The following is a 121896-nucleotide window of genomic DNA, read 5'->3' as shown; positions in this document are numbered from 1 at the left end:
TATTTTATAAGTCATTGACCCAGAGCTAGCGTATAGGTAGAAGTTGTGATCTCATTGTGTTAGCCCTGGTCTTCATACTTGTTTTAGGTCAGAACACACATTTTAGAAGTCATAGACAACCTAGAAATTCACTTTTCAGAAGGACAACAATGTCCTCACCTGTGTTTCTCTCAGTACAGGTTCCTGATAACTGGCATTGTTGTAATTTGCATGCTAGCCCCTAGTTCCCCAATCCTTGGTACTATTAACTTTATTGACATATAGGAACTTGAAATTCCGGTTTGGGCACCTGACAACTATTTTCTGTTTGTAATTTCACATTTTCTTCACAGTCATTGTGACGCACTCTGTGTGTTTGTTCTTTACATGAGAAATATTGCTGACACATTTACACAGAAAGATATACAGAGCTAAGCGCCACTTAGATCGTTGTTATTTAAAACTGGAAGGACTTGAAGTTCACCTGGGTAAGCATAACTCTTAGCTGTCTCTCATTTGGGAAATTCCCAGTTTCGAACCAAATCTTTTAGGTAGATTCAGAAAGAGTTAGGCCGGCTTATCAGTAGATAAGCCGGCCTAACTCAGAATCTACGCCGACCTATGTTTAAGCGTATGCTCAAACAGAGATACGCTTAAACATATCTAAGATACGACGGCTTGCGCCGTCCTATCTTAGGTTGCAATATTTCGGATGGCCGCTAGGTGGCGCTTCCATTGCGGTCGGCGTAGAATATGTAAATGAGTTGATACGCCGATTCACGAATGTACGCCCGGCCGCCGCAGTAGTAGTTTTACGCCCTTTCCGTAAGGCATTAGCAGGCCTAAAGTTATTCCATCTATTAGGTGGAATAACAATGTTAAAGTATGGCCGCCGTTCCCGCCGCGAGATTCAAATTTTTTACGTCGCTTGCGTAAGTCGTCCGCGAATCGGGATTTACGTCGTTTACGTCCACGTCGAAATCAATAGGCCCGTGCGGCGTACTTAGGCGCAATGCACACTGGGAAATGTAGGCGCCCGGCGCATGCGCAGTAAGGAAAAAACGTCAAAAACCTGATTAGCATTAAACACGCCCCCCTTCCACACATTTGAATTCGGCCCTCTTACGCCTGCCCGCTTTAGGCTATGCCGCCGTATATTAGCAGGCAAGTACATTGAGAATCATGTACTTGCCTAGCTAACTTACGGCGGCGTAGCCTAAACAGGCTAAGCTACGCCGCCGCAAGTTTGCACCCAGGTACCTGAATCTACCTATTTCTGTCTAGCATTCCTCCACAGTTGTCCCTGTTTTGATCAGATGTATAGAAAATGTACTATTTACCTGCCAAAAGTGATAAGCTTAGCCAAAAGGCTAACACACAATAATTCATAGGTTAGATACATAGGTTAGATAAAAGGTTTAGTGTCGTTTAAGTGTAGAATTAATTTTTATACATTTTCAGGAACTTAACACCAGTTTGTAGGCAGGTGCAGTCTACATTCTCCACTGCAGGTGGCGCTCAACAGCAGCAGCATAGCTGGGAGAGAAGAAGTTAAGGGGAAAATGGTTTCTCTATGGTTTACAGGGCAAGCTATGCGATTGGATGCTGCCACCCCATGTGACTCTAGCTGCCATCTTGGGTGCAGGTAGAGCCTATTTAAGAACCTGACTCCTATGCTTGGCGTGCATTTTGGTGTAGGGACAGGTTACTCATGTGACAGGGACAGTGATTAGCGGCAGGAAAAAAAACTGCATTTGTTATTTTAAAGCGTATTCAAAGGCAAAATGAAATATATCTCTGCAATACATGGATATTCACCCTTTTTTATCCCTTTAACCACTTAACGCCCGCCGCACGACTATTTACGTCCGCAAAATGGCACGGACAGGCAGATGGGCGTATATATATGTCCTTGCCTTTGCGCGGGTTGGGGGTCCAATCGGGACCCCCCCCCGCTGCGTGCGGCGGGCAGATTCCCTCGGGGAGCGATCTGGGACGACGGCGCGGCTATTCGTTTATAGCCGCTCCGTCGCGATCGCTCCCCGGAGCTGAAGAACGGGGAGAGCTGTATGTAAACACGGCTTCCCCGTGCTTTACTGTGGCGGCGCATCGATCGTGTCATCCCCTTTATAGGGGAGACACAATCGATGACATCAGACCTACAGCCACACCCCCCTACTGTTGTAAACACACACTAGGTGAACCCAAACTCCTACAGCGCCACCTGTGGTTAACTCCCAAACTGCAACTGTCATTTTCACAATAAAGAATGCAATTTAAATGCATTTTTTGCTGTGAAAATGACAATGGTCCCAAAAATGTGTCAAAATTGTCCGAAGTGTCCGCCATAATGTTGCAGTCACGAAAATAATCGCCGCCATTAGTAGTAAAAAAAAATAATTAATAAAAATGCAATAAAAATATCCCCTATTTTGTAAACGCTATAAATTTTGCGCAAACCAATCGATAAACGCTTATTGCGATTTTTTTTTACCAAAAATAGGTAGAAGAATACGTATCGGCCTAAACTGAGGAAAAAAAAATGTATATATGTTTTTGTGGGATATTTATTATAGCAAAAAGTAAAAATATTTTTTCAAAATTGTTGCTCTATTTTTGTTTATAGCGCAAAAAATAAAAACCGCAGAGGTGATCAAATACCACCAAAAGAAAGCTCTATTTGTGGGGAAAAAAGGACGCCAATTTTGTTTGGGAGCCACGCTGCACGACCGCGCAATTGTCTGTTAAAGCGACGCAGTGCCGAATCGCAAAACCTGGCCTGGGCATTTAGCTGCCTAAAGGTCCGGGGCTTAAGTGGTTAAAGACCCTTAAATTACAGAAAAATTGCTTGTGACCTGTCAGAAATGCATTCAGTTCTTAGTGGTATTAAATCCAAAAAATGTTTCCTAGATTAGATATAAATAACATAATACACATGCTTTTGCATTTTCTTTGTTAAATTTCTTCCTTTGTGCTTCCCCTTCTCATTTGGCCCCAACCGTGCTGATATATTCATGTTCTCTCTGTGCCCATTATGCAGCTGGGACCTTTGGAGTTTTGGGATTCTGCACACTCCAGCTCCATTCTACAACCCTACATGCAGCGGTTCAGAGCAGTGCACACAGAGGGACACAGAGCCACTGTCAATCATCGCTGTGGAGGCGGAGGAGAGGTGTGGCTTTTGTGTGTCCCCCCTGTGCTGGCTGCTTAAATGAGCATAGTAACATACAGTCCTTGTACCCACAAAATACACCTTTATTACTGTAGCACAAAAAATAGTCTCACAGACACAAATAAACCTCAGCACAATGGATCATATTAAAAATAAATAAAAAGAAAGCGCCTATTCCATTTTTGATGCGTTTAATGTACGCTAAAAATATGCTAAAAAACACACCGTAGGTGCCCTTTAAGTAAATTTAAATTTTATCTAAGGGAAAAGTATGTTTTTTTTCCCACCTGATATTTGTTAAATGCTTCTCAAATACACTGTAAATGCGCTGGAAAAGCATAGACTTGGATGGAAGGTGTTGACTTGCTTCAACTCGTTCCATACTCAACATGTAGCTTCATTTTTTAGGTGCAGTGGTGCACAAATGCAACATGTTTTGGTAATATGAACAGCTCTGTGTGCTGTCCATATTATTGATTGCAGGCGGCTTTACTAGGCTTTTGAGGAGTCTTAAACGTTTTTAAATTTAGTAACACTTTGTTTAACTTAACCACTTAAGGACCGGACCAATATGCTGCTAAATGACCCAAGGGGTTTTTACAATTTGGCACTGTGTCGCTTTAACAGACAGTTGCGCGGTCGTGCAACGTGGCTCCCAAACAAAATTTGCGTCCTTTTCTTCCCACAAATAGAGCTTTCTTTTGATGGTATTTGATTGCCTCTGCGATTTTTATTTTTTGCGCTATATACAAAAATAGAGCGACATTTTTGAAAAAAAAACCAATATTTGTTACTTTTTGTTATAAGTAAATAAAATAAACTAAATTTTAGTCAAACATTTAGGCCAACATTTATTCAGCCACATGTCTTTAGTAAAAAAAAAATTGCAATAAAAAAAAATAGCTACCTAGCGGGAACAGCGACACTAATACAGCGATCAGAAAAATGATCGCTTAGTGACACTGGCAATAGGGAGTGAAAGGGTTAACTAGGGCGGTGATCAAGGGGTTAAAACTTTATATGGGGGGGTACGGGGGCTACCCTGGACCTAACACTAACTGCCTGTCACACTGACACTAAATGCAGTGATCAGTACATATATGATCACTGCATTCAGTGACACTGTGACAGGGGGGTGATCGCAAGGGGTTAATGTGCCTGCGTGTCCTGGTGTCAGTGTAGTGTTGTGCAGACTCACTGTGTGATGTGATCTCTCCTCAGCGGCGGTTGAAAATACCGCCGAAAGGAAAGATCACATCACTTCCCTCTTCCTGTGTTTACACAGGAGGAGGAAGTGGCACACGGGGGAGCGCGCGGATTGGCTGAGAGCGATACGGAGGGGGCAGACAAAAACGAACAGCCGCCCCCTCATCCCGGATCGCTTGGACAGCCACGGGAACCGCCGCATGTACCAGGGGGGTCCCGATCGGACCCCCGACCCACGTCTAGGCAGGGACGTACAGGTACGCCAATGTGCCTGTACGTGCCATTCTGCCGACGTAAATGTACATGCGGCGGTCCTTAAGTGGTTAATGCATTGTTTGCATTAAGGTAAAAAAAGGTTTTTAATTTCCCTGTGCCCCCTTCCCCTGTGTGAAGAGTAAGAGAAGGGAGAAGAGATCAGCGCTGTGCGCGGCTGTATCTATTCTTCCCTTACTTTCACTTCACACAGCATTTGAGAAGCAGCAGGAACCATTGGCTCTTGCTGCTGTCAATCAAATGCAGTGAAGAGAAAGTGGGGGGCGGGTCTAATGCTGCATACACAAGATCAGATTTTCCGTCGGAAAAACCTTGAATTTTTTTTTCGACGGAATTCTGCTCAAGCTTGGCTTGCATACACACGTTCTCGGAACTTCCGCCCGTCAAGAACGGGGTGACGTACAACACTACGATGAGCCGAGAAAATGAAGTTCAATGCTTCCGAGCATGCGTCGGAATTTTGCGCGTCGGAATTGCTACAGACGATCAGATTTTCCAATAGGATTTTTTTTTCCATCTGAAAATTTGAGAACCAGCTCTCAATCTTTGGTTGGTGGAAATTTCGACAGCAAAAGTCCGATGGAGCATACACACGGTCGGAATTTCCATTCAAAAGCTCACATTGGACTTTTGCTGTCGGAATTTCAGATCGTGTGAACGGGGCATAAGTCCCGTTGTGCAAGTCTATGGAGCGCAGCACAAGTCAGACACACAGGTCAGGAGCGTGCAGACAGCGCTTCTCCCCATAGAAAGTGGGTGGCTATGGTGGACCGTGCACCGGCCGATCCAGGGGGGGGGGGGGGGCAACAGGGAAATTGCCCCCCCCCCCGAGACAATCATGTCACATTGGCTTTAAAAAAAAAATGTACCTTTTTTTTTTCAAAACTGCTTTGCGGTGCCTGCAGCTGCCGCTGCCGAGTCTCTCACTCTCCCTCTCTCATCACCAGGGCCGGACTGTCCTGAGGCTGCTTTGAGCTGTAGCTGACTGCAGCGCTCCCCCTCTCTCCTGCGTGTATGACACCAGGCATCTCTCACTGTGTGTGAGAGCTGGGTCTGTGTTTGGCTGTACTGCCTGTGCTAGACCTGCTTGTGTGATAGTAGATGGAACACTGATTGAATCAGTGTTTTGTCTATCACACAAGCCCGTCTAGGGGGGGACCTTGCTAGAGCACACTGCCCTGCCGAACACAGACCTACAGCTCCTGTTTGTTCCTTGACACATGTCGGGAGAGGAGATACCTGCTGTGTGTGATCGAGGCAATGCCATGGTGAGTGCCATGCACAGTGGGGCTTCATTCATATACAAAAGTGGGGCTACATTCATATACAAAGTGGGGCTGCATTCATATACAAAGTGGGGCTGCATTCATATACAAAGTGGAGCTGCATTCATATACAAAGTGGCGCTGCATTAATATACAAAGTGGAGCTGCATTCATATACAAAGTGGGGCTGCATTCATATACAAAAGTGGGACTGCATTTATATACAAAAGTGGGACTGAATTTATTTACAAAAGTGGGACTGCATTTATATACAAAAGTGGGGCTGCATTTATATACAAAAGTGGGTCTGCGTTCATATGTACAGTGAGGCTGCAATGATGGACACTGATGAGGCTGCATTAATCTCTTGTACCATGTCTTCAGTCTCTGACCATCTCTTGTACCATGTCTGCAGTCTCTGACCATCTCTTGTACCATGTCTGCAGTCTCTGACCATCTCTTGTACCACATCTGCAGTCTCTGACCATCTCCTGTATCATGTCTGCATTCTCTGGCCATCTCTTGTACCACGTCTGCAGTCTCTGACCATCTCTTGTACCATGTCTGCAGTCCCTGATAATCGTCTACAAACTATGGGATAGATTTATGGCATTTATATTTAAATATTTTTTACTAGTAATGGCGGCGATCATTGATTTTTTAGCGGTACTGCAACATTGCAGCGGACACACCGGACACCTAATTGAGTTCTGTAAGCAACACCTTATTTTCTGTCAGTGCCCCTCCCGAGACTAGACTCTGGATCCGCCCTTGGGTGGACATAGTAAAAAGAGAAGGAGCCAAGTTCACCGCCGGGGGCCCCAGAAGAAGAGGGCCGGGGTCACGCTGCAATACCACTGCTCAGAGCAGTTAAGTATAAAAAAAATTACTTTAGTAACACTTTAAGCCCTGTTGCGGTATGATAACATACAACTTTGTAGACTAAGCTCTGTTCATTTTTTTTAAATAACACAGAAAGCATGCAGAAGTCGCAGGACAAGATCTCCATTGGAAGCCTGGAGAATGGAGATGGAGAATACAGTAGCATAAATGGGAAAGGGGACAGAATGTTGTCACCCAATACTACAAAGGACACCATGTGACACTGGGATTTTGTTGATATCCTGGGACAATCCTACAAGATCTGAAGTTACATAGTCTGGTTGAAAAAAGACACAAGTCCCTCCAGTTAAACCAACTAAGTAGTTGGGGTTTACCCCAAAATAGACAGATGCTAGCCGTGTCTCTTTCATGCTCATCCTTTCTTTCATATTGGTATAAACATGAAATCCTAGGCACCCAAAGTTCATATTCATCTTGCCAAGATTATAGTGAAATGATGCCCACATTTCCCACTATCATTTAAGGCTTTTGGCAAGCTGTACCAGTGGTGGCACGTCAATAGGGGGCACACGGGCACGACCCCCCCACCAGGCAGTTACAAAAAATAAAATAAAAGGCCCTTTAAAAAAAAAAAATAGAAAAATAAATGTCCTTTAAGTGCACTGGGCCAGATTCACAGCCGAGATACGACGACGTATCTCCTGATACACCGTCGTATCTCTGAGATACGCTTGTCGTATCTATGCGGCTGATTCATAGAATCAGTTCCGAATAGATAGCCCTAAGATCCGACAGGTGTAATTGAATTACACCGTCGGATCTTAGGATGCAATTCTAGGCCGGCCGCTAGGTGGCGATTCCATTGCGGTCGGCGTAGAATATGCAAATCACTAGTTACAGCGATTCACGAACGTCTGCTTTACCCGTCGCTCTAACTTTACGCTGTTTCCGTCGAGATGCGCCGCGTAAAACTAAGGCTGCCCTCTAGGTGGACTAGCCAATGTTAAGTATAGCCGACGTTCCCGCGTTGAAATTTGTAAAATCACGTCGTTGGCGTAAGTCGTCCGTGAATGGCGCTGGACGCCATTAACGTTAACGTCTAAACAAATGACGTCCGTGCGACGTCATTTAGCGCAATGCACGTCGGGTAATTTTCTCGATGGAGCATGCGCAGTACGTTCAGCGCGGGAACGTGCCTAATTTAAATGGTGCCTGCCCCATTTGAATTAGGCGGGCTTGCGCCGAGCGCATTTACGTTACACCGCCGCAAGTTTACGGGTAAGAGCTTTGTGAATCAGGCACTTACGCTGTAAACTTGCGGCGGTGTAACGTAAATGGGATACGTTACGCCGCCGCAGCGTAACGTAGATCTTTGAGAATCTGGCGCACTGTGCTCAGGCTCCGGACACAGTGCCTAAGGGAAGCGCCACATCTATGCAATCACAAGATTGCAGATGAGACGCTTTATTTGCAGGGTTTTGATCTGCCTTGTGGCCAAAGCCATTGCGTCGGACAACTTCCACCCTTAGTATCGGCGGGGTGCTTTGTTCTCCGAGTTACGACGTCACTTCCGGTTTCCAGCCCTGTGTCAGTGATAAACCGTAAGTGACGTCAGCAGCTCTGTGAAAAAACTGCACGGCCCAAGTGGAGCCATTTCAGAATAGCACTCTGCACTGTCTGGAGGGCAGGTGTCTCGGCCGGCACCGTGTCCCCACTGTGCCCGCTGAGCGGCCGACCCACCAGCTGCCACTGAGCTGAACACATAAAAAAGTATGCCCTTAATTAATTTACCCAAATTACTACCTAAAACAATGTTTATGATTATTTTCATGTCTTTTCCAGATTCCGTGATGTCAGATCCTGAGGGCAACCCCAATCCTCCCAGCTATGAGGCTACAATGAGCAACAGTGAACCCACAGCTCCGATGTCTGATGTGCCTTTAACAAACATCCTCAAGAATCACAGTCCTCCACCCCCTGCTTATTATCCCCCTAACCCAGATCCGTCCTGGAGTCCCTACAGTGTCATCCCACCATGGAGTGTGGACAACATTACACCCCAGAATACAGACCCATCTCCACCATTTTATAAGGCATTTCTGATGGGTAAACCCAAGGCTCTTGGAGTAAGTATTTGCAAAAAAAACAAACGTAGACGCTTCTTAAACACAAGGGCCTAGATATAGAAAATATGCATCTTAAAGTACACCTGTTTTTATGATGCAATAAAAAAATGGTAGGGAAGGAAAACACTTCTAGGTAGATTCACAAAGAGTTAGGTCGGCTTATCTACAGATAAGCCGACCTAACTCTGAATCTAAGCCGGCCTATGTTTAAGTGTATTCTCAAACAGAGATACACTTAAACATACCTAAGATAGGCTGGCTTGCGCCATTCTATCTTAGGCTGCAATGTTTCTTTTGGCCGCTAGATGGCGCTGCCATTGCGGCCAGCCTAGATTATGTAAATGAGGGGATACGCCGATTCCGGACGATTTACGAGCGTACGCCGGGCCTACACCGTCGAGTTACGTTGTTTCCGTACGCGATAGGCCGCCTAAAGTTATTCCACCTATGAGGTGGAATAACAATGTTAAGTATGGCCGCCGTTCCCGCCACGAGGTTCGAATTTTTTACGTCTTTTGCGCAAGTCGTCCGCGAATCGGGATTTACGTCGTTTACGTACGCGTCGAAATCAATAGGCCCGTACGGCCTACTTATCCGCAATGCGCACTGGGAAATGTAGTCGCACGGCGCATGCGCAGTGTAAAAAACGTCAAAAAACGTGAGGTCAAGCCTCATTTGAATAATACACGCCCCCCTTCCAGTCATTTGAATTAGGCGCGCTTACGCCCGCTCGTTTTAGGCTACGCCGCCGAAAATTTGAAGGTAAGTGGTTTGAGAATCACTTCTAACCTAAATAATTTTCGGCGGTGTAGCCTAAAAAAAGTAGGCTGTCCTAATTTTAGGCCATTGTGTGTGAATCTACCCATTCCTGTTTTGATTGGTTGTGCTGGTGCTTTTAAATTGGATCTCAAGTTGACACTTTATTTTTTTCAGTAGCATTGAGATGGAAAGCAACTTTATTTTTTTAGTTCCTGCACGGAATTTCCCAACGTGGAAATCAGACAGCAGTTAAAGGGGTTGTAAAGGTAAAACAAAAATTCCCTAAATAGCTTCCTTTACCTTAGTGCAGTCCTCTTTCACTTACCTCATCCTTCAATTTTGCTTTTAAATGTCCTTATTTTTTCTGAGAAATCCTCACTTCCTGTTCTTCTGTCTGTAACTCCACACAGTAAAGCAAGGCTTTCTCCCTGGTGTGGAGAAAGCCTCTTGAGGGGGGAGGGGCGAGCAGGCAAGTCAGGAGGCTCTCTACTTTGCAGATAGAGAAAGGAGCTGTGTGTTAGTGGGCGTCCTGACACTCCTGCTCGCCCCCTCCCCCCTCAAGAGGCTTTCTCCACACTATTACTGTGTGGAGTTACAGACAGAAGAACAGGAAGTGAGTTTTTTTCAGAATAAATAAGGACATTTAAAAGGTAAACGTAAAGGAAGCCATTTAGGGATTTTTTTTTTACCTTTACAACCCCTCTGAAATCATTTTTAACTCTTCCTCATGCTACTGAAATAAGGAAGGAGGTTTTTGCTGTCTATATTCCAGCTGGAGAGATTCTGCTCACTTTCCCCAGTCTGTTTCCAAAACAAATTTTAGCTAGAATTCAATAGTCTATAATTTTTTTTTTTTTAGGGTGGACCTCCACTTTAAAATCAAGGTGTAAACACACACACACACACACACACACACACACACACACACACACACACACATATATATATATATATATATATATATATATATATATATATATATATATATATATATATATATATATATATATATATATATATATATATATATTGTGACAGGAAGTCAGGTAGATCCGGGGGTGTTGTCACAGACGGGAGATACATTTCTGCCTTGTTTAGAAAATTCATCAATCACTATCAGGTGTCGGCTGCAGAGGTAGCCAGAAAGGTTTAAGGACGTTGGATAGCTTCAGCTGTTCAGAATGAGGAAATTAAGGCCTCTATAAATTGTCCAGAGGATTACTACTCAATGCTGCATCCTGAGGCTTGTTGAGTTAAGGAGAACAGTGAGCTGAGGAAGACTTCTGAAGGTGAAGTGGTTGTTGATATCTTTGCTGTGTGATAAGAAAATCAAAAAGATTATTGTTTTCTGCTGGAAGACCAGCAGTGTCTGCCCAGCAGTAGGATGTGCCAGACTCCATAGGTAGGTTCCTGTGTTGTGAAGGTAGACGGCCCAAGTGGCCAGGGTTTATTTTATGTTTTGTTTTGTTTATGCTGTTTGGATGCTTGCACTTGTTTCCAGCAATATGGAAGAATAAACCATAACTAGGGTTGAGCGAACCCGAACTGTAAAGTTCGGGTTCGGTACGGACTTTGTTTTTTTTTTTGTTCTCGAACCCGAAACCGAATAATTAGAAAAAGTCTGGGTTCGGGTTTCGGAGTTCGGCTATTTTATGGCGCGCTGCACGGCAGCCAATCGCCATTTGTTTTACTAGCCATGCCTACTAATGGCATGGCTGTAATTGGCCAGTGCAGCATGTGACCAGCCTCTATATCAGATAGAGGCACACAGCACAGTCGTCACTCTTCATTAGCTAGTGTAGGGAGAGGCTGCTGCTGATTGAAGGACAGTGTCAGATAGGTGTATCCTGCTTCAGAAATCTACACAAGCACAGTTTATTTCTGTGAGATCTGCATCTTATTGTTTAGGGCTCGTCACTCTGCTTTAGCTAGTGTAGGGAGAGGCTGCTGCTGATTGAGGGACAGTGTCAGATAGGTGTATCCTGCTTCAGAAATCTACACAAGCACAGTTTATTTCTGTGAGATCTGCATCTTATCGTTTAGGGAGAGGTTCCAGCTATTTGCTATAGGGACAGCAATATATAGGTGACTCTCTGCCTATTTCACCAGCACTTCACCTGTCACCTGTGATATACTGTGTGTGTCCAGTATATAGTTTAGGGAGAGGTTCCAGCTATTTGCTATAGGGACAGCAATATATAGGTGACTCTCTGCCTATTTCACCAGCACTGCACCTGTCACCTGTGATATACTGTGTGTGTCCAGTACATAGTTTAGGGAGAGGTTCCAGCTATTTGCTATAGGGACAGAAATATATAGGTGACTCTCTGCCTATTTCACCAGCACTGCACCTGTCACCTGTGATATACTGTGTGTGTCCAGTACATAGTTTAGGGAGAGGTTCCAGCTATCTGCTATAGGGACAGCAATATATAGGTGAATCTCTGCCTATTTCACCAGCACTCCACCTGTCCCCTGTGATATACTGTCTGTGCAGTACATTGTTTAGGGCTAGGTTCCTGCTTCTTGCTATAGGGAGAGAAATATATAGGTGAATCTCTGCATATTTCACCAGCACTCTACCTGTCCCCTGTGATATACTGTCTGTGCAGTACATTGTTTAGGGCTAGGTTCCTGCTTCTTGCTATAGGGAGAGAAATATATAGGTGAATCTCTGCCTATTTCACCAGCACTCCACCTGTCCCCTGTGATATACTGTCTGTGCAGTACATTGTTTAGGGCTAGGTTCCTGCTTCTTGCTATAGGGAGAGAAAACCTGCTTTGTTGGCTACCTCCTCCTCCTCCACCGCCGCCGCTTCCACCTACACCGCCACATCCACCTACACCGCCACATCCACCTCAACCTCCTACTACATATGGACCTCGTCGTCCTAGGTCAAAATGATTTTATTTTTTATTTTTTTTATGTTATTTTAAGTTATTTCCCTATCCACATTTATTTCCAAAGTACTTGCCATGCTCTTCCCGACATGTTTCTGCCATTTGCAGCCCTCCAGCCATTTCCCTTAGTTTTTTAGAGACATTTTAGTAGTCAAAAGTCCGGGTCCCCATTGACTTCAATGGGGTTCGGGTTCGGGTCGGGTTCGGGTCCCGAGCCCAAACTTTTTTTTCAAAGTTCGTGTTCGGGTCCGAACACGAACATCCAGGTGTCCGCTCAACTCTAACCATAACCCTTGTTTTTTCAACCACCCACGGCTGCCTCTCTGTATAATTCAGTGTGTAGTGAACCCACTCAGGAGGTCACACACCTCCGCTACAGAGCTAAGCTGTTACTAGGCAGATTGTCCTAATCTGCCTCTTCCTCGTCCGCGGTGAGGTTCTGTGTTCTCCTCCTCGTGTTGTCTCCTAGGAAATGGAGGTGCGCTGCCTTCTGGGACGCACAGGGCAGTGTGCCCATTCACATAGAGCCGCGCAACTCGCGCAAGCCCAGTAGGAAATGGGCAGTGAAGCCGCAAGGCTCCACTGCCTGTTTCCCTTAGTGAGGATGGCGTCGCCGGGACCCAGTCCGAGAGACGGATCGGCCTCGGGCGCCCGACATCGCGGGCAACCTGGACAGGTAAGTGTGCTTATTAAAGTCAGCAGCTACAGTGTTTGTAGCTGCTGACTTTTAATTTTCTTTTTTTTTTTCGCCAGATCTCCGCTTTAAGCTCTGTCACTTTTGTAGATGTGTATTATCATGGTGGCACTAGAAGGGCAAGTTGTGGGAGAATAATATGCTGTTGGTAGCAACCAACATAGAATAGTTTATTTTACCTTTGTTTTTAGTTTAAGTCTACTAAGCAATTTATGTTTATTTGAATATAATGCAGTTGTTTATTTTAAAATATCTAGGCCAGGGGTGTCAAGGGCTGCGTCAGCATTATGGTTGCCCTTAAAGAACCAGTTGTATCTGTAAAGCCTCGTACACACAATCGGATTTAGAGAATTTTGTCCGAAGGGCGTTGGCCGCGAACTTATTCTGCATACAGAAATTTTTGAGCCAACATACACAAAACTACGTGGTTTTCCAGCTCTTTAGCGCCACCATTTGGGCAACTTCTGCTAATGTTGTGATATGGTTAGCATTGTTTCGGAGCATGCGTGTTTGTACTTTGGATTTTATTCCGGACGGATTTGTGTACACAGGATCGGATAATCCGACAAGACACATTTGTTGTCGGACAGTTTTAAAGCATGCTATAAAACATTTGTTGTCGAAAAATTGTCCGATGGGGCATACAAACGGTCGGATTTTCCGACAAAACCCTACCATCACACGTTTGTTGTCGGAAAATCTGATCGTGTGTACGGGCCTTTAGACTAAGTATGCAGAGTTACATAGTTACATAGTAAGTGAGGTTGCAGAGTTCGGGAGTGCGCAACATACAGTATCTCACAAAAGCAAGTACACCCCTCACATTTTGAAAATAATTTATTATATCTTTTCATGTGACAACATTGAAGAAATTACACTTTGCTACAATGTAAAGTAGTGAGTGTACATATTGTATAATAACAGTGTAAATTTGCTGTCCCCTCAAAATAACTCAACAACACACAGATATTAATGTCTAAACCACTGGCAACAAAAGTGAGTACACCCCTAAGTTAAAACGTCTAAATTGGGCTCAATTAACCATTTTTCCTCCCCAGTGTCATGTGACTTGTTAGTGTTACAAGGTGTGCATCTCCCCATTCTGCCTAGTGACACTGTGAGGGATCGCGTTTCCTGTCATCGGGAACAACAATCAGTGACATGTCACGTGTAGCCACGCACCCCTACAGTAAGAATCACTTCCTAGGGAACACTTATTGACCCCGCATCTTTCCATAAATAGTACCTGTCACAAACCATTCCTATTACAAGGGATGTTTACATTCCTTGTAATAGGAATAAAAGTGATCAAAAAATAAAAAAAAATAAAAAAAAGAAGTGTAAAAATAAGTAAACGGCGTATCTTTACTGCGACGGCCGTGCGTACGTTCGTGAATAGGCGTATCTTGCTGATTTACATATTCTAGGCGTAAATCAGTGTACACGCCCCTAGCGGCCAGCGTAAATAGACAGCTAAGATACGACGGCGTAGGAGACTTACGCCGGTCGTATCTTAGCAACATTTAAGTGTATCTCAATTTGAGCATACGCTTAAATATACGACGGCGCGGATTCGGACTTACGACGGCGTATCTACTGATACGCTCGTCGTAAGTCTACCTGAATCTAGCCCATAGTGTCAAATGAATCCATAAAATATAGGCAGATTGACTTTAATTGAGCGATACACAAAAAATATACAAAAAATGCAGCTTAACTTTGTCACGTGTTTGTCACATGTTCTTTTCTGGAATTTCCAACAAGGAAACAATCTGCTTAGTTCTATTTGTTAAGAGGGGGAGGGGAAATGGTGTTTACCATAACTAACCCATGCCTGGAGGCAGACATCTCTCATCTTTTAATAGGTTTAAACACCGGTCATGCAGAGTAATGCAGTCATGCTATGTGAATGGGGACATGTAAGAAATATAAAGTGGAAATACCCTTTAACCGCTTACAAACCGCATGCCCGCATTGTACTGCAGTCTTGGCAGCTCATACAGGCACGGCGATGTACTGTAATTGGACACAATGGGATTTTGTCAGCAGGTCCCAGGCAATAATTAATGGCCAGGACCTGCTGATCGGCTCTATCCAATCGCAGCCCAGAGCCCTGTGTTGACAAACAACACAGGGCTAAGTATAGAGGGAGCGATCTCTTTGTTTCTTCTCCTTTGCAGGGAGAAGAAACAAACAGATGTATGCTGCGTTTTACCAAAAAATTACACACCTTAATATGGTTATAAAGACACAAGGATTTTTAATAGGGTTGTCTCCGATACCCCTTTTTTAGGACCGAGTACAAGTACCGATACTTTTTTTCATGTACTCGCCGATACCGATTACCGATACTTTTGTTTAATGCCATGTGACAGTTTGACTGATGGGCACTGATAGGTGGCACTGACTGATGGTCACTGATAGGTTGCACCTATGGGCACTGACATGTGGCTGGCACTGATGGGCAGCACTGACAGGCGGCACTTATGGGCACTGAGAGGTGGCTGGCACTGATAGGCGGCACCTATGGGCACTGATGGCTGGCACTTATGGGCAGGCACTGAAATGCAGCAATAAATGACACAAGGAAAGTATTTTAAAATGCTATGCTATGCTTGGTACACCCTGCACTTGGCATCAGTAAGTATCAGCAGACATCTTGTTACACTCAGCCCAAACTATATGGGCTGGGTGTAACAAGATGTCAGCTGCTGGCTTACTGTGGCCAAGTGCATGGTGTGCCAAGATGGGCGTCGGTATGGCCAAGCTGGCGGCGACCGAATGCGATGGTCCGGTCACCGATCCTGATGTTGCTGCACCCTTCACACTGCACTCTGCCAGCTTACCTGCCTAGTTCTACTGCAGGTGAGGACTCGCCCTCTCCGGTCCACTGAGTTTGCACGCTCCGCCCACTGAGGCCGCCCGCCCACTCATCCTACTGACACCGCCTGCCCCCTCAGCCCACTGAGTACAAGTACTTGCACAAATGCTCGGTATCGGTCCCGATCAGTGGCGGCTGGTGCTCAACATTTTTGGGGGGGGCGCAAAGGAAAAAAAATTGCAGTATCACTGTGCCCAAACGCAGCCACTGTTCCATGCCATCAAACGCAGCCACTGTGCCATCAATTTGCACCACTGTGCCATGCCATCAAACGCAGCCACTGTGCCATCAATTTGCACCACTGTGCCATGCCATCAAATGCAGCCACTGTGCCATCAATTCGCACCACTGTGCCATGCCATTAAACGCAGTCACTGTGCCATCCATTGTCACCACTGTGCCATGCCATTAAACGCAGCCACTGTGCCATCCATTGTCACCACTGTGCCATGCCATTAAACGCAGCCACTGTGCCATCCATTGTCACCACTGTGCCATGCCATTAAACGCAGCCACTGTGCCATCCATTGTCACCACTGTGCCAAGCCATTAAACGCAGCCACTGTGCCATCCATTGTCACCACTGTGCCATGCCATTAAACGCAGTCACTGTGCCATCCATTGTCACCACTGTGCCATGCCATTAAACGCAGTCACTGTGCCATGCCATCAAATGCAGTCACTGTGCCATCAATTCGCACCACTGTGCCATGCCATTAAACGCAGTCACTGTGCCATCCATTGTCACCACTGTGCCATGCCATTAAACACAGCCACTGTGCCATCCATTGTCACCACTGTGCCAAGCCATTAAACGCAGCCACTGTGCCATCCATTGTCACCACTGTGCCATGCCATTAAACGCAGCCACTGTGCCATCCATTGTCACCACTGTGCCATGCCATTAAACGCAGCCACTGTGCCATCCATTGTCACCACTGTGCCATGCCATTAAACGCAGCCACTGTGCCATCCATTGTCACCACTGTGCCATGCCATTAAACGCAGCCACTGTGCCATCAATTGTCACCACTGTGCCCTTTAATGGTCGCCGCTGTGCCAATTGTCCCCACTGTGCCCTGTAAATTGCTCCCCCCCCCCCACCCGGCACTTAACTTTACTGGAGTCAGGCATCCACGTCCCACGATGTCTTCTCCCGCCCTCGATGACTGACAGGCGTCTCAGCCAATCAGGTTACCGGTAGCCAGAACTGGCCAACCTGATTGGCTGAGACGCCTGTCATCTTATCCAAGGGGCGTACAGTCTGTGCGCTTCGAGAATAAGCTTCCGGGACCCGAGGGCTGTATTGGGAAAGCCTATCAGAGCTGTTGGCTTTGATAGACATTTCCGTACAGCCAACCAGCTGGCGTTATTCAGATGGCCGGACATGAGCGCCGACCATCTGAATAACAGCGGCAGCGGCGATAATAACATAGATTCGTGCAATGCATGAATCTATGTTATTTCAGTAGCGGTGAGAGCTAGAGGGGGCAGCGCTCCAGCGCCCTCTATGGACGAACCGCCACTGGTCCCGATACCGATACTAGTATCGGTATCGGGACAACCCTAATTTTTACCTTCATGTATCTATGCGGCAGCCCCCCTCAGCCCCCCTAATACTTATCGGAGCCCCCTCTCAATCCAGCAAGGTCAATAAAAGCCTTGTCTCACGCTCCTGTTCGACTTTTGGCAGAGCAGGAGCCATTGGCTCACTGGCTGCCGATCGCAGCCAGTGAATCAATCAGGAGACAGAGGGGACGAGCTGCGCCACAGATTTGTGTGTGAATGGACACAGAGAGCCGCTGATCTGGAGCGCCTGCTTGGGTGCCCCCATTGCAAGCCGCTTGCTGTGGGGGCAAATAACACACTAAAGCATCGTACACACGATCAGATTATCCAACGGGAATTGTGTGATGACAGGCTGTTGTCGGAAAATCCGACCGTTTGTACGATCCATCAAACATTTGTCTGGATTTCCGCAAACAAATGTGAAATAGCATGCTTTAAAATTGTCTGCCAACAAATGTGTGTTGTCGGATTATCCGAGCATGTGTACATAAGTCCTTCGGCCAAAACTCCAAAGTACAAACAGGCATGCGCGGAAGCAATGCTCACCAAAACACTAAAACACAACGGGGTAGATTCACGTAGAATGGCGCAACTTTGTGCGGGCGTAACGTATCCTATTTACTTTACGCCTCCGTAACTTTTACAGGCAAGTGCCGTATTCTCAAAAAAAAGTTGCGGCGACGTAGCGTAAATAGGCCGGCATAAGCCTGCCTAATTCAAAATGTGAAGAGGTGGGCGTGTGTTATAGAAATCAGGCTTGACCCGACGTGATTGACGTTTTTCCCGAATGGAGCATGCGCCGTCCGTGGAATTTCCCAGTGTGCATTGCTCCAAAGTACGCCGCAAGGACGTCATTGGTTTCGACGTGAACGTAAATTACGTCCAGCCCTTTTCGCGAACGACTTACGCAAACGCCGTAAAATTTTCAAATTTAGTCGCGGGAACGACGGCCATACTTAACATTGGTGCGCCGCATATATGCCTCATATAGCAGGGGTAACTTTACGCCGGGAAAAGCCTAACATAAACGGCGTAAATGTACTGAATCGGCCAGGCGTACGTTCGTGAATTCGCGTATCTAGCTGATTTACATATTCGATGCGTAAATCAGCGTACACGCCCAAAGCGGCCAGCGTAAATATGCAGTTAAGATCCGACGATGTAAGAGACTTACGCCGGTCAGATCTAACAGAAATCTATGCGCAACTGATTCTATGAATCAGGCGCATAGATACGACCGGCCATACTCAGAGAAACCACGGCGTATCTGGAGATACGTCGTATCTCCGTTGTGAATCTACCCCAGAATTAGCAGTTGTGTTTAGAAGTTGCCCACAGGGTGGCGCTAAAAAGCTGAAAAACCACGTAGTTTCATGTTTGTTGGCTGACAATTCTTGGCCAGGGATTTGTCTTGCATACAAACGGCAAACGCCCTTCGGACAAAAGTCCTACGCTTTGTCTGCAGAAAATCCGATCGTGTGTATGAGGCTTAATAGTACAAGACCTTTAAGGTGCTGCCTAACTACTGCATTGTAGTACTTTTATGTTAATTCCAAAAGTAAACCATTATAGAAATGGAAAGTAGAAAAGGGGGGGGGGGGAGGGAAATTGAATGCAAGCTCACGGTGAGTACAATACTTCTAATAAAAAAACTGATTGTGGTCTCCAAGTACAAAATACTGTGTGACTCCCCTCACTTGGAAAGCAATATTGTAAAATCATCAAACGTACAGCCATGGGCGTCCGCTGAAATTTTTTCAGGGAGGGGCGCTTCGGCAGCGGCAATACACAGTCGCATTTAACCCTTTCTTCAAACGCTAGCGGGGGTTAAAAGCGCCCCACTAGCAGCTGAATAGAGCAGCTAAAACTATGGTAAAGCGGCACTTTACCGATAACACGGCCAGCTGGCAGTGTGAAATAGCTCTTGAGATAATTCAGCTTCACTCCATGCCCATATAAATATAGCCTAGAGAATGTACAGAACCCCCTTCAGCACAGATGGACCCCACCTTCAGCACATACTCCCCCTTCAGCACAGACCCCTACATTCAGCACAGATGGACCCCCCATTCTGCACAGACCCCCCCCCCCATTACACACAGACCCCTCCATTCAGCACAGACCCCCCTTCAGCACAGATGGAGCCCCTTTAAGCACAGACCCCCCATTCAGCACATACCCCCTCAGCACAGATGGACCCCCCATTCAGCACAAACCCCCCTCCCTATTGCATTCAGTACCTCAGATCAGCACAGGCACAGCAGGTTCCCTCCCCCTGTGTACATATAAACACTGGAGGGGAGGCAGCTTCACTCTGCTCGCTGTGCCTGTGTGACATCCAACCCGGGACCGTTTAGACAGCCCGTGGTCGCAAAACTCTTCAACACCTTCTCGATTATCCAGGGGGGGTCAATTGCCCCCCCTTGCCCTATGGAGCGGACGCCCATGCGTACAGCAAACATACTATTAAAACACTAAGGCCCCGTACACACGAGAGGATTTATCCGCAGATACGGTCCAGCGGACCGTTTCCACGGATAAATCCTCTCAAAGATTTCCGCTGATTTCGATGGGATGGAGTGTACACACCATCGCATTGAAATCCGCGCGGAAATCCTCTGCCGATGACGTGTCGCGCCGTCGCCGCGATTATGACGCGGCGACGGGCGCGACGCTGTCATATAAGGAATTCCACGCATGCGTCAATTCATTACGACGCGTGCGGGGAATCCCTTTGGACGAATGGATCCGGTAAGTCTGTACAGACGAGCGGATCCATCCGTTGGAATGGATTCCAGCAGATGGATTTGTTGTGCAGCACAGCAAATATCCGATCTGCTGGAATCCATCCCAGAGGAGATTTCTCCGCGGAAACAGATCCGCTGGCATGTACACACCATAGGATCTATCCGCAGAAACCCATTTGCTGGGATTTATCTGCGGATGGATTCTATCGTGTGTACGGGGCCTTAGAATATCTCTAGAAGGTAGAAGGTGTGACCACAAAAATCAAGGTGTAAAAAGGTACATGTATTATCGTTTCATCCCCTGGCTCATGTAGCCTCTCAAGGGGAAGTATTTACTGTATTTATCGGGATATACCGCGCGCCGGCGTAGAACGCGCACCCCAACCTTAGAAAGGTAGTTTAAGGAAAAAAATAAAACTTACATTTTTGCCCTGCGTCCATCAGTGGACTTGTCCGGCGTCCGTCTGCGGCCTTGCGTGGGGTCCATCCATCCACACCTTGCCCGGGGGTTGTAGCGGTGTTTGTTTTTGAATTTGTCGCCGAGAGGAGACAGATTTCCTGTGTGTTCGGCTTCTCTCAGCTGCGGGCGTGGCCGAGCCTAGCCGAGTGCGCAGTACACTCAGCTCGGCTCTAGGCTCAGAGACACAGAGTCAGCGGGGATCGGCGTATATCGCACACCCACGATTTTCCCCTGATTTTAAGGGGAAAAAAGTGCGCGGTATACGCCGATAAATACGGTATATGTCCTTATATTGAAACCAAGATTATGGCTGATAGATAGGCAACAGGGTTATGGATTCCAGTGGTTGGAATGCTCCACAATGACATCTGTGTCTCTGGCAAGACTCAAAGGAACACCTTACAGTTCATGCTAAAGATGCTTGTAGACAATATGGATAAATCAAGGTAGGGTAGCCAGGGCTGGTGCAAGGAACTCAGGAAGAAGGGTGGAGAATACACAGAAAAGAAGTGTGTCATAGGTCAGACAAAAGAAATATAGAGAATATGTGCATTACCACAAAAGGTCACTAGATGGCAGCATGTAAACGAAACATACAGTGGGGATCGAAAGTTTGGGCACCCCAGGTAAAAATTTGTATTAATGTGCATAACGAAGCCAAGGAAAGATGGAAACATCTCCAAAAGGCATCAAATTACAGATTAGACATTCTTATAATTTGTCAAAAAAAAAGTTAGATTTTATTTCCATCATTTACACTTTCAAAGTTATAGAAAACAAAAAAATGGCGTCTGCAAAAGTTTGGGCACCCTGCAGAGTTAATATTGTGTACTGCCCCCTTTGGCAAGTATCACAGCTTGTAAACGCTTTTTGTAGCCAGCCAAGAGTCTTTCAATTCTTGTTTGAGGTATCTTTGCCCATTCTTCCTTACAAAAGTCTTCCAGTTCTTTGAGATTTCTGGGCTGTCTGTCACGCACTGCTCTTTTTCAATTATGTTGAGGTCAGGAGATTGTGAAGGCCATGGCAAAACCTTCAGTTTACGCCTCTTGATGTAATCCCCCGGGGATTTTGAGGTGTGTTTAGGATCATTATCCATTTGTAGACGCCATCCTCTCTTTAACTTCAGCTTTTTCACAGATGGCATCAAGTTACCATCCAAAATTTGCTGAAATTTTATTGAATCCATTTTTCCTTCTACTCGTGAAATGTTCCCTGTGCCACTGGCTGCAATACAACCCCAAAGCATGATTGATCCACCCCCATGCTTAACAGTTGGACAGAGGTTCTTTTCATTAAATTCTGTGCCCTTTCTTCTCCAAACGTACCTTTGCTCATTCCGGCCAAAAAGTTATATTTTAACCTCATCGGTCCACAGAACTTGTTTCCAAAATGCATCAGGCTTGTCTATATGTTCATTTGCAAAGTTCAAAAGCTGATTTTTGTGGTGAGGACGTAGAAGAGGTTTTCTTCTGATGACTCTTCCATGAAGACCATATTTGTACAAGTATCTCTTTATAGTGGAATAGTGTACCACAACTCCAGTGTCTGCCAGATCTTTCTGGAGGGATCGTGCAGTCAAACGTGGGTTTTGAATTGCTTTTCTCACAATCCTTTGAGCTGTTCTGTCTGATATTTTTCTTGGTCTTCCAGATCTTGCTTTAACTTCCACTGTTCCTGATGACTGTCATTTCTAAATCACATTCCGAACAGTGGATATTGACATCTGAAAACGCTTTGCTATCTTCTTATAGCCTTCTCCAACTTTGTGAGCGTCAACTATTTTCAGTTTCAGTTTTCTAGACAACTGCTTAGAAGAACCCATGGTGCTGATTGTTGGGGCAAGGTCAGATGAGTCTGGGCATTTAAAACCTTTGAGATTGACATCACCTGGTCTTCCCAGACGATGATTGAGAACAATCCATGACACTGGCAGGTCTCAGCTTTATAAAGGGGGCAGTGCATGCTATAAATTCTGCAGGGTGCCCAAACTTTTGCAGACGCCATTTTTTTGTTTTCTGTAATTTTGAAAGTGTAAATGATGGAAATAAAATCTAACTTTTTTTGACATATTATAAGAATGTCTAATCTGATGCCTTTTGGGGATTTTTCCATCTTTCCTTGGCTTCGTTATGCACATTAATACAAAGTTTTACCTGGGGTGCCCAAACTTTCGTTCCCCACTGTAACATACATAGAAAATGGTTAAAGCGGTTGTATACCCGCATTTTTTATTATTTTTTTAAACCTGTAAGGCCTTGTACACACGACCGAACATGTCCGCTGAAACTGGTCCGCGGACCAGTTTCCGCGGACATGTCCGACCGTGTGTAGGGCCTAGCGGACAGTTTTCCGGCCTAGCGGACAGGTTTCCAGCGGCCAAAAGTTTCTTAGCATGCTAAGAAACTTGTCCGCTGGAACCATGTCCGTCGGACATGTCCGATGGTTAGTACGACTCATCGGACATGTTCGCTGGTTATGACGTATAACCAGCGGCCCGAAATTCCGCGCATGCGGCAAATTGATTCGACGCATGCGTGGAAGCATTGAACTCGCGTGTTAGAGAACGTCGGTGTCTTATACGTCACCGCGTTCTCTGTCCGCGGGGATTTTGGTCTGATGGTGTGTACACACATCAGACCAAAAGCTCCCAGCAGACATGTCCGATGAAAACGGTCCGCGGACCGTTTTCATCGGACATGTCTGCTCATGTGTACAAGGCCTGAGGCAAAAGCCATAATGAGCTAGTATGCACCGCATATTAGCTCATTATAAAATACTTACCTTAAAAACGAGGTGTAGAGAACTTACCTGGTCCACGCCAAGCGAGATGTCATCTTGCCTGGCGTGTCTTCCGGGTATCGCCGCTCCAGCGCTGTGATTGGCTGAAGCGGCGATGTCGTCACTCTTGCGCGTGCGTGCGGGAGATTTCATTCCGGCAAGGTCCGGGGGCTGCCGGCCCTTTAGCCGAGGATCCCCCCCTGCGCATGCGCCGCTGCAATCAGCGGCGCATTGCGAGGGGAATATCTCCTAAACCGTACAGGTTTAGGAGATATTCTTTATACCTACAGGTAAGCCTTATTATAGGCTTACCTGTAGGTAAAAGTTAAACAAATGACTATACAACCACTTTAAGAGAAACAATATTTATATATAACAAATAATATGCCTATTGGGCGGCACAGGGCAGCTACAGTATACGTCCTAATTTTCTATATTTCAGATGCTTGATTGTTAAAGATATAGGGGACCTAGTAATTGCATTTTTATTGTGTGAAGTGAAGTGCAATGTTGGGTCAACTCAACTGACTAAACAATATCTTTCCTCCTTAGGTTTTAATCATTATTGTGTCCATCTTTGAGATTGGTCTAGGTATTGCATTAGCAATCCTCGCCTATACTAACACAGACGCTAGCGGTATTTCTTTTTGGGGCCCCATCTTTGTAAGTATTGTTTATATTCATTCATTTAATTGTTTTTTGTTCTTTCACATGACAAACCTTGATAACAATGTGCAACACATAATTGTCAATTACAGATTAGCTTCCATCAATGTAACTTCACAGAATTGTTTAACATTGACATTTGACCAATTACTCGTATTTTTTGCTTTTTGTTTTGCAAACTATTCATTTCTGAACATTTTTGTAACTATGCACAGAATATACATTCTGTTTGCCTATAACGGAGTATGGCACTTAAAGTGGAGGTTCATCCAAACTGACAACATTATTCTAAAACAATCATTGCACAGCGCACAAACTGAATTGCCACAACATTTTTTTTTAAAATAAAATACCTTCGTACAGTACCTGTCTCCGAGAATGTGTTTCCAGCACGACGGCATCGCGCTGATTCTCGGCGACATGGTGCCGACATCTCGCACTCGCTGGAATAGGAAAAGCACATTCCAGCGAGCGCGTCATAGAAGCGACGGGGATCCGACTTGGATTCCCGCCAATTCTAGCAGCGGCGTTTGGTATAAATCATGAGGGGGAACTCCACGCCAAATTTTAAATAAAAAAACGGCATGGGTTCCCCCCCAGGGGCATACCAGGCCCTTGGGTCTGGTATGGATTGTAAGGAGAACCCCCCTACGCCGAAAAAACGGCGTGGGGGTTCCCCCACAATCCATACCAGACCCGTATCCAAGCACGCCGCCCGGCCGGTCAGGAAAGGAGTGGGGACGAGTGAGCGTCCCACCTCCCCCTGAGCCGTACCAGGCGGCATGCCCTCAACATGGGGGGATTGGGTGCTCTGGGGCAGAGGGGCGCCCTGCGGCCCCCCCCCACCCCAAAGCACCCTGTCCCCATGTTGATAAGGACAGGGCCTCTTCCTGATAAGCCCCCCGCCTACTGTAGGGGGGCGGGGCTGGACGTGTGACGTCATTGATCGCCTTTCCCTATATCAGGGAACAGACGATCAATAACAGCGCCACAACGAAGAACAGGGAAGGTGTGTTTACACTCACCTCTCCCCGTTCTTCATCTCCGGGGACCGATCGTGGGACTCCGGCGGCGATCGGGGCCGTGGTCACGGAGCTTCGGACCGGGTCACGGGCGCGCGCCCGCCACCCATGGCTGGGAATTTAACAATCACGTACAGGTACGTGATTGTGCCCAGCCGTGCCATTCTGCCGACGTATATTGGCGTTAGGTGGTCCTTAAGTGGTTAATGGGATTGATTTTCTATATCCCACTCAAGGTAACTGTTCATTCACATCGCCATTCCTTTTCTTGTAAAAAATTGTGGCCCAGATTCTCAACTGAGATACGACGGCGTATCTCCAGATACGCCGTCTTATCTCCGCGTTGAGCCGTTGTATCTATGCGCCTGATTCTGATTCATAGATATCCATTAGATCCGACAGGCGTAAGTCTCTTACGCCTGTCGGATCTTAAGTGTATTTGTTTTTGACCCGCTAGGTGGCGCTTCCGTCGAAATCTGCGTCGAGTATGCAAATGAGCTAGATACGCGAATTCCCGAACGTACGCGCGGCCGACGCAGTAAAGTTACGACGTTTACGGTAGGCTTTTCCCGGCGTAAAGTTGCCCCTGGGTCTATGATTTCTCCAGCCGACGGTTTTCAAGCGGATAAAAAAACGTCGGCTGCAATCAGCGGCGCATTGCGAGGGGAATATCTCCTAAACCGTACAGGTTTAGGAGATATTCTTTATACCTACAGGTAAGCCTTATTATAGGCTTACCTGTAGGTAAAAGTTAAACAAATGACTATACAACCACTTTAAGAGAAACAATATTTATATATAACAAATAATATGCCTATTGGGCGGCACAGGGCAGCTACAGTATACGTCCTAATTTTCTATATTTCAGATGCTTGATTGTTAAAGATATAGGGGACCTAGTAATTGCATTTTTATTGTGTGAAGTGAAGTGCAATGTTGGGTCAACTCAACTGACTAAACAATATCTTTCCTCCTTAGGTTTTAATCATTATTGTGTCCATCTTTGAGATTGGTCTAGGTATTGCATTAGCAATCCTCGCCTGGGAACAGACGATCAATAACAGCGCCACAACGAAGAACAGGGAAGGTGTGTTTACACTCACCTCTCCCCGTTCTTCATCTCCGGGGACCGATCGTGGGACTCCGGCGGCGATCAGGGCCGTGGTCACGGAGCTTCGGACCGGGTCACGGGCGCGCGCCCGCCACCCATGGCTGGGAATTTAACAATCACGTACAGGTACGTGATTGTGCCCAGCCGTGCCATTCTGCCGACGTATATTGGCGTTAGGTGGTCCTTAAGTGGTTAATGGGATTGATTTTCTATATCCCACTCAAGGTAACTGTTCATTCACATCGCCATTCCTTTTCTTGTAAAAAATTGTGGCCCAGATTCTCAACTGAGATACGACGGCGTATCTCCAGATATGCCGTCTTATCTCCGCGTTGAGCCGTTGTATCTATGCGCCTGATTCTGATTCATAGATATCCATTAGATCCGACAGGCGTAAGTCTCTTTCGCCTGTCGGATCTTAAGTGTATTTTTTTTTGACCCGCTAGGTGGCGCTTCCGTCGAAATCTGCGTCGAGTATGCAAATGAGCTAGATACGCGAATTCCCGAACGTACGCGCGGCCGACGCAGTAAAGTTACGACGTTTACGGTAGGCTTTTCCCGGCGTAAAGTTGCCCCTGGGTCTATGAGGCGCAGCCAATGTTAAGTATAGCCGTCGTTCCCACGTCGAAATTTGAAAAAGTTACGTCGTTTGCGTAAGTCGTTCGTGAATGGGGCTGGACGTAATTTACGTTCACGTCGAAACCAACGACGTACTTGCGACGTCATTTGGAGCAATGCACACTGGGATATTTTAGGGACGGCGCATGCGCAGTTCGTTCGGCACGGGGACGCGCGCTTCATTTAAATGATACATGCCCCCTACCCGCCGAATTTGAATTCCGCTGGGTGATTTACGCTACGCCGCCGCAACTTTACAGGCAAGTGCTTTGTGAATAAAGCACTTGCCTGAAAAACTTGCGGCGGCGTAACGTAAATGAGATACGTTACGCCCGCACAATTTTGCGCCGATCTACGTGAATGTGCTTGGTAGTTCGCTTAGACAATGTATACCTGCCATTCTTTCAAACTGTTAATGATTCCTGTGTATCTTCTTTTGTATGACTTGAAAAACGTATAAATAAACAATTAAAATATATATATATATCAAATTGTCATACAAATCAATTACAATCTGTAGATTGTTCACCATTGTGTGTCGTTATCTTGCAGTATATCATTGCTGGATCTCTAACACTTTCTGCTTACCGGAAGCCCAGCATCAATTTGGTGAGTATGTTTTCCTTTTTTCAGTTTTATTTTCTAGTTTTTTCGAAAATAATAAAAGGTTGTTGGATTTTATCTGTCTGTCTTTATCCAGCGATATTCAACTTATTCCAAAACTTTCATACTGAATGCTTGTTTAGGTAGCCCTGCAGTAAATAATAAAATATGGAAAATGTTCTTGGATCCCTAATTTGCCCTGTTAACCACTTCAGACCCGAAGGATTTGGCTGCCAAATGACCGGGCCACTTTTTGCGATTCGACACTGCTTCGCTTTAACTGACAATTGCGCGGTCGTGCGATGTGGCTCCCAAACAAAATTGATGTCCTTTTTCCCCCCACAAATAGAGCTTTCTTTCGGTGGTATTTGATCACCTCTGCGGTTTTTATTTTTTTGCGCTATGAACAAAAAATAGCGACAATTTTGAAAAAAAAAAAAACAATATTTTTTACTTTTTGCTATAATAAATATCCCCCCAAAAATATATATATAAAAATGAATTCTTTCCTCAATTTAGGCCGATACGTATTCTTCTACATATTTTTGGGGAAAAAAAATTCGCAATAAGCGTTTATTTACAGGCAGAGTTCCCCCTTACACAAGAATTACTAGCAGAGTCCCCCTTACACCAGAAGCCCTGGCAGAGTTCCCCCTTACACCAGAATCCCTTGCAGAGCCCATCTTGCACCAGAAGCCCTGACAAAGTTTCCCCTTGCACCAGAATCCCTGGCAGAGTCCCCCCCCCTTACACCAGAAGCCCTGGCAGAGTCCCCCCCCCCTTACACCAGAAGCCCTGGCAGAATCCCCCTTACACCAGAAGCCCTGGCAAAGCCCATCTTGCACCAGGAGCCCTGGCAGAGTACCCCCTTACACCAGAAGCCCTGACAGAGTTTCCCGCTTACACCATAATCACTTGCAGAGCCTATCTTGTCACCGCTGTGCCCTTTAATTGTCACCGCTGTGCCCTTTAATTGTCACCGCTGTGCCCTTTAATTGTCACCGCTGTGCCCTTTAATTGTCACCGCTGTGCCCTTTAATTGTCGCTGCTGTGCCCTTTAATTGTCCCCACTGTGCCCATTGTCCCCACTGTGCCACTGGTTGGAGTTATATTTGTGATGCTAGAAAAAGCTATTGATCTATATGGGATGCTGTGAGGTTATACGCAGGGTATTATGCTTCTGGGAACATACTTTATTTTTATATATTGTACCTTAAGATACATTTTATCGTTGATACAATAAATAATAGATTATTGTAGAATATTAAAAAAAAAAGTCAGTTACTTTGCTGAGTAACTAGTTACTTTGCCAATGAAGTAACTTGGTCACTAACTCAATTACTTTTTCGGACAAGTAACTTGTAATTGTAACTAGTTACTTTTTTAAAGGAAGATGAACAACACTGAATATGAGCCGATGTATGTGAATCCGGGCCTATGTCTTTAAAATCTGAATAGCCACAAATTATTGTATTTATGTTTGAAGCGATGGAATGTGTTGTACACTTTTTGTTACTTTATGGAATGCTATGCCTTTTATCTCCTTACAGGTCAGAGGCTCTCTCTCCCTGAATGTCATCAGCTGGGTTCTCACCGTCATAGCCGTGGTTCTAAATGTCATTGATCTGGCGACAGTCGGATGTTACGTTGTGTACAACAATAATGCAGGCAATGGCAACAACAATAATGCGGGCAATGGCAACAACAATAATGTGGGCAATGGCAACAACAATAATGTGGGAAATGGCAACGACGACGATGAGGACAATGATCATTACTACGGTGACCACCATGGTGGCAACCATCACAACGACAATGATGAGGACCATTCAAGAAGTAGCTTCCAGACACTGGCACAATGCGCACAAAGCCTTGTAAGTGTTATTCTGGTAATTATATAGACAGATGCATGTTAAGGAATGTGATCATCATCCATGCTTTAAAGTTGCCATGGGATAGGGTAATGTGTATCTAGCTAACTTCTTTTTTTTTTAGGTTTGAATAGAGAGTGTGGGAGGGTTAGAACCCCTGCCAGATTTTACTTGTAGATATGCAATGGGTGTATTGCTATAGTTGTAGGCCATTTATGTACCTCCGAAAAACTTCTATCAACCCATCCTGCCTTGTTGCTAGGACATCGCTAAGATACTACCAGCTGTCACTGCTTACCCCACCATCATTGGAGCAAGTTCTTAGGCAGTTGTTTTGACGTGATTCTGAGCATGCGGAGCCCCATCGGTCAGTTATCCTTCGGTCAAAAAGGATTTTAGAACTTGCTTTAAAATTGAACCGATGAACGCCTAACCGATAGGTCAAAACCGACGGTTAGTATGTGAAAGCATCGGTTAAAAACCCGTGCATGCTCAGAATCAAGTTGACGCATGCTTAGAAGCATTGAACTTCATTTTTCTCAGCACGTCGTTGTGTTTTACGTCACAGCGTTGGACTCGATCAATTTTTTAATTGATGGTGTGTATCGGACCGTTCTCATCGGATGGACCGACCGTGTGTACGCGGCCTTAGGCCTCGTACAGACGAGAGGATATCCGTTGGAAACGTTTCCAGTGGACATTTCTGCTCCCGATTTTGAGCCATCAGATCAAAATCCCTGCGGAAAACATACGCGGTGACGTGCCGCGCCGATGACGCGGTGACATGCGCGACCCTGGAAGGTAAATACTTCCACGCACGCGTCGAATCACTTAGACGCATGCGAGGGATGGGGATCGCTTGGACTTATCCGGTGAGTCTGTACAGACGACCGGATCAGTCCAACGGACAGGTTTCCAGCGGATAGATTTCTTAGCATGCTAAGAAATTTTTATCCGCTTGAAAACCGTCGGCTGGAGAAATCTCCGCCGAAAAATGTCCGCTAGGCCGTACACACGACCGGATTTGTCTGCTGGAACTGATCCGCGGATAAATCCCTACGGACAGATCCGGTCGTGTGTACGAGGCATTACACATCCTTTATCTCCTTTATCGCAGCATCATTGAGCTCACAGTTATGCCACGTACAGTACACACGACCGTTTTTCATGACGAGAAAAATGCCTTTTTTTAAATTGGTCGTTAAAAATGGTTGTGTGTAGGCTCCAGAGCATTTTTCTCGACATGAAAAATGGCCATTAAAAATTTAGAACATGCTCTATTTTTTCTCGTTGTTTTTCACGTCGTCGTTTTTCTCGACGTAAAAAACGGTCTTGTGTACAATTTAACAACGGGGAAAAAAACACACATGCTCAGAAGCAAGTTACGAGAAGGTAAATTTGCATAATCAGTGTCGCTATTCGAATGGAACTTCCCCTTTATAGTGCCGTCGTAAGTCACCGCGCTTTGCTCAAGCATTTCTTTTCACGATCACGTGTATGCAAACCAGGCTTGACAAGAATCACTTGGAGAAAAAACAGATTCACGTAGCTAGATTCACGTAGGGCGGCATATGTTTGAGCCGGCGTTGCGTATCGTTTTTACGCTACGCCGCCGTAAGTTAGAGAGGCAAGTGCTGTATTCACAAAGCACTTGCGTCCTAACTTATGGCGGCGTAGCGTAAATGTGCCGGCCTAAGCACGTCCTAGCATGGCCTAATTCAAATTGTGAAGAGGTGGGCGTGTTTTATGCAAATTAATCGTGACCCGACGTGATTGAAGTTTTTTACGAACGGCGCATGCGCCGTCCGTGGACATATCCCAGTGCGCATGCTCCAAATTATGCCGCAAAGACTTATTGGTCTCGACGTGAACGTAAATTACGCCCAGCCCCATTCACGGATGACTTACGCAAACGACGTAAAAAAATCAAAATTCGACGCGGGACCGACGTCCATACTTAACATTGGCTAGGCCAGCTTTTTGTTGGACTAACTTTACGCCTGAAAACGCCTTACATAAACGGCGTATCTTTACTGCGACGGGCAAGCGTACGTTCGTGATTAGGTGTATCTCGCTGATTTACGCATTCTAGGCTTAATTCAGCGTACACGCCCCTAGCGGCCGGCTTAAATAGTCAGCTAAGATACGACGGGCGGCGCCTGCTGTCGTATCTTAGCTACATTTAAGTGTATCTCAATTTGAGAATACACTTAAATGTACAACGGCGCAGATTCAGAGTTACGACTGATACGCCGGCGTAAACCTCTCTGAATCTGGCTAATAGTTTTTTTCCATGACATGAAAAATGGACATGCGTACGTGGCTTTACTGTGACAGGGGAGAGGGAAAGTGCATGTGAGGGGGGGTTGAATATGCTGGGAGTGTATTAGCCACATCCTAGCAACAAGACAGGATGTGATGGTGCCACCTCTGGGCCAGGCTTCAGGAGGTATGTAAATGGTCTACTCTACACCCATAAAAGGGACATTATTTAACTTTGGTCAAAGCTGCACTGTTTGTTTTTATCTACAGTAGGGTGACCAGACATCACCGGTTTCCATATTGACAGTCCCCCTATTGAGGACACTGTCCCCGGACCAGTCTGTCCCCGGTTTTGTCCCCGAATTGTATTTGAACAAGGGCTCCGCCGCTCCTACTAGCTTAAGGGGGTGTATTTTTTCCATTATCTGTGCCCCTTTCTGATGATCATGTGCTGGTCTAAGCGATGGGAATATTTCTTCAGTTTCGGGTGCATGCTGATTCAGCTCCGCTCGCATGTTCTTCTGGCTTGGCTCAAGTCCCGGCCACCCACCTGCCTGTTTATCTCCTTGCCTTCCCTGGAGGACTGATCTTCCTCCGCTCCCCACCCAAGGGCCCGGAGAGTGAGACTTGACACGCTGTGAGGCGGGCGGCGGTGGTGACGGGCAGAGAGTCGCTGATTGCCGCCATTACTAAAAAAAAAACACTTAAGGACCGCCTCCTGCACATATACGTCGGCATAATGGCACGGCTGGGCACATGCACGTACAAGTGGAACATTACCATAACAACGTGATAAGTGTTTTTTATTTTAGCAAGACAAATACATTCCACATTAATAATTATGCTACCAAAATTAGTGTGTGCTGATCTTAATTTTCTGACTAAAGTTCCACTTTTATTTTTAGTTCACTTTAAACACTGGCGTTAATGTTTACCACCCTTTTAAAAGTGATTGCTTTTCAGAGGGTAGTCTAGCAGTGAGTAGCAGGCATTCAGGAGGCACTACTGCAATTTTACATTGTGGGACCGTGCCAAAACTTTGAAACAAGCGTTTGGCTCAGGGTGTTGCCCCCATTGATCTCAATGGGCACGTTTGACTGTCTGAAATACTAAATAGTTTAAAAATTTAAAGCGGTAGTTCACCCTCACTGACATGATTTTTCCATCGAGACAGGCATTGTAGCGCGAGCTACAGTATGCCTGTCCCGATTTTTTTACCCCCGTACTCACTGTGTACTCGTACATTAAAGATTTCGGCTCCCGCGGGGAATGGGCGTGCCTATGGAGAGGGAGGATGATTGACGGCCGGCCCTGGCACGTCACTCTCCCCGAAGACAGCCGGAGTAGGTCTCGGCTCTTCACGGCGCCTGCGCACAGGCTATGCGCAGGCGCCGTGAAGAGCCAAGCCTATTTCGGCTATTTCCGGAGAAGCGTGACGCGCCAGAGCCGGCCGTCAATCATCCTCCGTCTCCATAGGCACGCCCATTCCCCGAGGGGAGTCGGTATCTTCGATGTACGAGTACAAGGTGAGTACGGGGATAAAAAAATCGGGACAGGCATACTGTAGCTCGCGCTACAATGCCTGATTTTATGGTAGAAGAAAACATTTTTTTTTTTTTGCGTTTATAGGGTGAACCCCCGCTTTAAGATTTTCACCCACTTTTAGTCCCAGTGGCAATGGCCACCAGCACAACATATAGAAGGAACAAATAGGGGGCAAGTAAAGGGGAAGGCAAGTCAAAGCCTAAATAAGCTTAAATCTACTCCCACGCTAAGCCTATTCTCTGTATCCTGTAAAAGAAAAGTTGCCTATACTTACCTATTCTAAAGTTGCACCAGTCATATGATCTGATTCCAGCACTGGATTCAATGTAGAGGAGGGACAGCTGACAAGGGATGCCCCATAGTAAGTCTATGGGTGACGTCACCATGCAGGCTCTGCAGTTGTTGGAGATCTCTCCTCTACTCAGAAGATGGCGCTGGAGAGATCATGTTACCAAATGGGAGCAGCTTCAGAACAGGTAATTATATCCTTTGACAGGGTAGATAGATTTGATTTAGAAAGGGGGTGAAATGGATTTAAGGCAAAGTTAGGATTTGACTTGCCTTCCACTTAAAGTACCACGTTCGTAAAAAGTATTCTAACAACACAAAAGCACGTTTTGGATTGGCTTTACTATTACCATATGGAGGAGACTTAAAATTCTAATTACATACATTTTATTGATCTGGAAAAGGTGGAAAAGATCTGGCTAGTCTAGATTATAAAGTTTTATTTAGAAAATGCACCTCATCTCAAAAATATATAGGGAAGAAATAGGACAATGTCGGGACTATGACGGTGCCAGCAAAAGATGAATAAAGAAGTATGACAGTAGCATAAATTGTAATAATTTATTAAAAGAAGGATGGTGCATCAAGCTACATAGCACACTAAAGACCAGAAAAGGTCTAACGAATACATATATAACCTGATTTATAACACAGTTTAATAAAATTTCCCGTGACAGAGAGCAGATAATATATACGGAGATCACAACCAAGTTGATGAGACCCAATATATTTCGCCAGGTTAGGCTTCCTCAGGGGTATGGTTGAGATCGAAGTTTCAGCTCTATTAGTGAAATACAAAAAATACATGTTTACAAACATTTTATACAAACATAGAAGAAATACTATCAATCTGCCAGTGCATACCACATAATGCCAACCTGCTGATCCGGGATGGAGGAAAGATGAAGGGGTGAGAAAGCACCCTAATCACTTCCCAAGCCAGCTGGATAAAACCAGGCCACATGAGCTAACGGCCAAAGGGGGGTGCAGGGATGGTATAGACCCAGCGCCAGACAATGCCGCAGGTAGAGGCCACAGGATCCCCGACCATAGGAGGGGGAGGGGAAAAAAGGAGACAGTGACCAGCTGGAAAAAAGGAGATATAGAGCACCGTAAATACATCTTAACATAGCAGGTAAATAAATAAATACCGAAGCACAGCCAAAGAGTTAAAAGGATTAACTTACAGTGCTTAGGTGAGCATACAGAACGTCTGTGGAAATGACCACCTTTGACCAAGGCAACAAGTTCACCAAACGGAACCTAAAAAGAGCCAGTTCAAAGAAGGGGATTTTTAAAGATCAAAGAGGAAACGAAGAAAAAGTAGCAGAGAATATGTGTGTATGTATAGCAAGAGCTATCATCTATTTTAAATCACATAGGACCTTAAGCATACAGCTGGTCCACATTGGTTTAAAGCAAGTTTTGAAAACATTTTATTGATGTCATAAGGTTGAATTTTATTGAACCAAAAGGTCCTAAAATCATTATGTCTATAAACACTTTTATATACTGTAAGGGGTTAGCTCGGTAGTGGGGTGTGTGACCTCCTGAGTGGGTTCCCTACACACTGAATTATACAGAGAGGCAGCCGTGGGTGGTTGAAAAACAAGGGTTATAGTTTACATTCTTCCATATTGCTGGAAACAATTGCAAGCATCAAAACAGCATAAACAAAATAAAACATAAAATAAACCCTGGCCACTTGGGCCGTCTACCTTCACAACACAGGAACCTACCTATGGAGTCTGGCACAGCCTACTGCTGGGCAGACACTGCTGGTCTTCCAGCAGAAAACAATAGTCTTTTTGATTTTCTATCACACAGCAAAGATATCAACAACCACTTCACCTTCAGAAGTCTTCCCCAGCTCACTGCTCTCCTTAACTCAACAAGCCTCAGGATGCAGCATTGAGTAGTAATCCTCTGGACAATTTATAGAGGCGTTAATTTCCTCATTCTGAACAGCTGAAGCTATCCAACGTCCTTAAACCTTTCTGGCTACTTCTGCAGCCGACACCCGATAGTAATTGGTGAATTTTCAAAACAAGGCAGAAATGTATCTACCGTCTGTGACAACACCCCCAGATTTACCTGACTTCCTGTCACAATACATTTCTGTTCCCTATGGAGTGCCTATCACTATTGACAAACAGAAAATATTTTACATCATTTATCATTGCAGCAAAAAAGTTTTTTCCCCCAATAACATGATAAGTAGTGAAATTACGTTCCATATCATCAACACGTTTACTGATGTTGGTCTGCTACCTCAGGATGGAATGGTACAATGGTAAAATATAGTATATAGAAAAGTGATAGGCAGAAAAAGTAGTCCATCGAGTCTGCCTATTTTTTTTTCTAGGGGGGGGGGGGGGTTTATTATGAGGTCATGTCCTCATATTGTCCAGTGTGTGCATTAACTGGCTCAAGCCAAAAGTCACTCCCTGGACAGGCACAGGGGCAAGGAGGGGACAGCGAGAACAGGAAAAACAACAAATCCCACCCCCAGATACTAACGCTTGTCCCTTTTATAAATGGAGGAGAGCACTTGCTGGTAGAGGTCAGCTACATATTAAAAGGGGAATGTGGGATTACGAAAAAAACAAAACATACATACTCCCTAATGTGGATGCAGTCCGATGCTGCAGCTGTCCCCCACTGGCTATAAGACCAAGAACTTAGCGATCTCATGACTGCCGATTACTAATTTCTTGGTCTTCAGTGAGCAGAGAGACAGTGGCTGTCAGTCACCGGCTCTCTGTTTTGCCCCTCCAGGGCTCACTGGAGCTATGGGCTGGGGAGAGGTAGGAGAGGCTGGCTCTGGCTTTCAGCGATGCACTGAGAAGCTGACCCAGCTGCAGAACAAATTGCACTCCTGTGACCCAGAAAGAGAAGTATGACCAAAAAGAGCTTTGACCATACTTCTCCTTAAACCGCATGCCAACCAGATGCCACCAATATATGGCAGCATGTCTGCTCCCTGCGCAAATTGGCAGCCGCTTTAAGGGGTATAGGGCGTGCACGCATGATGTAAGAGCCAATGCGTGTGCCCAGCGGTCGCGATGTCCGCTGGGCATCCACGATCGCTCCTGACAGAGACAGAATGGAGATCTGTCAATGTAAACAGACAGATCTCTGTTCTGTCAGGGGAGGAGAGACAGATCTGCTGTTCCTAGTAATTAGGAACAGCGATCTGTCTCCTCCTCCAGTCAGTCTCATCCCCCCACAGTTAGAAACACCTAACAGGGAACACAGTTAACCCCTTGACCGCCTCCTAGTGTTAACCCCTTTCTTGCCAGGGACCTTTTTACAGTAATCAGTGCATTTTTTAAGTACTAAATGCTGTACAAACATCAATGGTCCCAAAAAAGTGTCCGATCTGTCTGCAGCAATGTCGCAGTCCCGCTAAAAATTGCAGATCGCCGACATTACTAGTAAAAAAAAAGAATAATAAAAATGCCAAAAATCAAACCAATCAATATACGCTTATTGCGATTTTTTTTACCAAAAACACGTAGAAGAATACATATTGACTTAAACTGATGAAGAAAATGTGCAGAGTTGCCCCCACAGCTGCAAAATCCCTAGCTACATTGGGGACATGAACAGAAAGCGGAGATGAGGTGAGTATGAGCAGCATGTAATACTGCATTTATCAATAGTTTTTTTATTTATTTATGTGGGTTTAGTGAAACTTTAAACCCTTAAACACCTAATTCTAACCTTAAAAAGTAGTGTTTAATCTTAATAGGGGTAGCAACTGAATTTTTGAAAGACTTGTTTTTTGTATTTACAGGATGGCATTTATGTAATTCTCTCTCTTCTGCTTATAACGAATGTGCTGCTGTGCTTCGTTACCCTTATCATCTCTGTTTTTGGATGCCGGTCCCTTGCCGAAGCAAAATCAACTGCCCCCCAGGTAATGAACATATGGAGTGTGAGGCACTGGCTCAAGATTGTGGATGGTGTATATGTTTCACCTAGGTTTCTTACCTGCACACGATGAGGGACTCAAGACAGTTTATGACTGATGGAAAAACATTTTTGGTTGTCTCAGAATCTTAATATGTCCTGTTCCTGAGGCTTTGTAGAGCTACAGTGCCTTCAAAAAGTATTCGTACCCCTTGAAATTTTCCAAATTTTTAGCCAGATTCAGAGAGAGTTAGGCCGGCGTATCAGTAGATACGCCGACCTAACTCGGAATCTGCGCCGTCCTAAGTTTAAGTGTATGCTCAAACTGACATACACTTAAACCTAGCTAAGATACGACGTCGTATCTTAGGGTGCGCCGTCGTATCTTAGGGTGCAATTTTTCCTTTGGCCGCTAGGTGGCGCTTCCGTTGAGTTCCCGTCGCAGTAAAGATACGCCGTTTACGTAAGGCATTTTCCGGCGTAAAGTTATTCCATCAAATAGCTGGACTAGTCAATGTTAAGTATGGCCGTCGTTCCCGCGTCGAAATGTAAAAATTTTACGTTGTTTGCGTAAGTCGTCCGTGAATAGGGCTGGACGTAATTTACGTTCACGTCGAAACCAATACGTCCTTGCGGCGTACTTTGGAGCAATGCACACTGGGATATGTACACGGACGGCGCATGCGCCGTTCGTAAAAACGTCAATCACGTCGGGTCACAAGTAATATACATAAAACACGCCCCCCACATCCTCATTTGAATTAGGCGCGCTTACGCAGGCCAATTCACGCTATGCCGTCGTAACTTAGGAGGCAAGTGCTTTGTGAATACAGCACCTGCCTCTCTAACTTACGGCGGCATAGTGTAAATGCCATACGCTACGCCGCCTTAAAGATGCGCGCCCCTACCTGAATCCAGCTATTTGTCATGTTACAACTAAAAACGTAAATGTATTTTATTGGGTTTTAATGTAATAGACCAACACAAAGTGGCACATAATTGTGAAGTGGAAGGAAAATAATAAATGGTTTTCATTTTTTTTTTACAAATAAATATGTGAAAAGTTCATTTGTATTCCACCCTCCCTGAGTCAATACTTTGTAGAACTCCCTTTCACTGCAATTACAGCAGTCTTTTTGCGGATGTCTCTACCAGCTTGGCACATCGAGAGTGACATTTTTGCCCATTCTCCTTTTCAAAATGGCTTAAGCTCTGTCAGATTGGATGGAGAGCATCTGTGAGCAGCAATTTTCAAGTCTTGCCACAGATTCTCAATTGGATTTAGATCTGGACTTTGACTGGGCCATTCTAACACATGAATATGCTTTGATCTAAACCATTCCATTGTAGCTCTGGCTATATGTTTATTGTTGTTGTCCTACTGGAAGGTGAACCTCTGCCCCAGTCTCAAGTCTTTTGCAGACTCTGACAGGTTTTCTTCTAAGATTGCACTGTATTTGGCTCCATCCATCTTCCCATCAATTCTGACCAGCTTCCCTGTTCCTGCTGAAGAAAAGCATCCCCGCATCATGATGCTGCCACCACCATGATTCACGGTGGGGATGGTGTGTTCAGGGTGATGTGCAGTGTTCGTTTTCTGCCACACATTGCATTTTGCTTTTAGGACAAAAAGTTAAATTTTGGTCTCATCTCACCAGAGCACCTTCTTCCACATGTTTGCTGTGTCCCCCACATGGCTTCTCGCAAACTGCAAACAGGACTTCTTATGGCTTTTTTTCAACAATGGCTTTCTTCTTGCCACTCTTCCATAAAGGCCAGATTTGTGGAGTGCACAACTAATAGTTGTCCTGTGGATAGATTCTCCTACCTGAGCTGTGGAATCTCTGCAGCTCCTCCAGAGTTACCATGGGCTTCTTGGCTGCTTCTCTGATTAATGCTCTCCTTGCTCGGCCTGTCAGTTAATGGCCATGTCTTGGTAGGTTTGCAGTAGGGCCATACTCTTTCCATTTTCGGATGATGGATAGAACAGTGCTCTGTGAGATGTTCAAAACTTAGGATATGTTTTTATAACCTAACTCTGCTTTAAACGTCTCCATAAATGTATCCCTCATCTGTCTTGTGTGTTCCTTGGCCTTTGTGATGCTGTTTGTTTACTAAGATTCTCTAACAAACCTCTTAGGGCTTCAGAGAACAGCTATATTTATGCTGAGATTAAATTACACACAGAGTGACTATTTTCTAATTAGGGGACCTCTGAAGGCAATTGGTTTCAATAGATTTTAGTTAGGGGTATCAGGGTCAAGGGGGCTGAATACAAATGCACACCACACTTTTCAGATATTTATTTGTAAAAAAAAATGAAAACCATTTATTATTTTTCTTGTGTCACTTTGGGGTTTATTTACTAAAGGCAAATCCACTTTGCACTACAAGTGCACTTGAAAGTGCACTTGGAAGTGCAGTCACTGTAGATCTAAGGGGGACATGCAAGGAAAATAAAAAACAGCAGTTTAGTTTCCACATGATTGGATAATAAAATCAGCAGAGCTTCCCCTCATTTCAGATCTTCCCCTCAGATCTACAGCGACTGCACTTCCAAGTGCACTTGTAGTGCAACTTGGACTTGCCTTTAGTAAATCAACCCCTTTGACTTTTTCAGTTATATCTGATAGACCAACACAACAGGGGTTATTTACTAGAGGCAAATCCACTTTGCACTACAAGTGCAAACTCCGGGCCAGATCCACAGAGCAAGTACGCTGGCGTATCTACTGATACGCCGGCTTACTTTCAAATTTCCCGCGTCGTATCTTTGGTTTGAATCCTCAAACCAAGATACGATGGCATTTGGGTAAGATCCGACAGGCGTACGGCTTCGTACGCCTTCTGATTTTAGATGCAATACTTCGGTGCCCACTGGGTGGAGTTTGCGTCGTTTTCCGCGTCGGGTATGCAAATTAGCGATTTACGACGATCCAGGAACGTACGCGCGGCCGTCGCATTTTCTAACGTCGTCTGTATTCGGCTTTTTCCGGCGTATAGTTAAAGCTGGTATTTTGCGCCGTATAGATAGACTTGCCATGTTAAGTATGGCCTTCGTTCCTGCGTAAGTCGTCCGTGAATAGGGATGGACGTAACTCACGCCTAAGTTCAAAAAATGACGTTGTTGCAACGTCATTTCACGCAAAGCACGGCGGGAAATTTCTGGACGACGCATGCGCAGTTCATTCGGCGCGGGGACGCGCTTCATTTAAATGAAACCCGCCCCCTGATCGCTGATTTTAATTCCACCGCCAGAAATACACTACGCCGCCGTAACTTACGGCGCAAAATCATTGAGGATTCAAAATTCCGCCAGGTAAGGTACGGTGGCGTAGCGTATCTCTGATACGCTGCGCGAATCCAATTCTCTCTGGATCTGGCCCTACAAGTGCAAAGTGCACTTGAAATTGCACTGAAAGTGCACTTGGAAGTGCAGTCGCTGTAGATCCAAGGGGGACATGCAAGGAAAATAAAAACAGCATTTTAGCTTGCACATGATTGGATGATAAAATCAGCAGAGCTTCCCCTCATTTCATATCTACACCTCAAATTTACAGCGACTGCATTTTTAAGTGCAATTTCAAGTGCACTTTGCAATTATAGTGCAAAGTGGATTTGCCTTTCGTAAATAACCCCCAATGTATTTTATTGGGATTTTAACATGACAAAATGTGGAAGTTTTCAAGGTATATGAATACTTTTTCAAGGCACGGTATGATTGGAATAAAGCCCCCATATCTAAATCCACATCTTATCTGGTAGCTAGACTTTATTAATATATAAAAACAACAACTGTGATTCCATACCGCGCTAAACAATAAAAAAATGTGTTATAAAAATGATATGTTTCAAAAGTAACATACACAAACAGGTAAGTAAATGAATGAATAAAGTCCAATAATCCACCATCAAGTGCCAATATATTTGCTAGTTCATCAAATGTGACAATGAAAATACAATGGTGTCTCCAAAGAAAAGTGCGTCTCCTTTCACCAGCTACTAGGCAAGTATCCTACTCACCGGATAGAATTGACACCCATGACAGGTAGTCAAAAACAGCAAAAGGGTCAAGGATCCAGAGACAGCAGCTTAAGGCAAATATGTTCCCCGAATAGATATGGTATGTGAACCAAAAAGAAGAAAACAGAAGCTCCTCATAGTATAGTAATGTTAAAAAAGCATGTTTATTAAAACTACAGATTGCACTTACAAAATAGAGATGAAAATCATGCCCATAGATAATGGCAGGGACGCCGTCTGCGTTCCAACTGGTGGCGGAAGTGACGTAGCACATATCACAGGACCCGTTTCGTCAGCAGCATCTGACGTCATCAGGGGTCATGTAGCAAAGCTCGTCACTTCCTCCTTTTTATACATCGCCACAAAAAAGGATAACCAATCCGCTGAAATTCTCACAGCCGGTTCATAATAAGGGCTAAATGTCAATTGATTCGAAAATTCGACTTATCCGGTTAGTTAACAAACACCATCTTGTGGAGGAATGATATCTTACACCACATGGCAAAAAAAAAAAAAAAAAGCCATCTTGAATTGTATATTACACTAGATGGCCATGAAACGAGTAAATTCACAATAATAGGATAAAAGAGGATTTGAACACCATCACATTTAATAATTTGAGATAAAACAGTTTAGATTGATATTCATACCTAAAGGACTAAGCTTTTAATTTGTAAATCCCTCCAGTTTCATTATGGAAATGTTTTGTTTCATATTATCTCCTCTTCAATAAGGCTCAACTTTGTCAATTCCACAAAAAGAGGCCAAAACTAGGATCTGTATTGTGGTAAATCCTTAAGTGATTAGACAAGCTATGTGTGGGGAACCTGTTCTTGATGTTATTCAAGTGCTCGTTAATTCTGATATCTAGTTTTCTTGTGGTACGTCCAACGTATTGAAGCCCACATGGACTAGAGATGGGCGTTTGCTGTTTTTGACTACCTGTCATGGGTGTCAATTCTGTTCGGTGAGTAGGATACTTACCTAGTAGCTGGTGAAATGAGACGCAGAATTAAGGGGTTTTTAGATCCCTTTATTTTTCCTTTAGACTTTATTATTAGTCTCAGCTGTCTACATGGCTCCCTTTCTCTCCTTGGCTGTTTGTTCTGTTGGAGCCTGCTGCTGTGTGAAAAGGTTGGCTGCTGACAGAACACTAAGGCCTCGTACACACGATCGGTTAACCAGAGGATAACGGTCTGATGGACCGTTTTCATCGGTCCAAACCGATCGTGTGTAGGCCCCATAGGTTATTTACCCTTTGCTTAAAAAAAAAGCCAACTTGCTTTAAAATGTAACCGATGGATTGCTAACCGATAGGTCAAAACCAATCGTTAGTACGCACAACCATCGGTTAAAAATCCACGCATGCTCAGAATCAAGTCGACGCATGCTTGGAAGCATTGAACCTCGTTTTATTCAGCACGTTGTTGTGTTTTACGTCACCACGTTCTGACACAAAAGTTTTTTTAACCGATGGTGTGTAGGCATGACGGACCATCAGTCAGCTTCATCGGTTAACCTATGACAACGGTCCGTCGCTCCGTTCTCATCGGATGGACTGATCGTGTGTACGAGGCATAATAGGTTACATTTTTCTTTTTTTTTTCAGGAACCTAGTTAGTCAGGGACTGACCAAAATTTTGTTAGAAAGAGGACGAGCAGATGTTTTGTTTGTACATCAAGGCTATCACAAAAAACAAAGCCCTCCTGCATCCGTTGTGTTTTTTTGCAATGCTAAAAAAAGACAAACTGCTTGGACTGTAATGCCGCGTACACACGATCAGTCCATCCGATGAGAATGGACCGTTTTCATCGGTTAACCGATGAAGCTGACTGATGGTCCGTCGCGCCTACACACCATCGGTTAAAAAAACGATCGTGTCAGAGCGCGGTGACGTAAAACACAAGGACGTGCTGAAAAAAACGAAGTTCAATGCTTCCAAGCATGCGTGGACTTGATTCTGAGCATGCGTGGATTTTTAACCGATGGTCATGCCTACTAACGATCGGTTTTGTCCTATCGGTTAGGAATCCATCGGTTAATTTTAAAACAAGTTGCCTTTTTTTTTTTAACCGATGCCTAACTAACCGATGGCGCCCACACACGATCGGTTTTGTCCGATGAAAACGGTCCATCAGACCATTCTCATCGGTTTAACCGATCGTGTGTACGCAGGTATCCTTCTTGTACATAATTTTCTGCTATACCATTTTTGCCTGTCCCCCTTTCCAGTGTTATAGCAACATTAACCACTTACCCCCCGGACCATATTGCTGCCCAAAGACCAGAGTACTTTTTGCGATTCGGGACTGCGTCGCTTTAACAGACAATTGCGCGGTCGTGCGACGTGGCTCCCAAACAAAATTGGCGTCCTTTTTTTCCCACAAATAGAGCTTTCTTTTGGTGGTATTTGATCACCTCTGCGTTTTTTATTTTTTGCGCTATAAACAAAAATAGAACGACAATTTTGAAAAAAATGAATATTTTTTACTTTTTGCTGTAATAAATATCCCCCAAAAATATATAAAAAAACATTTTTTTTCCTCAGTTTAGGCCGATACGTATTCTTCTACATATTTTTCGTAAAAAAAAATCGCAATAAGCGTTTATTGATTGGTTTGCGCAAAAGTTATAGCGTTTACAAAATAGGGGGTATTTTTATGGCATTTTTATTAATATTTTTTTTACTAGTAATGGCGGCGATCAGCGATTTTTTTTTCGGTATTGCGACATTATGGCGGACACTTCGGACATTTTTGACACATTTTTGGGACCATTGGCATTTTTATAGCGATCAGTGCTATAAAAATGCATTAGATTACTATAAAAATGCCACTGGCAGTGAAGGGGTTAACACTAGGGGGCGGGGAAGGGGTTAAGTATGCCTGGGTGTGTTCTTACTGTGGGGGGGGGGGGTGGCCTCACTAGGGGAAACACTGATCCTCGGTTCATACATTGTATGAACCGAAGAAAAGCATTTCCCCTGCTGACAGGAACGAGAGCTGTGTGTTTACACACACAGCTCCCGTTCCCCGCTCTGTACCGAGCGATCGCGTGTGCCCGGCGGCGATCGCGCCCGCCAGGCACACGCACGGGAGTCGGGGGCGAGCGGGGGGCGCGCGCGCGCGCCTCCGGCGGCGCGCGTGCGCCCCTAGTGGCGGCTAAAAGGTAGGACGTCATAATACGTGATCTCGCCTAGGAGAGCCACCTTGTGGACGTATTATGACGGTGCGGCGACGGCAAGTGGTTAAGGCAATAGTAAGATAAAATCTGAGCATACTTAAAGCCACTGAAGTGGAAAGGTTTTCGGTTGAGGTCCCAATTCCAGCTCCCCCGTTGTTGTGTTTTTTTTTTAACCCCCTTCATGCCTAAGGGTAAAACAAATCTTAATGCCTAAGCACAATTTTGCAACTTTGACATGGATTAGTAAAACTGTACATAGCATTACAACTACTTTGTCCTGAAAGCATAATCCACCTAGATGCACAAAAAGGGCGTTTATTGGGTAGTAAATGGTTATGGATAGCTCCTGATATACTTTTATTATCAAAGAAAAACTGGCCCCAAATAGTAGAAAAAAAAATGTAATTGTATATTTCTTGTTACTACCATAACCTACCAAAGAACAACCCACAACAAATTTTCTTGCTCCTGATGATTGCAGGGATACCACATATGTGTATGTAGCAAACCCCCCAAAGGAGCTGCTTTTATTTGTTCAGTCCGGTACTCTGCCTTTCAACCCTAATGAACTGTCCCAGCCCTTCTGGCACACCTAGCAATGTTATTAATGGAAAAACTCTACAGGAATACACAACACAGTTCCGTTTGTAGTTTACTTAAAGAAAAGCAAAGTTCAGGTTAACATTTGTCAGCCAAGACCTGTATAAGTACCCAGGACTTGGCTGAAACAGTTTAAAAAAATTATCAGGAACACTATGCAACCAATGAAAGCAATAGGTAACAATATGCACAGGTTAAACAGACTCTCCAACAACTTGTGGTGTGTGTGGGATGCTGTGGCTAAAGAGGAACCCCAGGCTGGCTTATAATACCTCTAGTACACACCCAGTGAAATAATTTTAAATACCCGTGGTGTGTCCCCTTTAAGAGCAACCCGCGGCAATGCCCTGGAAGCAAAGCTTTGCGTTTTATTATCTTCACTGGCAATGTAGGAGCTCTGTGGACAATATTTGGATGTGGTATTCTATGAAAAGCATTAAAGGTTCCTGGGCAAAGCCCCATTACCAAATCCTGTACACAGTCAGCGGTCCTCCCCTGAGCAATCAATCGATCTTAGATGCAGGTGTGTCACAGTGAGATTCAGTTCTTGAGCTATTGCAGGGTGTCCTCCTTTAGCATGGACAGTCTGTTCCTCTGGGCTGGAGCTGCATGAGCATAAACAATCTGTTCCTCTGGGCTGGAGTTGCAGGCTGTGTGCCCCTTGGTAGGCTGCGGTTTCACACACACTGAGTGCAGGAGATGCTCTCCTGATGGGGTGCAGGCAAAAAGCGTCTCTGACCTAGTTCCTCTGGCTTTTTATCTCCTCCCCCACAGTCCTTTGCTGCTGCCTGGCGATTGGCTCAGGCTCTTTCAATAGAGAGTTTGCAGACAACTTCCAATAGGGAGTTTACAAACAAGCAGTTCTGAGTGTCTGTGTGAAAAGAGAAAAGGGGTGAAAAAGCCCACACTGCTGCAGCAGACAGTCCTCCCATCATAAATTAGATCAATTTGGAGAAGTACCTGCTACATGTACCGTATTTTCCGGCGTATAAGACGACTTTCTGGATGCAAAAACATGCATCCAAAGTCGGGGGTCGTCTTATACGCCGGGTACAGTCTCGGCACTCACTTTTTTTCCGCAGCGCTGACAGTCTAACATGCTGCGATCACGAGCGTGTATTGATTTCAAAGCCGCGCCTTCACTGCAGAGTGTTCTGTGATAGGAGGAACAAAAATCTTCCCAGCAGCGCCTCTGTTCTTTGTTCCTCCTATCACAGATGCCTTCTCATCCTCGGACGAGATGAGAAGACGTCCGTGATAGGCGGAAAACATAACAGAGGCGCTGCTGGGAAGATTTTTGTTCCTCCTATCACAGAACACTCTGCAGTGAAGGCGCGGCTTTGAAATCAATACACGATCGCGATCGCAGCATGTTAGACTGTCAGCGCTGGGGAAAAAAAGTGAGTGTTATTGCACTGGGGGGGGGGGGGCAACAAGTTCAGGCACAGGGGGGGCAAGTGATGGCAATGTGGGGGCATGTAATGGCACAATGGCAATGTGAGGGGCAAGTGATGGCAATGTGGGGGCATGTAATGGCACAATGGCAATGTGAGGGGCAAGTGATGGCAATGTGGGGGCATGTAATGGCACAATGGCAATGTGGGGGGCAAGTGATGGCAATGTGGGGGCATGTAATGGCACAATGGCAATGTGGGGGCATGAAATGGCACAATGGCAATGTGGGGGCATGTAATGGCACAGTGGCAATGTGGGGGCATGTAATGGCACAGTGGCACAGTCTGGGCATGTAATGGCACAGTGAGGAATGTAATGGCACAGTGAGATTTGAAAAAGCCTGTTTCTGTCAGCGGTTCTGGCTCCCCCTCAGCTTCCAGAAAGACTTGTAGGAAGGGGTAGTCTTATACAGTGAGTATATCCCAAAATCAAAATTTTTCCTGGAAAATTAGGGGGTCGTCTTATACGCCGGGTCGTCTTATACGCCGGAAAATACGGTATGTTTTTTGTTGTTTGTACCAGTAGTACAGCCCAGAAACAATAGTGTGCATTTTGCTGTTTTTTTTGTCCTACCTAAAACACACTGACCCTGACAGTAACTGACAATAATAAAAAAAATCTTTTTTGGGACCATTGTCATTTTCACAGCAAAAAATGCATTTAAATTGCATTGTTTATTGTGAAAATGACAGTTGCAGTTTGGGAGTTAACCACAGGGGGCACTGAAGGAGTTAGGGTTCACCTAGTGTGTGTTTACAACTGTAGGGGGGTGTGGCTGTAGGTCTGATGTCATCGAACGAGTCTCCCTATAAAAGGGATCACTCGATCGATGCAGCCGCCACAGTGAAGCACGGGGAAGCCGTGTTTACATACGGCTCTCCCCGTTCTTCAGCTCCGGGGAGCGATCGCGAGGGGGCGGCTAGAAACGAGCCGTGCCCTCGTCCCGGAACGCTCCCTGCGGGTTTCCGACTGCCGCATGTACCAGGGGGGGTCCCGATCAGACCCCCGACCCGCAGAATGGACGCCCATATGCCTGTACGTGCGATTCTGTGGACGTACATATACATGCGGCGGGCGTTAACTGGTTAAGGTATGTTTTCTTTAGTTTTATTTAATTTTACATTTTTTTATTATTTTTACATAAACATTTTTTTTTTCTCTCTGCAAGGAAAGATAAAGATACTTTCCCTACATTCACAGAGAAAGAAACACAAAACAATCAGGGTAGCCAATCAGAGGCTACCACAGCGATCAGGTGACCCAAAATTGTGAGTTTCGGGTCCGATCATTAGTACGGGGCCTGGGGTTCTCAGTGAGGCCCCAGTCTCTTAAGGATGAGCCGAACACCCCCCCCCCCCCGGTTCAGTTCGACCAGAACTTGCGAACAGTCAAAAAAAATCGATTGAACACACAAACACCGTTAAAGTTTACGGGACACAAACATGAACACCTAAAAGTGATAATTTTAAGGGCTTTTACGCAAGTGATTGCCATAAAAAGTGTTTGGGGGACCTGGGTCCTGCCCCATGAGACATGTATCAATGCAAAAAAAAGTCTTAAAAATTGCAGTTTATTTGGGACCAGTGATTTTAATAATGCTTAAAGTGAAACAATACAAATGAAATGTTCCTTTAAATTTTGTAACGGGGGGGGGGGGGGGTGGGGTGTCTATAGTATGCCTGTAAAGTGGCACATGTTTCCCGTGTTTAGAACATTACCACAGCAAAATTACATTTCAAAGGCCCCTTTCACACTGGCGGCACTTTACCGTCAATTTTGCGTCACTGTTTGGCCGCTAGCGGGGTGCTTTTACCCCCTGGATAGCAGCCGAGAAAGGGTTAAAACCACTGTAAAGTGCCTGCTGGTAGTAAAGCTGCGGTGCCCATTGATTTCAATGGGCAGGAGCGGTGGAGGAGTGGTATACACACCGCTCCTTCACCACTCTAAAGGTGCTGCTAGCAGGACTTTTTTTTACCGGCTTTCACCCCGGAGAGACAGCAGCGGCTGTTTCAGGTCGCTTTGCAGGCACTATTTTAAACGTTATAGCGCCTGCAAAGCCACCCAGTGTGAAAGGGGTCTAAAGGAAAAAAAGTAATTTAAAACTGATCACGGCTGTAATGAATTGTCAGGCCTCGGCAATATATATAAAACTCATTGAAAAAATGGCATGGGTGAATATTAAAGGGGAGCCCCCGTGGCAAATAAAAAAAAAATGGTGTAGGGGCCTCACCCAAAATCCATACCCGACCCTTCAGGTCATGGTATGAGTGAATGGGGGAACCCTGCGCCAAAATAAAAAAAATAGCGTAGGGGTACCCCCAAAATCCATACCAGACCTGGCAGGCAGGCCACATGCCCTCAACATAGGGAGGATGCTTTGGGGTCTGCATTGTGGAGGTCTGCATTGTGGAGGTCTGCGGGGGGGGCTTATTGGAGTCTGGAAGCCCCCTTTAACAAGGGGACCCCCAGATCCCACCCCCATGTGAATTTGTAACAGGTACATTGTACCATTACCATTTTACAAAAAAAGCGTTAAAAATTGTAGCTTGGGACAAAACCTTTATTAAAATTGTTTACAAGATTTACAGATTTATATCGCGGGACATTTTTTTTTAATAAAAGGACTTGTCCCAAACTGTCTCTTGTGTTTTTTTAAATTTTTGACACTTTTTTTTGTGAAATAGTAGGAGTACAATGTACCCCATTACCAATTCACGTAGGGGGCCGAGATCTGGAGGTCCCCTTGTTAAAGGGGACTTCCAGTTTCCAATAAGCCCCCTGCCCGCAGACCCCCACAATCACTGGGCAAGGGTTGTGGGGATGAGGTCCTTTTCCCCATCAAAATGGGGACAAGGTGCTTTGGGGTCAGACCCCAAAGCATCCTCCCCATGTTGAGGGCATGTGGCCTGGTATGGTTCAGGAGGGGGGCCGCTCTCTTGCCCCCTATTTTCCTGCGGCCTGTCAGGTTGCGTGCTCGGATAAGGTCTGGTATGGATTTTGGGGGGACCACTACGCCATTTTATTTTTTAAAATTTGGAACAGGGTTCCCCTTAATATCCAGACCAGACCTGAAGGGCCTGGTATGGATTTTGGGGGATCCCCACTCAATTGTTTTTAAATTTTTAGTTCAGGGTTCCCCTTAAAATTCATACCAGATCCAAAGGGCCTGGTAATGGACTGGGGGGAAACCCATGCCGTTTTTTTTCAATGAGTTTTATGTATATTGCCTAGACCCGACAATTCATTACAGCCGCGATCAGTTTCAAATTACTTTTTTTCCCTTTAGAAATGTAATTTTGCTGTGGTAATGTTCTAAAAACGGGAAAAATGCACCACTTTACAGGCATACTATAGACACCCCCTAGGCACAAAGTTTAAAGGAATATTTCACTTTTATGGGCCGTAGTTTCAGCAGACATGTTCGGTCGTTTATAGGCCCGAGCGGACAGGATTCCAGCATACATTTGCCCGCCGGGCCTTTTTCCAGCGGGCAAATATTTCTGAACTTGTTTTAAAACAGCCCGCTGGAATCCTGTCCGCTCGGACATGTTCGGTCGTCTGTACAGACCTACCGTACATGTCCGAGCGCCCGCCATCCCTCGCATGCGTCGAATGACTTTGACGCATGCGTGGAAGCATTGAACTGGCAGGGCCGCCCACGTCGCCGCGTCATCATCGCGGCGACGGCGCGGCCACAACCCGCGTATTGTTTACGCGCGGATTTCTGTATGATGGTGAGTACAGCCACCATACAGAAATCCCCGGGCAGACATGTACGGTGAAAACGGTCCGGCGGACCGGTTTCATCGTACGTGTTTGCTCGTCTGTACAAGGCATTATTCTTTCACTTTTAGCATTATTAAAATCACTGCTCCTGAAAATATGACCGTTTTTAAAACTTTTTTTTGCATTGATACATGTCCTCTGGGGCAGGACCCAGGTCCACAAACACTTTTTATGGCAGTAACTTGCCTATTAGCCTTTACAATTAGCTCTTTTGGTTTTTCATGTTAGTGCCCCATAGACTTTAACGGTGTTCCGCAGCTTTCGAATTTGCCCCGAACTCTGCATATTGTTCGTTGTTTGCTGAACATCCGAAACAACCAGAATTCGGCCTGAACTTATGCTCGGGCCGAAACATTTTGCCAGCCCTACAGTCTTTATTCAGTGAGCAATCTTAGCACAAAGGGAGATATGCATATATGCAGCCCCACAGGAAAAAATCCCAGTGCAGTGGGGACGCATATATGTGTTACGTCGACAGGAAGGGGTTAATGAAGAGAGGTTTTAAATTGCTCCAAATGCATTCACCAAAATCAAATGTGCTGGGAGGAGAACCATCAGCAGAAAAGCACTAGCATCCAATCACTGTTTGGGTATTCTGAGAGTTATGTCCATCTGCTCTGAATGCATTGGATGATGGAATCTGTTAGATTTCTAAAGTCATGTTAGCACTATAAAGAGGGTTGGAACCACGGGGATAGCTCTCTATTGTTTTTCTCTAGAAAAGACAGCAGGTGACCAAACAATATGGTCTACTAAGGGGCAAATGGTTGCCACCATCCTTATATACTATCAAATTCATGTTACAATCCTCTAATGGGACTTTGTCAATTGCCACATGACTGTGCATTATTTGTTATTTAGTTGCCCTCAAAGTGTTTAGGCTTGAAACGTTCTCGATTAGGAATTACAAGTTATTTTTGTTTTTTTACAAATGGACAATGTGTACACCCATTTATCACCCTTGTATTCATTGTAAACTAGGCAATCTTTTATTGAGTTGGCCACTTTGTATATTATAGATGGAGTTGGAGTTACGAATTGTCCTACCAAAGGGTCCTCTGTTAGTATAGACCAATGCTTTGTTATAATTTTTACGAATATCTTAATGTTCATTTGAATATTTCAGAATTGGCCTTTTCAGAGTGGCACTATACCCCTGTAACGGAATGGCCCATGACACCCAGAGACTTTTGAAGGATGTGGGGTACTCCTGTGCCAGCTTCACTAATGACTCTTGGGTCTAGGGTCATCCTATGTCCCTTTTGGGCATAGGATGACTGAGAACTGATATCTTGGATTACATGAGATGGGACATTATTGATAATTCATGTTTTGCAGGAGATTTTGGAATATTAAGTTTGTTTAATTCTGTCCACAACAGGTCAATATGAGAGAGTGTCTCCTTCAATGCTTAACATAGACTGTTGAGATGCTAATTAAGTCCCCCTGGCTGTAGTGATGAAAGCTGTGATTGCATTCTATGGTCTATTGTGTTAATTAAACCTGGCTCCTAAGACCTTCCATTGTGTGATGCTAATACTGTTTTGTGTCTATTGTACTAATTAAGTCTGTAAAAGTCAGATGTCTAACTTTGAGGTGTTAATTGAGTCTGGCTTCTGAAAGACCTTTCATTGTGGATGCTAATGACACTGTATGGTGTCAAAATACTATTGAAGATAATATGTGATGTGAATAGCAGGTGAGAGTCATAACGTCTGACTTCTCAGGTGTAGTAATTAGGTCATGTTAGTTATGTCAGACCAGTGCCGAAAAGTCTGTGGGATGTGTATTGGAGACTCGTTAGCCCCCCATTGTGTGATATGTGGGTGGAGTGTGTCTTTGTCCCTGTGCTTACTGAAGCATGCTTGTAACTGTATAAAAACCTGAGAGCTAACCATTAAAGTATTAATTGATTTTGGAACCAGTAACAGAGCTCTGTCTCATTATTGTTGGGGGAAAATCCAATGGGTCCTGTCTGATGGATTGTGGATTGTCGGATAAGCTGTTGTGGTTGATAAAATGGAAATCGTAAATGGTGGTGACTCTTACAACCCCTAAGGAAGAAAATGTATTCTAAAATTCGAAATGTGTTGGAATTCCCATTCCATCCAAACAAATTACAACTGTAAATTTCATGGTTGTGCAGCAAGAAATGGTCTTGGGAGTATCACCCAGTAGACGTATAACACGCAATGTAAACAGACGGTGTCAAACTAATCGATGTCTTTGACAATTTTACACTTTGAACTGATTGTAATAAAAGCTGTAAGAGTTTAATCTACATTTGACCAATATTATTTGTTATTTAGTTGCCCTCAAATTCCCGTTAGAGTATTGTAACATAGAATTGACAGCAGGTGACCAAACCATCCAGCACCTACCCAAAACAAAATATTGGGTGGACCTACCTTTTGAAGGAACTTCTAAATCACTCTAAAGACATGCTGGTAGGTTAATCGGATCCTGTCTAAATTGGCCCTAGTATGTGTGTTAGGGACCTTAGGTTGTAAACTCCTTCAGGGCAGGGACTAATGTGAATATACAGTGTATATGTAAAGGGCTGCGTAAATTGACTGCGCTATATAAGTATCTGAAATAAATAAATTACTTTTTTTGTTTTTCTCAAGGTGTACGTGATACCGAATGATGGTATGAAGAAACCTGATGCTTTTCCTGAATTTCCTGTTCAACCCCCACCCTATACAGCCACAGAAGTCAAAGCTACACCAACATATTAAAGGAAACCCAACACCTACAAACGTTATGGCATAAATCACTTTATAGGGGAATGCAGCTTGTTGGTTTATGAATCAGTGACTTATGAATACTAATTTGAGGAACCAAATGTCACTAAATTTTTGAGATTCATCAGAGTGTATTTCTAAAGTGGTTATTCATGCCACTATCCCACAAATCGTCTATTATTAAATTAATCACGTATCTCTTCAGTAAGTCCTAATCATAAATGGGACCTTGAACATGATTGATATACATAAGGGGCCAGATTCACAGTGGACTTACGACGGCATATCTCCACGTACGCCGTCGTAAGTCCAAATGTGAGCCGTCGTATCTATGCGCCTGATTCTTAGAATCAGTTACACATTGATTTGGCCAAGATATTTACGCTGGCCGCAAGGGGCGCTTCCGTAGATTTACGCGTTGAATATGTAAATTAGGTAGATACGCCGATTCACAAACGTACTTGCGGCCGCTACGCCGTTTACGTAAGGCTTACGTCTGGCGTAAAGTTACCCTTGCTACATGAGGCGTAGGTAATGCAAAGTATGGACGTCGGCAAACGTATCTTTTTACGTCGTTTACGTAAGTCGTATGTGAATGGGGCTGTGCGTAGGTTACGTTCACATCACAGGCATTGGGCCTGGCGTATCTTATGGAGTAAATTCGACGTGATACTGAGCATGCGCATGCGCCATTCGTTAGGCGCGTCATTTACGTGGGGTCAGGATTCATTTACATACAACACGCCCCCTACCAGCCTATTTTGAATTAGGCGGGCTTACGCCGGCCAATTTACGCTACGCCGCAGCAACTTACGGAGCAAGTGCTTTGTGAATACTGCACTTGCCCGTCCAAGTTGCGGAGGCGTAGCGTAAATAGGATACGCTACGCCCGCACAAAGTTACGCGCTCGTACGTGAATCTGGCCCAAAGTGTTTTCATTAAATCTTTCAAGAGTAAATTAAACCAAAACTTGTGTTTAAGCTTGAATCTGCCAAAGAAAGCTTAAAGTTTATTCTTATAACAAGGAACAACCTTAGAACTCAATTGCACACATACACACATTTTAGTGGGAAATATGCTGAATACGTGTGCAGTACAGTATAACAGTTGGAATGGGACAATTTTTTTTAATCCTCTGGTTATACCTGCCTAGTTGATACCAATAAACATATATGGGTCCCTTGGCCAAGCATTTCCAAGATCAGCACCTTAGAAGTCTATGGGGATTGGCTACCCAGAGGGAAAGACATTTCTAACCCCATGCTTTTATCCAGCAAGGGAGGGGGAAGTTACTGTAGATCACTGGGTAAGGTAAATATAGGCGTCCAGCACCAATGATTTGATTACACACCAGTAAATATACAAAATACAAAGGGGGCAGTGCCAATTGAACCATTAAAAGTCTCTATGAAGCATTAAGAAAAAGTCCACATATTGTATTGATAAGAGGATCCCAACACCAGCATCAGTGAGAAAAAGTGTGAGCTAATCGTCACACTGTGGGAGAAAGCCAATCTGCTTACCAGATCGCGTTGAACCTCAAGTTATAGTGAGGTCAACACCAGCATGTGGAAAACAAAAGCTGGATGGATCATCAGCAGACTCACTGTAATGTCCGTCTCTGCTGGTTGCTTCAATAGGGTGCACTTCCGCCGATAGATGCAGGGTAACCAATCCTTGGTGCAGAGACGTCGGTTTTTCTGCACGCGTTCTGTACATAGTACACAGCCATATACTTCCATACTACTGCATAGTGCATACCTCTCTATAGGCTGGAGTTTTGCTTTAGGACTTAAACATAATGTACTTTAATAGTGGTTGTGCAATATATTCATACACTTTTGTAATATTTGCATGAAATGTAAAAAAAATAAACTCTATGTATCGATTCTTCAAGGCAGCTTGTGTGGTCATATGCTATCAATAGCCCAAAAATTAGGCATATTTCAGAGCCTACACGTACGTTTTCAATTCTCACATCATTTCCTGTCCACCCAGGGAGTCCCTTCACTTTGGATGAATGCTGATTCCTCCACTTCCTATTAGATAGGCTCTGCCCATGCCATTTAACAGTCTGATTCAATATCTAGCCAATAGGTAAGAGCAGGCAGGGGAGACTTAGGCCGGCCATACACGGTTTGAACCAATAATGGGCGCGCTGAATTTACCAAGTTGTTTGGCCGATCAACTTGGGTACAATCAGCCTGCCAGATTCACTTCCGATTATGGCAAGTGGCTGCTATAGCCGCTAGGGATAATCACTGGCTAAGATGGCTTCCACTGTCTTGGCAGGAGGTATTCACCTGTCTGTGCTGATGAGGGAATCATGCTAATTAATTTTTGCAACATGTGTCTGCAGGAAAGAAATTTGCACCGTCTATTTGCTAGCCTTAGCTGCAAGTCAATGGGGAAGTCAAGGCTTCTGAATATTTAAGGGGAACAACAATGATGAATGCTTAAAAAAATATATGCTTTTCCATTCACTTCCGGGGTTATTTTTAGTGTGTATACTGTTATGACCAGGCAGGTTCTCTATAATGTGATTATAAACTAATCAAGATTATCAGTCTTCGGTGATAATTACGAAATAGAAATGAAATAACTTATTTTAATAAAAATTGCACTTTATGTTATAACGTACGCGATTGTGTCTTTTTTTTTACAATGTGATGTTTGTGTGTTTATCAAACAGACTTCCCCTTTGTGTTTTATATTCTCAGTGTATGTATAATTTGCCCGGGTCAATTCTGACATCTTTCGCATACATGTTAAAATCAGATATTTTTTGCTAGAAAATTACTTTGAACCTACAAACATTAAATATTTTCTGAATGCAGAGGCTCCGAAGAATTAAATGTTCTTTGTTGCATTTTTTTTATGTCACACAATATATGCACAGCGATTTATCCACGACAAATTTACAGTGAAATACAATTTAACAAACTTTAGTACACACAAACAAAATAAATTAGTATAAGCCAACCCGAATATAAGCCGAGGCACCTAATTTTACCACAAAAAAATGGGGAAAATGTAGTGACTCGAGTATAAGCCTAGGGTGGAAAGTGCAGCAGCTACTGTAAGTGGAAAAGAGGGTTAACAATGCCCATCTGCAGCCTCACTGTGCCCATCTGCAGCCTCATTTACCTTTGATCTTCCACTGTGCCATGCACCTGCAGTCGGTGGCCATCCACTGTAACAAAGCCCCGCTTCCTACTCGTCCTTAATAGACGGAACACTGAACACAGCATTTTATCAGTGTTCAGTGTTCCGTCTATCACTGATGAGGAGGAGGCGGGGCTTTGTTATAGTGGATGTCCGCCAACTGCAGTTAAGACAGTGAGATACTCGAGTTTAAGCCGAGGGGGGACTTTTTCAGTATCAAAAAAATGTGCTGAAAAAGTCGGCTTATACTCGAGAACATATACGGTACCCATTTTTTCGATAAAATAGACAAGATTATGTTGCAGAGTTAATAAATACTTAAAGGAGTTGTAAAGGAAAATAATTTTTGGGCTAAAATTAATGTCTGGAAGGTAGACAGACAGAATAGTGTAATGATTCTGTTAATAAACAAGTAAATACCTATTAAATTCCTACATCTATATCACCTCCGGCATTCTCGTTCCTGTTCTCTTATTCACTTCCTGGTTTGTGGTGCTCGTTCATGTAAGAACTACATTTCCCAGTATGAATTGCAGCACTCCCAGTAATTCACACCTCCTTGAAGTCTCTAACACGTAGAGAGCGTCCTGCCGCACAGATGTAGTTCTCAGGAGGGGGCGAGCATGTCACTGACCACCGCAGTAAAGCCTCCCTTCACGGTGGTGAGTAACAATCAGACAAGCAGGAAGTGAACAGAACAGAAACTGGCATGTGAGAGGACGTGTGTCTCACAACTCTGCCACAGCACAGTCTATCGATCCTCTCCCTGCAGTGATCCGACGGTGAGAAACAGCTTTACAGCTGGCTACCGATCCGGTCACCCGCCGGCCCTCTGCACCCGCGGAATGGCAAATAAAAAAAGAGGATTTCATGAGCTCTGAAATCCAAGATGGCACTGCCACATGCCAAGAGGAGCTGAGAAATCTAAGGAGGGGGTCAGCAAAAGGTCACAAAAGACTCAGGGTAAGGAGTACCCGATAGACATGTTATACTATGCCCAAAAGCTGGTGGGTCCCCTGCATCGGAACGCGTGGGGGGGGGGCACAGAACAGTCCCACATGGCAGCACAGGCTGCACGTGGGCAGTCTGCAGGAGAGGGAGAGGGGCATGGAGATCAGGACTATACAGATGAGCAGCACTGCAAATACCCTACACCATGTTGTACCCCGCTAAGCTGAGACCGTATTAAGACATGGAACTCACTCTGCCTGTCGATAGCTGGTAGGGTGAATTTTATCAAGATGATCTTCATGCCCAGCTAATATATGTGCTCCACAACTCCCCAGTAGTGGTTTCTCTTAAAACATTTATTAAAACTCCCTATTTCGCTTGATAATCTGAGCTTAATCCTGCGTTTAAAAAGATGAGGGGGGGCTTGCCCTGCTGAATCCATGACTATATTATCTAGCAGCGCAGCTTCAGCAACTAATAGGAATTATGGGTGGGGAAACCAACAGGCTGAGTGCTACCCACAGCTCTTCAGAGACTGTGATGTTGCACACGGTAAAAAGAGAAATCGGTGCCGGTTGCTCTTGAAGATTTAGCCTTTGGGAAACCGAATAAGACGCACCCGACCTATAATCTCCTTCAGAAAGTTTAGAACAAAATCAGGTACCTGCAGGGAGTGACAGGATACACAGAGTTTAGCCCGATCTGGTCCAATGGGACTTATCCCGAAATTACAGTGTTACAACATGGGGCTTTATGGAAAATATACGGAGCGATATACATTCAAAATATTTTCCAAAACTGTATTTTGCTGTCTTTTCAGGCTCTGCAGGAGAGATACGGTTTGCCGCCCTCTATGCGGTTCCATTATTTGCAATTGAGACATGCTGTGAGGGCTCAGAGCTGTGCTTCTGAATGGTCTTCATCACCGACGCCATTATTTAACTCAGTCCTCAGAGCATCTAACACCAAAGGTTTTATCTCCCAATGTTATAGTATGCTCCTGCAGAACTTTCTTAACAAGCTTTCCTTGACAATGATGGATAAGTGGGAGAGAGATGTGAGGCAGAAAGATGGAGACCAGTGGGAGGAGATTTTACAGGCGGTGCCCACAAGCTCGCTGAACGTATCACAGAGGCTAACACAATGGTACCTTATTTTGAGAGTGTACTATACCCCACATAGCAGGGGTGGACTGACCACTTGGGCACTCGGGCAGTGCCCGAGGGCCCCATGCCATTTGGGGCCTTATCAGGGTTGCCAGCCTCAGTAAAACCAAGGACAGTGTGTAAAAATCTGTGTTTTTTTTTTTAAATCCCAAGATTATAGCTGCCCTGCCTCTCCAGTACCTTTTCAGTGTGTGTATGTATACTGTGTGTGTATATTGTGTATCTGTGTGTGTGTGTATACTGTATGTATGTGTGTGTGTATACTGTGTGGCCACATAATCTATTGCCTGGGGGCCCCATAATCCCCTATTGCCCGGGGGCCCCATAATCTCCTATTGCCCGGGGACCCCATGAGTTGTCAGTCCACCCCTTCCACATAGACTACACAAAATGGGTCTTAGGCCCACCCCACTATGCACTAGATGCAAAAGAGATCCTGGTGATCTGATCCATCTACTGTGGAGGTGCTTGAAGCTTTACTCCTATTGGAGGGGAGTGGTGCACACTATAAACAGGGTATTTCAGATCGCTATGCCCACCGACCCAAAACACTGTTTACTAAATGTACTGGAGGTCTTTGAATGGGAAAAATGCGTCAGAATAGCAGTTACTAGAACCCTGTTTTTGGCACGTAAGGTGTTAATGCTCCACTGGAAGTCAGAGAACCCTCCCACAGTTAAGGAATGGGTCGCTGTAGTTGGGAATATGCTTAGAATGGAGAAAATAATGTATCATTATAGGGGGTGCACCCGGAAGTTTGTCCCAGTGGATCTGGTCATGGGTAGATTGCTAGGTCTGAATAAGTATTATGCCTAGTACACATGTACGGGTTTCCCGGCAGACTTTTTAATGCCGGGAAACCCGAGGGGAAAACAAAAAAACCTTGCTCGGTTACTTTGTCCCCCTACACACGGCAGGGTTTCCCAACTGCCATGAGGGCTTTAGTCGGGTAACCCGGCCATGTGTATGCTCCACCGCAGTCTTTTCCCATAGGAAAACTGCCGGCTTAAAAACCTTTGGGAATTCCGGTGGGAAAAAGAGAGCTGGTTCTCTTTTTTACCCCGCCAGTTTTCTTGTCGGGAAAACTGCAATAGAGCATACATACAGCCAGGATTTCCAGCCAAAAGCTCTCATGGCAGTTTTCCCAACGAGAAACCCGTACGTGTGCACAAGACATTACTTGTACAAAATATTGGTCTGCATAAAATTGGCGAAGTTACATAGGGTGGCACTGGAGGGGTAAGACTTTGAGGACAAGGATAGACCTTGGTGAGCTGCACCTGCGATGTGATTACAGCCGATTTGCACTATGAATTTGTAAGCTATGCTATGTAACTGTTTGTTGATAAAGCCTGGGTCTGTATGTCTATGTTGAACTCAATAAATGTTTCTTTGGATAAAAAAAAAGGAATCCAACAGATGCTCAATTGGACTGAGATTTAGAGAATTTGGAGGCCAAGTAAACACATGGATCTCGTGCGTTCCTCAAACCAATCTTGAATTCATTAGACAAGGCCACCTTTTTCCATTGCTTTGTGGTCCAATTCTTATGCTTATGTCTCGTTGATTGTGAACATAGGTCAGCATGGGCACCCTGACTGGTCTACGTCTATGTGGCCTCAAGCTACGATGCACTGTATGTTCTGACACCTTTCTATAAGGGCCACCAATTACTTTTTCAGCAATTTGAGCTACAGTAGCTCTTCTATTGGATACGACTACACAGTAGTTATGTTAAGTAGTTGGGCAGGTAGGAAGATGGGTAGTTCTATGTAGCTAGGTGGGTAAGAAGATGGATAGTTAGGTAAGTAGGTCCATGTAGCTAGACAGCAAGGAAAACAGGTAATTAGTTAGGTGTGTACGAGAATAGTTTGTTCAGTTGGTAGTGAAATGGATAGTAAAGTACTGTGAGGCCCCGTACACACGTCCGTACATGTCCGATGAAACTGGTCCGCGGACCAGTTTCATCGGACATGTTCGGTCGTGTGTACGGCCTAGCGGACAGGTTTCCTGGCCTAGCGGACAGGTTTCCAGCAGACTGGGGGCCAGATCCACAAAAGAGATACGCCGACTTAACTCGATTTTTCTAAATTTACACGGCGTGTATCTTTGCGCCCGATCCTCAAAACGAGAAGCGCCTGAAATTCGGACTTTTCCGTCCTACCTAAAAATATTACGCCGGCGCATTCTCGTGCGCAAATTACGCTAGGCACGCCGCTTTATTTGATAGGCAAAGATGCAAATGAGGGAGATAGGGCGATCCACAGAATTAAGTGTGTGCGCCGTAGATTACGCCCTGTGCGCACCTGTTAGTTTTTTGGTGGGATTTTACACATTATAAAAGCAGCCCTAATTTTACACATGCCGTCTGAATGTCTGCTGAAGCAACACCATTCAGGAAGAGCTCAGCACACACACGTTCAGGACTGAAATCTCTCTGCCAAAATGCCAGGACCAGCAATGATACTAGCTGCATTAGTTGATATAGAGACACAAAGAAGGAGGAGGGCACAGAGGAGGAGGATGAGGGCACAGGAGAGGGTCTACCGCCCACGGCAAGATTTGTTTGGCATGCCTGCTTGTGAAGTTTACCGCACCTACAGATTTACCCGTGAGGCCATCCTGGAATTAACAACAATACTTCAGGATGATCTTACCAGCCCAACCCAACGCTCCCATGCCCTGCAGCCACTCACCAAAGTACTGGCCACTTTGCATTTTCTGGCCACTGGCTCATTCCAACGCACAAGTGGAGGCGTGGCTGGGATGGCACAATCCTCCATCAGCAGGTGTGTGCACCAAGTGGTCCCTGCAATCCTGCTGCGCATGGGAAATCAGTTTCAGAAACCCACCCAGGAGGATCAGCGTTTAAAGTCAATGACCGACTTTTACAACATTGCCAGATTTCCACGCACCATCGGGGCCATTGATTGTACCCATGTGGCACTACAACCACCCCATGATACTGAGCACATGTTCCGGAATCGTAAAGGCTGGCATTCCATTAATGTGCAAGTCATCGTCGATGCCCATGGCCTCATCTGGCACGTCTGTGCTAAATTTCCTGGATCCTGCCATGATAGTTACATTTACCGGCAGACACAGATCTCAAGAGATTTTGACCAGAACATGTATGGAGACAGCTGGCTGATTGGTGAGTGACATGTGTGTCAGGTATGTCCCCCCCCATGATGCTGACATCACAAGGGGCACATGCATGACTAATATCCTCCTGTCTTTTCCCTTACAGGTGACTCAGGATATGCCTTGGGACCTCATCTAATGACCCCATTTAGGAACCCCCAAACCCCAGGAGAGCAACGCTACAACCAGGCGCACATACGAACCCGGGGAGTGGTTGAACGGACCTTTGGGCTTCTGAAGTCCCGCTTCAGATGCCTGGATAAGTCTGGGGGTACCCTGCTGTATTCCCCTGACTTTGTGTGTCAAATAATTGGGGCATGTTGCATACTCCATAACTTTGCCCTCAGAAGGGGACTGCATATTGACTTATGTAATGACCTGACCCCTGACCCAGGCAATACTATCCCAACCAACTCTACCCGGTCTGCTGAGGGCACAACAGCTAGGAGACGCCTTGCAGAAGGCATTTTTTCCCAGTAAATGTACATGATTAATGTCACAATAAGTATGTATTTTTTCACTGTAAATGCACATGATTAATGTCACAATAAGTATGTATTTTTTCACTGTAAATGCACATCAATAAAGTCACAATGATAATGCATGAATGCACACCACTGTGGTTCCTTGCACAGACACATCACATGCACATCGAATTGGATTAGATCCAAGTCCCCCCCCCCCCCCTTGGGACTTGGGAGCAGTAACGCCACGCCACGGCTCCAATTATGTCACTGTGCATTCATACACCATTCAGGAACCTGGGATTGCACTTCTCCCTGGTCCTGGGGATCCCTTCTCCACCAAAACTGAGGGTGACAACCTTAATTTCTTAGGAATGCCACCCCCCCACATTCACACATCATTCACACACATAAACCAAATCATAAGTACAGAAGACCAAATTAAAAAAAAAAAAAAATGCATAAAAAAAAAAAACAAGTATCCCAGCAAATTTATTAGCGGCGGCGATTGCTACGCCTTGGCTGGGCAGGGGCACGGGCAGGGGCACGGGCACGGGCAGGGGCACGGCCACGGCCACGCCGTCGCGGAGGATGTCCATTGGGGGGGTGTTGAGCTGGGGAAGGAGGAGCCTCCTGGGGGGGTTGAGCTGGGGAAGGAGGAGCCTCCTGGGGGGGTTGAGCTGGGGAAGGAGGAGCCTCCTGGGGGGGTTGAGCTGGGGAAGGAGGAGCCGCCCCTGCTGGCCTGCCCTCCATGGCCCCTGCAATGCGAGTGAGACAGGCAGTGAGGGCAGCCGCATTGGCCTGGCCAGACCTTGTATTGTCCTGCACAGCCTGGGTCAGGGCACTCAGCTCATGGGCCACGCGCGTTGTGGCGGTCTGTATGTCATTCAAACATGTTATGACCGCCGTTGAGTTGGTGGCCACATCACCGAGTGCCTCCATCATTTCACCCTGGCTGTGCTCCATCTGCGTCAGTTTTTCCAGAATTTTTCCAAGAATGCGGGTCTGCCGGGCATTGTCCTTCACCACACTGGCCGACAGACGCTCGCCCACAGCCACGGTCTCCTGGGTTGTCCCCCTGGCTGCCGCTGAGTCTTGCGGGCCTGGAGGAGGGGAGAGAGTGACCCTGGTGACTGGAGGCCTGTTGGGGGAGAAGTGGGAGGGGCTACCCCTGATGGTGGCCTGACTGGTGCCAGCCTCAGGGGTAGTCTCAGGGGAAGACTCAAAGGTCATCATATCAGTGGCCAGGAGGACTTCCCGGCCAATCTGCATATTTTCCTCCTCCTCCCCCTCATCATCCTCCTCCCACTCAACCTCAACCTCCTCCCCCTCAACCTCCTCATGAGTGGAGGTTTGGCCAATCCCCTCCCCTGGGGAATCCTGCCCTTCTTGGGACTCATCATCTGCCTGTCTTGGGGGTGGTGCTGCAGCCTGGCCCGATGGGCCTGCAACCTCCTGGCCTCCAACCTCCTGGCCTCCAACCTCCTGGCCTCCAACCTCCTGGCCTCCAACCTCCTGGCCTCCAACCTCCTGGCGTGGAACCTCCTGGCCTCCAACCTCCTGGCGTGTAACCTCCTGGCCATCTGTGGAGGACACAAAACAATCACATGTTTGAGGAACCACACACTTGGCACATCTTCCCTTCCCCCACCCACACATGCTAATCAACAGAGAATAAACCAAAAAACCTACCTGTCCTCCTAGGAACATCTGACGTATAGCCAGGCAGGCCCACCACCTGCTGTGGGTGGAAACACTGGGCCACTGCCCATTCCTCCTCCGTCAGTCTGACTGGGCAGGGTCCCCCTCCTCCAGTGCCCCTGGTATGGGCGTCGATCCTTGCCATCTTAGTCCGGACGACGCTTCTCAGATCGTTTATTTTTTTCTGTATGCCAGCGGGGGTCCTAGTCTCCCCCCCCCCGCCGCATTGATCTGGTCCGTGATCTTTTTAAGAAGCTGCCTCCTCCTGGCCGGGGTGGTGTTCTGGCTCTCAGGGCCATGCAGAAATCGCCCATATTTCACAATGCCCCGAGCAAGAATTTGCTTCTCTCCCAGGGTGAAATTAAGCTTCCTGCGTTTAGGGGGCATCTCATACACCACCCAGCAACAACAAACACACCCGACAAACAATCGACAATACACACCCAAAAACCTGACAAAAATCTATACCACAAAAAAATAAAGAAAATCTAAACACACAAGGACACAGCTAATAGTAATTCAAAAAGAAACACGCACCAACAAACAAACAAAAAACAAACACCAAAAAACAAACACCAAAAAACAATCAGCAAAAAACAATCAGCAAAAACAATAACAAACAAATTAAATAAATACACTTCTCAAACACAAACAACAACTAGACTCTCCAACTCCTCAAACACTTTTCTCACAAACACAACTTACCAACACACAAACAAACAGAGCAGAAGCAAATTGCTCATGGAAGGGGAACAATGGGATATACTTTAGCAAGGGAAGTGTGTGTGTGTGGTGCTTTTTAGACACAGGGTGATCCTCAAACTAAGTACACTTGGCCTTTTACCTATCTCACTGATTGCGCCGAGATCAGTTCTGCACATGCCCAGTGAGGTCCCGATTCGTGCGCGCATGCGCAGTACGGCCGGCGCCTCATTTGCATGGGGTCACGGCTCATTACAATGAAGCACGCCCACTTCCTTCCCACTTGCAAAAACCCCGCCTTACGCCTCTGAATTTAAGTTACGCTGGCGCACATTTAGACGCAAATGCGCTGTGGATACGGCACTTACGACACCAACTTAGGGCAACGTAACTTAAATCACATAAGTTAGGACAAACTAAATTTGCACCGCTGGCTGAGGATCTGGCCCAAAGTTCTTAGCATGACATGTCCGCTGGTTAGTACGTCTAACCAGCAGGCCTAAATCCCGCGCATGCCTCGAATTGATTTGACGCATGCGTGGAAGCATTGAACTTCCGTGTTTGAGAACATCGGTGTCTTCTATGTCACCACGTTCTCTGTCCGCGGGGATTTTGGCCTGATGGTGTGTACACACATCAGACCAAAAGCTCCCAGGAGACATGTCCGATGAAAACGGTCCGTGGACCGTTTTCATCGGACATGTCTCCTCGTGTGTACAGGGCCTAAGTAGTTCTAAGTAGTTGGGTGGATAGGAAGAGGGATTGTTAGGTAAGTAGGTCTATGTAAACTGGTGGCTAGGACATTGGTAGTTGGGTAGGTAGGAAAGTGAGTGGTTAGTTGGGTTAGTAATACTATGTAGCTTAGTGGGTAGCATGGGTAGATAGTTGGGATGTTCTTTGTTGCTTGGTGAGTATGAAGACCGGTACTTAGGAATGTAAAAACAAGAGTAGCTAGGTAGTTGGGAGCGTTGGATGAGTACATAGATGTGTAGGTAGAAGGATGCGTAGTTAGGTGGGTAGTTCTATGTAGCTGGCTGTGTAGGAGGATAGGTAGTTCTATGTAGCTGGGTGGGTAAGAAGATGGATATTTAGCTCAATAATTCTATGTGACTAGGAATGGGTAGTTAATTAGGTGGGTAGCCATTAGCAAAACAGTTGGGTGGGTAGGAAAATGGATAGTTAGGTAATTAGTTCTATGTAGCCGGCTGACTAGAAAATTGGTAGTTGGGTGAATAGGAGAGTTGGTAGTTAGTTATATGTAGCTGGATGGGTAGGAGGACAGGTACTTGTACATCTAAGAACATGAGCAGCTATGTAGTTTGAAGGATAGGATGGGTAGTTAGTTGAAGGATGTGTAGGTAGATGGGTAGTTCTATGTAGCTGGGTGGGTAGGAGACAGGGTAGATAGGAATGTAAAATTACGAAAAGTTATGTAGTTTGGGAGGGTAAGGTGAGTAGTTAGTAGAGTAAGTAGAAGAATGTGTAGTTAGGTGGGTTGTATCATACTGTTGAGAGCTGTATGATGGGAACAATGCTTGGGTTGTACAGTATCACCCTCTGGAGAGCTAGATGACAGGTGTCCTTGGGTTGTATCAAGCCTGGAGTTTCTGTTGGACAGGTGCATAACTGGGCTTACAATATATACAGTTGTGCGATATGCTATCACTGGAAGCTGTGGATTCTGATTGACAGGTTCTGTAATGGGTGGATGCACAATCGTATGTTGTACATGCAAAATTGTACTTTCATAGAGAATCTGTTTTTGAAGGATGGCTACAGGGAGTGAACATTGCAAGGAGGTGGTGCACAGCCGCCAAGAAAGAGGAACTTGCCCACCTGCCAGAATCAACTGTTAATATATAAAATAAATTAAATCATTTTAACGTGGTAGCAAAGTCTGCTGTGTGATTTTTACCCACAGGGAAACTTATAATAAAGCTTACCTGTAGGTAAAATTAATATCTCCTGAATGTGCACCATTTAGGAGATATTCGCTCTTTTGTCAGCAGGAGATATCCGCAGAGCATGAGCTCTGAAGAAATGGCATACCTGTGCTGCTCCTTCAGAGCGCTGTGCCTTGGCTAAGACTCCCGGGAGTGATGCCATTGTGGCTCAGCCATTAAAACATTTGGGGTTAAAATAATTTATATATATATATATATATATATATATATATATATATATATATATATATATATATATATTGTGACAGGAAGTCAGGTAAATCTGTGGGTGTTGTCACAGATGGGAGATACATTTCTGCCTTGTTTAGACAATACACCAATTGTTATTAGGCGTCGGCTGCAGAAGTAGCCAGAAAAGGTTTAAGGGCGTTGAAAAACTTCAGCTGTTCAGAATGAGGCAATTAAGACCTCTATAAGTAATCCAGAGGATTACCACTGATTTGCTGCATCCTGAGGCCTTCTGAGTGAAGGAGAGCAGTAGCAAAAAGTCTTCTGAGGAGGTGAGGTGGTGATCGATTTTTCTGTGTGATAAAAATCAAAAGACTATTGTTTTTCTGCTGTATGACCAGCAGTGTCTGCCCAGCACTAGGCTGTGCCAGACTCCCTAGATAGGTTCCTGTGTGGTGAAGGTAGATGCCCCAAGTGGCCAGGGTTTATTTTATGTTTGATTTTGTTTATGCTGTTTGGATGCTTGCACTTGTTTCCAGCAAGATGGAAGAATAAACCAAAATCAATGGCCCAGATTCAGTAAGCAATTGCGCCTGCGTAACCATAGTTACGCAGCGCAATTGCTGAATTGCGCCAGCGTAACGAGTTCTCCTGATTCAGAGAACTCGTTACGCCGACTGCAGCCTAAAATCTGCGTGGCATAAGGCTCTTATGCCACGCAGATTTTAGGCTGCATTCTTGCGATGACCGCTAGGGGGCGTTCCCATTGTGGTCAGCGTATAGTATGCAAATTGCATACTTACGCCGATTCACAATGTTGCGCGCCCCCTGCGTACGCAAGTTACGTCGTTTCTGTACGGCGTGTTTAGCGTAAGGCTGCCCCTTCTAATAGCAGGGGCAGCCAATGCTAAACTATACCCGGCGTTCCCGCGTCGCAACGTTCGAATTTTACGTCGTTTGCATAAGTGAATCGTGAATGGCGCTGGACTAAGACCACAAAACAAAAGGGGCTTATTTAAATACAACCAAATGAAACGTATTGTAATATTACTCAAGTTATATTATTATATTGAAATACTTACAGTATATACATAATTAAGCAAATAATGTCACATATATTAGTATTATATATTGTAATAATGTTTTTCTTTCATAATATGTTACAGTGTATCTGCCTTAGTTATTTATATATAAACCCATTTAATACATATATATTATTGTAATAAGGGTTACAAATGTAGATCATATAAAGGTTTAAAAGTTTTAGAATCGTTTTTGTCCGCTGAAACTAGTCCGCGGACCAGTTTCCGCGGACATGTCCGATGGTTAGTACACCTAATTGGACATGTCCGCTGGTTATGACGTGTAACCAGCGTCCCGAAATCTCGCGCATGCGTCGAATTGATTCGACGCATGCGTGGAAGCATTGCACTTCCGTGTTTGAGAACGTCGGTGTCTTCTACGTCACTGCGTTCTCTGTCCGCGGGGATTTTGGTCTGATGGTGTGTACACACAGACCAAAAGCTCCCAGGAGACATGTCCGATGAAAACGGTCCGCGGACCGTTTTCATCGGACATGTCTCCTTGTGTGTACAGGGCCTGAGTGTTAAATTCCAGTGATTAGTTTCAAGGAATTTAACAACCTCAGCTAATAATGCGGGGCAGATTATCCCAACACATATATCTTGGCTAGTCGCCAGGTTGGCTGGGAATATTGACATCTGATTGTCAGCCATTACATAATTAATTGTGTTTAGCTAAGCCTAAGTCAAAGGGTAATCGTAAATTATTTTAGACATACATGAAAACAACATTAGACGTTGTTTCTAAAACAATACTGCCTCTAGTGGTGAAAATAGTTAATTATTCAAAATGGCGTTGGTCTTGGTTGTCAAGGTAACATATAAACTCCATCGTCATCTGACATTATCACATACATAGTAATGAGACACACACCCACTTTTGGGGAGGAATTAAAAAGGTGTTACTCATAGGAGAAAGAAAGGTCAGGGCTGAAGGAGGAAGATCTCTGGGCTCTCTATCTGTCGCTGTCTTTCGGGAGGGGGCTTTCTCTTTGTCTGGCTACCCAGAGCAGAAAGAGATGCTCGGCTAAAAAGATATTAAAATGCTGTAAGGAGTCTTGTAAGATGAGAGGAGGAGGAAGAGATAACGGAGAAATGTAGATGTTGGGAGAAGTCTTTTGGGACTCATCATCATCACCTCACGTGAAACTTTTCAAACAGACAGAACTCTTAAATCCTGGTAAAGTATTAAATCCTGGTAAAGTATTAATCTTTTAATGTATACCTTTTTGGTAACTGAATTGTTTTGCATATACCTTGCTAAAACCATTTAAATATATATGGCAAAGCAAATTGGAGTTGTATTATTTTTAACTGCAGTATGAAATAATTATATTCCAAATATTAAGAGACATGCAGTTTAGTCTGTCTTTAAAGCAGAAGTAAACCCATCCATAAAAAAAGTTAAATTTTTGGCACATGCCGGAAATGTAACACTCCCATTGGCTGTACTCTCAACCAAACTGTCAAACCATCCAATGGCTGGTGTCATAACTGATCACATGTTCAGCATCATGGCAGTTGTAGATTAAACAGAGGCCAAAATGGCAGCTTCCTTGGCTGAAAACATAGGAGGGTTTACTTCCACTTTAAGTAGCTAAAAGCCAAACTGGTTACTGGTTTTATTATGATATATGTTTAGAAAATGATTCTTTCTAAATTTAACATAAGCTTTGATTGATTTATCAAGCTGTTCACAATGACATTTTGTCTGTGCATGTAAGAGTGTATGAAGAAGGTCTGTTTGATTTGAGAAGAGATCACATCATAGTGTTAAGGTAAACAAAAATTTGTTTACACAAATGCGTGAAACCACGGAAGGATATTCATTAAGGGCCAGATTCACGTAGAATCGTGGCGGCGTAACGTATCGTAGATACGTTACACCGCTGCAAGTTTTCATCGCAAGTGCCTGATTCACAAAGCACTTGCGATGAAAACTACGCCGGCGGCCTCCGCCGCAAGGCGGGCCAATTCAAATGGGCGTGTGCCATTTAAATTAGGCGCTCTCCCGCGCTGGACCTATTGCGCATGCTCCGTTTCGCAATTCCCGTCGTGCTTTGCGCGTTGTGACGGCATTTTTTCGAACGGCGACGCGCGTAGCGTACTTCCGTATTCCCGGACGTGTTACGCAAACGACGTTAAATTTTAAATTTTGACGCGGGAACGACGGCCATACTTTAGACAGCAATACGATTGCTGACTAAAGTTAGGGCACCCAAAACAACGACTAAATTTGCGACGGGAAACTAGACTAACGGCGACGTAGCGAACGCGAAAAAAATCCGTCGTGGATCGCCGTAACTCCTAATTTGTATACCCGACGCTGGTTTACGACGCGAACTCCCCCCAGCGGTGGCCGCGGTACTGCATCCTAAGATCCGACAGTGTAAAACAATTACACCTGTCCGATCTTATGTATATCTTTGCGTAACTGATTCTATGAATCAGTCGCATAGATAGAAACAGAGATACGCCGTCGTATCCCCTTTGTGAATCTGGCCCTAAGTTACCAAGTCTAAAATGTACAAGCATCATTCAAGAATTGAAATATAGTATTGTGTAATATAGAGCTTGCATGGAAACGTGAATATAATTATCTTTATTACCATTATCTTTCATGTAGAAGTATATCCATTTATTTGTATTATCACGAAATATACCTGATATTAATTTGCACTGGATTTTTAGTTAATAAATATATATTTTTAAGCAATAACATTTGTGTCACTTGTCTTTCAAAAAAGCACGGATAAAGAAACTTCAATTTCTTGTTTGTATTGTTGGAAAAAATGTCAAATCTCCCAAAACAAGATTTGCATAATTTCATAAATACAATACTATTTTATTATTTCAGTATAAACATTCTGACATGACCATGTTAGCAGGAGGGCTTCATTTCAAGGTAAGTCAGAATGTGATGCATACTAGCATATTATGCTCTGAACTTGCAGGTGGATTTTTTTATTTTTTTCCGCATAAGTTTACTACCGCTTTAATAACATAGACACTGTCTGAGATTATGTTAACATGCAAAACAGCATACAAAAGTTAAGTGTTTGACTATAAATAAACCGTAATGAGTTCTCCTATCATAACTGTTGTAATTTGAGACAGTCATAAAAGTGTGACAGAATGAGGCAACAGTTATAAAAAGGAAAATTCAGTTCTTCACAAAATTCAGAAAGACAGTGCCAAGCTACCTGTTGTGGGTGAGTACATCCTATTCTTACATTTCGGGTATAGATGATATATACCATCTAATTACTATTTATTTTCTAATTACTATTTATTATCTATATACTATTAGCCAAATTCAGAAAGACTGGCTTAAGTTTGTGCGGGCGTAGCACATCTCAGATACACTATGCCGCCGTAACTTAGAAGGCAGGTACCGTATTCACAAAGAACTTGCGACCTAAGTTACGGCGGCGTAGTGTAAATGGGCCGGCGTAAGCCCGCGTAATTCAAAGTAGGCTGGTAGTGGGCGTGTTGTATGGTAATGAATCGTGACCCCCACGTAAATGATGCGCCTAACAAACGGCGCATGCGCCGTCCGTGGACGTATCCCAGTGCGCATGCTCAAAATCACGTCGCAAATAGTCAATGCTTTCGACGTGAACGTAACCTACGCCCAGCCCCATTCACGTACGACTTACGCAAACGACGTAAACTACGTGAAATTCGACGGCTGTTCCAACGTCCATACTTAACATTGGCTGCGCCATCTTTTAGATGCTTTATCTTTACGCCTGAAAAACGCCTTACGTAAACGGCGTAGCTTACTGCGACGGGCGTACGTACGTTCGTGAATAGGCGTATCTTGCTGATTTACATATTCTAGGCGTAAATCAACGTACACGCCCCTAGCGGCCAGCGTAAATAGCCAGCTAAGATACGACGGCGTAGGAGACTTACGCCGGTCATATCTTAGCAACTGAGAAGCGTATCTCATTTTGAGAATACACTTAAAGATACAACGGCGCGGATTCGGACTTACGACGGCGTATCTACTGATACGCCGTCGTAAGTCTTTCTGAATCCGGCTTTATTTATCTATTACTATTATTTTATTGCACAAGGGAACAGCAAAAATATTTATATATTATTTATTATTAATATTTATATATTTAGCGAAGCTGAAAAGAGTTGAACCCTCTGTAAAGTTTTTTTTATTGTTGTCTGTGTCTCCTTGAGCCTCGTTCCCCAGTTCTTGCCCTCTGTCCCTGGAATAACAAGTGAAAGTAATCTCCCCAATAAGGACACAGGCAGAAATATATTCCTCACAGAGGTACAAATGTTTCCACAAATATATATATAAAAAAACATTAGGCCCACTTTTGCATTATTTTCAGTATATATATATATATAGGCAAAAGTGGGCCTAATGTTTTTTTAATAAATTACATAGGTCATTTAAATCTCCCATGTCAGTAGATTAACTCTTTCTCTATAGTAACTCTTCTTCATCTTTTCCATTTCAGGCAAATAATGGATTCCAAGTAGACGCAATGTGCCGTCATTGAGTTCTTGACAAAGGAGGGGTGCAGGTTGTCTGACATCCACAGAAGGCTACAGAATGTTTATGGAAATTACAACGTTGACAACAAACTTGTCATTGGTGACGCTTGCCAATGGCATCATTTCCGTAAACATTCTGTAGCCTTCTGTGGATGTCAGACAGCCTGCATCGCTCCTTGGCCAATAACTTTGGCATGTTGTTGCTGCATGGAATTCATTATTTACCTACAATGAAAAAGATGAAAAAGAGCTACTATAGAGGGAGAGTTACTCTACTGACATGTGAAATTACCTATTTAAGTTAATTCAAAAGTTATGGCCAATTTTGCATTATTTTAAGTACAGCCTCTGGCCCGGATTCAGATACATTGGTGTATCTATTGGCTGGCATAACCTATCTCAGATACATTACGCCCCCGTAAATTAGGGCGCAAGTTCCGTATTCAGAAAGAACTTGCGCCCTAAGTTACGGTGGCGTAACGTATGTGGTCTGGTGTAAGCACGCCTAATTCAAATCTGGATGATGTGGGCGTGTTTTATTTAAATTTCATGTGACCCCGCGTATTTTATGTTTTTTACGAACGGCGCATGCGCCGTTCGTGAAAGAATCCCAGTGCGCATGCTCGAAATTAGGCCACAAATCGTCAGACGCGAATGTAACTTACGTACAGCCCTATTCGCGAACTACTTACGCAAACGACGTAAAATTTTCAAAATTCGACGCGGGAACGACGTCCATACTTAACATAGGATACCCCTCATATAGCAGGGGTAACTTTACGCCGGAAAAAGCTGAACGTAAATGACGTAAAAAAATGCGCTGGGCGGATGTATGTTTCTGAATCGGCGTATCTACCTAATTAGCATATTCCTTGCATAAATATACGGAAGCGCCACCTAGCGGCCAGCGTAAATATGCAGCCTAAGATACGACGGTGTAAGACACTTACGCCAGTCGGATCTTAGGGAAATCTATGCGTAACTGATTCTATGAATCAGTCGCATAGATACGACCCCGCAACTCAGAGTTACGACGGCGTATCCGGAGATACGCCGTCGTAACTCCTTTCTGAATCCGGGCCACTGTGTATAAATATATACATGTTGGGGTTTGGTTATCATCTAGTTTGATGACAGTTAGATGACTATGAATACCAGTTTGGATATAAAATAAATAAATAAATAATGTCAGTAGGGATGAGCCGACCACAGCCCCTCCCCCCCCCCCCCCGGTTTGGTTCGCAGCAGAACATGCGAACAGGCAAAACATTTTGTTCGAACACCGTTAAAGTCTATGGGACACGAACATGAAAAATCAAAAGTGCTAATTTTAAAGGCTAATATGCAAGTTATTGTCATAATAGGTGTTTAGGGACCCAGGTCCTACCCCAAGAGACATGTATCAATGCAAAAAAAAAAAGTTTTAAAAATGGCAGTTTTTTCAGGAGCAGTGATTTGCATAGCATGAATCTATCTATGGTCGCCACTGCCACCCCCTATTCATGTGCCCAACCCCTTTTCGGGAGCCAAGCACCTAAATTACAGCGGCGGGGTATTTTTTGGAAGCACCTGATTAGAGCCGTAGGTTCTAATAGGTGTCCAAAAAGGTGAACAGTGGGCGCCATGCTGGGCGCTCGCTGTTCACTCAACGTTGTGTTAGGAAAGCGAATTAGTCGCTTTCCTAACACTGAACCGCCTCTCAGCCAATCGGGTGATTGGGTTTGTTACCTGACACCTGATTGGATGAAACGACAGGCACTGTGATTAGACACCACCTACTAGGTGTCCAATCATACCAGAGGATGGAAAGAGAGGACGAGAGAAAACATAGAGGAGCGTGGGGGACATCGCTGTGACCCGCTGCCCCACCGAGACAAGGCAAGTGCCGGGGGCGGGGGATGCACACTGACAGCATTTGATGGGCACAGTAGTGGCAATTGATGGGCACACTGGCAGCAATTGGTGGGCACAGTAGCAGCAATTGATGAGCACACTGACAGCAATTGATGGGCACAGTGTCAGCAATTGATGGGTACAGTAGCTGCATTTGATGGCACAGTGGCTAGGTTTTATGGGCACAGTGGCTGCGTTTGATGGGACAGTGGCAGCAATTAATGGGGACAGTGGCAGCAATTGATGGGCACAGTGTCAGCAATTGATGGGCACAGTAGCTGCGTTTGATGGCACAGTGGCTGCGTTTTATGGGCACAGTGGCTGCGTTTTATGGGCATAATGGCTGCGTTTTATAAGACAGTGGCAGCAATTGATGGGTACAGTAGCTGCGTTTGATGGGACAGTGGCAGCGTTTGATGGGCACAGTGGCTGCAATTGATGTTTTTTTTTTTTCAGTTTGTTTGCAACCCCCCAAACATTTTGAGCACCATCCGCCACTGATTAATGTTGATATTCTGGCTTAATTAATGCTGCCACTACTTATATTACCCACTATATCTACCAGATGGCAATTTTTGCCGCTAAGCACATTTGAAGTTATACACAAAGGTCCCAGCCACATACTACAGATAACATACCTTTAGCCCTTAACTACTTAATGATCCTATAAAGAAAATACACAAATTCCTGAAGAAGCTATCTTCGCCAAAACATGTAGAGCTTAATATATTGTTATGTGCGTACAAACGATCGGACATTCCGACAACAAAACCGTGAATACATTTCCGATGGATGTTGGCTCAAACTTGTCTTGCATACACACAAATGATGTCGGAAATTCCGAACGTCAAAAACGCGGTGACATACAACACGACGACGAGCCAAAAAAAAGTTCAATGATTCCGAGTATGCTTAAAATTGAATCCGAGAATGCGTAGAATTTTTGTGCGTTGAATTGTGTACACACGGTCAGAAAATTTGAGAACCAGCTCTCAAATTTTTGTTGTCGGAAATTCCGATAGCAAATGTCCGATGGAGCATACACACAGTCGGATTTTCCGACAACAAGCTCACATCGAACATTTGTTGTCGGAAATTCAGTGTGTACACGGCATTACATTATAGTTTAATCACTCATGTCTTAGGCCTTGTACACACGGGCAAACATGTACGATGAAAACGGTCCGCCGGACCGTTTTCAGCGTACATGTCTGCCCGGAGATTTCTGTATGATGGCTGTACACACCATCATACAGAAATCCGCGCGTACTCAATACATGGCGATGAGGCCGCGCCGTCGCCGCGACGATGACGTGGCGACGTGCGCGGCCCTGCCAGTTCAATGCTTCCACGCATGCGTCGAAGTCATTCGACGCATGCGAAGGATGGCGGCCGCTTGGACATGTACGGTAGGTCTGTACAGACGACCGAACATGTCCGATGGACAGGATTCCAGCGGGCTGTTTTTAAACATGTTTATAAATATTTGCCCGCTCGAAAAAGGCCCGGCGGGCAAATGTTCGCTGGAATCCTGTCCGCTCGGCTGTACAGACGACCGAACATGTCTGCTGAAACTGGTCCGCGGACCTGTTTCAGCAGACATGTTCGGTTGTCTGTACGGGGCCTAATATGACATGTTTTGACAACTATGACCAATATTGGAAAGTTATAGGGCTAGATTCAGAAAGATCTGCCTATCTTTAGGCGGGCGTAGCGTATCTCAGATACACTACGCCGCCGTAACTTAGAGTGGCAGGTCCTGTATTCAGAAAGAACTTGCGCTCTAAGTTACGGCGGCATAGTGTTAATGGCCCGGCGTAAGCCTGCCTAATTCAAACTGTCCAGGCAGTGGGCGTGTTGTATTAAAATGAGCCTTGACCCCACGTAATTGACGTTCCTAACGAACGGGGCATGCGCCGTCTGTGAACGTATCCCAGTGCACATGCTCGAAATCACGTCGCAAATACTCGATGCTTTCGACGTGAACGTAACTTACGCACAGCCCTATTCGCGTACGACGTAAATGACGGAAAATTCGACGCTGTCCCGACATCCATACTTAACATTTGCTACGCCTCATATAGCAGGGGTAACTTTACGCTGGAAAAAGCCTTACGTAAACGACATAAAAAAATCCGCCGGGCGCACGTAGGTTTCTGAATCGGCGTATCTAGCTCATTTGCATATTCTACGTGGAAATCAACGGAAGCGCCACCTAGCGGCCAGCGTAATAATGCACCCTAAGATACGATGGCGTAGGAGACTTACGCCGGTCGTATCTTAGCAACATTTAAGCGTATCTCAATTTGAGCATACGCTTAAAGATAAGACGGCGCGGATTCGGACTTACGACGGCGTATCTACTGATACGCCCGTCGTAAGTCTTTCTGAATCTAGCCCATAGTTGCCACTGTAGGAGTACTACAGTATTTTAATGCTTTTAAATTTAGATGTATTAATTGTTAATACAATTTACGGTCCCACAGTAGTCAGTCCTGTGAAATATGGAAAGTCGCAAGAACTGATATAGAGATATTTTTTTGTTTGTGGTTCTTGCCTACTTCCAAGTGGTTCTATCTCCAGCGGCTATGGAGAGTCTTCTTGACCTTTTGGTTCATTTCCTTCTTTACTGGCGCTGGGCGCTTTGAAAAGCTCAATAACCTAGTTAGAAGTCCTAGGGTTCAAATTGGCTAAACTAGTGGTTCACAAAAGTGAATTTATACATCTATAAAATCCCCAATGTCCGCTGTCAGTGTCATAAATTCTGCTCTGCAACTGAATATGGACCACAAAAAAAAAAAAAAAATTGTGGTACCTGTGCTGAGTTATACTTTCTGTGCTGTGTTCTACTTTTAGAAACCTCAAATGCACAGCACAATTTTTATTTTATATGCTATTGGTTCTAAGTATTTGGGGTAGTATAGTGTGGGTAATACTTGCTACTATAAATATTACCACATTACATTTTGTTCTACCTTTCAGAGTTATTACTGGGAATGCAGACAACAATGCAGGATACAGAAAACCAGAGCCAGCTTCAACACAATAATGAAACACCTGCACCCCCTGCTTACTCCGATTCACAAATTTGGATTACCCCTCTTACACCATGTCCTAGTCAACAGTGGGATTGCTCTCCCCCGGCTTATGAGACTCTTACTGACATACCATCACAGTGTATTCCTCCTACTAATTCCCAGTTAAATTCACCAGCCAATGTTCCACAAAGGTGTAGGCCACCACAAGCTGCCTCACACAATGCATTATCCAATGTACCAGCATGGCATGCTCCTCCAGGTGAACGTTTGGTCAACAACACACCTACTGCTCAACAACACAATATACCACCAATAACCCATGTCAGAAATGTGTCCTCCAATTCTCCAACCCGGAATCCCCGTACTGTTAATACAAATGAGATTTCACGTGTCTTGGAAAAAATCCATTGCAAACCAAAACCTCTTGGGGTAAGCACTAAGTAATTTTTAAGGCTGAATGTAACATTTTTATTTTCAGCTGGAAAGACATTGGGATTGGCAAGGAGACAACCATAGGTCTAGAAACAAAGATGGCCCAAACTGATTCCCACCTAGCTCATACAGAGTAGGAGAGCTTAGTGGGTTTATATTTAATCTTTGTATTGTCATGGCTCTGTGTTTACATCCCACAAAGCTAGCCCTAGTTTAAGGCCCCTTTCACACTGGGGCTGGAGGTGCAGCGGTGGTAAAATACTGCCATTTTTAGCGGTACTTTGCCCCGCTAGCAGCCAAATAGAGCCGCAGAATTATAGGTAGTTTTACCCCCGCTAGCGGCCGGAAAAGGCTTAAAAACCACCGCAAAGCGCCTCTGCAGAGGCGCTTTGCCGGCGGTATAGCCGCGGTGTCCCATTGCTTTCAATGGTCAGGAGCGGTGGAGAAGCGGTATACACAGCATTTTTTTTTCGTCCTGCCAGCGCGCAGGGCTTTCACACTGCAGAAACAGCAGCGGCTGCTTAAGGTCAGTTTGCAGGCGCTATTTTAGCGCAATAGCACCTGCAAACTGCCCCAGTGTGAAGGGTATTAGTGTTTTCTCAAACCCTTACAAATACCTCCCAATCTCCTAAATATTGGGGTTTGTAAAACTATTTAAAAATTATTTAAGAAGTGCCCACTTTGCCTATTCAGGACAAAATGACAAGTTCTCTTGAAATGATAACATCAACTTAAGATTTGGACTTCCATCTCCAAAAGAGAAGTGCAAGGAGCTGGCGATTGTGGGAAAAGTAAGTAATGAGTATCAGTGAATGGGGAAGGGGGGTTAAATTTTGACTGGTCAAATTAATAGTTCCATTAAAGTAGGTCTAAATTCTAATCATTAAAATAGGCTTCAACATGTAATAGTGAGTGAGTGAAAAACTTATATAGCACAACACATGCAAATTGAATCGCCTCTGGGCGCTTAGTAACCATTCCCTGAGTAAACTTTTTGATTTCAGAAGAGATAGGTTTTGATCTTTCTTCTGAAAGGCCAAGTGGTTCACCTCCAATCGGATGGTGGTTGGTAGAGCATTCCACAGTCTAGGTCCTTGGGCTGCAAATCTTTGTTCACCTTTTGACTTGTATCTGGCTTTGGGTATCTGGAGTAGATTTTGGTTGGTGGATCGCAGAACGCGATTGGGTTTGTGCGCTTTTAGTTTTTCGCATAGATATTGGGGGGCGTTTCCTTGAATACACTTATGCGTTAGGCAGAGTGTTTTGAAAGTGATTCTGTCTTTTACTGGCAGCCAATGAAGGGATCTCAGAGAAGGTGAGATTGATTCCCATGGTTTTTTGCCAGTCACGAGTCGTGCGGTCGTATTTTGAACGACTTGCAGACGAGTGATTTGGTATTTGGGGAGTCCGAGATAGAGGGCATTTGCATAGTCAAGTCTGGAGTTGATAATTGTACCCACTACGACTGCTAAGTCAATATTAGTAAATCAGCATTTTTCATTAAAGTTATCATCATGAAGCCGATCCAGATAAATAATGTGAGGCTGAAGCGAGTGTATGTAGACAGGAAGTGGCTAAAAGATCAACAGAACTGAGATTGAAAAAAAAGTTACAAAAAAGGTGAACACAGAATTTTATGGGAATAAAGGGCAATTGGCAATGATAAATTGTGCTTAAGCAAACAAATGTTGTAAGATAGGATTTCGATTTGCTTTAATTGGTCATACATAGACAAGTCTCTCATACTTTATGGTATATTTTTATAAAAAAAGAGAGCCTGACCCACAAGCATCAATCACCATAAGCTCTCTGCCCGTCTTGGTGGAAAAAACGTAAACCATACATGGAAGAACCATCACCTTTTTATGAGAAGAAGGAAGCAGTGTTTAGATGGTTGGAGGAGTTTCCCAGCACAGTGTAATATTCAAATTTAGCTGTAGACTTTTATAGTACTTATACTATAGTTATTTCTATAATGTGTTATTCAACCAAATTGTGTGCGTGTGTATTCATTTTTCTGCAAAGTATAAGGAAAGTTATACATGCTGATTGTGTGCTCATTGGGCATTTCCTTGTATTTCTTGTTCTGGCAACACTCTGTGTATTGGAGTGTTGCCATGTGAGGGGGATTTCCCCAATATGAACACTGTAAGGTTGGGTTCACACTTGTACGACAAACGCTCTGACATTGGGAGCCCATGTCACATGACGTGTGAAAATCAATGTTTCCCTATGAGAGCCGTCTTAACTGGTCTGACACAAGTCGGTACGACTTTGAAAATACTCCCTGTACTACTTTGGTCCGACTTTGATCCTACTTCAGCCCATTGAATATCATTGAAGTCGGATCAAAGTAGGATCCTTGTCCTTACCATCTGACTTTTGACATCCGACATTGTGATTACAGCAGCAGTAAAAGGAACCGTGCTCTTATATCATAAATTGCCTATCACCATTGTGAATGAACAAATAAATAAATACATCTTCATTTTAAATTATAAAAAATACATAAAAATGTATTCTTTGATGTAAGTGCAATACAACCTTTGTTTAAATAAATTATTTGAATTACTGCACCATGAGAGAGTTCTTTCTTCTCCTTATCTACATAGTAACACTTGAGCTTTGAATACGTTATCTACATATATGTATTGAATGGATAAACAATATATAGAGCAAGCACTTAGAACAAAAATATGCACCACCTTCATCCCTATAGATAAATATATATAGAGAAACCCCGTGTCTGGGGAGAAGTATGGGATTTTTAAGGGTGCCTATTTGTATTTTATTATAGTATCACACAAGAGAGAAGAAATAAATTCATAAAAAGTATAAATTTTATTCATGCAATACATGACATAAAAATGAAAAAAGGAGAAGGGATACAACGCAGTGCACTCTTTCCTTAAAAGTCACAAACTTGCAGTCCTACATGTTTCGCCTAAATTAGGCTTCTTTAGGGAGCATAGGGACTTTGATTTTTCTAAAATAGATATAGATAGTTTATAGATTTATTATTTGAAACAATAACATAAAAAATATAAAGAAGCCTAATTTAGGCGAAACATGTAGGACTGCAACTTTGGGACTTTTAAGGAAAGAGTGCACTGCGTTGTATCCCTTCTCCTTTTTCATTTTAATGTGATGTATTGCATGAATAAAATGTATACTTTTTTATGAATTTATTTCTTCTCTCTTGTGTGATACTATAATAAAATACAAATAGGCACCCTTAAAAATCATATACATCTCCCGGACATGGGGTTTCTCTTTCTCTCTCTCTCTTTCAATATATATATATATATATATATATATATTGAATGGATGATAGCAGCGGTTTGGATTAATTCCTGTGACCTCATGTATGACATCCTGTATTTTCCAATATATTTAATTTGACTCCCTGTAATAGGGATCAATTAAGTCTGGTGAGTGTGTAGTGTGTCTGCATGTGGGTGGAGAGGAACCATTCCTATTACTGAGGACGTTATTCACGTGTGAGATCTATACATGTGCTTCACAATTTTTATAATTTAAATGAAGATGTATTTATTTGTTTATTCACAATGGTGATATGCAATCATAAACTGTGCTTAAAGCGGTCCATCGTTTTTTTTTTTTTTTTACGCCCATTCAATGTGGTTTCATATAACAATTTAGTACTCAATCGTCTGGCGATTAAAATCATCCCCCGTCCGTTTTCGTTTAAAAGAAACACTTATATAAACTGATCCTGGGATTTGCCATTTTGCTTGTGGACATACTGAAGCCCACAAGCACGGACTTCCGGGTAGCGGTGTCTCGAGACATTTTACTGAATGGCGTTGCGCTTTGTCTCCTAGGAAGCATGACACTTTGCTCCCAGGAGACATGGGCATGCTGGGCATGCTGGGGAGGGGTATATCGGTGGCAGACGCCATTGACTCATCTCTCTTTGCGGGGTCCGAGTTCCAGGTGCGGCATCCACCTTTGGGGTGCGCGCATCCATGGACCCCACCACCATGGCCTACCTGGCCAGAGTTGCGCACCATGCGGAGCTCCATCCTGATGTTGAAAGGGGCCCCAGCGACGTGCTGGGTCCTGAACTTTACTAGGAAGATCCTAGGCTGAAGGCTGTGCGGTGGGGGATCGGCTCAGGGAGAACCCAGAGAGAGGTTATCCAGGAGTTCTGAACGAACCATTGGGAGTCTGGTTACCGAGATACTGACAGGTACAGTGCAGCTGTCTATCGGTGACTCTAACTGAATTTACTGGGAGGATTCGCTCAATCCAACCATCGCTCATTAAATTCCCAAGCCTGTGGCAGAGGCCTGTTTCCTCCCAGCGATCTACAAGTGACACTTCGGCTGCCAGGCTTGTGGCAGAGGTCTGTCCGGGGGCACTTCACCCACTCTGGCTAGAGTGGCGACGAACTGATTTCACTGTTACTGAGAGCAGTATTTGCTCTCTTCATATCTAAGGCCTGATACTTTCGTTCTTCTTATGCTTCATCAACCTTTCCTATCCTACATCATGTTGATGTTGGCCGTGTTGGGCCTTGGAATAAAGCATTCAAGAAAATCCATTTGATGATTGGACATTCGCTCACTGTTTTGGCTCACTGCTATCACCCCTAGACACACTGCAGGGTAACTTAATACGCCGATCCCAAAACAATCAGCGGCTCCTTTGAGGGTAGCGCTACACAAGCAAATGTTGTCGAGCTAGGATTTCAATCCACTTTAATTGGTTATACGTGGGCAAGTCTCTCATACTGTACCATATATTTTTTATAAAAAAGAGTGTCCCACAATCTTAAACCAAAAATGGAAGAACCATCACCTTTTTATGAGAAGAAGGAAGCAGTGTTTAGATGGTTGGAGGAGTTTCCCAGAATGTTGTAATATTCAGATTTAGCTGTAGACTTTTATAGTACCTGTCTTATGCTACAGTTATTTCTATAATGGGAAATTCAAATGTTTGCAAAGTATGAGGAAAGTTAAACATGCTAATTGTGTCCTCATTGGGAATTTCCTCGTATTTCTTGCTCTGGCAATACCCTGTGTATTGGAGTTTAGCCATGTAAGGGGCATCTTACTAATGTGAACACGCTTTGACAAAAAAATAAATAAAATAAGTTTGGCTGTATTTGGCCACAGGAGGCAAAAATGAACCTATGCGTGTGTTTGGGGAAGTGGGGTGTACTGAAAGGGCTTGGGGATTTTTTTTTTTTTTTAAGGGTGCTACTAGTTTTAATCATTTAATAGAGTAAGGCTGGCCATACATCATACAATTTTCTTGTACAAATTTTCCTTAGATTTACCAATATTGCTGCCCAAAGACCAGAGCACTTTTTGCGATTCGGCACTGCGTCGCTTTAACTGACAATTGCGCAGTCGTGCGACGTGACGCTTAAACAAAATTGGCGTCCTTTTTTCCCCACAAATAGAGCTTTCTTTTGGTGGTATTTGATCACCTCTGCGGTTTTTAGTTTTTGCGCTTTAAAAACAAAAATAGAGCGACAATTTTGAAAAAAAAATAATATTTTTTACTTTTTGCTATAATAAATATCCCCCAAAAATATATAAAAAACCTTTTTTGTTTCCTCAGTTTAGGCTGATACGTATTCTTCTACATATTTTTGGTTAAAAAAATCGCAATAAGGGTTTATTGATGGTTTGCGCAAAAGTTATAGCGTTTACAAAATAGGGGGTATTTTTATGGTATTTTTATTAAAAAAATGTTTTACTAGTAATGGCGGCGATCAGCGATTTTTTTCGCTACTGCGACATTATGGCGGACACTTCGGACACTTTTGACACATTTTTGGGACCATTGGCATTTTTATAGCGATCAGTGCTATAAAAATGCATTGATTATTGTAAAAATGCCACTGGCAGTGAAGGGGTTAACACTAGGGGGCGGGGAAGGGGTTAAGTATGTTCCCTGGGTGTGTTCTAACTGTAGGAGGGGTGGTCTCACTAGGGGAAATGACCGATCTTCTGTTCATACATTGTATGAACAGAAGATCAGCATTTCTCCCCCTGACAGGACCGGGAGCTGTGTGTTTACACACACAGTTCCCGGTCCCCGCTCTGTAACGAGCGATCGCGCGTGCCCGCCGGCACGCACACGGGAGTCGGGGGTGAGTGGGGGGCGCGCGCACGTGCCCCTAGTGGCCTGCGCGAGAGCCAACGTTATATTACGTGCTCTCGCGCAGGAGAGCTGACTTGTCCGCATAAAACGACGGTGGGCGGTCGGCAAGCAGTTAAGAGGTCAAACCTAAATACTTTAAATGTTTATGCAATAAGGCAGGTCCTTCCACTACATAGTTGAAGGTAAATCTAAAGGAAATTGATTAAGAAAATTGTAAATGTATGCCCAGCTAAAGCCTTAACAATGAAGTATATTGCTTCCTTATTAGAGCAATGATAGTAAAGACAGAAGACATGAAATTGCCATGCTACCTCTGTGGCTAATACCATAAATAATGAATAACTGCTGGACTGGTGACTTGCTGTCTAGACCGCCCAAGTGAACTAGTAAGTCCCCGTACACACGTCCGAGAAACTCGACAGGCAAAACACATCGTTTTTCTCGTCGAGTTCCTTGTGAAGCCGCCGAGGATCTCGGCGAGCCGAAATTTCCCATTGAACAACGAGGAAATAGAGAACATGTTCTCTCTTTGGCTTCCTCGGCCAAAAGTGTACACACGACCGGGTTTCTCGGCAGAATACGGCTCCGATCGAGTTTCTGGCTGAATTCTGCCGAGAAACTCGGTCGTGTGTACGGGGCTTAAGGGGCTTATAGAACCTCTTTACTGGGTCACTGCATGCCAGCAAATGATAATACCTCAAATTTAATTTAAAACTCCCCAGCCCCATAAACTATCTTTAGCTTCTGCCCACACTCACTCACTGCATTCAGATGGAAATGAATGCACATGTCTAGTTATTGTCATAAAAAGTGTTTTGGGACCCAGGTCCTGCCCCAGATAACATGTATCAATTCAAAAAAAAGTTTTAAAAACTGAAGTTTTTTTGGGAGCAGTGATTTTAATAATGCTTAAAGTGAAACAATAAAAGTAAAATATTCCTTAAAATTTCATACCTGGGGGGGGTGTCTATAGTATGCCTGTAAAGTATCTCATGTTTCCCGTGTTAAGAACAGTCCCTGCACAAAATTAAATTTATAAAGGAAAAAAGTAATTTAACATTACTTGCGGCTATAATGAATTGTCGGGTCTGAATTGGCGGCTGTAAAAAAAAAATGCGTCGAAGTCCCCCCAAATTCTATACCAGGCCATGCCCCCCCTCCTGAATCATACCAGGCCACATGCCCTCAACATGGCCCCTTTAACAAAGGCGATCCCCAGATCCCGGCCCCCCTGTATGAATTGGTAATGGGGTACCCAGCTTGGGACAAGTCCTTTAATAAAGAATTATGATAATTCCAACGATGTAATCCTTCCATGACCTGACGATACACGCCGCCACAATCGATTCTGCCTCCATGAGAGGCGCCCGTCTAATGACGTGGACCCGCCATGACAGCTCTTAAATAGCCGAGGGCGGGGCCACCCATGACATGCCCACGTGACCCCGCCCCCCTCTAACGCAACAGGGTTTCTGGCGGTTTCCCCGTGGCACCACGGGTGACCCCACCCCTTTCTGACACCACGGTAAACCCAGCCATTTCATCAGAGGGGGGTGGGGTCACCCAAGCACGTCACGGGTGGCCCTGCCGTCAGCTATTTAAGATGGGGGCATGGCAGGTCTGTGTCATTCGGCGGGCGCCTCTCATTGAGGTGGAATCAATTGTGGTAGCGTGTATTGTCGGTTCATGGAAGGATTACATCGCTGGATTTTTTTTTCTTTTTTTTAGGGTTAGATGGGTTAGGGTTAGATGGGTTAGGATTAACCCTAAGTCCCAAGCTGTGTGTGTGTGTGTTTTTTTTAAATTTGACACTTTTTTGGCAAAACCTGAAGGGTCTGATATGGATTTTGAGGGGGCCCCCTACGCCATTTTGTTTTTTAAATTGGCGCAGGGTTCCCTTTAATATTCATACCAGACCCAGGGGGGGGGGGACCCCATGCCGTTTTTTTCAATGGCTTTTATCTGTATTCCTGGGACCCAACAATTTATTATAGCCGCAAGTAGTTTTAAATTACTTTTTTTCCTTTAGAAATGTCATTTTGTGCAGGGACTGTTCTAAACACGGGAAACATGCGCCGCTTTACAGGCATACTATACACACACCCCAGGTATGAAATTTAAAGGAATATTTCACTTTTATTGTTTCACTTTATGCTTAAAATCACTGCTCCCGAAAAAACTGCAGTTTTTATAACTTTTTTTTTAATTGATACATGTCACCTGGGGCACGTCCCAGGTCCCCAAACACTTTTTATGACAATAACTTGCATATTAACCCTTAAAATTAGCACTTTTGATTTATCCCATAGACTTTTAAAGGGTGTTCCGCGGCTTTCGAATTTGCCGCGAACACCCCAAATTGTTCACTATTCGGCATACAAGCAAACACCCGATGTTGGTGTCGATTTTATGCTCGACTCCAACATTGGGCTCATCCCTAGTAGAGACCAAGTAATCCTCAATTATATTCTGTTGGATGTGGGGGGGGGGGTTCAGAACAGCTCAGTTGATAATTAAAAAAAAAAAACTGTATGAAGTATAACTGGATATTAGCATTTATAGGGAATAACCGATTGTCCTGAGGGATCAAGATGGAATTTCTCCTGCTTTAACAAATTTTCTTCTGGATCAACTGTGGGTATAGGGTTCTGTCAATTTATGGATGAACTAGATGGGTCTTAAACAGTCATATTATATTATTTCTCGCTAGACTAGTTAATTATTGTTTTCTCTGGCCTGTAGATTTTTCAGATTCTGACAGCCTTTGTGCAGCTTGGAAGTGGTGCTGCATTGGCATCTAATGAATACAAAGAGGGTACTTTGTCACTATCTTCTGCCATCATCTTCTGGGCACCAGTGTTTGTAAGTATTAAAAACAAGCTATAAAACTTACATTTAGCTGGTACATCATGTCCTTATATTTTGTTGTTTTTATCCGCTTCAAAAGCAGCCCAATTCTGACATTCCCCACATACCTGTACAAATCTGCATTTTCTCGCTAGAAAGTTACTCCTAATCTCCCAAACATTATATGTTTTTAATCAGAGACCCTGGAGAATAAAATTGTTGTAATTTATCAAGTCGCACAATATTTGTACAGTCATTTTTAAGTTTTCAGGAAAAAAAACACTTTAATGCCCAATGTTTGATATAATATAAAAAGATGATGTTACGTCATGTAAATAGACACCTAATGCAGTCTAGACACGGTCAATGACATTTTTCAGCATGTCCAAAAAACGAAGTTTTTCCAACTTCATCATTAAAAACGATGGGCCAGATTCTCAGAAGAGATCCGACGGCGTATCTCCAGAGTTGCGCCGTCGTATCTATGCGCCTGATTCTTAGACTCCGTTACGCATAGATTTACCCTAGATCCGACAGGCATAAGTCTCTTACGCTGTCAGATCGTAACTGCATATTTACTCTGGCCGCTAGGGGCGTGTACGCTGATTTACGCGTCGAAATATGTAAATCAGCTAGATACGTGAATTCACGAATGTACGCCCGGCCGACGCAGTACAGTTACGCCGTTTACGTTAGGCTTTTCCCGGCGTAAAGTTACCCCTGCTATATGGTGGCGTAAGTGCGGCGTACCAATGTTAAGTATGGCCGTCGTTCCCGCGACGAAATTTGAAAATTTTACGTTGCTTGCGTAACTCGTCTGTGAATGGGGCTGGACGTAATTTACGTTCACGCCAAAACCAATATGTCCTTGCGGCGTATTAGGAGCAATGCACACTGGGAGATTTCCACGGACGGCGCATGCACCGTTCGTGTAAAACATCAATCACGTCGGGTCACAGAACATTAACATAAAACACGCCCCCCTGTCCCACATTTGAATTAGGCAGGTGAAGGCTGGCCGATTTACGCTACGCCGCCGCAACTTACGGAGCAAGTGCTTTGAGAATACAGCACTTGCCCGTCTAAGTTGCGGAGGCGTAACGTAAATCGGATACGTTACACCGCCGCAAAGATAAGCCGCTGTACGAGAATCTGGCCCGATGTTGCCCACACACCATCGTTTTTGAAAAATGATGAACAAAGCGCGGTGACGTACAACACGTACAACGGCACTCTGAAGGGGAAGTTCTATTCGCCTTCGGGCTGCTTTTAGCTGATTCCGTGTTAGTAAAAGACGATTCGCGCTTTTTTGTCTGTTACAGCGTGATGAATGTGCTTACTCCATTATGAATGGTAGTTTTACCAGAACAAGCGCTCCTGTCTCATAACTTGCTTCTGGGCATGCGTGGGTTTAAAACGTTGTTTTAGCCCACACACAATCATTTTTTACAACCCGAAAAACGACTTTTTTAGAAGCCGAAAAACGATGTGAATCCCACACACAATCATTTTAAATTACGTTTTAAAAAATGTATTTTTTTCATGCCGAAAAACGACCGTGTGTACGCGGCATAACATGACACACTTTATAACTTAGTTCACCCGTGAAATGGCAACAAAAAATCTCCATAGGCGATGTTCTTTTCTCCCCCAGACAGTAGGAGGAGAGCTAAAGCCATGCAAGCCCATAGACTTCTATGCAGAGCACTGAGAATCCTGGGAGTTGTAGTCTGAGACAGAAGCCATTTAATGGGACTCTTTATACCATGAATCCTGATATGCACTGTTCAGTAGGAGGGGTGGAGAGATGATTTTTATTAAACTGCTTAGGAAAGTTCTTCCTCTTGGCACCAAGGGAATTGGAGAGAAAGCACCTCTGTCTGGATATTTGCCTGCCAGGGTGACACCCTACCAGCAGAGCTCCAAACCTGAGACTGGGAGTGAGTATATTGCCCACATCACAGCACCTGCACTACTGCAGCAGGAATACTAGAGCATCCACTTACCCTCGGCTTCCCCCTGCTGATCCCCAGAGGCTTTCTGGGAGAGATCGAGGGGGCTCCCTTCTATAGCGAGAGGTTAACACGGCATCCAAGGGACTGGTGAGAAGGCTATTTGCCCATTGCCAATACTGATAGCAGGTACTGAGCCACTGAGAGCAGGACATCAAGAGCCCAAACGGTAGCCAGCAGAAGAACAACAACTCAAAGAACTGCCCCTCCCGTAATAATGATTCTACAAGTACCCCTTGTTATCCTTCTGACGCCTTCACTACCATCCTCCTTTTCTTTTGGACAGTGCGATCCCAGTTAGTCTAGGACTAGCATTGTCACCATAAATGTGCTCTGGCGGTACAGTTCAGCACTCCTTAGATTTAACTTTACTACTGCTACACTTGAGGTGGCCTTGCTACTGTTTATGCTGATCTGGTTACTAAATGTCATCGTATGCCTTGTCCCCACTTTGTATGCTAAATTGTGTTTTTACCATTGTTTATCTATTTTATGCTTGCATAGTTACCAACCATATTGTGTATCAATATATTAAGTTTGCCTTTACTATCTAGTTTGGTGCCTGTTTTATTTGATATAGTTCTGCTATTGGGTACTAAATATTACTTTTAGTGAATATACTATGATATTGTATATTTATACACTCAATCTGGTGTGTCAGAGAGGCTGAAGTTCTTGAGAATGTTAAGGCAGGCAAAAAACAAAGGTCCCATCCTATCTATTGGCTACTACAGGGGGTAACGCTACAGAATGGCCACAGTATGTGCACAAAGCCATTAATTCAATGCAAGTCAACACAGACCTAAAAAAAGGAAGGCTGAAGGAGTCTTTGGTCCAAATATTCATGCGACTGAAGGTAATGCCACCCCACTTAAAAAGTCTAGGCTTACAAAGGAGCTGCATGCACTTGTGCTTGAATGGCAGCTTGTGCGGCCTAAAACATTCAAGGGAAAAAAAACAGCATTTTTGCGCACACATGATTGGATGATGGAAGTCAGCAGAGCTTTACTTTATTTACTAAGCTCTGGAGCAAATGCACTTGCAAAGCGCACAATCTATTTAACTTTAGTAAATCAACCCCTATGTGAAAGAGTGTATGACCTCCTGCCAAATGCACTGTGTGGTTGTATTTCCAGACCACTTCAGCCAAATAGTGAGTCCATGTTTTTAAATTGTCATGGGCTAGGCCTTTCAACAGCTGTATCAGGGAGTGGTTAAAACTTTTGCATGTCCCATTGCCCTGTGGGTGTTGGTATGGATTAGTATGTGTTTTCTTAATGCCTAGATGGTGGCACCACTCCTGGAAGAACTTGTTTTGAAAACAGGGTCTCTGATCTGAGTGTATTTTCTTTGGGCAGCCAAAAGGCAGAAAGAAGTTTTTCCACACCATTTGGGCTACACACCTGGCAGTCTGATCATAGGTTGATATTCCTACCAGAAATTTGGTAAAATGATCCACCATAATGAGTACTTGGTGGTAACCATCTTCTAGTTACTACCAAGTACTCGTGTGTACATGTCAAGGGTCAGAAAGTCAACAGTCAATACTTCTAGGTAGGCGGATGTGTGCCAAGTCGTGATTGTTACCCAGACCTAAGCCCTTATGACATTAAACAGATCGAACAATACCAACAAACTTACTCTCACATGTGGCTTGCCACTTGAACCAGACAAATGTCCTGCGGATACTCCAGTCTCCTGCTTCCACATAGATTATTTATGTAATTGACAGAGCTTGAGTCCTTGATGGGGGGGGGGGGTGACCATTAAATTCTCCCTCTACATTTTGACCCATGAATACTCTTCCAGTTCCTCATCCACATTGGGTAATGAAGGAGTTTTTTGTTGTTGTCTGTTTTGACAATAGGAATATGCAGGGCTTTTTTTCAGGGGAAACTTGGGGGAACTCAGTTCAACCACCTCTGGCTCAGACCCTTTGGTGCCTGCTCACCACAATCACTTGTAAACACAGAAGTCTGGTTTCTGTGTTTACAAGTGACAGCTCTGTGTGTAACCCCCTGAACTCTACACTCTGTATGTAATGCAATCCTCGTATTTAATGCCCCTTTAAGACCCTTCTACTGTTTGTGAAGTCTGAATGGGGTCGTGGTTGAGTTCCTGCACCTATTTTCTGAGAAAAAAAGCTGTGGGAATATGAAATTTTTCCACTGGTGAGATTGAGCATGGAGAAAAATGTGGCCTGTACTAGGGTGGTGACCCTGGCAATGCCAGGTTTTTCCTAGATGTCTGCTGAGCTAATTTCCTTGGGTGGACCAAAGTGGAAAAGCCAATCAAAAGGTGTAGCACATATTAGAACAAATACTTACCCAGGAAGGGGCCATGATTTTGGAGGACACCGACTATTCCTGCAATGCCACACCCTCAAAAACACCAAGACTGAAGAAGCATGATTTATTCAGGCTACACACCCAATGAGGCAACCAAGAAAAAAAACAGCAACAGCAATAAACAGTCAGAAAGTAAAACAAATCTGTACAATGCAACAAAGACAAGGCAAAGACCAAGGCCCGGATTCACAAAGCACTTACGCCGATGTATCTCGATATACGCCGCATAAGTGTAACTATGCGCCATCGTATCTGTGTGCCGTGCCCACAGAACTAGATACGCCTGAAAATAGGCTTCATCCGACCGACGTAACTTTCCTACGCCGGCGTATCGTAGGCGCATATTAACGCTGGCCGCCTCATTGCAAATATGCAAATGAGGGAAATACGTCGATTCATGAACAAAGTTGCGCCCGGCGCATAATATACATGGTTTGCGTAAGGCTTACATCCGGCATATAGTTATTCCCTATCTATGAGGCTCAACTCAAGCAAAAGGTATGGACCAGGGAACAGCTGTCGTATTTTACGTCATTTACGTAGTAGTGCTTGAATAGGGCTGGGCGTAGGTTACGTTCACGTCGTAGGCAGTGATCCGTCGTATCTTAGGGAGTAGTTTCGACGTGATTCTGAGCATACGCACCGGGATACGTCCACGGGACGGCGCATGCGCCGTATGTTATTCGTAACTTTATGGAGCTCGGTCCTTCATTTACATGGGGTCACGCCTCATTAGCATGGCTCACGCCCACTTCCACCTACGCCGGCTTACGCCGAGGGAACCCAGCGTAGATTTGGGAGTGAGTGCTTTGTGGATACTGTGATTGCCTCTCTGCGCTGGTTCGGCGTAGCGTAAAAAAGATACGCTACGCCGGCATAAATATGTGCCAATGTATGTGAATCCGGGCCCAAGTTTTTCTGGGCCCAGATCCCCTCCAGGTACCTGAATTCTAAATATAGGGGGTCCTAACTTAAGGCAGCAATTACCTAGATGCTGAAAGGTCCTAGAGTCTCTCCAAAATGCCTCCCACTGTGTGTTGCTAAACACTGTGGCTTACAGTTCTGTGCTGGAGCAATCCAGTAAATTTGTCATCCCACGGTAAAGGGTGTAAGTCCCCAAAGTCCTGTGGCCTCTCACCAATCACCATTATGCAGTCTGTTGTGAAATGTCCTCTGGAGTCTGAAACCATGCACATTCAAGGGGTGTTTCACGTGGAACCAGTGGTGTTGGCGGCAAATGTGGATTTCTTATGAATCTAGTCATTCATCTCTCTTCCAACTCAGCAGATCTCTCCAACAGCAGTGGCCCCAAGCGAATGTGGCAGCCCAGTCCCACTCCAACACAGCAGTAAACACTGGCAGCAAGCACCACTTACTCCCCACCCTTCCTCCTACGATTTCAAGTCCCATACAATTCTCCATCTCCCAGAGACTACAACCCCCACAATTCCAGCAAGCTCCCAGCGGCCTTTCACACTTCCCTGGATGGGCTATTCCTTTCCCAGGTTGCCAATAACAGTGTAATCTGTATGCTCGGTGGTAGACAGGTCTCTTCTCCAGGGGCAGTGGCTGAAAATGTAGCACTATCACATTGTCCTCTTTTTTTCCCCCTCTTCCACCGCAAAGCCGCTACTCACACTTCACAGCATAGTCTTAGGCCGCGTACACACGATCAGTCCATCCGATGAGAATGGTCTGACGGACTGTTTTCATCGGTTCACCGCTGAAGCAGTCTGATGTGCGTACACACCATCGTTTTCAAAACCGATCGGGTCAGAAGGCGGTGACTTAAAAAAACACAACGTGCTGAAAAAAAAGAAATTCAATGCTTCCAAGCATGCGTCGAATTGATTCTGAGCATGCGTGGGTTTTGAACCGATGCTTTTGCGTACTAACCATCGGTTTTGACCTATCGGTCAGCCGTCCATCGGTTAGATTTTAAAGCAAGTTCTCTTTTTTTGGACCGAAGGACAACAGACCGATGGGGCGTACACATGGGCGGTTTGGACCGATGAAACTGAACTTCAGTCCGTTTTCATCAGTTTGGACCGATCGTGTGTACGCGGCCTTACACTCGCCGGAGGCCCTTGCGCTTGATATACCGTTGGAAGCCCAGGGTCTTGTGACAGCTCATGTGCCCAGCCACTGTTGCACCATTAGACAAAGTCACTTTGAGCTTTAGAAGGCAGGAAGAGCTAGATTTTATATCTACTGTGCATGTTCAAAATTCAAGGGGATGATAGGAGCCCAGGGGATTGTGTGTATTGGGACCTGCACCCACTACTAAGAAAAGCAAGTAAAGGGGCTCTCCATTACACTATGTGAATTGTATATATTTATTTCATTTTTCAGAACATGCTAATTTTTTATAAATATATTAAACTGTGTTTTTCTTTTTTCTTTTCTTTTTAAACAGTACATGATTACAGGATCTTTCACTAATTTAGCTTGTGCTAAACCCACAGTCTGCAAGGTAAGCCAGTCACAAAATAGATTCAATAAAATAAGTAAATCATTTAGACTTGATTGGGACTTTTGTGTATTTTTCATACATACAGGCTTATTAAGTAGATGGTTCAAAAAGCAAAGTAACAGTGTGGTTGATTTATTAGAAGTTAAGAGTGCAAAACAGGGCTGGACTGGGACAAAAATTTGGCCCTGGACATCATCCAGACTGGCCCACTTTGACAGGTCTCTCCCACAGCGGCCGGATAACTCCCGCACCCCCCCGGCCACCCAAGCCCCCTCTCCCCATTCACTAGCCACTAGCCATTTTACTTTATTAGAGTAGAACGTCTGGTACTGGTACTCTTATAGGCAGTACCAGTGGGGAAGCTAGACATTATTTCACCCGGGGCAAAGAATCAGTTTGGTGCCCCCCCTTATGGGACAAGATTAGGCAAAAGTGAGAAACTCCCAGGCCATAGCTGTTGAGTCAGCTGTCTGTCCCCTCCCCCATGCTCCTCTGTCGTCCCCCCTGCTCCTCTGTTCCTCCCCCTGCTTCTTTGTTCCCCCCCAGTTGAGCGCTGTGGGCAGGGAGATGAGGTGAGCGCTGCGGGAAGGGAGAGACAGAGGAGCGGAGTGGGGCGGCGGTCCGCTGTCACTGAAGCTGGCCCACTGAGCCATTGGCCCACCGGGAAACTCCCTGTAGTCCCAATGGCCAGTCCATCCCTGGTGCAAAATCTGGTGCAGATGTGCATGGTAGCCAATCTGCTTCTAATTTCAGCTTGTTCAGTTAAGCTTTGACAATAGAACCTGGAAGCTGATTGGTTTCTATGCAGAGCTGCACCAGATTGTTCACTCCGGTTTTATTAAATCAACCAAAGTGTGCAAAGTGCAGTAACTAATAGTGCCTGAATGTTTGGCACATATTCCCAATCTGTTGTGAAAAATAATCTGCATAGTAAATGAAGTGGCCTTTGGGTTCCTTTATCAGGTCACATGGGGTCCAAGACCACAGAGAGATGCCCCCACACCTAAGTTGTTGAATGAAGACACTTGTGGTCACTGGTTTGGGGGATTATGGTGCAAAAACTCTTCTCATTGTGGAATAACTGACCTAATAAGGTAGATTTTTTACCAGGACCTGGAAGCTTATAGCTTCCTTATTAGGTCAGTTATATTGCAATAGGAAGGGCATTGGGCATATCACCCTATAAACACCCTAACATTGGTTGTGTACAGGGCAAGTTTTAAAGCAGAACATAAAGTCGTATACAACCCTCAGATTTGTTTTAGTTAACACATTGAGCAAACTACAATAAATATTCCCCAATGAACAATTTATTAAAATTCTTACTCCAGCGCTTCCAGTTTACAACTCTCAAAGCTGATACCTTCTGCTTTCTCAGGGCTTCCGTAAGCTTCCAGGTCTCACAAGAAAGAGTAAAAAATGGACAGTGCAGAAGATGGGAAGTGCCTTGCTAGCTTAAAGGATACCTGAGTTTATATCTGGCTGCATCTGTTTGAGCTCCTTCACTGCCCTCAAATGCCAATTCGGCTCATGTAAATGTATTAATTAGGTTCAATCACAGAACTACCTCACATAGTTGAGCTGTATAATTGTTGATGTCTTTATTCTATATCCTGTTTCTCTCTGTAGGCCAAGTGTATACTTTTCCTGAATTTGATGTCACTGGCTCTCAGTTGTGTCGGGTTGGCACTCAGCATCTTGGACCTGCAGGTCCTGCAGAACCATAAATGCTTCTCCTTTGGCAGCAATGTTTCCAGTCTTATGTTACATTCCCCATGTAAAGAAATATTGGTAAGTTATTGATACATAAATTCATTAATTCAAACTTAAAAACCCCAAAAAAATTATGATAATAAAATAATTTTATAATATTTAATATTTGTAATTCACGCACCACTGTTATTCCCTAAGGCTACACAATATAAGGTGGATTCCCTTGGCCCAGTCAATGTCACTGTCCCACAAAAAAAGGGCTAAATAAAAAGGTCAAAAGTCCCTACAGCTTAAAGGGTTACTAAAGGATTATTTTTTTTTATCTAAATAGCTTCCTTTACCTTACTGCAGTCCTGGTTTCATGTCCTCATTGCTAGTTTTTGCTCTGATGTTGCTGTAAAACTGCTCTGTTCTGGACACTTCCTGGTTGTCTGGCTCCGTATGAAAAAAGTCATGGGAGAGTTTAGTTTTGTTTTCCTAGCCATGACTCTCTATGGCACTGTCCAGCACAGAGGCATAAAATAACATGCAAAGACTAAACTACTTTCAGTTTCGTTTTTGCATCTAAGAGGCACATTATATGATTGATTTTTATCTATTTTTAATCGTTTTTAAAAGGAATCAGTTAACTATTATGGGCCAGATTCACGTAGAATCGCGGCGGCGTAACTTATCCTAGATAAGTTACACCGCCGCAATTTTTCATCGCAAGTGCCTGATTCACCAAGCACTTGCGATGAAAACCTATGCCCGCGGCCTCCGGCGCAAGGCGGGCCAATTCAAATGGGCGTGTGCCATTTAAATTAGGCGCGCTCCCGCGCCGGACCTACTGCGCATGCTCCGTTTCCTAACTTCCGCCGTGCTTTGCGCGCCGTGACGTCATTTTTTTGAACGGCGATGCGCGTAGCGTACTTCCGTATTCCCGGATGGCTTACGCAAACGACGTTGATTTTAAAATTTCGACGCGGGAACGCCGGCCATACTTTAGAAAGCAATACACTTGCTGACTAAAGTTAAGGCACCAAAAAAAAAGTGTAACTTAGCGACGGGAAACTATACTAGCGGCGACGTAGCAAACGCGAAAAACCGTCGTGGATCAGCCGTAACTCCTAATTTGCATACCCGACGCTGGTTTACGACGCAAACTCCCCCCAGTGGCGGCTGCGGTACTGCATCCTAAGATCCGACAGTGTAAAACAATTACACCTGTCGGATCTTCTGGCTATCTATGCGTAACTGATTCTATGAATCAGTCGCATAGATAGAAACAGAGATACGACGGCGTATCAGGAGAAACGCCGTCGTATCTCATTTGTGAATCTGGCCCTATGTCTCAATACCCTGTAAACAGTCATTTCAGCAAAAAAAAATGTTTCCTTTAGTGATCCTTTAAGGGCCCTTTCACACCACCCGCCCCGTGAACCTCCGCTTGCTCATCGGGGATCCCTCCGCTGATCACTGCTGAGCCGGCAGATGACAGGGCGGTCCCCGCACACTGTGCAGGGACCGCCCTGTCTTTTCTCCACTCTCCCCCATGGGGGGGATCGGATGAACACGGACCGTCTGTCCGTGTTCACCCGATCCGATCCGCAGACAGAAGGAAAAATAGGATTTTCCTCCGTCTGCAGAATCGGAAGAATGAGAAGCGGGCGAGATCGGGTGTCAGCGGATGTTCATCCGCTGACCCCCGCGATCTCATAGGGACCAATGTATGTCCCTTTTTCATCCGTACACAGATGGATGAAAAAGCGGACATATGGTCCGCCCGTGTGAAAGGGGTCTTAGTCACATCACATACTTGTAATAATGTCCCATGTTGTTCAGGCAGCTGGATCATAGAGAACTATGAGGCCCTGTACACACGACCGAACATGTCCGCTGAAACTGGTCCGCGGACCAGTTTCAGCAGACATGTTCGGTCGTGAGTACGGCCGACCGGACAGGTTTCCAGCGGAAATTTGTCCAGCCGACCGTTTTCCAGCGGACAAAAATTTCTTAGCATGCTAAGAAACATGTCTGCTGGAAGCCTGTCCGTCGGACATGTTCGGTCGTCTGTACAGACTCACCATACATGTCCGCTCGGCCGAAAGCCCTCGCATGCGTCAAAGTGATTCGACGCATGCGTGGAAGCATTGACCTTCCAGGGCCGCGCACGTCGCCGCGTCATCGTCTCTGCATATCGTGTCCTTGCGGATTTCTGTTTGATGGTATGTACAACCATCAGACAGAAATCCGGCAGCGAACTGTCTGCTGAAAACGGTCGGACGGACCGTTTTCAGCGGACAGTCCGTCCGTGTGTACGAGGCCTTAGTTGCAGGGGTGCCCCATCCTCTTCCTCTCTCTGGACGTCTGGTGCTGCAACGGGTAGCAGCTTTGAGTCTTCAGGCAGAACAGCAGTATAGATAGTCAAATGGGGACATGCCCCCCATTAAGAAACATTCTTTGGGGGGGAGTTGTGTTAGTAATTTTTCCCTGTATCTGATAACATCAATGAATGGATTTTGGACTTGTAGAAGTTGAGCAGCTCCACTTTTGCTTTTAGTGCTACAGTTGTCAGTACATCACAGGCCACCCAAAGCCAGCACCCTTGGTTGGTGGAGCGGTGGTAGGATGCCTGTATCACTGTTTGATGCTACATACACTTTATACAGCACTCCCAAGGTAATAGTTTGTTTGGGCCACTTTGGTCCAAATTAACTACTTTAGATATATAGTCAGGCCCCGTACACACGACCGAGTTTCTCGGCAGAATTCAGCCAGAAACTCGATCGGAGCCGTATTCTGCCGAGAAACCCGGCCGTGTGTACACTTTCGGCCGAGGAAACCGACGAGGATCTCGTTGGGCCAAATAGAGAACATGTTCTCTATTTCCTCGTTAGTCAACGGGGAAACTTGGCTCGCCGAGATCCTCGGCGGCTTCACAAGGAACTCGACGAGCAAAACGATGTGTTTTGCCCATCGAGTTTCTCGGACGTGTGTACGGGGCCTTAGACTTTAAAAAAATTCAGCTAAAAATCTCCTGCGTGAGAAAGGGTATTATACTCACCCACATCTCTTCGTCATTTCAGAGCTGCTACCTTTTTATAATTCTTCAGGATTTAACATTTCTGGGAGTATCAGCTACCTGTGTCCCCTGGGTTTTGCCATGGTTGCGCCTTCTGACACCTTTTTCAATACAGGACTCAGCAGTGGCATAGGGATTGAAAAACAGTGTGCTTAAGGGGGACACAGACAGTATCAAGGGTGAAGAGTAGTAATGGGCCGAACACCCCTCTGTTCGGTTTGCTACCAGAACTCCCGAACAGGGAAAAAAATGAGCCCGAGCCTCAAACTCTATTACAGTCTATAGGACCCAAACATGAAAAATCAAAAGTCCCCATTTCGAAGGCTTATATGCAAGTTATTGGTCATAAAAAGGGGCCTGGGTACTGGTTTTAATTATGCTTAAAGGGAAACGATAAAAATGAAAAATTCCTTTAAATATAGTGCCTAGGGGGTTTAGTCTGCCTGTAAATTGGTGGATCTGTACCGTGTAAAGAACCTGCCGCAGCAAAACTGAAATTTCTAAAGAAAATAAAATACATTTAAATTGACTTGCGTTTGAAAGCTATTCCCGGCAATACAACAACAAAAAAATAAACACCACATTTTTTTTAAAAACAGCATGGGGTCCCCCCCCAAATTAATACCAGATCCTTATCTGAGCATGTAGCCTCACAGGCAATGAAAGGGGAGGACCAGGCCATATGCCCTCAACAAGGAGACAGGGGGGAATAAGGCCTGGTATGTTTCAGGATTGGGAGTGCTCAATCGTTCCCCCCCTTTTCTGGCCTGCCAGGCTGCATGTTTGAATAAGGGTCTAGTATGGATTTTGAGGGGGACACCATGCCATTTTTCTTTTCTTTCTTTTTTTTTTGGCAATTTTTTTTAACATTCACCTGTCAGCAGGAAAAGCCCACTGATAGCTGATGACTCTTCTTTCTATCTTAACCCTTTCTTAACAACCTATTGGCTGTGCGCTGGGTGTCTGAACACACCCCCGAGCACACAGAAAATGTGGATGTTCGGCAAACACCCAAACGGGTGATGTTCTGGCTGGACCTATGCTCGGCCTGAACTCTAATGAAGAGTCTAACAAATGCTGCAGGCCCATTAAATAGTAGATGTGCTGGGAATTTTTTTGAAGAATAAGAACATTGTTTAGGCCCCTTTGGCCCCGTACACACGACCGAACATGTCTGCTGAAACTGGTCCGCGGACCAGTTTCAGAAGACATGTTCGGTCGTGTGTACGGCCGATCAGACAGGATTCCAGCGTACATTTGCCCGCCAGACCGTTTTCGAGCGGACAAATGTTTCTAAACTTGCTTAGAAACATGCCCGCTGGAATCCTGTCCGTCGGACATGTTCGGTCGTCTGTACAGACTTACCGTACATGTCCGAGCGGCCGCCATCCCTCGCATGCGTCGAATGACTTCGACGCATGCATGGAAGCATTGAACTTCCAGGGCCGCGCACGTCGCCGCATCATCGTCGCGGTGACGGCGCGGCCTCATCACCGCGTATCGTGTACGGATTTCTGTATGATGGTGTGTACAGCCATCATACAGAAATCTCTGGGCGGGCATGTCCGCTGAAAACGGTCCGGCGGACATGTTTGCCCGTGTGTACAAGGCCTTTCACGTTGATCCCCGCTGAGCAGGTGGATGACAGGCCCATCTCTGCTCACTGTGCAGGGACGGACCTGTCAGAGCCCTGCTGTTATCTATGGGAAGATTGGATGAAAATGTACAGCATGTCTATTTTCATTCAATCCGCTTGATGGATGATGAACATATCGCCATCCATCTGTTTTTAGCAGATCTTGTCGGATCGGATGGCAGGTGGGTGTCAGTGGACACATCTCCGCTGACATCCGCCTGCCCATACAAGTCAATAGGTGGCCCACTCAGATCCGCCTGAAAAACGGACAGGCGGATCTTTGTGGGCCGATTGTGTGAAAGGGTCCTTAGAGTCATTTTAAGTTTAACTTTATTCAACATTTGTTTTACTTTTTATAAACATTCATTGATTTTTTATTTTTTTTTTGTAGTCGAGTACATATACAATTTACTATGTTCTTATTGCTTCAAATGTGTTGGTCATCATCCTCTCCTTACTGCTTGTCGGTGTTGCAAGATGGATTTTACGTTATACCTCTGGGCCATGTCCTCCGGTAAGGATTTATTGTTAAAATTATCCTATACTCTCACCCTAACCTTCCTTTATACTTTGTTTTCCCACTAATAACAGTACAACCTTCTCATATACTGAGATAACCTTACTGTACTATAAAGTACAGAAAATTCCAAAATACTTTTTTTTTAAATCCTTGAAATGTTTTCACTCATTGGTGGTGGTCACCTGACCAGTCCTTTATTGTTGGTTACTAGACATGTGCGCCGTCAATAAATTTGTTTTGTTTCGTTCCGTTTCGTATTAGTCGTTAGTTCATATTTAGTAATTTGTGTCTGAAATTCAATTTGGATTCGTACAAAATACAAATTTTAGTTAGATTCGTAAAATTTTTGTAAAATTACGAACATTCGTTATGATGAATTTAAAAAGCAGTGCTGACTGCTGACTTCTTGGGTTTTCTTTTTAACCACTTAAGACCCGGACCAATATGCAGGTTAAGGACCTTGCCCCTTTTTGCGATTCGGCACTTCCGCGATTTAGCTGACAATTGTGCAGTCGTGCGACGTGGCTCCCAAACAAAATTGGCGTCCTTTTTTTTCCACAAATAGAGCTTTCTTTTGGTGGTATTTGATCACTGTGACAGGAAGTCAGGTAAATCTGGGGGTGTTGTCACAGACGGGAGATACATTTCTGCCTTGTTTAGAAAATTCACCAATTACTATCGGGTGTTGGCTACAGAAGTAGTCAGAAAGGTTTAAGGACGTTGGATAGCTTCAGGTGTTCAGAATGAGGAAATTAAGGCCTCTATAAATTGTCCAGAGGATTACTACTCAATGCTGCATCCTGAGGCTTGTTGAGTTAAGGAGAGCAGTGAGCTGAGGAAGACTTCTGAAGGTGAAGTGGTTGTTCATATTTTTGCTGTGTGATAAGAAAATTAAAAAGACTATTGTTTTCTGCTGGAAGACCAGCAGTGTCTGCCCAGCAGTAGGCTGTGCCAGACTCCATAGGTAGGTTCCTGTGTTGTGAAGGTAGACAGCCCAAGTGGCCAGGGTTTATTTTATGTTTTGTTTTGTTTATGCTGTTTTGATGCTTGCACTTGTTTCCAGCAATATGGAAGAATAAACCATAACCCTTGTTTTTCAACCACCCACGGCTGCCTCTCTGTATAATATTCAGTGTGTAGTGAACCCACTCAGGAGGTCACGCACCCCGCTACCGGGCGAACCCCTTACATCACCTCTGTGGTTTTTATTTTTTGCGCTATAAACAAAAATAGAGCGACAATTTTGAAAAAAAAATATATATTTTTTACTTTTTGCTATAATAAATATCCCCAAAAAAGATATAAAATTTGTTTTTCCGCAGTTTAGGCCGATACATATTCTTCTACCTATTTTTGGTAAAAAAAATCACAATAAGCGTTTAACGATTGGTTTGCGTAAAATTTATAGCGTTTACAAAATAGGGGATAGTTTTATGGCATTTTTATTAATATTTTTTTTTTACTACTAATGGCGGCGATCATCGATTTATTTTGTGACTGCGACATTATGGCAGACACTTAGGACAATTTTGACACATTTTTGGGACCATTGTCATTTTCACAGCAAAAAGTGCTATAAAAATGCATTGTTTATTGTGAAAATGACAATTGCAGTTTGGGAGTTAACCACTAGGGGGCGCTGAAGGGGTTAAGTGTGACCTCATATGTGTTTCTAACTGTAAGGGGCGGGGCTGGACGTGTAACGTCATTGATCGTCTTTCCCTTTATCAGGGAACAGACGATCAATGACACTGCCACTGTGAAGAACGGGGAAGGTGTGTTTACACACACCTCTCCCCGTTCTTCAGCTCCTGTGACTGATCATGTGACACCGGCGGCGATCGGGTCCGCGGCTCCCGCGGCCACAGGACTTCGGACCGTGTCGCGTGCCCCAAGGCTGGGCTCTTAAAGGCAACGTACATGTACGTGCCTGTGCCCAGCCGTGCCATTCTGTCGACGTATATGTGCAGGAGGCGCTCCTTAAGTGGTTAAATTCAACATAACGAATGTTCGTAATTGTTATAAAAAGTTAACAAACCTAACAAAAATTTGTATTCAATCCAATTTGAATTTCGGACACGTATTACGAAATACGAACTAACAAGCTACAAACAAACCCAGGAACTCAGCAAAGCACAGGGGTGGTGGGAGACGCTCATAATGAGCACAGCAGGGGTACAGCCCCAGGAGGAAGTCAGCACAGCACAGGGTTGGTGGGAGCCCCTCATAATGAGCACGGCACAGGAAAGGTGGGAGCCGCTCATAATGAGCACAGCAGGGGTACAGCCCCAGAGGAAGTCAGCACAGGGATGGTGGGAGCCCCTCATAATGAGCACAGCAGGGGTACAAACCTAGGAAGTCAGCACAGCACAGGGATAAAGGAGACCCTCATAATGAGCATAATGAGTCGACAACTGTCATATTGAGAAAGGTATTTTTTGCTTTTTAAATTTATCATAACGAATGTTCGTAATTGTTACGAAAAGTTAACGAACCTAACAATAATTTGTATTCAATCCAAAGTCTGTATTTCATAAAATTCGGAAGCATTGCAATTCGGATTTCGGATGCTTGCGAATGTACGAATTTTATTCGTACGAAATAAATCGCACATGTCTATTGGTTACATGATCTCTGCCAAAGCGGGGGTATGGGGCTGCTACCTTGTAGGTTGTGTCTGAATAGGACATTTTTTAAAGTCCATTTAGCACAGATCATGTGACCATTACTAAGGGATTAGTCAGGTGACTGCCATGTCCCTGTTAAGGAGATACACCTTCTTTGTACATGCCGATAGTCATTGCCATTGGGGATAAAACTGATGGGAAATCTAAAATAATTATAAGCTGTCACCAGAACAGAAAAAGAGACGCAATCTTCCAATGGGGACAATTGTAATGGTGACATCTATATCCAAGAAGATATTTCCCTCACTTTTAACCCTTTCCTACTCTCTACCAAAATAGGGCTTTTGTGTTTTGATATACCTTAAGAGCTTGTGTCACATCAATATCTTATTTTACGCAAATTATTGTAAAGTTAAACCATATGAAAATGAAAGGAAATGTTGGTTTGGGTTTCTTTTAATATAATACTGCATAACTTTTAATAAGTACGGTATAGTGGTTGAATAAGTAGAGATGTTTTGTTTTATAATCTGTATTTGTCATTGTTTTTTCTGCAGGCGATTGTGAATTGTATTGCACCAATGCCTCTATTTGTACCACCACCATAGTCACATTAAGGTGTAATCTCTACAAAACAGAATTGCAGTTCAACCTGAAAGAAGTTCTATAGGCCTTCGGATAAAAGGAGTCTTAAGGCCCGTACACACTGTCGGACTTTAGGTCAACAAACTTCAAAATCAACAAGTTTTCACATTTGTCCGATCGTGTGTACGCTCCATCGGACCAACTTTTTCGGGTTTCATCGGACAAAAAGTTCAGTCTGCAAACCGACAAACTTTACGACAACAAAAGTCTGATGGTGCCTAGTCCGACCGTGTGTACAGCACGCATGCCCAGAACCAATGTTAAAATCAACCAATAATTGCAGAAGTCAACCAAAGGGTGGCGATAAAGAGCAGAAAAGAGCAGAAAAAACATGTGATGTTGGGAAAGTTTCAGAAAAGTTTTCAGAAAAGTCCGAGCGTGTGTATGGGCGTGACCGGACAAATCACGTTGGACAAAAATCCAAGGGAAAGTTTGTCGGATATCCGACCGTGTGTACAAGGCTTTATGATACACATCCCTGTCAAAACACTAACCAGGCCTTCCCATGAGCTTCACTGTTACAAATTTTACAGAGAAATCTCAGTTTCTGCTTTTGAAGCTCTCCACAGTGTATGTACTAATTAACTAACATACAGAAAGCTGAGGGAGGCCTCTCTAATTCAAACCCCACGCTGATGAAGTCCCGCCCACATTGAGGACGTAACGCGTACGAGGGGGAGGAGCTACGACGACGTCACCCACGTTTGCCTCACTGAGACCATCACACGCTGTTTACACTGATCCGGGCCTCCGAGCTGCGGTACAAGCCGTTATCCTTGTACTCGGTTCAGAGTGCACTACAATGTGAGTGGTTTTTTACTATTTGTGTTTCGATTATTAAACCTTTTAAGCAGAGAACACTTAGAGTGTGTCCTTTTACTTTTTCTCGGTCCATTGATTGATCTATGGGAGTATTTGTATATTGCTTGCTGGTTCCATCTGGTGGACGTTTTTGGAGTTGAGCCCTGAAAGCTGCTTGCCATTTTGGAGGATATGATTATTGCTTTTTGACCTAGCCACAGGTCGAATCACTGAGGTGAGAGGCCATCCATTAGCCTTGTTGGAGGATTATCCTGTCCTATGGGTCACAGATCTGATGAAGATTTCTGCACTTTATATCACCATTGTATTTTTGGAGCACCTTTATCACTTTGCACTTTATGGACTTTATGTTTTTTGATTATTTGCATTTTTTAGATTTATTTGCGCTGCACTATTTATTTATTTATAGGTTCCTAAACCTCCCACAGTTTTTGGTTTAATAATACACACAAGCGTTGGTGTTTTGATTTGAAGCTGGTGTCTCTCCAGTTCAAAAAGTGCACTCTATTTCTACTCAATTTTCAATCATATGTAGTGAGTCAGCACTATATACTGTATTTTTCTACACTCTAAAGTTATTTACTTAAGCTGACTGTGGTTAACCTTATTAGGAATTAAACTCTTTTGAGAATTATATCTTATACTTGTAAAGGGGGGTAATTCACCATGGCATTATTTAAAGTCCAATTTAATGTGTGTTGTATACATTTAAAATGATAGTACCAGAGGGTTTACTACCGCTTTAAGTGCTTACACAAACAGAGCATTTACTATCAGTGGCACAGTGGTGACAATGGCATGGCACAGTGGCGACAATTGATGGGCACAGTGGCGACAATGGCATGGCACAGTGGCTGTGTTTGGCATGGCACAGTGGCGATAATTGATGGGCACAGTGGCGACAATGGCATAGCACAGCGGCTACAATTGATGGGCACAGTGGCAACAATTGATGGGCACAGTGGCAACAATTGATGGCACATTGGCTGCGTTTGATGGCATGGCACAGTGGCGACAATTGATGGGCACAGTGGCTGCGTTTGATGGCATGGCACAGTGGCTGCGTTTGATGGCATGGCACAGTGGCGACAATTTATGGCACAGTGGCGATAATTTGATAGCACAGTGGCTGCGTTTGATGGACACAGTGGCGGCAATTGATGGGCACAGTAAGGCTGCAATTGATTTTTTTTTTCCATCGTTTGCGCCCCCCCCCAACATTTTGGAGCACCAGCCGCCACTGGGTACTATCATAACATTTTACATATTCTTAAAGACCTTATAGTTCTACATCGATTGATCGCTATATGCTTAATCACATTACGAGTCTTACTGTATTAATTGTTGATTTTATAAAGTGTAATTCCTGTAGTAAGCCCATGCCATCTCTGTTGTGGCCTTCCGCGTCTTAAACAATGAGAATTTCCACCCACAGTTCCTTCCTATCTCTGTAATCCCGTGCGTGCGCACTGCTGTCACAATATTCCAGCCTCTTTTTCGTTTCCGGTTACTAAGGAAACAAAGAAAATATATTCACAGCTTACACCAGGAAGCTATTATCATACCTTCTGTAGCATGATGCGGAAGCGAGGACTATAATTTACTCACAGTAATTGCCTAATCTAATAATTTGCGTGCCTTCTGTTTCACTTGTACTCTGACGTTTAGGTCACCATCATGCTCTAGGTGAGAAATGTTGCCGAAACATTGCGGGATGTCGGGCTGACGTCTACATGAGGAAATGACGCACCCCCGACATAAATCATTTTTCCGGCAGAGGCTCTGCTTGCTGGATTGAACGGGGATCTGGCGCATGCATGGTACATGTCTCCATTTGTAAATGCAGCGATAACTTCAGAAGTAAACAGGTAAAAAAAAGGCTACATGCAAACGATTTTAAAAAAAATTTCATGGACTAATAAATGTAAAGTCAAATTTTTGACTATACAACCTCTTTAACCACTTCCATACCAGGCTCTTACGCACCTTCCTGCCCAAGCCAATTTTCAGCTTTCAGCACTGTCGCACTTTGAATGGCAATTGCGCGGTCATGCTACACTGTACCCAAACAAAATTGGCGTCCTTTTTTCCCCACAAATAGAGCTTTCTTTTGGTGGTATTTGATCACCTCTGCGATTTTTTTTTTCAGACTTTTTTAGCAAACATAATGACTGAAGACTGCCCTGTTCAAAGTTAAAGTGTGCAGTACATTTCATGTTCTTGTTATGTGTCTGTGGTACTACTATTTCAAACCATTTTACAGAATGTGTTGCTAAAGAACAAGTTAAAAATGGCAAAACTGTGCAAGAGTTGGAGCCCTTGATTTGGATGGAGGAAACAAATGTGGGAAAAGCTCAGTCCTCAGATGGGAATGTAGAATGGAGGGGTAAGGGAAGCCTGGAATAAGAGGTGGATAGCCTGGAGGTGCCAGAAGCAGAGTAGGCTGTGCAGAGGGAAGGGTAGTCTTGTCTTTACATATATATCTTCATTCCTTTTTTCTCCACGAGATGGCATCTCAACACCACAATGTAGTTAAGTAAGTATTGAGATAACAGTGACTAAATGCCATCTGAAATATAATCTCACAAGATCTTTCCTTTCTCTTTTTCTCTCTCTTCTCGATTCTCTCCCTCTTTTCTATCCCTCTCTTTTATCTCTTGTCTTCTCCCTTTCCATCTCTCCTCTCTATCTCTCTCTCCCATCCTTCTCTTTCTCTCCTTACTCCCCTCCTCTTCTTCCTTCTCAGTCCATCTTTTTAGATTTTTTTGTATGTTCTCTTCTTCTATCCTCCCTGTCTCTCTTCTGTTCCTGAATCTTGTCTACTTTTGTCTCTCTTCCTAACGTTGCCTGCCTCTTTGTCTTTTTCTCTCCCTAGCCTGATGTCCCTCTTTTGGGTTCAATACATTTTATTAAAATATTACACAGTAATACAGGAAAAGAAGGTGTATATAGAGGCATTTATACAATAGTAGCTATGACTACAGATAACATGCTTATAATAGTACTAATCATAAATCAATGTACAGTATAAACGGTAATACAGTCTTAAAAACAAATATAAGTCATGGGTTTATACATATTGTAATGCTGTTTTAGTAGAAATAAATGTATAAATATTGGTGTGAGATAAATTAAAGAGACAGAAAAGGAAAGAGAAGAATAGAAAAGAAGAAAAGAGAAAGAATATAAATGGAGAAGGAGCCAGGGATGCAAATCTACATGAGGAATAAGGATGCTAATATGCGTAACAAGGACCTATCAAAGTCTTTTGGAAAAAACGATTAGACCCAAGGAGACCAAATGTTCTCAAATTTATAGGATTTATCCTGAAGGATGGCAGCAAGTTTTTCATTGGACATACACCACATCATCTTATTTTTAACTTGGGTGGATGTCGGTATGGAGGACCACCAAGGCTTTGTCAGAGTTTGTTTGGTTGCAGTGAATAGGAACGTCAAAAGTCCAAATCGATTTTTGGTGCAATTGGGAGGTTTTAAATTCAATAATGTTTCTTTTAGATTTTTTGTAGTCTTTTACCTATTAAAGTTTGTATTATTATATATATATCAGTCCAAAATTGTTTTAATTTTGGGACAGTCCCACCAAATGTGTAGGAGTGTTCCTATTGTTTGTCAGCCCCTGAAACATTTGTCAGATACTGTATGGGAGGTTTCATTCTGGCTAGGCGCTAGGGAACCATATACTAAGGCATTAATAGCTAGACATGTGCATTCGTTTTCGTCCGAATGCATTTTCGTCTGAATTTCAGGTATTTTTGTTATCGTTTTAACAAACGATAACGAAAGCACAGAAGACGAAAACTGAAAGATCCGACATAAACAAATGCTTTATTTTGGTTTTCGTTGCGGTCGAATGTGCCTAACCTTAACTCTATTAGTCCAATATTATTCTACATAAAGAGAAAAGATTCGACATAGAGAGAAAAGATTCGACATTATAGAGACATTGAGAAGAGTCGACATAGAGAGAAAAGATTTGACATAGAGAGAAAAGATTTGACATAGAGAGAAAAGATTTGACATAGAGAGACATGAAGATTCGACATTATAGAGACAGTGAGAAGAGTCGACATAGAGATAAAAGATTTGACATAGAGAGAAACGATTTGACATAGAGAGAAAAGATTTGACATAGAGAGAAAAGATTTGACATAGAGAGACAAGAAGATTCGACACAGAGAGACATGAAGATTCGACATAGAGAGACATGAAGATTCGACACAGAGAGACATGAAGATTCGACATAGAGAGACATGAAGATTCGACATAGAGAGACATGAAGATTCGACATAGAGAGACATGAAGATTCGACATAGAGAGACATGAAGATTCGACATAGAGAGACATGAAGATTCGACATAGAGAGACATGAAGATTCGACATAGAGAGACATGAAGATTCGACACAGACAGACATGAAGAATATAATTTTTTTTTTTAAATATTATTGGAACACTGTGCAGTGGTGTGCCATATATGATGCCAGTGTATATCTTCAATTACTTCACCTGGATCATCCTGCCATTTGGCATATACATGTGGATATGGGGGGTTCATCCTCCCAGTATAGATGTACATATAGATGTAAGGAGACCTTTGGTCATGGGGTTATTTAACCTTTTTTTTTTCAAAGGGAGTCAGATTACAAAGAGAGAAAGATGAACCAATAATTGAGAAACAAAGGGCCAGATCCACAAAAGGGATACGCAGGCGTATCTGCTGATACGCCGTTGTATCCCTGTTTCTATATATGCGGCTGATTCATAGAATCAGTTACGCATATATATTTCTAAGATCCGGCAGGTGTAATAGTTTTACACTGTCGGATCTTAGGATGCAGTACCGCGGCCGCCGCTGGGGGCATTTCTCGTTGAAATTCCGCGTCGGGTATGCAAATTAGCACTTACGGAGATCCACGAAGGTTTTTCCCTTCGTTAAGTCTCCGTAAGTTTTAGTTTACCGTCGCAAAATTAGGGCTGCTTTTACAAAGTGTAAACTTAGTACACCATGTAAAAGTATACCCTTCTTTCCCGCGTCGCTGTCAAATTTTTTGAAAAAATATTTTTTTTCCCGCCGCATCTCTTTTTTACCCGTCGCGATTCACAAAACTCGGCGCAACGTAACGTAACGCAAAGCACGTCGGGAAAATAGCGCCGGGAGCATGCGCAGTACGTCCGGCGCGGGAGCGCGCCTAATTTAAATGGGACTCGCCCCATTAGATTGGGCCCGCCTTGCGCCGGACAGATTTAAGTTAAACCGCTGCAAATTTCTAGGTAAGTGCTTTGTGGATCGGGCACTTAGGTAGAAATTTTGCGGCGGTGTAACTTGAATCGGAATATTTAAGTTGCGCCCGCTGAACGTGGATCTGGCCCTAAGTTTTTAATTGGAAAATCGTTTTTTTATCCATAGGAAACATTTAAAACAAGTTCTAATTTTTTTCACCGATGGAAAACAAACCGATGGGGCCCACACACGATCAGTTTGACCGATGAAAACAGTCCATCGGTCTGTTTTCATCGGACAAACCGATCGTGTGTAAAGGGCTTTATCGGTTTACTTATTTTATTGCACGTCCGATGTGCTAGGTAAATTTAGTTGTTGGCTCCTTCTGTAAGGAACAGTGATTGTTTGTCCTGGTATTTCAGGGTTTCACGGGCTGGGAGTTTGATAGCTTCCCTCTGTCTCTCGAAGCAGCTTCCAGAGTGTAGGGAGGGAGATTCAAATGATCAGCCTAAACATTTTTTTATGCTCCAGCCAGTCCCCGGAGAAGAGTGTCCAATGAAGAATAGGGGAGTCTGGAAAGATGATAAAAATTCTGGGGGGTCTGGAGAGCTGTCGGGAATGGAGCTGAGGTAAAGCAGTAATCATAGAGAGAAATCAATCTTTTGTGACAGTATAGAGTCAAAATCTTCAGGTTTGCACAGGGTATAAATCAGAAGACATTTTACGCCTGCTAGTAACTGAAGATCAAGCTAAAAATTCAATGTTATCCCTCTTTAAAGTCACAGCAGTGGCTCCAAGAGGATAGTAACGCAGTAGAAAGACACCTTTGACCATATAATTTAACTGCTTCCAACCCAGGCAATGTAGATACACGGCCAGGTTGGTGCTCTGTTATTCCAGGAGGACATACGGATACATCCTCCTGCTGGTGCACAGTGGCACAATTTGTGACCTCTGTGTCCACTGGACACAATGGATTACAGTAATTGGTACCGTGTCGCTGTGATTGGCCCAGGGCAATAACATGATCACAAGTCAACAACTATTATGAATGGCATCCATTTATGATAGCATTGTTTACTATTGTGATTTGTGCAATTGGTCACAGTGATCACATAGAACAAGGCCAATCACAGTGGCCCTGTACCATGTGATAGATGTAACCAATCACAATAGTAAATAAAAATGTATAAATAAAAGCCATTCATGACTGTTAAATCATTGCTTTTTTTTTATATCCAACAAAAGTTTTATTTAGTTTGCAGAGGTACAAGGCATACATAATCCCCTCGACATATCGGGGACATAAACAAAAATAGAAATAAAGTTCAAAGCCATAATAACATGTACAGATATAGCAACCCCATTCTGGAGGTAAACCCCCCCCCCCACCATCACTCCGGACAGCACTCTCGTGACATCCACTCCCATTCCATGTCTCACCCAACATTAATACCCAGCAACCTATCCATCACCAAGTCCACCGGAGCTAAGCCCGGTACATCCAGCCACTTTGCCCATAACTTCTCAAACTTGTGGGCATTACCCCTGTGTTGATATACCAGTTTCTCCATCCTCATCGTTGTCCCAATATTGGCAATCCACTCAGCATGGGTCGGGGGAGCATCAGCTCTCCAATGAACCATGATGAGTTTCCTCGCCTGGAACAACACCCTGTGTATCGCTTCTCTGCAGGGCCGGATTAACAATGGGGCTGATGGAGCTGCAGCTCCAGGTCCCTTTCTCAAGATAGGCCCATTTGCCCAAAAAAAAAAAAAAAAAATTTTTTTTTTTTTTTTTTTTAAGATTTTTTTTTTTCTAAGATCGAATTTGGGGGGTTGTAGCTCGATGACCAGAGGTCACAGAAACCCCACATTTGGGGGTAGGCATGGGAAGAGCTACCCCACAACTGGTCAAAATATGGGACGGCTATCATTTATGGTTCCGGCGATACGGGCCTGCTTGCACAGCCTGTCAGAAGCTACATACAGAGCGGCCAATATAAATACAAGCTGACACACTACAGCAGACTGATAGGATCACAGTGCTTATAATAATTATTTGTATATTACTCATGGTAATTAACCCCTTGCCACCCAGGCCAATTCTGACACTTCTCTACTACATGTAAAAATCATCATTTGTTTTTTGCTAGAAAATTACTCTATGGTGGTCTTTGCACTTTTTATGTTGCAGGGTACAGAGCTGCACGATTCTGGCTAAAATGAGAATTGCAATTTTTTTGCTTAGTAGATAGATCACGATTCTCTCACGATTGTTGCGGCGTAACATCATCTTTCACATTAAAACAAAAAAAAATGGGCTACCTTCACTGTTTTGTTTTTATGGTTTTTATTATTCATTGAAGTGGGAAAATGCAGTGTGACATAACATATTGCAGCAATAGCCATTGTATTCCCTAGAGTCTCTGCTAAAATATATATAATGTTTGGCGGTTCCAAGTAATTTTCTAGCAAATAATATTGCTTTTTAACTTAAGAAACAAGTGTTGGACTTTAAGTGGTTAAATTTAGTTACAATGTTAGTTAGTTACAATGTTTCATTTTGTTTACAAACTTCGCAGACTGCCCAGATTTGTTCTTTACACACAGAAGTGTATCCCTTTGATCTAAGAAGGAAGTGTCAGTTACAATGTTTCCTGTTAAAAACTTGGCAGACTGCCCAGATATTTTCTTTTGACAGCTGAAAGTCTCTCCACTTGTTATATGAAAGAATCAGCAAACTCTGCATTGAAGATCATCAGGGGGGTTGAATCGACATCACGATTTTTTTAATGATTAATTGTGCAGCTCTAGCACGGTATTTGCGCAGCAATTTTTCAAACATGTTTTTTTGGAAAAAAATGTTTCATTCATTAAAAAAAACAGTTAGTTAGTTAAGCTAGCACAATTTTTTTTGGTATCCTAAACGATGCTTTACATTTTTTTAGGTTACATGTTTAGAGTTACAGAGGAGGTCTAGTACTAGAATTATTGTTCTCGCTCTAACGATCGTGGCGTATGTAACCTGTGTGTATCTGGCTCTGATACTACCAGTGCCTACCCAGCCACTGACTAGTATCTCTCCCCAGCCTGTCCCCACACACCCTCTCACCTGCTGACCTGTGGATGGGGGAATCACTCCTGCAGTGTTATTGTGTTCTGCCAGTGCGTACAATGATCAGTGTTGCTAACTTTAGCTGGCAGCACTAATTGTTTTAAGAAAAAAAAAAAACAGGCTGGTTGTACTCAAGTTGATTAATAGATTGACTTGTGTAAAACCAGCTAGCCCATACATAGATTGACTATGGCTGGTCTCTGCATAATTGGCGTAATTTCAATCCATGTATGACCCGCTTAACCACTACTCAGTCCCTAAATATCCTTCCACTCCTGTACATAGTGCTCACTGTCATTCTCTCCACACTCCTCTCCTGTACATAGTGCCCACTGTCATACTCTCCACACTTCTCTCCTATACATAGTACCCACTGTCATACCCTACACACTCCTCTCCTGTACATAGTGCCTGCTGTCATACACTTCTCTCCTGTACTTAGTGCCCACTGTCACACCCTCCACACTCCTCTCCTGTACATACTGCTCACTGTCATACCCTCCACACTCCTCTCCTATACATAGTGCCCACTGTCATACCCTCCACACTCCTCTCCTATACATAGTGTTCACTGTCATACCCTCCACACTCCTCTCCTATACATAGAGCCCACTATCATACCGTCTACATTCCTCTCATGTACATACTGCCCACTGTCATACCCTCCACACTCCTCTCCTGTACATACTGCCCCATCATACCCTCCACACTTCTCTCTGGTACGTACTACCCTCTGTCATACCCCCTCACTCTTCCTGTACATACTGCCCATTGTCATACCCTTCACACTCCTCTCCTGTACATAGTGCTTTTTTCCGTACCCTTTGTACTCCTCTCCTGTACATAGTGCCCACTGTTAGACCCTCCACATTCCTCTCCCTCACCTGCACATACTTCCCACATATATACCGTCCATACTCCTCCCCTATGTCGCTTACCCACAAAAACAGTTCTTTAAAATTATACTGAATATCCTCAATGTTACCAGCTCTAGAATGGACACACTTTTGTTAGTTCAACTAAAGGAAATATCAGTTCTCATATTTGTTCTGCCCCATTATTAGTACTCATTTAATTTTGTGATTACTACTATGATGTATAGAGGAACATTGGGGATCTCAGCTACTCTAAATATAGCACTTATATAAAAAAGTGGCCCTGAAAATATTTTTTAAATGTTGGCAACTGTGCACTTGTCCACCGGGTCAGTAGGGGGCCCCATGAGAGGCTCCTGGGATCCTGTGATAATAAAGCGGTAGTAAACTTTCCTGACATTACTACTTTTTAGAGGCCCTGGGGTAGGTTATGCCACAACGTACAAGTATACACAGCATATTAGCACATTAGTGTACACTTCAATTTTCAGACTGAGCCCTCCAGTGCTGCGCTGTGATGAATCAGGCGGGGCCTGGACACTTCCATCTTCACCCTGTCTCCCTTCTGGGTTCTGTGCCTTTGGTCACTTGCCTTGGCTGGGCTGCGTTCATGTCATTCCCACGCATTTATTTATTATTTATTACACCCCATTCACACCTCCGCGACAAAACGCCCGACGCCGGCCGCTCGTGCCGCTGGAGGGGAGAATTCCCATTGCTGTCTATGAGATGGTTCACATCTCATAGACGCCGTACACCTGCGGTATGAAAAAAAGCCCCGGACCCTTTTTTTCAGGCGGCATTGGCGTTCGGCCATACAAAGCAATAGGAATGATTTGTAAAAAAAAAGTTACACTATTCGCGGCAAAATACGCCGCGCACGCGGCGTTACTTGTCGCGCAGGTGTGAATGCAGCCTAAAAGGCCCCACCAAAATCCTCAGCACCAGGCCCATGATGTTCTTAATCTGGCCCTGCTTCTCTGTCCGCCTCTTCCCATTCGTACTCCTCCAGAGCCCCCAAGAGACATGCCCTCGGGTCCTGTGGAAGAGTCACACCAAATGTTGAGTTAACGGTGCTCACTACTCCTGCCCAATAAGTGTGGAGTTTGGGACATCTCCATAGCATTTGAATCAAATCTCCATGGTCTCTCTTACAACGTGTACAGGTAGGGTCAAGTTGCGGATTCATCTTATTAAGCCTGTGTGGGGTGTAATAGGTACGCAACAGGATATACAACTGGGTGAGCCTCTGTGATACATTCAAGGAGCACTTGCCCACGCCTGAAAAATTTCCTCCCACTGTTCACCATCCAGCTCTCCTGCATCCGCTTCCCACCTCTCTCTTATCCTCAGGGGATGCTGTTTCATCACATATTGCAACAGAATGGCATAGCACTGGGAAATAAAGCCTTTCGACGTCCCAGCATCCCCCAAGAGATCAAAAGCAGGAGTAGGCGACAGGCACCACTCAGAAGAGCGACCCTGCGCCACCACTGCATGTCTCAACTGTAAATAGGAGAAGTACATTGACTTTGGCAAGCTAAACTCCTCTCGCAGCGCAGGGAATGTACGTAGCACTCCATTACGGAATATGTGTGTGTGTGTGTGAGGTGTGTAACCCCATATTGTTTCCATTTGGTCCCCGATTGCAACTTGGCCAGTTCAGTGTAGGTGTCATTTTGCCATATTGGACTGTATTTCGTGTAACCTTCCGCATTCTGAACATATTTGACCTTGTTCCATACCTTCTGGGTTAGACTAAAAGTGGGGTATTTCTTATGTGGTTTAGCAAAGGCCTGTGCCTCCAGCGCCTCAGGAATCGGACTTCTGCCCACGGTGTGCTCCAGGAGTTTCTGAGCAGAGGAACGCACCGCCGGCCGAAATGGCAAAAAACAAAAGAACAAAAGCTGGACAGCCGCACTCCAAAATTTTCTTTAAAAGAGATGTCTTTATTTTCAACTGTGCATACAGTCACTGCAAGCCCACAAAAATCAGTATGGCCAACGTTTCGCACTGGCGTCAGTGCTTAGTCATGCCAGCACCCTGGTGGTTCAACAACCCCTGATCATCACGAGGCTCACCTGGAGCGGTGAGAATTCTGTCTGACCGCCGGCCGAAACATGCCGACCAGCTGCTGCATCTGGGCCGCCAAATAGTATAGCCAGGGGTTTGGCAATGCCAGTCCCCCGCTATCCTTAGGTCTCTGTAAGTGCTCTAATTTGATCCTAGGAGCCCCGTCTTTCCAGATGAGGCTGCGAAAGATACTATTAACCGTGTGGAAAACTTTTAAGGGGATGACCATGGGGGTGTTATGGAGGAAGTACAACAACTGCGGCATGAGTATCATCTTGATTAAATTCACCCGGCCTGCAACCGATAACAGCAGGGCCTTCCAAGTTTTAATTTTGTCCCTAAACCGTAGTAACAAGGGAGATATATTGAGATGAATGAAATCCCGTGGCTTAGCTGTGATCTGTACCCCTAGGTACTTAAAGGAAGAAGTAATAGGAATAGGGCACAGGGGATTAATTACCTGTGTGTCATCACCGTCCAGCAAAAGCAAGGCCGACTTTGACCAGTTAATAAGTAAACCAGAAAATCGGCCGAACTCTGTGATCGCTACCATAGCCTCCCTGAGGCCGGGTACACACGAACAAACATGTATGGTGAAAGCGGTCCGTCGGACCGTTTTCACCATACATGTCTGCCAGAGGGCTTCTGTACGATGGTTGTACACACCATCGTACAGAAGTCCGCGCGTAAACAATACGCGGGGCGTGTCCGCGGTGTCGCCGCGTCGATGACGCGGTGTCGCCGCGACAATGACGCAGCGACGTGGGCGGCCCGCCTTTAAAATGCTTCCACGCATGCGAAGTCATTCGACGCATGCGAGGGACGGCGGGCGCCTGGACATGTACGGTAGGTCTGTACTGACGACCGTACATGTCCGAGCGGGCAGAATTCCAGCGGACTGTTTTAAAACAAGTCCAGGAATATTTGTCTGCTGGGAAAAGGCCCGGCGGGCAAATGTTTGCTGGAATTCGGCCCGCTCGCGCCCACACACGACCGAACATGTCTGCTGAAACTGGCCCGCGGACCAGTTTCAGCAGACATGTTTGGTCGTGAGTATGGGGCCTAAGGGAAGCGTCCGTATCCCCCAACAAAAGGAGGGTATCGTCCGCGTATAACATCACCTTTTCCTGCTCATCCCCATAGCAGAAACCGGTGATGCGAGGGTTGGCTCTGATACTAATGGCCAGCGGTTCGATAGCCAAAGCAAAGAGGAGAGGGGACAGGGGGCATCCCTGCCGAGTGCCCCTCAGTGCAAAACTACCTGACAAGGAGCCAAATGTCCTTATTGCCGCCTGTGGCTGGCAGTATAGAAAACGCACCCAGGAAATATAAACAGGGCCAAACCCAAATTTCTGTAACACTGTCCAAAGATAGTTCCAGTCTATACTATCAAACGTCTTTGTGGCGTCCAAGGACAGTAGCGCCCTACTGCCCATATTGTCCGCCCGTGCCTGCATATTAAGGAACAGCCTCCTAAGATTAACCGCTGTGGATTTATTGGGCATGAAACCAGCCTGGTCTCCATGCACAATTGAAGTTATCACCCCATTCAGCCGCATGGCCAGCACCTTAGCCAGTATCTTGATGTCACTTTGCAATAAGGAAATGGGGCGGTACGCCCCTGGGTCTACAGGATCCTTGTCTGGCTTAAGTAGCAGGACTATGTTAGCCTTAGTCATAGATGAGGGTAAAGTCCCCCTTTCCCTGGCATTGTTAAAGACCTTCAGTAATTGGGGGAGTAGTACTTCAGAGTACTGTTTGTACACCTCCATGGGCAGACCGTCCTCCCCCGAGGCCTTGCAGTTAGGGAAAGCGCCGACTGCCCCCACCAGTTCCTCCACTGTGATTGGCTTATCCAGCAAAGTACGCTGGTTAGCAGACAACTCTGGGAAGACCAGTTGGGCTAGGTATAGCTCCAGATCTCCCTGAGTGTATGCCGTGCCTGAGCTGTACAGGGTCTCGTAGAAACCCGCCAGTTCCTGCATAATTTGTTCCGGTTGTGAAACTAATCTTCCGGACCTAGATCTTATGGCCCCTATAGCCGGCGATCGTTGATGAGAGTTCGCAATCCGCGCCAATATACGGCCGGTTTTTTCACCCTCCTCAAAGAACGCCTGCTTTGCAAAGAAACGTTTCTTCTCAGCTGACGAGGAGAGTAACTGCTGATAGGCCGACTGAGCGGCCTGCCAGGTCTCCCTGGCCAAATCAATCAATAAAGCTGTAGAGGCCTTTTTTACCCCATTCACTTCCCTGATAAGTAGGCCTCGAAAGTACGCCTTGAAGGCGTCCCAGTGTTCCGCCTCTATCTCTATCCCTGCACCCGCTGCAAAGTACCCCCGCACCTCCTCCAGTATCTCCCCATGTGAGCTTTAACCAAAACGCATTAAATTTACATGGTGCCTTAACTAAGCTCCCTTGCGGAGCCACCAAGAGCTGTACCACTAAAGCTGAGTGATCCGACACGCTGCGGGGCCTGTGTGACAGGTCCGCTATCAACGGAAGCATGCTCAGATTTCCCACCCCCAAATCAATCCTGGACAGACAGCCGTGGGTCTTTGAAAAGCACGTAAACTGTCTGCCTCCCGGGTTACGGTGTCTCCAGATATCCACCCAGCCCACCTCTTGCAACAACCGCGCCAGGGGGGTACTCCTAGCGAGGGCAGAGGGTCTAGGGGCCGGATGTCTATCCGCCACCTGATCCAAACAGCAATTGCAATCTCCCAACACGAGCAGCAGAACATCCGGCCTGCCATCCAAAAAAGAAAGGAGGAGCCGGAGCACCGCTGCCGTGAAGGGCGGGGGAATGTAAACGCATGCTATGACACAGATTAAAGTACCAAGTTTACAGTGAGCAAATACATAACTCCCTCTGGGTCTATGACACTTGCAATTTCCTGAAAATCCACTGCATTGTGCACCAGTACACTCACCCCCCTAGAAAAGGAGGTGTGTGTAGAGTGATATGCCTTACCCACCCATGCATATTTCAGGAAGCACACGGTCTACGCCGTTAAGTGTGTCTCCTGAAAGCAGATCACCCCTGGTAAATACTTTTTCAAGCACATAAACAGCATTGTACGTTTTAATGGCGAATGTATACCCCTCACGTTCCATGAAACAATAGGTACCTTAGCCATGAGAGTCCTCCACTAAAATCATATAGCTATACATTGGTGAGCATAAATACACATTCTGGTTCCACGTCTGGGAAGAAAGGCCCACCCCCAGGACTGTCCACATCTGTATACTACCTTGCAAAAGGGCCGAAGGCCTAAGTCTTGTGCGATGTACCTCTTTCCACGAATGGCAACTGAAAAGAAATTAGTGTAACCTTTGGACCAAACGGGCCCCGAATATCCATGTACCACCAACAGGGCGGCTACAACTCTTTTTGCGACCAACTGTCGACTGTCACTGTTCGCTTTAACCATCAGCATAGCACACTTTTTACTGAGAGCATCTCTCCTCACATCTTGCTGCCACTTATCATGTCCCCCGGCCAAGAGGAAAAAGGGTAAAGAATTTCTATATATGGAACACAAAAGTCTGAAAAAGGGAGATCAATAGGTAAAAAGTAGGGGCTCCCCCCTAAATAGGATCAACTCAGACATTCTCTCATTTGTGCTAGATAGGTGTCCGAAGGCAAACAACAAACCTCCCCCCCAGTCTCAGGGCTCACTCTCCTCCCTCCTGCGCTCGTCTTTGCAAGGATTGTTCATTGCGATCCAGCCACGACATGGCCTCCTTAGCGGATTCGAAGAATTGGGCTTGGCCCCTAACTACCACTCTGAGCTGCGCAGGGTAGAGCATGGCATAGGGAAGTTGCAGGTTTCGCAGCCGTCGCTTTACATCAAGGAATTTCGCCCTGCGCCTCTGCACCTCCTGTGAGAAATCCGGATAGAAGGACACCCGCACGCCATTATGTTGAATATTCGCTCGTTCCCGAGCCTGGCGGAGCACTGCCTCCCTGTCGCGGTAGTGAAGTAGTTTTGCCAGGATGGACCTGGGGGGGCCCCCCTGCTGCGGTGGGCGCGAAGGGACTCTGTGGGCCCGTTCCACTGCAAAAAATGGCGACAGTGTTTTTTTGCCAAAAAGTTCCAGTAGCCAGTTCTCCACAAACGTGGTGGGGTCCTTGCCCTCCACCCTCTCCGGTAGGCCCACAATGCGGACGTTATTTCGTCTGAGACGGTTCTCCATATCTTCTACGCGGTCAAAAGCGTCCCTTGCCATCTGCAAGGCAGCCTTGGTGTCCTGGGCCATGGGGTGCATCTGGTCCTCCACCTCGCTGACCCTGCTTTCCACCGCCGTGGTGCGTTCGCGGATTTTTTTCATATCCTGCCGCAGCAGGCCAAACTGTTCCTTAATGGTATCAACTGAGGCTGTGCATTTGTTCACAGCCTGTAGTATGTCCGCCAGTGTAGGCTGCACTGCAGTCGCAGCCTGCACTGTATCGGCCTGGCCATCATCCAGCCTGGAGCCGGCCTGATCCCCATCCACCTCCTCTCCCCAATGCAGCTGGGCAGTGTCATCCTGCATAGCAGGCCCGGCCTGGTGTGCGTCCCCAGAGCGGGACGGTTGTTCCTGCCCCCCAGCCCCCGACAGTTTTTGGGCATAGTAAAGCATGTCCTTAGGGGGGTCCTTGCCCGAGGCCCTGACCGGCTTACCGTGCTTAGGCCCGATTTCTCCGCTCCACGAGGCGTCCCCTTCACAGCCAGCACGGCGGCGCCATCTTGGATCTCCGGCCCCACGGCCTCTCCTTGTCCTTTGCGGGTCATCCCCCTGGTACAGAGCGCCGGTGGTGGTACCGCTGTGATCCCGGTGTCGTCAGCTGCCAGCATAGGGTGTTTTCGGATCGAAATTGTGGCCGGGGGAGGATCGGTACCGGATCACCGCTGTGAGCTGTGAGAGATGCGTCCTCTCACATGCCTGTCCTGGCCACGCCCCCCTAAATCATTTCTTTTACAGAGATCATCACTGTACATAAGTGTCACTGTAATAAGCAATCATAATGTAAAAAGAAAATCCTGATCACCACCCCATAGTAGTACAGTGTCACTATGATGATACTGCGCTACTCTGTTCTAGCAATACTCACACCAGTCATATTGTTCCTGATCACAGCCACACCAGTTACAGTGTCCCTGATCAATGACACATCAGTTACAGTTTCCTTGATAACCGCCACACGGTCCTGACCACTGCAGACTGGGAACATACCACAGAAGCTGTATTTTTTTATTTTTCAATTCTTTATTTAAAGTAATTGTAAACAATCACGGATAAAGGTGTCAAGCCTGACCCAGAAAAAAACAAAACCATCCATCAAATGCCTGCTCCAGAGGACAAACATGGATTGCAAAAATTTCTTGGCATAACCAATTATCTCTCGAAGGTCATTCATCACTACAGTGAGATAACATCTCCACTCCATCAGCTTCTGTGTCAAGATGCCGACTGGTGTTGGACTGAACAACATGCTGTTTCTGTGGATACATTGAAAGCACAATTAACTAGCCCACCTGTCCTACAGTATTTTGATGTGCATAAGCCAGTGGTATTGTCTGCTAATGCTTGCCAGCATGGTTTTGGCGCAGCCTGTCTTGAGAAGGAATTATTGGGACTAGTATTTGCCTGTGTAAAATTCCACGGCTAAATCTATGGCCACCCTGTGACTGTGGAGACAGATCATCAACCACTCATAACCATACTGAGAAGACCCCTGCACACAGCATTGGTGTGCATCCAGTGAATGATGCTAAAGCTTCAATGCTGTCAGATGGGCTAATAAGAGAATGTGTAGCTGGGTGGGTACAAGGGCAGGTACTTAGGAATGTAAGAACATGAGTAGCTATATAGTTGGATGGATAGATAGTTGAGTAGGTAGAAAGATGTGTAGTTAGGTGAGTAGTTCTATGTAGCCAGTTGTGTAGGGGAATGGGAAGCTGGGTGAATAAGAAGAAGGATAGTTAGGTAAGTAACTCTATGCAGCTAGGTGGCTAGAAAAGAG

The 121896-nt window shown here is 44.7% G+C and overlaps 1 protein-coding gene across 1 annotated transcript; it reads left to right on the top strand.

Annotated features, from left to right (window-relative positions):
* The first annotated feature begins 420 nt into the window (after positions 1 to 420).
* LOC120909303 (rho GTPase-activating protein gacK-like) lies at positions 421 to 53470 on the top strand. The gene is made up of 7 exons (XM_040321050.1): positions 421 to 467; positions 8581 to 8864; positions 24206 to 24316; positions 27623 to 27679; positions 29224 to 29547; positions 37439 to 37561; positions 53230 to 53470. Exons 2-7 carry the CDS (start codon positions 8589 to 8591, stop codon positions 53338 to 53340), a joined length of 1002 nt encoding a protein of 333 aa, XP_040176984.1. The 5' UTR covers positions 421 to 467; positions 8581 to 8588; the 3' UTR covers positions 53341 to 53470.
* The last annotated feature ends 68426 nt before the right edge of the window (positions 53471 to 121896 follow it).

The sequence above is a fragment of the Rana temporaria genome, chromosome 8 (genome assembly GCF_905171775.1).
Source record: "Rana temporaria chromosome 8, aRanTem1.1, whole genome shotgun sequence".
NCBI lineage: Eukaryota > Metazoa > Chordata > Amphibia > Anura > Ranidae > Rana > Rana temporaria.
Note: the sequence above shows the minus strand (reverse complement) of the source record. Positions and strands in the feature narration are given on the sequence as shown.

Excerpts from the sequence above, each read along its gene's own strand:
- LOC120909303 (XM_040321050.1), top strand. The coding sequence starts at position 8,589 with ATGTCAGATCCTGAGGGCAACCCCAATCCTCCCAGCTATGAGGCTACA. Across the intron at positions 24,317-27,622 it reads CTTTTTGGGGCCCCATCTTT|TATATCATTGCTGGATCTCT; the intron begins GTAAGTATTGTT and ends GTTATCTTGCAG. Across the intron at positions 27,680-29,223 it reads GGAAGCCCAGCATCAATTTG|GTCAGAGGCTCTCTCTCCCT; the intron begins GTGAGTATGTTT and ends ATCTCCTTACAG.